Source organism: Artibeus jamaicensis, unplaced genomic scaffold, assembly GCF_021234435.1.
Source record: "Artibeus jamaicensis isolate MK-2021 breed Jamaican fruit bat unplaced genomic scaffold, CSHL_Jam_final contig_471, whole genome shotgun sequence".
Classification (NCBI taxonomy): Eukaryota; Metazoa; Chordata; class Mammalia; order Chiroptera; family Phyllostomidae; genus Artibeus; species Artibeus jamaicensis.
The window spans coordinates 2,423,386-2,525,507 of record NW_026521850.1 but is presented as its reverse complement, the minus strand read 5'-3'; the positions used below and the strand labels follow the sequence as shown (position 1 = coordinate 2,525,507).

General features: G+C 58.3%; 2 protein-coding genes across 4 annotated transcripts; both read right to left on the bottom strand.

Moving 5' to 3' along the window:
* Positions 1-4,471: 4,471 nt before the first annotated feature.
* Positions 4,472-56,357, bottom strand: CAMSAP1 (calmodulin regulated spectrin associated protein 1). 2 transcript variants are annotated; one of them, XM_053667753.1, is made up of 18 exons: positions 55,854-56,357; positions 37,229-37,491; positions 36,042-36,203; positions 28,918-28,998; positions 28,045-28,077; positions 25,532-25,673; positions 19,932-20,071; positions 19,743-19,839; positions 16,576-16,753; positions 16,156-16,247; positions 15,590-15,674; positions 12,636-14,991; positions 11,724-11,860; positions 11,281-11,489; positions 10,967-11,069; positions 9,579-9,694; positions 9,001-9,119; positions 4,472-6,264 (listed from the first exon to the last, which is right to left on the bottom strand). In XM_053667753.1, the coding sequence occupies exons 1-18, from the start codon at positions 55,966-55,968 to the stop codon at positions 5,962-5,964; spliced, it is 4,731 nt and encodes a 1,576-aa protein (XP_053523728.1). In that variant the 5' UTR covers positions 55,969-56,357; the 3' UTR covers positions 4,472-5,961. The 2 variants fall into 2 exon arrangements, with proteins under 2 accessions (XP_053523728.1, XP_036983589.2); XM_037127694.2 differs by lacking the exon at positions 28,045-28,077.
* A 5,762-nt stretch (positions 56,358-62,119) lies between these two features.
* On the bottom strand, positions 62,120-81,266 carry UBAC1 (UBA domain containing 1). Of its 2 annotated transcripts, none has more exons than XM_037127718.2 (10): positions 80,948-81,266; positions 76,690-76,822; positions 75,564-75,637; positions 71,819-71,926; positions 70,659-70,761; positions 70,332-70,440; positions 69,468-69,699; positions 67,397-67,483; positions 66,550-66,688; positions 62,120-62,711 (listed from the first exon to the last, which is right to left on the bottom strand). In XM_037127718.2, the coding sequence occupies exons 1-10, from the start codon at positions 81,083-81,085 to the stop codon at positions 62,596-62,598; spliced, it is 1,239 nt and encodes a 412-aa protein (XP_036983613.1). In that variant the 5' UTR covers positions 81,086-81,266; the 3' UTR covers positions 62,120-62,595. The 2 variants fall into 2 exon arrangements, with proteins under 2 accessions (XP_036983613.1, XP_036983614.1); XM_037127719.2 differs by having other exon boundaries at positions 76,690-76,810; positions 80,948-81,263.
* Between the last annotated feature and the right edge of the window lie 20,856 nt (positions 81,267-102,122).

The following is a 102,122-nucleotide window of genomic DNA, read 5'->3' as shown; positions in this document are numbered from 1 at the left end:
GGGAGGTGGGACACGGGGAGACGCCCCTGAGGGGCCCTGGACACATCGGGGCACCCGCAGCCGTGACTTGGCCTTTTCCTGCGTTTCACACTGAACTTCCCCAGCCGCAGCGTCCCTGGGCACCAGATGGAGAACAGTGCTTTTCCGCAGCCTGTTCAGTGCCCTTTTAACACCCGATCTGAAGCACAATCCAGCCACTGGGCTGCTGGCACTGTCTGTGGGATCAGAGCTCCCTCATCAAGGGAAGGGCTCTGGGCGGTGGTCACCCCGGGTGCCTCAGTGGCTCCCTCGTGACGGACGGGCTTTGCACAGTCGGTGCAGCACCTTCTATTAAACAGATGCTTTCTGCAAGTGCGAGGACGGTGGTGAGGCACCCCCTCGGCGGCCTCCTGCGCCAAGCCTGGGGCTCCCCTCCCAGCTGCCCGATTCCGAGAGTTAGAACACCTGCTGAAGCAGGAGGCAAGGCCTCTGGGGTCCTGGCAGCAGGGAACCATGGCTGGGGGAGGGAGGGGGCAAGCTGCCCAGCCCTGGAGACCAGGCGAACCCCTGGAGTGGGCATGGGGACCCCAGGCCGTGGGGCCACTGGGGACAAGGCCACCTGGGGGGAGGTGCGTGCCTCACCAGCGCTAGGTCCTGCAGCCTTGCTCACATGGTACTGCAAGCAGCCAACGGGGGGAAGGCCCAATGCACCTCCAGGATGGGGGTGGCTGGGGTCTGCTTGAGTAGTAAGACGGACGAGCCCGGGCAGAGGAGGAGATGTGACCCAGGGGCCTGCCCTTCCCTTCTGGGGCAGCCTGGGACTTCCTGCTCTGGCAGTGTGGACAAGCCCCGGAATGGTGGCAGTGTGGAGGGGCATCAGGAAGGGGCTGGGAAACCCCGGAGCTTTTCATGGAGTGATGGGTTGTGGACGTGGGCAAGGGTAGCCTCTGAGGACCAGGGCCAGCCCAGCGGGTGGGGTGTCAGGGGCTGCAGGCGTCCCCTGTGGCCTGTCACCTGCACAGGAAGCCTGACACCTCTCCTGGCACCCATGCCCCAGCTCTCTGAGGGAAGGGCACACCTGCAGGGGCGGGGACCCTGTCTGGTCACTGGACAGGGCTCCATAGGGTGCTGAAGCCCCTTGAACCCCACACTGGGAAGACGCCGCCCTGGGGAGTCACTGCACGCGAGGCCGCAGTGGGCAGGCTGGGGCGGCGGGGCTCGGGCGCCCCCGAGTCAGGACGGGTGGTGCCCTCACACCGCGTGCCCCGTACGGGGACAAAAGGTCCCAGAAAGTGGGAGGGAGTGAACACCAGACCCTGCCGGCACCCAGTGCGGCCAGGAAAAGGCGGCCCCAGCATTTCATCGCCAAAATTTTCAACACAAAATCGATGGGAAACCTTTGTTTTCCTTATTCCCGATCTAATGGGAGGCTGTTCGCCCACAACAGCAGACCCTGCACGGTGCTGGGTGACCACTGCTGGTGTAAATGCGGGAACAGGCTGTCTGTGGCCCCCGAGGCTCGGCAGTAAGGCGTCCACACGCCCCACAGAGCGCTCTCAGCTTTCTGAGTCTGAATGTGAACCACAAACACCCAAAATTCTCAAAAACAAGTACCACCAAAAAATACTAGCAGAGGACAGGCCCCGGCACCCCATGAAACACATGGAAACCGGACGTGGCAGGCGGAGCAGGAAAGGACCAGGCAGCAAACAGCGGGTGGGGGCAAGGTGCTGGCCAAGCCACCCACGCCGGTGCCCACGCCCAGGACCGAGGACACTGGTGGAAAGAGCCACAAACGGACAGCGGACGGGCCCCCCATGGGGGAACGAACATGGGTCCTGCTGGGGCCTGCAACTCAGCCCCCACACAACCCCTGAGGCAGGCACCCCCCTACTCCTGAACCTCACCTCTATCCTGGTGCACACCCCAATGGTTTCAAAGGTGCCTTTCCTTCCGGGGGCTCAAGTTTGAGTCAGGGGTCTCGGAAGCTGCACGTGTCCTGCTAGGCGGACATCTCAGTGTGGCGGAGGGCTGGGCGGGGCCCGGCAGTCCAGCCGGGCAGAGAGCTCGCTGCGGTCCGAGGTCCAGGGCAGCGGGCAGAGTGGTTCTGAGAGAAACCAGGACCTCAGCCCACCTACCTGGGGCTGGGGGAGCACATCCCAGAACTCCCGGCCCCCCAGGCGGTGGCTGGCCAAAGCAGCCTTCCTCCCCAGTGAGGTCAGCAGGAGCTTGAGGGCACTCGAGAACACCTCAGGGTGGGGCCCCCAGCCAGAGCACACCCACCAGCGAGCCGTGAGTCCAGTGTTGCTGGTGTCTTCAGCCTTGCTCTGGTTGCAGAACGCTCAGCTTCGAATGACAACATTAGGTCTGGACTGGCAGCCTCAGGCCTGGCCTGGAGCCCGGGGCCTTGAGGATGGCTGTCCCTGTCTGTGACGCTGCAGGGGCTTCTACCTGGAAGGGATGGTGGCACAGCTTTCTGAACCGCAGACCCAGCAGGCCCCACATTGTGCTCTGTGGCCCCCCTGCAGCGGGGGCGGTCCTGGCCCCGCCCAGCACGCACTGCAGGCCTGGCTGGGGGACAGGGTGCCTTCCTCTCTGGGGGAGATGCCCATCCCAGCAGGCCCCACCTCCACGGGGGCCACTCTGGTGCCACGGCTGCCAGGGTTCAGCAGGCCCAGAGGGCCCACCCTCTGGTGGGCAGGACGGTCTCTCTCCCTGGTCAGCAGCTGGAAAGCTGGGCCCGGGCCCCTCCCAAGAAGAGGCAGAGGCAGCCAAAACCGAGACCCCGGGGAGGGGTGTGCTGGTACCACCACAGGACAGATGCAGAGAACCCCCCGAGACCAGGCCGGCTCACTTGTAGGCTCGGAGGTCCTGAGACCCCAGGAGACAAGCAGGGGCCAGCTGGTTCGATGGACATGTACCCCCAACAGCTCTCCCAGTGACCCAAGCCTGGACACCGGTGCTCAGGTCACAGGCTTTGTCACCAGGCGCTGGCTATGGGCTGATGGAGGCCACCACACAAGGACACCCGGAAGGCAGGCTGTGTCCAGAATGAAGGTGTCTTGGTATCCATGTCACTCACCAGATGAGCAAACAGGCCCAGAGGTGACTCCAGGGCCTGGTTTGTTAGCTTCTGACTGTCACCCGGCTTTTGGCCAGGACGTCATTTGTACAGGAAACCTGGCTTTAATGGGGGGCACAGACAGGGAGAGGAGGGAAGGGGAGGGTAAGGAGCCTGAGGTTCTCAACAGAGCAAGTTCCACCCTCGGAGATGAAGTCGCAGCTAGGCCTCGACGGGGCCCGTCTCCGCAGGAAGTGGCCTGGATGGGGCCCGGACCCCAGCAAGGGCCCAGACCCCCTAAGGGAAGGCCTGGTGCGAGAGGCGCTGGCATCACGGGTGACACTGGCAGCCTGGCCTGGACACTGATGCCATCGCAGCCAGTCCTGCCACACGCGACACTCACATCAAGGGCAGGGGTGCACCCGCAGGGGCCACTTCTACACACTCCCCCACTTCCCAGGAGCGGACCCCACCACACAAACAGATCGGTATCCGTTCTAAAAGGCTGCCCGAGACACCGGGAGCAGTTCAGGAGAAGAGTCTCCCCTCCAGCTAACTGGTTTCAGTGAGTCTAACCTCAGAGCGACTTGGGAATCACGCCGCTTCTCCCCCGTGCTGAGTGCAGAATGCAGCTCGGGCAGGGAGACCTGGCCAGACGGCCCTGCGGTCGCCCCGAGAGCTGGAGCCCAGGGCACGTGTGAAGGTGCACACACGTGTGTGGTGAGGCGAGGCTCTGCACGTGCACTTGTAACATCACGGGACACGTGCTCGCTCAAGTGCCTTCACCTCCACCACCTCCTGCTGGGGCCCTGGAGCACGACCGTCCCCATGGATCCACCACACTGGCCGCCAAGCAGCCTGTCTCACTGCGGGGGTCGGGGAGGTGGGGGAGAGGTCTGCCCTCACAGCGTTAAGAACCTGCCGTGGCACACAGATCTGTGGGCGCTCCCGAGGCGTGCCCAGAACTTTCTAGTGACAGAGGCCCAGACACCTGGGACATCGAGTGGCAGCGGCTGTGCCTGAGCTTGCCAACGGAATGGAACACTTGCCACATGCTAACAAGCAGCTCCTGGAAGGTTCCGTGTGCTGATCGATCCCATCAGGGAAACCCCGGAGTGGGTGGGAAGGTGCCGCCCCACGTCCCAGCACTGCGGCACCAGCACGCCCACAGCTCCACGGAAAGCCGAGCCTCCGGCCGGGCCTCCCAGGGGCACCTTGCTGAGGTCCGGCCCGCCCCAGGCTGCCTCTGGACGGCGCCCTGGGGTCTGTCTGCAGGAAAGTCAGCAGGGCTGTGTTACAAGAGGAAGACAGTGTCGCCCACCTGGCTTCACAGAGGATGAGGCAATGTCATTTCGAAACTCCCCTAAAGCAAGTAGCTGGGGACACTGACCGAGAAAATGAACCATGACGACCTCACACACATGCACTGAATAAAAAGCAAATCAGTTACTTTATTACAGTTTAGTGCTCTCTTAAAATAAATATCATAGAATATCAGACAGACAGTGGGGAACGACGCACACCCGTGCAGAGCCCGTGGCAGGGGCCACGGGCCACGCAGCACCTCCGGGCGCAGCACCCGCGGGCACGGGACAGAGCGGGGCTGACACCGCACATGCATGGCTGCGACCAGCTGTCGCCTCGGAGCCGGGGGACACCAGGGAACCTTGTCCTCTCTGGGGTTCGCACCCCCTCTCCCCTGTCCCCTTTCTACCTAAACTGTGAGACATTTACACTCGCCTGACGTCCTTCCCACCAGCCTTCTGTTTTGTTCTGCAGTGCGAGACAGATTCAAGTAACACTCCCAAGAAAGTGTGTGCAAACGAACACGAGTGACTCCAGAACCTTCCAGCAGTCGGAGCAGCGGCTGCCATGCAGGTGCTGGGGCGGGGACACCTGCTCCAGGGAAACATGAGAGCATCCTGCTTACGTGGAGCTCCAAGAAAACCACCAGGGACCGCTGGATGGTTCTCGGTTCGCGGCCAGTGGCCGGTGTGGACTGAGGCCGTGCTCCTCCAGGGCACACTGCTCTGCCAGAAGCAGGAACCAGGACGGACGAGTCATGACAACAGAAGCACTAAGAACTGTCACTCAAGTTATCACCTTTGAAGAGAAACATGCTGAGTGAAAAATATTCTACTTTACCCAAGTCTGTCTTTATTAAAGTGAACAAACCATCAGAGCACTGCCCAAACGTGGGGAGCGAGGCCCAGTCTGCGGACGTGCCCGTCTCCCGGGAGGCAGACGCCGGCTCAGCGCCCCCCACTGCCGGGAGGCCGCCTCTGCGCTGTGAACGGCAGGCCGCAGAGGCGGACCTGCAGACTCGGACCTGCAGACTCCAGTGCTTTCGTGAACTGCTGTTTTCAGTAAACTTTTTCTGAGCAGCAAGGAACAAAAGTCATTTTCAGAAATCTTAGAATCGAATATAAACATTGGCAGTAGACACAATCAATAAATATCATACATTTCCCAAGTGAACGAGACCCCCGTACCAGCTCCCTTCCTGAAGACACTCGAGCACCTGACCCGAGAGCCAACGCGGTCCCACCACCTCGCCAGGGCGGCGCCGCCAGAGCGAGGGGGTTGGGCCGTGTGCAAAGGGGGTGAGGCGAGAGGCCAGGAAGCAAAGTCAGTCGCTTTTAATTTACACCGAAGAACTTCAAGTAAAAGGAACCCTGCTCCACACACACCCCTTGCCAGGCAGCCCGGGGACAGCGGTGACCACCACAGTGGCCGGGACCCGGCATGTGTCCTTCCATGCCTGCTCCGCCTGGCGTCCCGTGTGTGAGGAGGAAGGGACGGTTTCCCGCTGTCGTCCAGGAGTCTCTTCAGAAAAGGTATGGACTCCTTACCCTTCGTACCCAAATGACGGAAAAGAAGTGTCGGCCCACGGCGCCTCCGCAGCCTGCGCGTGGCACGTGTCACTTGCGCGTCTGGGACTTCTTTGGCACTGCGGGCCGCTTGGGCTGCCACAGGTGGTTGTGGATCGTGAGAGCGTCCACACTGACGGACATGGTCTTGGCTGGGATCAGGTTGAACTGTTTCCGGTCTGAGCTGTACTTGTACAGTTTGTCGATCATCTTCTTGGTGATGCTCTTTGGCCCCGTGCCAGTGAGTTTGTAGATCTCTTCGGTGTCCGGGTAGTAGCAGTAGAGCGCCCGGAACTGGCAGCCGGCGTCGCGGAACAGGATGATGTAGTGGTTGGCGTCGCACTTCTCCAGCTCCTGCATGGGGAGGGGGGGGGGGGGGGGGGGGGGGGGGTGGGGAGGGAAGGGACAGGAGAGCCTCAGAGTGGCTCCGGCGGCCACGCTACCCCCAGTGGGCCAGCCCTGAGGGAAGCTCGGTGACAATAACACAGCCAACCTGCTTGGACACACCGGGTCACCCACACAGAGAATGTCAGATGCCACTGAGGTTTTTACTTGCACATGCTTTGCAAATTAAGTGGAAACTCACAACGAAAGAGGCTCGATATCATTAGCCACCAGGGAGATGAAAGCACCCCAGCGAGACCCCCACCCCACACTGGGCAGCTGCAGCCAGATGGGCAGCGGCGCAGGAGGCCGGAGAGACAGGAGCCTTGCACGCCGCTGAGCATGTCCATCACCCTGACCAGGGGACAGGGCAGTTCTCATCGAGACTGGGACAGGCGCCCCATAGGACCTCGTGCACGCTGTTCAGAGCAGCAGACTCGTCACAGCCAAGAAGCAGACACAACCCGAAAGCCATCAGGGGGTGACGAGCACATGAGACTGCTGTGGAGACAGACCCCCTTCACGCGACATGTCCACACAGACAGGCAGCAGGGTGGGGTGTGGGAGCCAGGGCTGGGGAGGCACTACAGGTGTGTGATGGGTACGGGGCCCCTTCTGGGGACGTGGGCAGAGACTCGACAGGGTGCACGGGCTGGTGCCACCAAGCTGTACTCTTAATGGGTGGACTTGGAGTGATGTGTTGGTAACCTGCCACAAAAGAACCTGTGCCAGTGTCTGCTGTACTGACTTCTGAACTTTGAAACGTTTCTGTGTTAATAACTATTAAAATAAGTCCTCCTCCTACTGGAAAATACCTGGTAGAACTTTCTAGTCCAGCACTTCTAAAGTGAGGCCCAGGATCCCTAAGACCCACGCTGGGTCCCCGAGGTCCAGGCCCTGGCGCACTGCCGGCTTGTCTGGCTCCGCCCTCAGCCTGGATGTGAGAGTGGAGAGGACCCAGCTGCCCCCACAAAGCCAGGAGTCAGGTGGATCTGTGACACTGTAAAACAATGCCAGTCTCCTCGCTAGTGTTGTTTTAGGAAACAGTTCTTTGTCGCAAACGTATACCGTTTTTGTCAACATATTGTAATAGATGTGTTACTTTAAGTAAGTAAATAGATAATAAAACATATATTTTAAAGATTAAGTATAAAATCCAGGATGGAAACTATATATACATATACAACATGACTTTAACTGTGTGAAAGTTTGACTAAGCAAAACAAAACCAGATGCACACACACAGCCCCTCTGGACCCCGGGCCCCACGGCCCACAGCCCACTCTGGCAGCCACCCTCTCCTCTGCTGCCCCTTACCCACCCTCCGTCCCCTCATCTATTCTTGGCTGGCAGCAACATGGACGGGCAGGAGGGGTCCGTCCACGTCCCTCTGCCCACAGCTACATTCACCCTCTTACAGCACAGCGGGGGTCCCTCCACTGATGGAGGCCCACAGGAGCCGCCTTGTGACCTCTGAACCCCAGCTCCCGTGCTCCAGTCCACGGGCTCCCGAGAGCTCCTCCGGCTGCGTGGAGCTTTCTTCCCCAACTGCATGGCCCTCCCGCCTCTACCAGGTCTCTGCCCCAAATGCACGTCATTTTCCGGTGAGAGCCACTCTGATCAGCTGGCCCTGCAGTGGCCCTTGGGGCCCCACCCTGCTCTCCTCCAGCCTTCCCCAGACCACTTGTCGCTTTCTAACCAGTGTCCCGAGGGCCAAGGGCAGCCTGTGCCACACCTGCCTATTCACACGCTGTCTGTGGCCGTTTTTCACACTGCACTGTCAGAACTGAGCTGAACACCCTTCCTGTGTAACTTCTGTGCGTGCAGCCAGGGACCACAGCACTTCAGCTCCATTGCCCGGGCCACTGGCTCTGTCCCAGCATGCCAGCGCCCAGTCCAGTGCAATGACACTAAATGAAGAGGAGTCCCCTGCTCTTTACAGCGGGGACATCACTGCACACCCAAGACGGAGCTCCCGTCAGAGTGAGGCCACACCAAGCCTAATCTTGACCCTCTATTCCAAATGCCTTCCAGATCTTTCCACTTGCTGAGGCCTGCAGCGTCTCTCCTTTAAAGACCCTGGGCCTGACGGTGGTCTCGCAGAGGTGTGATCAGTGTGGCCTCGGGGGGGACAGTCGACACAGCGGAACAGAACCAACCAGCGTTTCCTCTTGACCTTCTCTTCTCCGGGGACCCAGGCTGAGCTGGAGCCACTGGTGGTGACATGCCCCTCTCCCGTTCAGCCCTCGGGACCCGCCCCCCACTCCTGCTGGCCCCTCCTGTCCCCACCCGGACACGCACAGCTGTGCTTAGGAGCAATTTCCAGACCACTCTGTCCCATCTCCTCTATCTGCAACCACACTGCCCTCGCCCACCACACTAAGTCCACTGGTTCCCGCACTGTGAACATAACGTCCCTCCCCACTCCTCCCTCCCGTCCCACTCAGGGCCATAAGACTCCTCATGGGCACCCAGGGCCCCAGCTCCACCCTGAGGGCAGCCCCTCCTCTTCCTTGAAGCCACCCGACCAGCTGTGGCACAACTCAGAGGTGAGTGCGTGTGTTCTCTCGCACATCCAAACCCGCACACAGCAATGGACCGACCATGTGTAAGCAATGAGCGTGTCTGCTGTAAGAATGAGCCCCGACTTCTGAATGCCTTTCCTCCAACACACGCCCCCCCCCGAGCGATGGCTCCAGTACTCGCCTCTAATATGGAGTTCTTGTGGGGCTCGTTCACCTTCCCGGCCAGGCAGCAGTGGGACACGGCGTTATGGATGATGGGTTTGTTGGATTTGCTACTGGGCTCCTTGAAGAGCTTGGGGCCTGTGGAAACCAGGCCAGAAAGTGCAGGATTACTACCCTAAGGCACATGTGTTCCAAGAAAACTGACAGTTTCTATGACCAAGCAATGGCCAGGCTGAGTTAGGGATGCTTGTGTCCTTTAAAAGTGGAAGACCCACTTCAAACTTATTTGAAAGAATTCTGAGCTGCAAATTTTAAATAAACTAAGGAAAAGACTAGGTTGTTCATGATTCATCCCCTTCCTAATTTCAGTTTCTCTGATTCAGGAGTAACAAAACAACCAGGAAATAATTTTTGAAGTCTAAGGCTCCGAAGCCCAGGACACACAACTCAGCCACAGGGCTGTGCAAACGGGCAGGTGCACCCTGCCCCCAAGGCAGCTGAGAGCCCGACAGTGCCTGCTCCGGAGACCCAGACACGTGCCCGCGACCCCCAAACACGGTGTGTGCCCACGACCTATCTGGGGACCAAGGCCATCACCTGTGTACTCAGCCACCGAGGCGAGGGAGGACGCGGCAGACGCCGTCTCCCAGTCCCTGTCCGTGCTCCTGCTGGGGTTGCGGCTCAGCGTGGGCAAGGCCTCCAGCGACTCGACTCTGAAGGAAGGGACAGAGGGCAGACAGGGAGGTCACAGGCACATCCCCTCTCAACACGTTGGGCCACTGGCTTGTGGAATCCACCCTGAACTGGGCCAGCCACACCTCAGGCAAGGAGGACCATCAGCAGGGAGAAGGGACACCAAGAGGGACAAGGACACTGGCCACACCCCACCCCATAAACAGCTCTGGGCGCAGTGCAAAACCTCAGGCACCAGAGTGACGGAAGGGGACAGGCTGGGGGGAGACCCCCTTCACCGAGAAGGTCACCTCCGTGCAGCCTCTGGCAGGGGTGCTGGACCATCTGTGCTGTGCTACACAGGGCCCAGCCACTGGGAAGCAGGGAGGGGGCAGAGCCAGCTGAGCCCAAACCTTGGGCGGGTCTCGGCGACTCCCGGTCCGAGTCCTGGCAGGCCTGAGCAGTGTCCTGCGGGGCAGTCTGCCCTATCACAGCAGTGCGCCCGGTGGCACGGCTGACCAGAGTTGCCCACGTGAGGGAGGCAGGCAGGGCTGGAGCTGGAGCCCAGCCCGGGTAACTGACCACCAGAACGAAAGTCCATCCAGAATAGAGTCCCTGAGAAGTATCTTCCACAAAGCCAGGCAATGAGAGGCCACCAGACATGAATGAGGTGGTACCCTGCTACCAGATGAGGCGCCAACACCTCCTTCCAAGTCACTCATCCATCAAAGAGGCCTCTTTCAGGAAGGACCAAGGGAAACCCTGCCTTCAACACGGCTCGCCAACGCGCCAGGTGGCGCTGAGAAGGACACACCCTCCCCTCTGGGCTGTCCCCACTTGCAACGTGCCGCCTGAACCTGTGCACAGGGAGCCACACTGGGGAGTGGTCACCAAGTGACTGGCCTGTACCTGTCAAAAGTGTTAGAACAGAAAGAAAAGGAAGCTGCAGACTGTTGGTGGCACACGTGGGCTTGCCTGGGACAGTGACTGACAGGGAGTGTGACTGTGGAAACACGGCTCTCACAGCTCTCAGGGACACCACCCGGCAGCTGGGACAACCGGATGTGGGCTATGGGGCAGGTGAGAGTGCTGGCTCGACAGCTGTGGTTACGCAAGGGCGTCCCGCCCACAAGAAACACGTGCTCAGTGTCTAAGGACAGAGCACGATCTTTCCAACTGGAGAGTAAGAAAGCACACGCGTGCTCGGCTGGGAGGGCAGAGGACGACGACGGAGCGAATGCTGCGGGGCGTGTCCACCTGTGGGCCCACATCCTAGGGCCCAGTGTCACCTCCCACACCGTGCGTGTCCTTACCGCTGGGCAGGTGTGCCCCCTGAATGAACACTCTCAGGCTCGGTCGTCGCTGCGGAGGCCAAGGACAGGCTGGAGCCCGACTGGGCCCGGCTCAGGTTATCAGCTGCCAGAGACGAGAAACACTCTGATGACACACAGGTTTTTCCCCCACCACGTTTGTGCAACAGAAAGAACCAGGGACCAGCCGCCGCCTGAGTGACACCCGAGCAGTGCTGCCCAACCTCCCGCCCTTGGGAAGCCACTGCAATGTCCACAGGGCAGCACCCCTCTGGGGAGGGGCCCACGCCATCACCCGAACCACAGGGCCTGCTTACGAGTCAAGGGGCACTTGGTCCCCGCGTCGTTGCGAGGCTCCTCCCGGTGCACTGACTTGGGCCGGGGCTTTCTCGGCTTCACCTTGGAGTTGCTCAGCCCCTGCTCCTCTAGAATCTGTTGCTGCTTCCTCCGCAAGTACTCCTGCTTGATGAGCTCGCGTCGCGCCTTCTCCTCCTCCTTCCGTATCCGGTCCTCCTCGGCTTTGCGTCTGAGAACACAACGAAACAGGACCGGTTACACGGACTCGCTCGGAGCCGGCCAGGCACAGTCACCACACTGCCTGACGACGAGGTAACGTGCACACGGCGCCCGCGGTTGGGTCGGAGACTCAGGGAGGCGACCCCAGGAAGTGCAGAGGCCCAAGTGGGATGAAGAGGATGTGACATGAGGTTGCTCTGACACATGCTCTGAGCCCGTCCCCCGCCCCACAGAGCCAGGTTACCGGGCCTCGTCCCTCTTGAGCTCAACTTCTGCCTCCAGCTGCTGCTTCCGCACACGGGCCTCCTCGGCCTTGCGCTGCTGCTTCAAGAGGAAGGCCGCCCGCTTCTTCGCAAGTTCATCCTCTGCCTTCTGTTCATCCTGCAGAACAGACACCGTGTACCGGTGCAGGGCCCGACCTCGCAGCGCCCACACGCCACCTCACCCCGGCAGCAGTCGGCGACACGGGCAGAGAAAACCCCACCGCGCAGGCCAGAGGCTGCTCTACAGATGGGAAAGACATCACCCACTCAAAAAGCACCTGTGAAGCTGCCAGTTCCCCAAGGCCCACACAGAATTCAGCTGCCTTAACACCACACGTGCATTTCCACAGTCGGAACTGCCCCCACCGTCCACTTTGCGGGACCGAGTGGAGTGAGCACCTCCTGCTGAGGCAAGTCACACAACTGTGGCGTGTCCGCCTGCATGACAGCCAGGAGGCAGGGCCCACGACCAGCATGCAGAAGAGGCCCTTGCAGCTCATCTTCCTCTCCTTCCTAAGAAATTGACAGGCCAGGCGCAGAGGGAACGATGAGTGCTTTCCCGGCTCCTGGGCCGTCAGACTGCGTCCTGGTGGGGCAGGCCTCGGCCCACCTGTCTCTGGAAGGAGGCAGGAGGCGGGGCCTGGATGTGGAGACCGCTTCTCTTTCGAAGTGAATGGAGCACTACCCAAAGAAAACTACCTCCTGACACGTGAAAACTGTGTGGAGTCTGCGTTCCAGTGACAGACCAGGGCTGTGAACTGTGCCTTTTCTCCCAGGCCCTGTACAGACAGGTCTGCGGGCCCTGCTCTGAATGAAGTCCTCACTAACACCCCACGACCAAGACCGCGTGACGCCACCTGACCACAGTACACGTGGCGCCGCCAGCAATTTACCTTGAAGAAGAAGCCGACCCCCGGCTTCTGGTCGCCCTCACTGCTGAGATCCACCGCGCTCTCGTGGCCCTCGGTCTGCCCATCCTCATCGGGGGCCTTCAGGTCGGACAGGTCCACCTCGATGAGACTGGCCTTGCTCCTCGGGGGCCCGTCCACAGGAACATCCTCCTTTCCTGAGACAGCTGGGGTGCTGAGCCCCGCCTCCTTCACGCCCATGTCCAGACCTTCTTTGAGGCTCATTTGTTCTGACAGAATGTTTGCATCTTTGGATGAGGACAGGACAAATGCCCGCTGGTTGCTTTCATCGTGGAGACGGTAACTGTCGAAGAAGCCCTTCTCGTGAGGATCACTCCCAGGGTCTGCAGCACCATCCCAGCCCGGGTCCGAGGGTGTCCGAGGCGGGAAAGGCCGTCCGTGCGGGAGGGCCTCCACGCTGGGTGTGGGGGTCTTGCTGCGGGAACCCTGCTGCCTGTCTCTCGCAACCTTCAGCTCAGCGGGTCTCCCTGGCCGGGAATTCCGGCCCTGGCCGAGACGGGGAGGTTTGCGGTGGCCTGTCACTGCGGTCGGCGAGAGCGGCTCCACAAAGTGGATGGATGCCTGGACCTTTGGGTCCTGGGCGTTGTTTCTGGAACCCGGAGCTGGTGCTGCCGGGGACTTCAGGAGCAGCTGCTCCTGCTGCTGGGAGATCTTCAGGATGGCCTGCTGCAGCGTGCTGATGGTCTCGTTGAGCTTCTCGATGGAGAGGTCACACTCGCCCACATCAGCCACGTCCCCAGCGTCCTCCAGGAGGGCAGCAGATAGCACTTTGCCCTTCTCCAGCTCTGGCAGGGCGGCTGGGTCCTTCAGGGTGAGCTGTGGAAGGAAAGCCAGGCTCTCTCTGTCCACACCCTGACCCTCGCCGAGACCGTCCCTGCCCAGGTCCCTCACAAGAAACACGTCTGTTCTGGACACAGCGGTGTCGTAGTCCTCCCCGTCGTGCTGAGAGCACTCCCGAGCCACGAGCTCTGGCTTCAGCGGCTGGGGAGTGGCCTCCGTCTTGCCCTTCTTGACCACATGCAGGAAGGCTGCCTTTCCCAGCTTCAGGCGCTGCCGGGCGGACAGCGCCTCCATCTTTTTCTTCTGGGCCTCGATGGCTCTCCGCTTCTCCTCCAGCTGCATGTGGAGCTGCACCAGCTCAGAGGCCAGCAGGCTGGCATGGTCCCTGCCCTGCCTGCCGGGGCTCTGCTCTCTCCTCTGCTTCCACGTGGTAAGTGGGGCGGGGCAGCTCTCCGAGGCGTCGGGCGTGGTCTTCTGGGAGCTGCTTGTACTGGACTTGGTCTCGCAGCTGTTGAGCCTCTGGAGCTTCCTCTCTGCAAAGCTGGTCATCTTCACGCTCCCACTTGCCATGGAAACGCTGCTGACCTGGGAGACAGTGCTCAGGCAGGGGCTGGAGCGGCCACTGGCGTCGTCCTTGTCCTCATGCTCCTTCACCTTCAGGTCCTCCTGCAGCTTGGCCGACTCCTCCTCGCCCACATACTGTGCCAGCAGCACGGCACGGTCCTCGCCGAGGAGACCGTGCTCGGCCTCCTCTAGGTCCGCAACGTCGGAGTCGGAGTCCTGCCTCAGGACAGCCCACGGCTCTGGGTCGTGGGCGCGGGGGCTTCTCACACAGCCGGCGGAGAGCCTGCCCTCCGTGTCCTCGTCGGCTCTGGCCACGTGCAGAAAGAAGCCATCGGCGGTCTGTCCCTGAGACAGCGGATCAAAACTGCCACTGGACTGGGGCCCACCACGGGCTTCCCCGGCCTGCGGCCCCGCCTCAACACACAGTTCTGAGGAGGAGATGGGGGTGAAAGTCCTATTCAAGTCACGGTTGGTGTGAGTGCTGGGCGCCTTCCTCCGCCCCAGAGGCAGGTGGCCCTCACCAGGCCTCCTGGTCGTGCAGCTTCTCGGCCGCCCTTCCCCACACTCGTCCTCCTTGGCGACCACCTGCTTCTCCTTGGCTGGCCGGAGCACAGCTGGCATCAATGGCTCCAAGAAGAAACTGTCAGGCTTACTTTCTAAGGTGCCTGCCAGTCTCTGGGGAGACCTGGCACCTGACACCAGACCCAGATCACCGCTGTGGGGAGCCCCATCTGTTCTAATGATGGCCACGAGCTCTTCCTCCTCGTCCTCAATGTCAACATTGTTCAGGAGGCTCCTCCCATTGGCCCTCAGGGTGGAGGGATGTGGCTGGTTCTGTGGGGTCAGGGTGATGATGTTAGATGCCAAACTATCCTTGCTGATGGAACGGGCCAAGCTGACGCTGTCACCAGAGCGGGGGTCTACATCGCCACTTGCAGTGTGATGGAGAGCAAAGGGCGCTGGCTGAGACACAGGCCTGCAAGGCAGGGAAGAAGCCCATTGGACACACCACTGTCACACCAGAGGTGACTCCAGCAGGGAGTGACAGCAACATCAGTTGTGAAAAGAAAGCACAGACCGTAATGGAGAGTTAGATGACCCCTTTCCCGAGCAGACCAAAGCTGGCTCCTTTTAACAATTCCCAAACAGTCTGCTCCCATGGCCCCTTCACACCCTTAAATTGCCAAGGACCCCAAAGAGCTGCTACTCATCAGAGTTATCATTATTAATCAATATCGTACTGGAAATTAAAGTGGAAAACTTTAAGCTGATTAAATGTTGCAATAGGAAACCCAATGCATGAAAAATGACTACACTTCCTGAAGTCAAGTTAACACTGTGAGGAGCAGCACTAGCTCACACTTCTGCAAACCCTGGCACTGCCTGCTGGGTCCTCACACCTGCTTCTGACTCCATCAGCTGTGCCCCCACCCGTTACGACGCCCTCCCTCCAGAGCAGCAGAAGCCGCAGGAAACGTCCCGGTGCCTGGGGTCCCGGGCCACGGCAGGAGACAGCTGTCAGTCTAAGGGACTTTTCCCACATAAGTTGATTTGAGACTAGGCTGGCAGTTCACCTGTTTTTTTTTTCTGGCCACGCTACTGCTGCTCCCCGTGGCTGCCCGTCCACTCGAGTCAAGGAATTGGACCGGTGCCGCTGATCTGCAGGTGGAGAAAGTGGTTAATGTGTGCAGTGGTAAGTAACCAATTCTGTGCCACTTAAAACTCTTTCAGCCCAAGAACCAATTCTCATGGGAATGTACCGTAACTCACCCCGAACTGCCCAAGGAAAGCAGATCACGGCAACATGCAACTCAACGGTGTCAAGGGCACATGGCGTGCACCTCAACAGTGATCAGTGTGAACCATGAGCCACAATAATCAGGACTTTAAGTGAGCATCAGTACATCTCAGTTTGCACTTAGTACAACACAGCAACTTTCTGTGTACTTTCTGTAGACGCAGTTTACTGGAATTTAGTGGTGTTTCCACTACGAAAACGACAAAGTCCAAAGCACGTCAACACCAATGTCATTTTTTCTGCCACAGCGTTAACTGGGACTGCTGCGTACAGTAAGAGTCTAACCTCGAGGACCGCTGTCTGGACAGGCTGCTGTAGGAAGGAGAGGGAAGGAGGCCTTACCGGGCAGGTCTTCTCCCTGCACCGTCTTCTGCTGTTTCTGCCTCAGTGGCAGCAAAGGGTGAGACGGGCTAAAAGCAGAAGCCCCTCTTCCCCTAATTTAGAAGAAAGAACCAGAGAGAAAAACCACTGGTTTAGCCACCTTCAAGTTCAAAAGCAAATGCAAAAAAAACTACAGAGAACATCACGAGTTCACCCCGTCTGTGAGAAATTCCCTGATTCTTTGGGAAAAATTAGTTATTAAAAAGAAAGAACCAAAAGAATGCCAACCACTTCAAACTTGGATGAACAACCCAAACTGCAGCTGGGGGACACCCTGACTTCTGGGGTAGTCTGATGAAATGGGGGTACGGCACACCATCTCCCAGTCACAGGAAAAGAGCAGCAGGACAGTAACTTAACTCCAAGAGCAGAGGGACTTACAGATGTTCGGGCTCCTCTGGGTGCAGGTGGTGCCGGTGGCAGCCCTCGGCTGGCAGTGGGGTTGGGGGCTGCAGCTCAGCCGGGCTTGCCGCCGCGGGGCTGCCCAGGAAGCTGCGCTTGGTGGCGTTGGAGATGGGGACAGGGGGCCGAGTGCTTTTTTGGTGTGACACTGTCTTCACTGCAGAAACAGAAATTGTACAGAAATACTCATTATTTACAGTTACTTACATTAACAGGAAGTACCCAAAATACCCTGCAACTTTTATAAGCACCAAAAATAATTCTACTTTTACTTGAAACCAAACTTCTCCAAAAAAAAACTGGTTTCGAGTTCAACAAACATATTCTGTAGCAATGACTACTATGAACATTGTATCAAAACGTAAAGACACAATACAAGCTAGAACACGAAGCAGTGAAACCGGCTGGAGTGTCGCCACCAACAAGCAGCCTGTAGCGAGTAACCCACCACCCAGCGGCCGCATCAGCTCCAGAGCTGACCAGGAGCCCCATCTCCAAGGTGGCTCCCCAAGTGCTGGCCCGGGACAGTGGTTCCAGGGCCAGTCCAGGGAGGTGGGAACTGGACATGGAGGCCGGACCATCCCTGGACAGCTGGCAACAAGGCCCCAGCAGCATGGCAACTGGAGACCAGATGGCCCTGGCACAGGGGGTGGTCCCCAGGCAGTGGCTGGCTGGCCTGAGCCTGCTTGGAGGGTAAGGAGACAGCAATAGGCAGCCAAGAACTGCATGAGGCCCACATCACTGAGCTGCACTCCGTGGTGGCCCGGGGACTGGCGGTCGGGAAAGCTGGCCGTGGGGGGGCTGTCACATGGATCCTGACACATGGGGAAGGGACTTCTGGGTCTTGAGGACCTGAATTCCCAGACTCTCTGGAGCTCTGAGCATCTGCACAAGAGGACACGCCTGCCGGTAGGAACCAGCCATACGCCACACCCCTGCCCTGTGCTTGGAGACCTGCCGAGGCCTCTGGCAAGAAGATAGCATGTGGCCCTACAAGCCTGGCCCACCCTCTGGCCCCCAGCATGGGCTGGCCCTGACAGGGAGGAAGAAACCAAACAGGGGAGCCAGCAGGGCCAGGCAGCAGCCAGGGGACGCCAGGTCAGGGGAAAGGCAATTTGGGGGTCTGCCCAAGACGTATGTGCAGCAGGGACCTAGTGAGCAGTGTGCACAGACTAATCACAGCCCACATGCGTGAGAGGAGTGACCAACTGCTGTGCACTCCTGAAGGCCAAGGAGGCGGGGCCTGTGTTCGGAGGCCCAGTGGGCAAGTCATCAGCAAGACATGCGCGGCTTCGCTCATGCCTTCGCTCCCTTCTACCTGCCCCGCAGCCTCCAAGCCCACCCCCTAACAGTGCCAAAGAGCGTATCCACCTCAGGGGGTCCGGCGCTCTGAGTGCAGCACACGGCACAGCACTCTGCAGGCAGCCACGTAGCACCCACCCCCATAGCACTCTGCACCCCACTCTGCTCCACAACTGGCTGCTGGGTGCGTTGCATGCCCAGGAGGAAGGGAGTCAGGGGCTCCTGAGAAAGCAGTGGAGCCCACAGCAGAGGTGGGTGGGTGTGGAGCGTGACCTCCCAGGACACTTGTCGGTGCTGGGGTGGGGCTGAACTGGGAGGCAGAACTGGCTGCTGGCTCCCAGTGAGGGGAGACACCAAGGTGTCCAAGCTGGGGACAGGTGGAGAGACATGCCCTCGGCACAGCTCAAACCTGGCTTTGCTCGGCTGTCCCTCCGCAATCTGGTGGGGTCACAAATGACTTCAGTTGGGACTACTGAGGTGAGCATCATTCCACGAGCAAGTGGGCACATGGAGTCCTACTTTCATGAAGTGCCTGGTCAAGGTCAAGTCTTCCGCTCATTTTTCTGCAGATTTTTCTTTTGCCCACCGCTGTGACTGAGCTTTCTACATATCCTAAGTGCCAGTTTTCATTGGCAGTGGCCACATATCTTCTCCCCTTGAACAGCTAATTTATTTTTATTGGTTTTTTTACAATCTTCTAATAAAAAAAACTTATTTTAATATTAATATGGCTGAATCATTTTTTCCTTTGTGGCTAATGTTTAATATAAGAAATCAGAAAGGCAAGAACACACTCTCACATATTGCCTCCTAAAAGCTTTATATGAGGGGGGACCTGACATTCATTTATAAAAAATTGTATATTTATTCTCACATGTTTAAACTGCAGTCACCTTCAAAGTACTTTCCATTTGATGCAATGCACCTACTGAGACGTTTCCCCACTGCTCAAAACAATTTGGGGGGCTTTTTAGAAAATACATGGTTTCCTCTCACATGCCCCCTACTGGTGACCTGAGTTGGCCAGCAATCCAGGCATCTGCCCTGACTGGGAATCGAACCAGCAACCCTTTGGTTCGCAGGCTGGCACTCAATCCACTGAGCCACACCAGCCAAGGCTCAAAACAGTTTTTGAACTTGTCTATTTTGATACCTTTTAGTGCTTCTGCAGTTTCTTGTTTCAGCTCTTTCACATCAGCAAAATGTTTCCCTTTGAGGACTTTTTTAAGCCAGGCAAAAATAAAATAGTTGCTCAGGGTGACGTCAGGTGAACAAGGAGAGTGGGGCACGGGGGTTATGCTGATTTGGGTCAAAAACTGAACACACTCTCAGCATGGTGTGGGCAGGTGCAGCTGTATATCACCCATCATAAAATGAGTGAACATACTGTCTTAAAAAAATTTTCAATGAATCTGAACGCCGCCTCTCACAACAACACCAGCTGGCGCACTGATCTAGATGGGTTCCTACTCACCTGGTGGGGGAAGCCTGGACTACAGGGGGCCCACCTACTGAACATGGGTGTGTTCTGCCTTGTGGGCGGGGCAAATGTGAGACCCTGCAGGTAGAAACGGCCAGCAGACTCAGCACAGCTACGCCTCCTACCAAGGAAGCCCATCAGAATCCTGCGGCTGCTCAGCTCTGGTTCTGGGACAAGGTCGGGCCCCAAGCTGCACAGGCTGAGTACCAGGTAGGAGGGCGCTAAAAAGGCAGCGAAGGGCACTGCCTGCACTCCCACAGAGGCCATTTAAACTCAGACACCACTGCCACATGCAAACCTAGGAAGCAGCCAGGGACGCCTTCCAAGCGTGGGAATCTCTCAGCAGAAAGCAGCCGTCACTCACCATCTTTCAGCTCTTGAATGTCCCTGGGTTGGACAAAATCTGGTCTGACATTCTCGAACCACCAGAAGAGTTCGGCTATAAAAACCATAACGTTGGGCTACAAGGAAACACCACAAAACCAAGGTCATGATAAGCAGCTTATTCACATGAGGTTTTAAAAATGTGCGTCATTTAAAAACTCATTCTTACCTTCAACACTAAGGGAGCGTACAGCATATCCTCTAAAGTGAGGTAAAAGCATTTGTTAAGGTATTCGTTTGAGAATTCTCTCAGAAGCCGAATGTTATACAGACTGTCAGCCATGGATGTTACCTCCTTCAGGCATATATCTAATAGAAAAAAAGAACACTACAACTTATTATAAAGGTATTCTGATTCATAAGTGTGTGTATGCATAGAAAATTCCAAACTGAGAAACATTTTCCAGGCAGGCAGTGGAGACAGGTTACAACACTGAGAGATTTAAACACCACAGTGAGTGTTACAAGTAACAACAACTACAGGAAGAAAACACTCAACAAAACGACCTGAGAAATCTCTAGGATTTCACTTAAACTGTTAACATAAAAAAGACATAGCAAAAATTACTTGAGACTTTAAAACTGGGCTTCCAGAATGGGCAGTAACCACCACCGTTCCATTTCAAAAGGATGGGATAAAGCTGGGAAACGCTTAGCCACTGATGGCGGGGTGCAAAACTGAGATGACAGAGTGACACTCCTGACACGGAGTCCGGGAGCCTGTGGGGAGCAGTGCCCGGGGCAGGCCAGTTTTCCATCCCTGCTGCTCTGCGGGGTGCCAGACCCCCAGTCGACAAATCCCAGCGTGGGGGTCTCGAGGGCCATTAAAACACCCCTCTCACTAGTCCCTGGAGTGTGAGTGGGGGACCCTTGGACAAGACCACTAAAGACTAAATTAGAAGTAGCCAGAGTGATGATGTAGGTTAATTCTGCCTGTAAATTAGTAGGTGGGCAGATAGGTGGCAAACCCTCAGAAGTCATTTTTGAGGGTTTGGAAACAGGCACAAGTAGGATTCGAGGCAGCCTGATCCTGCGACTTCCGTCCGAGACAACACCCCAGTTCTAGGGACCCTTGGAGACACTGGGTGTAGGCTGAGTAACTGGACGTTTCTACTGCTGAGAGATGTTTCTTTTATTTAAAATTATGATCATGAGCCCTTGGCTGGTGTGGCTCAGTGGAGTGAGCGCCGGCCTACAAACCAAAGGGTCATGGGTTCTATTCCCGGTCAGGGCACATGCCTGGGTTGTGGGCCAGGTCCCCACTAGGGGGCACATGAAAGACAACCACACATTGATGTTTCTCTCCCTCCTATCCCTTCTAAAAATAAATAAATACAATCTTTTAAAAAATTATGATCATGAAATATTACAAGCACACAGGTCAGCCCCCAGGTGCCCTGCACCCAGATGGAAGGCACGTCACCATCGCACCGTATCCGACTCAGACCCTGTTCTCAGTAATGAAACCACAGACACTGTGGAACGCAGCTCCCCAGGCAGCTGCTCCCCGAAGGCTGGGAGGCTCCTCCCGGGCGGGGCCAGTGTTTCCACCCCACTCGCTGGGTGCATGAATAACAAGTCCACGCGCAACCCACTGCTCATGTGACTTTCTTAAACCTACATTCTCGATGACAATATACCTATCATTTTGTAGCCTATTTGTTCCCCAAACTCAGCGTTATGTTTCCAAACAGATCTACACTGATGTGGGCGGACTTCATTCATTTTAACAGCTACACGGTACTGCGCAATTTTCACTATTATGAAAATGACATGAACACCAATCTTGTGTGTGCTGTTTGCACTTACACACCCCGAGAAGGGGAGCTCTGCCCACACCAGGCCGACCCACCTTGACTCCGGAGCCTGGTACTCCCCAACCCCACCTCCACTGGGTGGGTGTACAAGGTGTGTCCCTGGTGCCTGCTGTGGATTCGACACCCCCCTCTTCGTGAAAAGCCTGTTCTCTTTGTGCCTCTGGCTGGTCTGCCTTTCTCTTACTGACCAGGAGGAACTCCTTCTGTACTGTGGTCACAAAAGGACTGCATGACGGATGACCTTCTGTCCAGCACTGTTTCACGGGTACAGTTTATCACGCCCTTGTCAAGAGTGCCCGTGTCACCACACTCAATTTTAACATGGCTACAGACAAGCGTCGTTCCCATCGTGTGTGCTGTTTCGTAATTTAAGTGATCCAACTGGCCAGCCTCCTTCCTATTAGCTGTGGGGCCCCCTGCAGAGAGCCATGCAACTACTCCTGAGCCTAAATCACACTGGCTTAGCTGACGTCAAGTTAAACAAAGCGTGGCCTTTGTACAGCAAGTACCCCATGTTCTTACCAGCGCGAGGGACTGTAACCCACCAGGCTGTCCTGACACAAAAGAACACAGGAATAAGCAAGGCCATGGAGAAAGGACACAGCACCCCGCTGTTTGAGGACATGGGTAAGGGATGGAAGAGGCACCTGGATGTTGATGGTCTCAGAGCCTCTCCCCAAAACCACCAGTTAACTGCAAAGCAAAAGTGGAACGGCTTCAGAGTGGAGAAACCCATCACACACCGCCGGAACCAACTGGCCAAAGCCGGTGTCAGCGGCTTAGGGCACACTGACATCAGGCCCCTGGATCACATGCGATGGGAAGACACGTCACTCTGCAACAGTCTTACTAAAACTGCATCTCCTCTGCAGAAAACACTGTACAAACCCAAAAAGAGACATTCAACAAACTCAATGACCTGGAGTCTTTGAAAATATTCCCAGTCGGGGCACATGCCTGGGTTGCAAGACACATCCCCAGTAAGGGACGTGCAAGAGGTGACCACACACTGATGTTTCTCTCCCTCTCTTTCTCCCTTCCTTCCCTTCTCTATAAAATTAATAAAATCTTGAAAAAGAGAGAAAGAAAGACAAAGGGCCGGGGAGCAGCTCCAGACCCCACCAGGAGCCCACAGTGCTAAAGCAGCAGTGGTGAACCTGGATGGGGAATGACTGGGACAGGACGTGCCGGACCAGCCGGCAAGATGGGAAGCAGATGCGGTGAGCACCGCTACCGCGCTGCAGCTGACTCCCCTGACACCTGCTGCGACAGAGATGCCTGTGCCCTCCAAGGTCCTCTCAAGGGCCAGAGGGGGACAAAGAGAACATGGGCGGGACCAAAGGTGCCACCTGGAACATCTGGGTACAGACGTGCAGGAACTCCTCCTGCCCACCTCTGGAAATTTAAACTTGTATCAAAATAAAATGCGACAAAGATTAGCTTTGTCCCTTTGGCCTTTGCTCTTCCTCACTAGTTTTTAAATTACAATGTCAACTTTTCAAAAAAAGAAAAGTATCTACTAGATTGGCAATAAATTATGAACCAGCTGGGAGATTACAATCTTTATACCGATTCTTGGCCTTTCAACAAAGTTCGTCATCTCTTCCAGAGGGTCTTATCTTTCTCATTGAACTGAACACAAAGCACCACTAAGAGCTCAGTGGCCATGACATTCCTGTGAGCTGACCCCCCATGCAGGGCAGGAGGGCAGAGCAGGGCTGCTGCCCCATCCCATCTGGCTGAGAACCTGCCTCTTACAAAACCACATCCGAGGCAGACTGAACCACGAACCTCTATGGGGTCAGATCGAATCACCTGCAGGACAAGAGCATCCATCACACAGGGGCAGTACTTCTAACAGACCATTTTGTACTAGGCCTATTGAGGCAATCATGCAGGAGGCGTCCCGCTGCTCAGTTCTTGTCTTCTAGGACCTTCCATGGGCTTCCACTCTGTACTGGCAGGGGGCGTGGCCTGTCCTCTTCCAGTATGCTCTGCTCCACACTCTGCTCCCAGGGTCAGGGGTCACCCTCCTACAGAGCCCTGGCCTCCTCTTTGGGGCAGTTCTATGACACAGGCTTCTGGATAGGCTGAGGGCTGAGCAAACACTGGTAAACAACACGGATGTATTTTTCTCCCAAGTTCATTCATCTTGTAGTTCTGGCTCCAGTCGAGTCTCCCGCCTTTCCTCGGCTCAGTCCATCTAACACTTCAAATGCCCCCGACCTGGGAGCCGGCTGGCTGCCCAGGTTGACTGCCTCTGCTCCCTGCCGTGGGTGCTCCTTGTTCAGAGCCCAGAGGGGTCCCAGGCCCTCCTCCTCTGAGGAACCCACTCTTCATCACCCTCCCCACAACCTTCCTTGGGCTCATGTCCTGCATTCTCAGGACATAAACGTCCTCATGTCATGTTTTTGCTAATGCACTGAAATCAGCCTAGTTCATTAACTCAAAAAAATCTTTCTTTTCCAGAACATGCACCGAGGAACAGGCTACCAGTGCCCTCTCCCTGGCACTCAGAGCTGTGTCTCACAGGCCTGGCAGGGAGGGACACCGCCCACTCATCTATTTGCAACTGGCCACCATGCCCAAGCCGTCCCAAGCACAGCTTTGACGGCTGGAACACACCAGTGAGCGGCAGACAGCAACCCTGTCCTTAGGGTGCAGACCAGCTGACCCCAGCATGGCTCCTGAGGTGACCCAAGAGACACAGTCTTTGGTTTCTGAGAATGCACACGTCAGAGGGCTGGGAGGAGAGGCTGCACCCCCGGACCCTGGTTCCCAGCTGCACAGCTGCATTGTGGGAAGCTGTCGAGCACTGCTCGGCTGAGGCTTCTGCTGTGGCCTTAACCGCATCCACGCCGGTAACCCCCACCCCCAGCCCAAGTGCCCAAGCACCTGACAAGCTCCCTAGTCCTTTCCTGGATGACAGAGGCGCTTTCCCCAGTCCCTTCCAGGGTCCTGCTCACACCCCCACCCACCCACGGCCCCCCAAGGCCAGATAAGCATGACAGGCCCAAAAGGCCCAGGGCGGCCAGGTGCCAATTCAGAGTTTTTCACTCTAAGACCCTCTCCTGGTAACCTGACTCTCCCTTTCTCTCAAGTTCAACTATGTATTTTAAAAATGATTTTGTGTAGCTCAGTGGATTGAGCGCGGGCCTGCGAACCAGACAATCGAGGTTCGATTCCCAGTCAGGGCACATGCCTGGGTTGAGGGCTGGTTCCCTGCAGGTCAGTTCCCAGCAGGGGAAGCGCTAGAGTCAACCATACATTGATGTTTCTCTCCCTCTCTCCTTCCCATCCCCTCTAAAAGATAAATAAATAAATAAATAAAATGCACATTAAAAAAACGATTTTGTCTATAGACCACACTACCCAGCACTTTCGTACTTGAAGCAGGAGCAGAACTGTCACCAGCTCAACCCCCAGCACTAGAATCTAACACGAACACATCATGCGTGGGGTTGTGTTCTGGCCATTCTCTCAGCCTTGCACTTCCTGCCTCAAAGAGAAGAGTGCTTAGCAAACCCGCTGGGATTCCTGTCCCCGTGGCCCACCCCATGGCACCGTTCACAGCGTCAACTCGCTCTCCCTTCCCCTGTCGGGCTGGGGGCACCCTGCAGGGACACCTGGCATCACTGACAAGCATGAGGGTCACTCATCACGGCCTGAGGACAGATGCAAGCTTTACCTGTTCTCCACCCCACACCCGGGGCCACCTGTTTCAAACCCCTGTGGCAGGGCTGACAAAACCAGGCCGTGCTTGAGACCAAAGTGAAGTCACAAGGACTACACTCACAGCCCTGTGCTGTCACCATCTGGTGTGAACATCACACCTGACTGGGCTGCGTGCACACCGCCCCTGCTGGCACTAGGGACTGGGAGGTGTGATGCTCTGGGCTGTCACACGCGTGGGCCCACAAGCCTCCGGGTGTGCCCGGGGCTCCGCACTCACCGTCCAGCTTCATGTGCCCCGGGCAGTAGTAGTGCACCACAGCCAGGAGCGCGGCCCCATCACTGCCGTCCCGCATCAGGTCCTCCAGCAGTGGGAAGTAGGGTGGCTGCCTCGTGGACAGGTGCTCACGGCGGTAGCGCACCTGTGGTTAACAAAAGGAAGACAGTCTCTACACATGAGGTACCTTCACTACCGCCCACGCCACAGGAGCCTGTTACACCAAGAGGTCACATAACGCCCGCCGGAGAGTGCCAGGCACAAGGCCATCGTGGGAGAATGCTCAGACTGCCTGGGCTACACACTTTACACCTCCACCTGGGGCACAAGTGTCAAGGCCGGGCACTGCGCTCCTTGGCTGCACTGGGTGACAGGAGCCCCTGTTCACAACGGCAGGGCCTCCTGCCCTTGAAGTATCGCAGCACAGACCAGGGTAGGCAGCAGACGCGGCCGCTCTGCCCCGCACTGCATGCCGCACACAGATGAGAGGCAAGTGTGAACATCCTCACGCTTGGAAGCCTCTGAATCACAGTTACTTTTCTCAGGATTAGCAGTGTTCACCTCATTAGGCCATTTTAAAAAATACAAAATGGCACCGGTGTACAGTCTGAGAGCTTTCACATCCTACGTCAATGGGGCAGCAACGAAGCGGCAGCAGACTGAGCCCAGCCATGCGGGGTGCCATGCAGGACAGGTGCTTTGTGGGGTCCACCTCCACACTCAGGGGACCGTGTGCCGAGCTGGGCTGCCCCAGCCCCCCGTCACCCAGGGGCAGGTGAGGCGCACAGACCATGCCACCAAGGGGTGGGGCGTGGGCACCCGCCCCACACGTCCTGCTGTCCAGTTTTCTGCATTAACATTCACCAAACAGCTTTACGACGTGACATGTTCCGCAGCCACACTTCCCCAGAGGAGGGAAACACACCAGACGGACTGGAGGGAGAAACCAGCAGCCTGTCCTGGCGGCACGGAGCACGAGGCTGCCAGAGGCCAACCCAGAGAAGGGGTCTCTCACAATCTGGAATTTCAAGTCGGTATCTCGATAAGCACACAGTGCAGAATCATCAAAATTGATACCGAGTAGTAAAGCTCTGTGACATTCTTTTGAAACGACTGAGGCTTCATTCGCGTCACTAGGTCTGTTTCGCCGCAGACTGTAACTTGCCTCTGGGGCCGCGGCACAGGCTATGACACAGGCAGGTCCCGGCTCCAGCATGCAGACGCTGGGGCATGCGCCAGGCCAGCTCCCACACGGACGGACAGACAGCACACAGGGTGACCGACCACAGCATGCGGTGAAGCAAATGGTTTCTCAACTGAAAATGGATGGAGCAAACTTAAAACCGGGGCAACGCCTGTGGAACCAACTGCCTTCCAGTCAGGTCTGCTAACCCTCTGGGCTGCAGTGGCCAGGGAGACCTCGGAACCTGCTGCCCGGACCAGGCCTCCCCTCACATGTCCCCGTTAGCCTGTCTGCTGGATGCGTGGTCTGAAGGTCACAGTGAACAACTGCTGAAAAGGATGGGAAGGGCGCCTGCCGGCCCTGGTCACACCGTCCAGTCCCTCCTACGCTCATCGGAAACCCACTTCCTACAGCACCACTCAAGTTCTGGCTGGTTCCTCACTAAAGCACGTGACTATGTTAACACTTAGCTTTTTAGCTTTCAGATGTCAAACAACTAGAAGATGTGTGAATGTTCATTAAGGGCTCTGTTCCTGGTTATCACTATGCTCCAAAGACAGCGAAACCATCGGCTACCCAACAGCCCACAGCACTGCTCACCACCAGCTTGTCTCCCGGGGAACGTCTGTGTGACACCACCTGAGGCTAAGCCGCCCAGATGTGGAAAAAAAGGACGAGGCAGAGGACAGAGTCTACAGAGGGAGGAGGGCTCCAGACCCCCCGCAAATGCACACCTTTCCCTCCAGGCTGGGACCACAGAGCCAGCCGCCCCCTGCACTTCCCAGTTACAGGAAGGTGCACCTCTGTTCCTGGGACTCGGGAAACCCCTGCCTGGGAAGGGTGTGAGAGCCAGAGAAGGGCCTTCCACCCAGAATCACCTGTGTCACCAGGCTGTCACACATGGAGACACTGCATGCCACCTTAGGGATGGTCCCTCAGAATGGACAGAATGAAGGGTCACTCAGAATTTGTCCCATCAGTCCTTCTCAGCAAAGAGAACATCCCTGTCCTTACACTCACGTCCACCACAGAGAGTAACTCCGTGTCCACGAGCAGGAATGTAAAACACTAGCTGTGACACTGCCTCGAACACGGGCAGAACCGCACCGTGCGCCATCTGTGAAGTGCAACTCAGAGCTCCAAGTGCCATTAGCTACAAAATGCAGCCATTCAGTCCTGGCCAAGCTACCACTCACACTACACCGAGGACAACCACGACACCAGGAGGACGATCAAACAAAAGAGACAGGTGCAGTGCGAGCGGCTGGGAATGGAAGCAGGCGACGGCACAGGATGGCGTCTGATGGCCGCGGTGCACGCGGAGTCCACTTACGGGCACCAGCTTCCAGTACCACTTGGAGGGAGACTTCTCGGGAAGCAGGGAGGAAGAAGGCAGGAGAGAAGTGTCAGCAGGCCAGGCCCACGTGTGGATGGACATCAGACGCACGTGGATACAGCGTGGACACAAGGAAATCAGTGCCCACGCTCCAAAGTGGCAAGTCGCGGGCACCTCTACGACACTAGCCCCTGCGGGAGTTCAGGCGGCACAACGAAGGGACCGACGCAGGCCGTGCCTCGGGAGAGGTGCAGTCCGCCATCTGTCTCATCCGAGGGCAGGAGGAACAAGAGCAGGCACGCATGTGGTGCCCACGTGTCCCCACAGCCTGGAGGGGACGCTGGCAGACCGCAGACACGGCTGGGCCACATCACACATGCATTCCAGGGACGAGGATTCAGTCACACACGTGCTTGGCAAAGAAACTGATGCGGGGGAAGGACGGACAGCAATGACCGGAATGTACCAGCACTACCTGCACCCCCTCATCAGGTGCACCACGGGGCCTGCCCGAACCCCACAGAGGGTTTTAGGGTACAGCGCCAGCCTCCCAGGCCCTCCCAGGCAGTGTACGGGTGTGCAAGGTGCTGTTGGCAGTAGGCAACCTCCTCACTTGCCGATCTGCAGAAGCCGACTTCCAGAACCCCCATACCTCCCAACACCCCTGGGTTACATACAAGACACCCTGCCAGGGAGAAAGGGTACAGGCTGCGTGCCCACTGCCACCAAGGTGCCACAGAGCCAGCATGCCACGGCACAGGAGACCCGTTCCTGTCTTGTGTGAAAAGAGAGGTGTCGCAAAGGGAAGAGGACACACCGCTCCTGGACTGCGCTCGCCTGGGGCAGTGCCGAGAAGTCCAACAGCCTTACCTTCTGATGGGCTGGGCTCTCCAGCAGCTGCTGTTTCAGCTTCACTTCCTTCTCTGTTATCTCTCTCATTTTAAGATTCACCTAAAGGAGCAGAGAAACACACTGAAAAGGCAGCTTCTTTCCAACAAGGGTGTCTGCATCACGGCCAGGGCCCCGCCCCCTTGTCCTGACCCCGACTCCGAGAGGCAGGGGCACCCAGACAGGGGATGCACATGCAGAAGCCTGGGAGTCCATGTGGCCCACGACTGCTGCGCAGCAGATGCGCCAGCCTCCGAGCACCACACACAGCTGCCACCTCACACCCACGGTGCGCACGCAGCACCGTCCTCCGTCACCATCAACAGAGGCCACTGACGAGGAGGCTGCTGGAGAGCCTGACCCTGGCTCACACGCTCCTGACCCCATAAGAACACTAAATAAACTTGAACCCTAAGTTCACGGCACACTCCTTGAACAGTCAGTATGACTTGGCAGAAATTAAAGTACTCTCTCCCGGAGTCATTAGGTCAAAGGTAAAATCAAAACTGCAAATGACAAACACTGCCATGGAGGAAAGTGCTCACTGATGCTGCCAGGGCGGCGCAGGGTTGGAGCTGGGACCCAAGGAAAAGGCACAGACCAAGTCTGCTGTCATTAAAGAAGAACACAGATGAGAAGGTAGAAAACTGTTTTTAAAAGAAAGAGACAGAGAAGAACCCATATAAATAAAGATGAAAATAACTGACTTAGAAGAGACAGGTAGTCGCAAACCCAGGACATATAATACTAACTGGACCACCCGGGTGTGGGCACACAGCTACTCTCTGCACCACAACTTTGCTGTGTGTTTACATTTCTCACGACGAAATGTGGAAAGGACTTCCTGCTCCGATCTGTGGGGACACCGACACACGTAACTTTGGATGTGGCATCGTGAGGGGTGACAACACTGGTGAGATCCATGCGACTCAGTGGCCAGTGTGTGACGTCTCCCAGTCGGGAGAGCAGAGAGCCAGGAAGGAGGCAAGAGAGAGAAGCAGAGCTCACTGCCCTGGTGTTAGAGTGTACAAAAGAACTACAACAGTACAATGACAAATAATTTAATTTTAAAACGGGCAAAAGAGCTGAACTACAACAGTACAATGACAAATAATTTAATTTTAAAACGGGCAAAAGAGCTGAATAGACATTTCTCAACAAATTTACAAATGGCCAACAAGCACATGGAAAGAGGCTCCCTGTCACTGATCACCAGGGGAACGCAAATCTAAACCACCCTTAGACACCCTTTCACCAGCGTCAGAACGGCTAGAATCAAAAAACGTACGTGTGGCTCAGTGGACTCATCGGCCTGCAAACCAAAGGGTCACCAGTTGGATTCCCAGTCAGGACACACGCCTGAGTTGCAGGTCAGGTCCTCAGTAGAGGGCGTGTGAGAGGCAACCACACACTGATGCTTCTCTCCCTCTCTTTTCCCTCCCTTCCCCTCTCTCTAAAATAAATAAAATCTTAATAAAAAAGAAAAAACAGAAAATCAGTGCTAACAAGGATGTGGAAAACTGGAAGCCTCGGGGATGCTGGTGGGATGGAAAAAGGCACGGCCACAGTGAGAAAGTCTGCCGGGTCTCCGAGAGTCACACACAGAGGATCCATGTGGCCCAGCCATTCTGCCCCGAGGTCTCTAGCCAAGACAAAGGAAAACACACCCAGACCAAATGTGTACCCAAGCGTTCACAGCTGCATTGCTCACAAGAGCCAAGAAGTGCACCCAACCGAAGGGTGCGGCAGTGGGGAATGGGTGAGCGCACAGGACAGAGCAGGAGTCGGCCGTGAAAGTGGGCGCGGCACGACGGAGGCCATGGCACGGAGGAGGCGGAGAGTCCTGGGCCAAGGGAGTCAGACACCAAAGGCCAGCACAGGACGTCATATACGCGAAGTGTCCAGAACAGGCAACCCACAGGGAGGGACAGAAGGCCCGTGGGGTGACCGGGCATGAGCGCTGGTGGTACGCCTTCTTCTGGGACGTGATACAAATGTTTGGAACTACTGGTGACAGCTGTACAACCTGGTGAATATATTAAAATCCACTGAACTGTGCACTTAAAATAGTGAATTTTATAGCACGTGAATTATATGTCAATTTTTTAATTAATTGATAATGGCTTCAAATTCCACACTGCAATTAACCTTTGAGAAACTACCACTTATCAGGCATTGGTACAGAATCAAAAAAAGATGTGCACAGCTGTCTGAAAAGGTGACGAGACACTCCTTCCTCTTCCAACCCACCTGCCCGTCCACACGAAGCCAGCCTGTCTCCCACTTCGATAAGCACCAGACCGCAACAGACCGCCTGTGGCCGCAGGGGACAGCGCCCGGCCGTCTTCCAGGGAGCCAGAGGCATTGCAATACATCACCACTTCTTTGTTTCGGAAGAGTTACTTTTCATTAAAAATACGTTATTTATATTAACATGAAGTGAGTTTACTTTTTTTTAGTGAATTAACAAATATTTTTAAAATTTGTGTTTCATGTCTAATATGGTAAGTATTGATAGATTAATTTTTTTATTCTTTGAGATCCACAGTAAATTTTAAGAGTTTAAAGGATATCTAGAACCATCTAGTTCGCCAAATATTTGGGAACTCGAATCTCCTGGACAACCTGTTGATGAAACAAGAATCTGCAAGTGAAGCACAACAGTTTAAGGAGAGTGATGGCAACCCCAAGGCAAACGTTCAGGTGCAGCAGCTACAGGGGGTTCACAGCTTTACATGTTTATATCAGAAACAAAGAAAAGAACTTCCTACTTTAACAAACTAAAAAGGAGAGCAAATTAAATCCAAACCAAGTGGAAGAGAAAACATAGTAAGACAAAGCCCTGGCCAGGCGCCTCAGTGGCTCAGCTGGTTGGAGCCTTGTCCCGATGCACCAAGGCTGCGCGTTCCATCCCCGGTCAGGGCGCACCCAAGAACAAACCAATGAGTGCGTCAATGAGTGGGACAACACATCGGTGTGTCCCTCTCTCTCCCCGCTTCCTCTTTCTAAAAACAATAAAAAATTAAAAAAAAAAATAGTCCTAAGACAAGAGATATTGAACAGAAAACAGAAGAAATGGATAAAAACCAAAGGCAGAGGCAAGCAGGGACTTCATTGTGAACCACACACGCCCCGCGTTACAGGGTAAGGAAACATGGACTCTGGGCTAGTAAATGGGACAACTTCAACAAAACCAACAGACCCACTGAATGTTACAGGCTCCCAACTGACACAAAATTAAACAAAAAACCTAAGTATCTTACATGTGAACTACAGAAATTCAGTCCATAATAAAAAACCTGTCCACTAAGAAAACTCCAGGCCATCCCTCCACCAAAGATTTAAGGACAAAATAATACTAAGCATACAAACTTCTTCAAAAAATTGAGGAGGGAACACTTCCCAACTCACCAAGACCAGCACAACCCTGACACTCAGACAGGAAATGCACCACAAGAACATCGATCCAACAAGCGCTCGATCTGTAAACACATGTACTTTTAAAAATTCTGCAGCTCACTGAGACAAACGACCTCATTAGAAACTGGGGAAAATCTCTGAACAAACACCTAACAAAAGAATACAGACAGCCTGGCTGGTGTAGCTCAGCGAATTGAGCGCAGGCCTTCGAATCAGACGATCACGGTTCCATTCCCAGTCAGGGCACATGCCTGGGTTGCAGGCCAGTTCACAGCAGGGGACGCACAAGAGGCAACCATACATTGATACTTCTCTCCCTCTCTCCTTCCCTTCCCCTCTAAAGATAAATAAGTAAAATTAAAAAAAAAAAAAAGAATACAGACAAACATCCTTGGTCATTAGGGAAACGCTAACTAAGCCACACGGAGATCCCTCCACCATCCCCCCTGCCCCCAGGACTACAGTCCCCCCAGGACTACAGTGCAGACCAGACGGGACACACTGGCACAGGGAGCCCTGGAACGGCCTTCTCTCACTAGAGGGAGCGTGAAGTGGCTCGACCCCTTCGGAAAGTATTTTGCGGAAAGTGCGAAGTTAAATACGCACCTCCCGTGTGACCTGGCCACACCGCTCCTGAGGAGTCACTCACAGTGGTGAGAACGCACCTGCACACAGACTGACACTGAATGGCCCCGCAGCTTCGTTTCTAACTGTGCAGCTGGGGCACCCTGTCCCCAACAGGGCAGGGACACACACACTGCGGTCTGTGCACACACTGACCCCAGACCTGACTCCATTCCAGACACTGGCTCAGTGACAGAAGCCAGACACAAAAAGGGTGCAAACCAGAAGACTCCACTTTCATCAAAGCGTATAAGGGGCGGCTGCCTGGGCTGGTGGGGCGCTGACTGGGAAGGAGCAGGACGGGGCTTTTTCAGGGGGACAGAAATGCGACCTGGATTGTGAACATCAGACAAATTCCCCTGTTGGAGACTCGAGAAATGGACTCCATTTATGCAAGTAATTGCATGTCAGTGAAGCTGGGTTTGTTGTGTTTTCTTAAAGTCTAAAGCAACTAGGTGTAAATACAAGTGAAAGGAGCCACAGCAAGAGGGCTCATGGTAAAACTCCAGGACTCCCGGGCCAGAGCGCAGGTCAGAGCATTGAGATGGGAATCTAGCAAGGAATGGGAACCCAGCAAGCCCCCCAATCCTGGAGGAGCAACCCCCCACCGCAGTGCCGGTGGGTCCCAGGGAGGGAGAGGCTGCTCAGAAGTGCCACCCGAGAAGGCACAGCTGAAGTCCTTCCAGAGCAGGCTGGAGCATCTCTACTGAGCAGGGCTTGGAGCATCCCGAAGACCCCTCCAGGCACAGGTCCTTGGGGGCAGGTGGGTGACCCAGCAGGGAGGGAGGGGCCCCCAAGTGGTGCTGAAGGCAATACCCAGAGACAGGTGTGCAGGAGGCATCAGCAGCGGACACTCACCTGGGGCGGGACAGCCCCAGAAGTGATGCCACACAGACTCACAGAGACCACCTGACAGGCCTTTGATGCAAGAGCTGCTGCAGGGGAGGAGACCCCCGCCCAGGCCGAGTCATGCATGTACAGGACTAGCCCACACAGACAGCCTCCCTGGTGAGAGCAGGTCAGGACATGTGTGAGAGAGTGAATCTGTCCTCAGGGATCTTGGAAACAGCACTTGTGACCAAGTTTCACGGAGAAGTCAGATCCGTGAAACTGGCATCGAAGAACACGCTGGAGAGAAAACTCGCCACACACACGCCTCGCTGCAGGCACGCCCCAAGATGAGCCCCAGCCTCACTCAACAGGGAGAGACTTTCAGTGCAGAGAACACTCAGCAGAGTGAAACCTTCAGGTGGGAAAACACGAGGCACCAGGAATCCACAGGGGGACCGGGGACGCAGCAGCAGCAAAGACCAGCCAGTCTCATAGGGGAAGACCCTCCAATGCCAAGAAAGTGGGCACGTCTTCACTCCTGGGAGGAGCCCGGAGGGCCAGCAGTGCAGGACACTACCCCAATGTGTGAGAGCACACACCTTACCTCACACCTAAGAATCTGCGCTGGGCGTTAGATCTGACCAGAATGGTCCACGGGACCACGCAACACGGTGGGGACCAGAGGGGCAGGTTACAGAAGCTGAGACAGCACCTCTCCTAACAGCAAGTCAGAAGACGGTGTCCATCAGAGATGGGTTGGTCAGAAAGAGGGCCTTTCCTTAAACGCCAGAACCCTGCAGTAGGAAGGCAGCACAGATGCTGCTGGACGAGGGGAAGGATATCTACGCACCAGCGAAGTACACAGGCAAACGGAGGCAACAACAAGCCAGGAATCACTTATCCAAATGCATCCCTGGCAGGTGGCTCAGCTGGTTAGAGCGCTGTCTGGATGGGCCAGGGCTGGAGGCTGGATGTCTGTCAGGGCACACACAGGAAATCAACCAGGGAATGTGTCAGCAAGTGGAACAAGTCGGCGTCCCCCCACCTTTCCTCTGCCTCTCTCTTAAATCAGTAAAGTAAAAAAAAATTTAAGTATGGCAAATAGATAACACCCTTGATAGATGAGAAACCTGATCAAATTGGGGGAAAAAGGTACATATCTTGCCCCAAAGAACTATGGCCAAAGACAAGCAATTTACCAAAAAAGAAAGGTAACTAGCCAAACACAGACACTTTTTCCACCGCTCCCCTGACCCACCCCACCTCCCCTCTGGCAACCACTAGTGTGCTCTCCGCACCTGTGGGTCTGTCTCTGTTTTATTTACTCATTGGCTGGCCAGGCTGGGGCCCCTGTGGAAACACAAACTGGTCCTGACCACCAGTTTTCACCAAGTTCCACAGGCACTTCCCACACACACATGGTCTCGTGTGAGCCTGGGGCCAGTGGAAGGGGCAATTACCTCTGAGGGATGACCTTACAGCAGTGCCCACTTCCAGGTCCACCGCAGGGCCCAGCGGTCCCCCGGTCCCACTACGAGTCAACCTGTCCATCCACTCGAGCCCCCAAACCTGCATCCAGGTAAGAGACCAAGTATCCATCTAAGCAGTTGCGCTGTGCCCTTGACATAGACCTCAGCTGTCCCAGGGAGGCAGCAAGCACACGTGGCCTGGTGGGGCCTGGTTTTACCTCACCTCATATAGAGTATGTCTGCAAACTGTATCATGAAATAATTTTAAATGTCCTGCAAACAATTTTACAAGAAGCTGCTCAATCTTCTGTTTCCTTTACAAAGAAGACTGAATAACCGAGACTCTGGTAAGGAAATCCTATAAATAATCACAAGCGACTAAAAATAACTATTCTTTACATACATCGTAAAAAAGATTACACTGTAAGCTTCTAAGTATAAAAGGAAAAAAAGCGTTTCAGAAGATGTTTTTCTCTTGGTCAGAGTGCTGTCTGAAATACAGGACTCCTTTAATGCAAATAGGTGCTTAACAAAAAAAGGCATGTATTCATCTGGACCACAAACACGCCAGCATTTTCCATTAAGGGCGCGCCGTGCTCTGTGCACCCCCACCCCTGCCAGGCTCAGGAGGAGTGCTGGCCTGTTCTCCTTTGTTCTGACTACACCAGGCATTTCTGGATGCGGCACGTCAGCTCCACTGGCCCCTGCTCGGGCCTGGGCCTCAGCACAACACATGAGGACCAGCCACACAGGTGCACTCACCTTGTTGACCCAGAACACCATGGCGTCCTCAAGGTCGTACGGAAGCTCTTTTGAGGCACTGAACGTTGAGAAGCGTTTGACGCTGGCTACCACCTTCTCGATGCTGATCATCTCCACAGTGTAGGCCATCATGAGGGCATCCACCATCGCCATGTGGGCACTCTGCAAGCAGAGGCAGCAGTTTGAATCACCGCCTGCCTCCCCCCATGTTCGAGAGACCCTGCTCGGACCCAAACCATGCCCAGCGTTTCCTCTCTTCTCCACAGGAGGAGACAGTACGGCCTTCTCTGCACGTTACCCTCCTCAGGGCCAGCCAGCTCAGTGCCCTGCAGGGTTGGGTGGGCTTTGTCCTCCTGCATCATCTCCCTGACAACCCCGGGGGGCTGGAGGGTCCTTACTTCACGGCTGTGGGTACAGGCACAGAGGGCAGAGAGACGTGTCCAATCACATGACCACCCTGGGTGCCACCTTCCTGCTTCCCCCACCAGAACCGGAGCAACACCTTCCTGACCCACAACACAGCAGTCACAAAGTCCAAGAGTAAAGGACAAAACAAAAACTGCAGGCCCAAAATGCAAGGGAACAGCCTAAATGAGAGCAATGCAGAAGGCACCAAACAGACTTAGACCCTGAATGGTCTGCAAAAGTCCCATCAGTGGTGTGGCTTTCAGAGACAGGTGGGGAGGAGATGCTCTGGGGAGAAAAAGGCAACTATTTATTTTGGCACAAAAATACAAGATACACAGGAAACAAAAGAACAGAATGGGCTCAACAATTACATATCCTAATGTCCGCATGAAGCTCTGCCTCCAAGTGTCTGAGCGTCAGTGGTGCTCAGCACACTCCCCAGGAGACAGCCGGGACCAGGCTGCTCGCCCTTACTTCCCAGAACAGCAGGTGCGCTTCGCCACATCCAGCATAGGAGGCCACCACACATGCAGATCTCAGCCAGCTGCTGGACACTTGTGTGCACCTCATGCTCTTGAAGTTTCAGGAAAACTCTGCCTCGTCCATGCAGCTGAGCTGCAGAGGGACGCTGACGACATGGCAGGCTGGCACACCACACGAGGGCCCGAGGCATAAGAGGCCATCACCCGCCCCCAACAAATACCACGACACACTGGGTAGGGGGTGGGGAGTGAGGGGGCGGGGCAGGGCGGGGCAGGGCGGTGCGTGGGGCCACTCACCATCTTTATGGGTGCGTGGCTGAGGTCAGGGTCCGTCACGGGGGTGTCATCACTCTCCATCACATAAATCCCTTTCCGGGACAGGGCCTGGATGACAGACTGGTGTCCCTGCAAGGCAGCTGCCTGGTCCCCTTTCAGGATGAGGCTGCAGACGCGGCAGTACAACTCGCTGGACAGCAGGAGCTTGATGACAGGCGGCTTGATGTGCTCCTGTTCGTACTGGTCGATGTAGAAGGGGTCCCTGAGGTCCTCAGGGATGTTGTCTGAGCCAAGGAAGAGATGTCCATGTGAACATGACAGCCACATTCAAAACACCCACAAGGACAGAAGGGCCATTAACGACAACAGACAACTAACAGCATATAAAGGCACCCGCTGGCCCCTAATCCCCCATCTTCTCTACTGGCAAACAAGCTATTCACAGCACCTGGGGAACGTGGGCAATACAAGTCACTTAGTGACATTACTGCCATGACCTCAAGGAGCAGCAATCCTGACACGGGACAGCAGGTGTGGGTCCTGAGGAGCAAGTGGGGCCACAGGAAAACCAAGATGCAGTCCGACCTGATCACACCTAGAAGCAGCTCTGGGGAGGGAGCCAAGTGCATCCTCCTCTGATGGCATTGGAGGTGACAATGAGGCCACACGCCAATCTCTGCAGAAGGAAGAGCCAGGCCTGCTGCTACTGTTATGAGGCAGAACAGTGGCAATCGGCCACCATCTATGACCAGGGGGCATTAAACTCCACATGAGCCATGTAACTTAAGTATCACCACAATGCTACCAAATTGAGACTTTTGTCCCTATGTTACAAATAAGGAAATGAGGCACAAAGTAAGCAATGTGTCCAAGGTCACAAGAAGCAGAAACCAACTGTGAACCACAGTGCGATCCACAGCATTCAAACCGCCTCCCCCACAAATGCACCGGCCCCGGGGCATAGCGGGGACACCACTTTCTGTGGTGGGCAGTCTCCCTAACCTTGTCTTTCGCACTGCTGTGCAAGGTGTCAGTCGCTGTCCCCCAAAGTGCAACACTGTAGGCAAATACATTGGGAAGCACCGATTTCAACAGAGTTCAGCTGACCCCTTTCCATGAGGACCTTTAACATGCTCCGCGCCCCGGGGCCTCCCCCACAGATGTGTTCCAGAACAATCTCGCCTCTAGAGGAGTTCAGACAGCCTAGCACAGCAGTGCCCCATTACTGTATTTTCCGCACCCACTAAATCAAAAACATTAAATGAAAATTCCAGAAATAAAGATTCAGAAGCTTTAAATCAAACATGCCGTTCTGCATAGTGTGATGAAAACTAGCGCTGCCCCGCCATCTCCCCGGGGACGCGGATACTTTGTCCAGCATCTCCACGCTGCGTACACTACTTGCCCCTCGGTCACTTAATAGTCACCTCGGTTATCAGATCGACTGTCAGGGTACCTCAGTGCCTGTGTTCAAGTCACCCCGATTTTTACTTCATAATGGCCCCAAAGCACAGGAGCAGCGATGCTGCGGTTCACGGTTCGGACAGGCCACAGAGGACCCAGAGCGCCCCCTTTCCATGAGGAGGCGAGCACAGGACAGGAAGACATCCTGGGGGGGGGGGGGGGGGCGCGTCCACAGCCCTGTCAGTACGGCCCAGTCACAACTGCTCTCCTTTACTGTCAGGCACCGTCGGCCTCCCACCGGGGCCAACTTAAGTCCAGCACAGGTGCGTGCGCAGAGGGAAACACAGGGTGTGTGGCCTCGGCACCTTCTGCGGTTTCCGGCCTCCACTGGGGCACTGGGCACGTGCCCAGCAGGTAAGGGACCACTGTGTCTCCCAGAATACCAGGGGAGGAACCCGGGACACCGACGCTGACACACGCAGCCCACTGCAGACATGCCCAGCGTGCCCACGGCCCTCACCCCACCCCGAGGCCAAGGAAAGGGTGCCCTGATCTTCTCCGCACCCTCACTCTCTTCACGGGGCCACATTCGAGAGCCCTCCAATGAGGGGCGACCTCCCCATTTTCCAGAGCTTCGCTCTGGCTTTCTTATTGCTGCAGCAGCACAAACATCCATGCCGCGCCCTCGTGAAGCACCCCGCAGCCTTGCCAGGCTGCAGGACACACCCTGGCTTAGTGGGCACATATGGGGCCCAGCTGGAAACCGTCAGGACTTCTGACACGGAGCAGGGTACTCCAACAGTACAGAGGGCCTGAGACAAAGCCCGGTGCACAGAGACCCCTTTTCCTTCAGTGTGTGAGCGGGAACAGATGGCAGCCTCAGAGGACACAGGACCTGGCTCTGGACAGGATGGGAGTCAGGAGAACACAACGAGCCAGGAAGTCCCGCAACCTTGTTGCACTGTCAGAATGTCATGCCAGACACTGGGGGGAAGGATGCAACAAGGGTCAGCCAGGCTCCCGAGCCAGAGTCAGGACCTATCTCTCCCCATCCTCCTGCTCATCCCCCTCACTGCCTGCCCCCCCTCTGGCTCCTCTGCTGGCTCTCCCTAATTTCTTCAAGTACTGGAAGGGGTACTTCCTGCCTCACTGTCCTGACCCCAGCTGCTCCCCTGAGCTCCTTCGCCCCTCTGCCTCCTGGAGGGCTGGTGGCCCTGGAGCCTGATCTGCCTCTCAGTGAACTCCAAAGCCTCCCAAGCCTGTGCTCCTCTCCTGTGCTCAGGTTATTAAGGTCAGCTGCTCAGACAAAAAGTGTCCGCATCATTCACTCTTCTCTTCCTGCCAACCCACTGGCAACTCCAGCAGACTTCCCCTTTGAAGCGTCCAGAAAATGACAGCTTCCCTCCAAGCCACAGTCACCTGCATGCCACCACCTCCCCTAGTCCAAGTCCCCTCCTCTGAGTTGGACAACTAATGGGCTCCCCTCAGGAGGGCGGAGACCCGCAAGACCACAAGACAAAGCTCCCTGCACTGCGAGTCACGGCTCTAGAGGAGGGGACGGCCACAAGCACGAGTGGAGGGCCAGTCCCAGCAAGGACAGGAGTGCACGACACAGGTGCAAGAAGACACAGGCCACCTGAGCATGGACCTGAGAAGGTTGCAGAGAACAGCAGCCATGGCTCTAAAACAGGTTTCTCTTCAACAGTCAACTGAGACGAAATGTTTTCTGCATGGCGGCCCCTTTATTGGAACTTTCAAATACATCAACATATGTGAATTAATATAGACAACTTTAAACTATTCTGAACATAAACATGTGAATATGAATCATATAAATGACACATATCACTTTCAGAACTGGGACACAAGGGTCAGCCCTGGCCAACGTGGCTCGGTCGATTGGACCACCGTCCACAACCTGAAAGGCTGCGGGTCTGATTCCCAGTCAGGGCTGGGATGAAAGGCAACCAATCGACGTTTCTCTCTTCCACTGATATTTCTCCCACCCGCCTCTCTCTAAAATCAATAAACATGTCCTCGGATGAGAGAGAGAGAAAGAAAGAGATGGGAGGGTAGGGGAAAATGATGCGCCCACCGCAGCGGCGCAGATGAGCCACTGACCCAGCACTAAGGGATGGGGAAGAAAGCAGGCAAAGGACTTGAGGACGACCCCTGTGAGAGACTCCCAAGGGACAGCACAGCTCAGGGTCGCACAGAGCAACGACTGGGCCTGTCACTCACTGACCGGTCCAGAGGCCAAGGCAGGATAAGGTGCTCCGAGGACCCTACCAAGAGATGGGACCAGCCCAGGGGGTCAGGGGTCGGAGAAGCTGGAAGACCATGACAGATGTCCCAGGACACAAGGGTGGAGGTCAAGGCTATAAACCCAGGAGGAGCCCCAACTCCCTGGCTGTGACGGCAGGAAGGGAAGAAAGAAGGACACAGAAGGAGCAGGTAAGTGTGTGGCAGTGGCTACAAGCTGAGGGAGCTCCTGTCAGACACCTCCTGGAAAGCAGGAGGCTGCGCAAGAGGCTCTGCCGCACCCTAGAGCAGGACTGCCTGAAAGGACAGGGGCCCCAAAACAGATGGAGACACTGTCTAAGGCAAGACAGTCCAAGGGACAGTAGTTTGCAGTGACACCAGTCTGTCATTCTCCAAAAAATCAACAGGCGAGCAAACAACACTGACTGGGGCACTGGAGGTCTCGGTAGCAACACAGGGGGCCTGCAGGAGGGCAGGATGCAGGAGCAGGGGGTTCCAACCACAGAAGGAAATGGAAAAGGACAGCAGCTGGCCAGGGAACAGGGCGTTGGGGCGCAAGGTCTCTAGAGGGCAAGGCAGGGCAGTGCGTGGGCTCGGAGCAGGACCTATGCACGCAGGCTATGTGGGACTGCTGCCCCCCTCAGGCCCTGGGAACCACAGCCCCACGTGGGAAGGCCGGGCACGGAGAGGGCCCTCCTGGGGCTAGAGGAGGGCTACATGAAGGCAGGTGTGAGGTTGTGGAGCTGACACGGGGCCTGGAGCTCAGCGACACTGCTGGCTGCCGCGCTCGCCAGCAGTGCTGCCCATGAGATGACAAAGACATGACAAGGAAGCACTCTGCCTGGTGCCGTCCATCCCACCCAGGCCACATCACGGCACCCAGGGCGGGGCAAGGACCCAGCAGGTGCTGCCATGATGGCCCCCCACCCGAGGCCTGAGACTGTAACCAGCTCCAACTCAGTCCGAGGGACGAAGCTGTGCAGCAGCAATAACATGGTGGGACAGCGCCTGTCAATCACCTGGGACTGTCCATCCTGCCCAGACCAGCTGTCCGAATGTCTTGCGGGGGCCTCCTAGTAGAGAATCTGCACTACAGAGACTCCTAAGGTGGCTTGTTTCCCTAAGAAGCACAAAAATAATTATAACACAAGGGATCTTCTAATCCTGGACCTGAACCCTGTCCTGGGGGTGCCAGGCAGAAGAAAGATGGGACAGGTGGCAGAGCCCACTGCCCTTCCCTCTACACCAGGCTGGTACCAGTGACAAAACCAGATCCCAGGAGTGGCCGGGAGGAGGCGCCCTGGGCTCTCTGAGTGGGGGCAGGAAGCACACAGGCTGGGTTTCCAGCCAGAAGACCAAGAAGGGAGAGTCCTGGGCACTCCTGGGGGTGGCGTGTCATGGAGAAGAGAGGCTGGATAAGGGGTCCTAAGTCTGCATACACTGTACTGGATGGCCCGTGTGACCCACGTGTGACACTAGCTGGCATCAGCACAGCAACAACTCTGAGAACTAAACCAGGACGCAGGTCTCACACTGGTGTCCTGTGGACAGACGAAAATGGCCCATGCAGCTCTGAGGACTAAACCAACCCTGAAACAGGGACACTGAACGTGAGTCATCAGGACATACGGTCTCAACTAACAGAGGCTTCCACGTAAGAGTCAGAACGTCCAAGACACAATGCAACTTTACTCAACAAAGGAAACCTACAACCACCAGGGGAAAGGTGACCCACAGACCCCAGCCCCAGGAGGGCCCGAGAGTCAGGATTCACTTACAAAGATGGTGGCAGTCTTCACAACCATGCTCGGAGACAGAAAAGGAAAAGCAAATTTTTTTTATCCTCACCTGAGGACAAGCACACTGACTTTAGAGAGAGGGAGAGACAGACAAACACTGATCAGCCTGTCTCCCGTATGCACCCTGACCAGGGACCAACCTCACAACCTTCCACTTCCAGGACAACACTCCCGCCAAGTGAGCCACACCTGCCAGGGCAGCAATGGCAAGATTTTTAAACAAACAAAAAAACTACTTGACTTGGGATGGTGAGCACACAATATTCAGATGACAAAGAACTGTACACCTGAAATCCCTAACTTTATTAATCAATGCCAACCCAGTAAATTCAATAGAACAGGTTTTTAAAAGGTTGAAATTAAAATTTAAAAAATGACTGAAACCCTGATCTAAAACCCTGAGAAACCCAGAGGAAAGAGAAGCCCCAGGACAGAGGGAGACCTGGGACAGACCAGGAGGGGGCCCATGAGGGGCACGCCGGCAGGGTGCCCAGGGGCCCAGTGTGTATTTCCCTGGGCCCCTCACCACTGAGGCAGACCTGCAGCAGGGCTGGGCCGCTGCAGTCAGGTGGCAAAATCACAACGCCATGAAACCCGACTAGGTTGGGCAGCAGACCGATCAACCCTCAACACACCCCCACCTGCATTACGAGGCCCCAAGTACAACTCAGGGACCAGCTGTTACCAAGGACAGTGCCTTGGGACAGACTTCCCCAGGAGCAAGACGGCTTAGAGGGAAGGTGAGGAACCGGAACAGCTGAGCACAGACCCTGAGGCCAGCTCTCTCCAGCTGAGGACAGACTGCCCTCACTCACACCTCAAAGACTGTAGGAAGGCACCCACTCCAGTCCTTCTCCCCAGATGAGCGTCCCCAAACACCGACACCCCAGGGCTTCCGACACAAGCACCAGGGAGCACAGCCAGTGTGAACTGTACCAGGCAAGGCAGGTTGATCCAACAGTGGAACGGAGCAAGCGTTCTTCCAGGGATGGTATGTGCCGCACAACGCACATCAACCCTCCCAACGCAGATGGCTACAGGAGCGGAACAAACATGACACACCTGTGAAGGCTCAGCCAGTAGGCCAAGTCCAGGGGGAAGACCACAGCCCAGAGAGCCCAGCGTCCCAACAGCATTCTCCCTGAGGTGCAGTCTAGCCACACACCCCCGCCCCAACAGCATCTGTCCATCCCAGCGGGCAGTAAGAGGTAAGCAGACACCTCCCAAGTTGTAAAAACAAATCTGGACTCCAGGGCCGGACAGAGAGAGCGGGTGACCCTGGCAGCCTCCGGCTGGGAACCTCAGAGGTTGCACCCTGACAGCAGCCGTAAACCTGACACAGAACAGCCCTCAAAAGCGCTACAGGTGGACTCAGAGCACCCCAGCCCTCGGACTGGAGCAGGGCACCCACTGACTGCTGGTGTCTGGAAGCAGATGGGACTTCTTCCTGGAGGAAGCAACGCCTCAGGCTTCAGATGATGCCCACACTCTTCCAAACACTTTGTATGTTCAGTGCAAATAAGAAATAAGCAGGTGAGCAAAGTGACAAGGCGTCCCGAACAAAAGCCACCATGAGGCAGAAATGAACTCACAGACCTGTGGTACTGCCAGGGCGGGGTCAGTCCCTCCCAGCCCCCCATGCCCCCACTGACCACAACCGAAACTCTGCGAAAGACCAAAAGCTGCTACATGGGGATTCTAAACCTAAACTCAAGCAGGCAACCTGGGGAGAGGCAGAACTTGGAAGAAGCCACCATACTACAGGGTGCCCAAATGGTCCCTCTCCTCTCCTGACCTGGACCCCAGGGCAATCCGACGCAGCACCACAGTGGACACCCAGCCAAAACGCTGAGAGACCTCATCTTTCTGGCCAGAGGACCAAGAACCAGGCCCTGCAGGCTGGGAAGTAGAGGGACCTTGGGTCTTACTGCCCTTTTCTCTGCCAGCCGGCCATGTCACAGAACTGCAGTGACAACGGGCAGCCAAAATGCTAAGAGAGAAACTCACCTACTGCCCAGAGGCACCAGGAGCAGGGCCTAGGTGGTGTGGGGAGCATGAGGAGTGCCTGTCCTTTTCCTGTCTCTGTCTCCACAAGGCCCCGACAGGGGCCCCAGCATGCAGAACTGCAGGGTGGCAGCACCACAGCTAAAACCCAGAGTAGCCCTATCTTCTGCCAGAGGGTAGGGAGGGGGACGAGCCACAAAGCACGAGGGGAACTCAGGCAAGGGGACTCCACTTCGGTGTATGAACGGGAACAACAGCGGGCTCCTCCCGAGCTGTGCGTGTGCAGGACGGACCCAAAGAACCAACCTGACCTGGGAACCCGCCCACAGGCAGCAAAACAGGCTGCGGTCTGAACCCAGCGGGGTCACAGCACCGATCTGCAAAACAAACCACCAGTCACCTAAACGATTTCAGCTGGACCCAGAAAACTGTGCCACAATGTCATTCAAAATGTCCAGGACACAACCCACAATTAACATACAAAGAGCCAGGAAAATGTGACCAATTCTCAGGGGAAAGACAATGGATAGAGGCCAACCCTGAGAGGACCCAGGTGTCAGGCTCATTGAAGACCCTGTAGCTTCCATCGTTACCAGGCTCCAGGAGGTAAAGGTAAGCACTCTTGAACTCAATGGAAAAACAGAAGTTCTTCGCAGAGAAATAAAACCAGTTTAAAAGGAACCAAAATTTCAGAACAAAAACACAGCACCAACAGCAAGTTCAATACTGGGCTCGGAAGATGAAGAGGAGAGAGGAAAGTACCACCTGAAGCCAGGTCACGGGAAGGAGCGGCCTAAGCATGGAGCCCACTGGGGTGGAGCAGTGGGAGGCGGCACGCGGTGTCACCACCGAGACTGGAGCGAAGAGAGCAGCAGAAGAAATAGGGCCACATCTCCCTGCAACTGGTGAGAGCCACCAACTTACAGGCTCCAGAAGCCCAGCAAACCCAACAGCGCCAACCTGAAGAAAGCTGTGCCCACACTTCATGAGCAAACCTCGCAAACCAGGCATGAGTCACAGACCCCTGGGACCACTGGCTGGAAGTACCAGCCACAGATGTTCAGCGACTATGCTTACAACAACAAGAGGAAAAAAAGACAAGTTAAAAAAATTTTGGCACAAAACTCGAAATTATTTTTTAAAAGTAAAGAAGACTGGCCAATTAGAAAAGAACCCAGCAGGAACCCTGGAACAGAAAAGTACAGTGCCGAACCGAACCGCACGGCCGCACTGCGGAACGGGGACGGCTGTGAGGGCTGCATGAGCGCAATTGGAGACCAGGAAGAAAAACGTGGAAGCAGAAGCAGTATTTCAAGACAATGGGCAAGAGCTCTCCACACTCACAAACGCACGAAACCCGGCAGCCTCCAAAGAGGGAATCTACACACCAGAGCCCATCACGGCAATACTGATAGAGCCCCAAGACAAAGGGAAAACCTCTACAGCCGCCAGAGGGGCCTCTGGTTGGGGCACGACAGTGGGGGAGGTGGGGATGGGCGCGGCCCTGCCCGTCCCTGACCCTCTCCACCAAGCACAGCTATAGGTCTTGGACAGAAAAGGCCAGCACAGGAGAACTCTGAGAGGGGGAAGGGGAGGCACCCCAGTGTGAGACCCCCCCCCAACCGGAGGCAGCAGCACAACGGGGAGCCTCACAGGCCCCAGCCGCCAGAAGGAGACCCAGACCTGCACTTCCTGACCCTGGAACTTGAGGACAGACAGCCTTTACCCCATGTGAACAACAAATAGAAAGCACACTGGCAAAGTAAAATGAACTAGCCCCAGGGGCCCATGGGAGAGCAATAAAACACCCACACTGGTGTCGCTGGGTCCCAGAAGAGAAGGGGGGCGCTGAAAGAGTATCGGAGGAAATGATGGTTGAAAACACCACATTTGTGGCAACCCCCCCAGAGTTCAAGAAACTAAGTAAACCCCCAAAAGAATAAACTCAAATGAAGTCACATCAAGGCACATCATAACCAAACTTCTGAAAACTGGAGACAAAATACTTTGAAGCAGCCCGAGTGGAATGACGACTGACGCATGGGGGTGCCCGCCTCGACTGACAGAGGGTCTCCCCGCAGAGCCTCTGTGGAGGTCAGAGGCAAGGGGCTCACCTTTTGAGGAGCTGAAGGGAAAGGACCGCCAGCCACAGAGACCACATCTGGTGAGAGGCAAAGAGGAACTGGAACGCCTGTCCTCACAAACCTTGGGAGAAGGGCTGAAGGACGCTCTCCGAAAATGAAGAGCACGACAAAAGGAGTCACCTTGGACGAGCAGGGCAGGAGGCAGAACCGAGGGGAGAGATGGCAAGTTTTCTGCGCATGTCAGACGACAGGTGACAATGACACCCTCGGATACTCAAGGCGGATTTCAGAGTAGAAAGAGCAAGGTGTTGAGAGGAGGAAAGTTTCCACACCTCACTAGAGACGGTAAACCGACACCAGTCAACAGCCGCAAGTCCGATCCGTGTATTTCAACCCCCGGAGCAACCTCGGAGAAAACTGTAGGAGATACGCCCCAAAACAGCATAAATAAATCAAGATGGAACCCTAGAACAAATAAAGACAATAAATAACAGAAAACATCAAACAAAGAAAACACATAACAGTCAAACTTAAACCCTGAAGTAGCAGCCGCTACATTAAATGTACATACACCAGACACACCAAGTAAAAGACAGAGATTGGCAGAGTGGACAAAAACACACCACACAACTCTGCTGTTTCCAAGAAACTCACTTCAAATTAAGTAACTTAGGTAAGCTGAAAGTAAAGGGGTAGAAAGGGCTATACCAGGCAAACATTGTTTTGTTTTGTAAAGCAGGAATAGCTATGTTAATATCTGATGAAATAAATAGAACAGAAATTACTAGAGACCAAGAGGGCCATTACCTAATGATAAATGCCTCGACCCACCAGGAACTTTCCACTCCTAACGGTGTAGGCACCAAGTGACAACACCTCAGGACAGGAGAAAAAACGGACAGAGCCCAGAGAGAAACGGACGCGTCTGTAAGCACAGTTAGGGACCTCAAGACCCCCATAAGCAGCAGTCAAAACTGCAACAGGGAGAGAAATGTGAACAGCACAACCAACAAAGCCTGACTGGCCTGCACAGAACCCTCCACCCAACTACAGAACACACAGTTCTTCAAGTGCCCAGGGAACCGTCACCAAAATAGACCTACCCCAGACTATTAAAAGAATAGCAGTCACCCGGATTAGTTATCTTACCATAATGGAATCTGACTAAAAATATCAAAAAGACAAAACAGGAAAATCTCCAACACTTGGAAATTACACTTCTAAGTAATTCATGGGTCAGTGAGGAAGTATCCAAGAAAGAGAAATAAACAGAACTAAATGAAAATGAAAATACAACGTATCAATGTATGTGAACTGCAGCTAAGGCAGTACTACGTGGAAAACTTGTAGCACTGAATGCTTAGGTTAGAAAGAGGAAAGGTTTCAAGTCAATAATCTCAGTTTCTACCTCAAGAAACTAGGGGGAACGAGCAAAATAAACCCAAGCAGGCAGAAGGAAAGGAGGCGGGAGTGGCTACAAAAGGGAAACAGAAGAGGTCCTGGTGGGAATGAAATTCCCTGCATCCAGACTATAGTAACGCAATGTCAACATCCCGGTCACAGAGTGACCGCTGGGGAAACCAGATAAAGGGCGCCCAGGACCTCTCTACGTGACTTGTTAAAACTGCATGTTAACATACAGTTATCTCAAAATAAAAGTTTATTTCTTATTTATCGATTTTAGAGAGAGAGGTAGGGAAAAGGAGGAGAGAGAGAGGGAGACAAAAAAACTTCAGGTTGTTACTGCATGTACTGATGCACTCACTGGGTGATCCTTGTATGTGCCCTGACTTGCGTACTGGAATGACACTCCAAGAACTGAGCTACCCAGCCAGGACAGTTTAATATATTTGTAAAAACTGGGTACCTTTTGGGTGGCTCAGCTAGTTGAAGCATTGTCCCACACACCAAAAGGTTGCAAGTTCAATTCCCGGTCAGGACACATACCTAGGTTGTGGGTTCAATCCCCAGTCAGGGAGCATATGGGAGGCAACCAATCAATGTTTCCCTCTCACACCAACGTTTCTTCTCTCTCTAAAAATCAATAAACATATCCTTTGTTGAGGATTAAAAAAATAATAAATAAAAATTGGTCAAAGACCTGAAAAGAAGACACATTTCACAGAAAAAAGATTCAAATGGCCAATGAGCACAGTTGAAAAGTGCTCAGCACGATGAGTCACCAGGGAAGCACATGCCAAAGCCACAACACGTCCACTCTGAGCGACTGACTACAGGCATAGACTGACGGTGCCGCGCACTGCTGGGGATGCAGAGTGACAGGAACCTTCTAACTCTGCTGGTGGAAATGAAAAATGACAGCCACCTCGGCAAACAACTGAGCAATTAAACGCTCTTATCTGACCCCACCGGCCCACGCCCAGGTATTTATCTAAGACACACAAAAGACTTTATTTGTACCAGAGAAAAACTGGAAGCATCCAAGCTCCCATCATCAAGAGAGAGAGTAAAACGTGGGCAATGAACAATGGAGACTCCCACCGCTCCTGAGCCAAAGAGTGAGTGAATCTCAAAATGTCCCATGCAGGAGGGAAGCCGGACGCAGACCGCCTGTTATCTGACTGCAGCGTACACAACTCCGAGAGGGCCAACCTGTGACAGGTGTACCCAGTGACGCTCTGGGCTGGAGCTGAGGGGCTCAAGAAGCCGTTGGCAGTGATGGCAGGGCTGCCTTGATGGTGGCCCTCCTCACAGGGGTGCACGTGTCTGCTTAGACTCATCACCCTATACTCTTAAGATGTGCACAGACCTCAATCAAAAATCCAGAATAAAATTCTTCACTGCATCTCCAGCTATGGGCATTACCTGCCCTACAGAGACTTCTCTGAAGCCTAGGCTTAACAGAGCTCATCCCTCCTCAGAGTCCTCCAGTGGCTCCCCATTCACACAAAACGAAACCCCCAATTTAACCACCTGCCACTCAAGGCACTCCAAGATCCAGCCGAGGCATCTTCTCTAATCCCCAGTCACCATCCAACTCTGCTGCAGTTGGCTTCTCATTCCACCCCCAACCAGACACAACACCAGCCTAACCTTAGCATGAAGGTCTCAAACCCCCACCGCCCCTCCTTGTTCTGGATTCTGGGTGTTCCCTTCCCTCACCAGGTTCTCACCCACCTAAGCCACGTGGAACATTCTAGATCCCTCAGGGAGGCTCCTCTTCTCCCTTCCATGTTCTGCCATGGCATCTGCATTGCAAGTCAGTGTGCACAGCCGTGCCCGGCATCAGGAGCCCTCAGAAGCATGCCGAGGACCCCACAGTTCACAGCATCGTGACTTCGAGGTGGTGAGGACACTGTCTGAGGGACACTTAGTGAACTAGTTAGCATAACAAGAAAACCAGGGCGTGGCGAGCGCGCAGGAAAGTCAGGCACAGAAAACGAACTTGAAGCTGATGTTTCTTTACAGGCTAACGAAGCCACAGAAGCGCAAAAGCACTGTGGAATTAAGATTAGACTCATTCCCACAAAGGCAACGCTGATTCTTCCTCCCGCTTGCCCCCTCCTGCCCCCACCATCAATCGACCCCATCCCAGGGACTCAGCTGTCCTAACATCTGCTGGCTAAACCAAACTAGGCAAGGCCGTGGCACTTCAAGCCAAAAGACATTAGCTCCACTATGGACTCAAAGTATGTATCTCCCAAATTCATATGCTAAATCCTGACCCCCAAGGTGAAGGTGGAGGTGGAGCCTTTGGGAGGTGATTAGGTCATAAGGGTAGAGCCCCGGTGAATGGTATTGGTGGCCCTATAATGAGGCTCCAGAGTCCAGAGAGCCCCTGGCCCCCTCCACCCCCCACTGAGAACACAGCTAGAAGGTGGCCTCCATGAACCAGGAAGCTGCCCTCACCAGACACCAGATCTGCCGGCACCAGGACTGTGGACTTGCAGCTTCCAGACTGAGAAGGCCATGTCTGCTGTTCCTAAGACCCCCAGTGTCACAGCAGCCTGTACAAACGAAGACGGGCCTCCAGATACTCCACCCGGCCACAGCTTCTACTGCTCCACGCTGCTGGAAGAGCCTTGCTCGGCTCTCTCTCACCACACCACCCGAGACGTGAAAACTCTCCAGGGCACACATCATGAAAGAAAGCCCCCGCCAGCTTGGAAACAATCTGGCCCAGACTATTTTCCAAACTAATCACCTACTATTTCAGTCCACAAATCCTCTGTCACAGCAAGGCTAATCACTCAGTGCCCACCAACACTTGTGCGCAGAATCTGGCCTGACGCCCTCCCCTCTACTCGTGGGGGGCACCCAAACCTTACTCTTCTTTCTAAACCTATCACTCACAGAGCTGCTCACGCACCCTCCTCCCACTGCAACCACTGCCCCTGGAGCCCACGTGGTGTGGCCCCATTCATCCACCTGAGCTCCTGGGTGGATGTCAGGCTGCCCGTTTTTAGTCTTTGCCTTATTTCATTGTCCTTTGTATGTGTCAATAGTTCATATAAATTTTAAGCAACTACGGAGATGACATCATTTAACCCTCCCCTTGTGTTTCCTATAGAGCAAAACACGATTACACACACGACAGCTACGTGATTATTACTGCCTTCGGATTTGATGAAAAATGACAGGAATCTGAGTATTTTAATAGTTTGACCAAGAAGTGAAAAAAAACCACTGGTACGTAGGTTACATGACACGACCACAACAATATCACCAGCAAGAGAAGCCTCTGAGCTACTAGGATAAACGTAATACAGAGAGAGGAAGGTACTAAGTTTTTTTTGGAAGAATATTTGCACAAATTTCACATCCTGAAGCACAATGGAGTCCCTCAAATTAAAAGGCCTGGGACAGTCTGAACTCAAAGACGGATTTACATTCTGCAGTGAGTGTCCAACCTGCACCATCAGGACAGGAAAGAGAACGTGTGCCACCTGGTCCACCTTTATGAAGACGCACCAACCATGTCTGGCCTCCGGGTCAGCATCAGCAACACACCCTCTACTCCTGGACCAAGGGTGTCCACAGCACACCATCAGAGCCCAGTGTTCCCCCAAGCAAAGTCTTCACACACAGGAGGGGACCTGGCGCAGGTGCCCCAGCAGCCAGGTCCAGAAGCACACTGGGCGTGGAGCACAGAATGGACCCAAGCAGGACGAGGTGGTCTCCTGTGAAACCCTGCATAGCGGCAAACCCTGCACAGGAGTGGGACAGCAAGGAGGGGAGTGGGCGTGAGGCCAGGACAGCCTGCTTAGGGGGACCTCAGGACCCCAAGCAGCCCTCAGCAGAACCCAAATCCCTTGCTGAGAACAAAAGACTATTAAAAAATAAAGACTAAACTTATGAACCAATAACCTAAGCGGATCACGATGTGTGGAAAGTGACAATATGCTCTGACGGCCATGCTACCGTGGGCCCAGGGACAAGACCAGCAGCAGCTTCCAGTTCTAGTTCTGGGGCCTGCACAGGCACTCGGGCCTGCCAGTCCTTTAAACCACGTGTCCCCACAGGGCAAGGCGGTGACCTGGAGCTTACAAGAAACGGATTTTGCTCGTGACATCAACTAGCAAGCAGACTCCTAGCCATCATGTGGACTCTGTGAAGGAGCTGCATGCAGCTCAATCAGAGACGCCCTGACAAAGGGCCGAGGCCCAGCCGTCCACCCGAGGACTTCCCACCCCACCCGCTTCCAAGTCAGCGGCTAACTACGGCAACCAGGCAGCGAGCGCAGGAATCTCCCTCACTTGCAGTGGGCTCAGAGCCCCATGGCCTCTCCACGCCAGTTTGCTGCAGGTAAAATGAGAAGGTTGACCTTGGTGGCCCCCGAGGTCCCTCCCTGTTCAGGGCTGCTCAGCTCCATGGTGAGTTGTGGTTAGTCTCAGCTGGTCTCCAGGACTCCTCAGGGTGAACTCTCCACCACTGTGCACATGGCAACATGCTTACAAACAACCCTTCTAGTATTTTCCCTGGGTTGTTTTCAACACTGTCCTTGAGAGATAACAAAAGCTATTACTCAAAACCCCAAACCAAGGCCCAGATGTCTTTAAGTTTCCTAAGGTTGTGGAATGAAATCAAACACCAGGAACACAGTAGCCCAGTCCAGCACTCTATTCTGTAATATACAAAGTACTTCAAGTCACCCCTTAAACTTTCTTACCAATTCATTACAATTTCCACCCAAACACACATCACAAAATACTTCAGCTAAGCAGGTTCCATTCCTTCCTACACACACTTTTAAATGAGTAAGTTCCAACATGTCCAACGTATTGTTTCTGAAACACTAAACACTGTCAGGGAAAGAGAGCTCCCCCAGAAAGAAGGGGTGCCAGAAAGCTGGGGTTCCTGGCTGTGGCCCCAGGGTGAAGCAGGAGGGAGGACATTCTGCAGAATCATATGTGCCCCAGGCCTGGCCAATGGTGAGCTTTTACTACCATAGGGACAGAGGCCCTGGGGACGCTCCGAGTCCTGAAAGGCAAACCTCAGGGGAAGGCAGCCTCTGAGCGCCTGGCCCAGAGCAGCTACACGCCTCCCATTCCTGCACAACCGGAAAGACTGTTTGGTCTCCCTGAACTACTTGACAGTTGCCTAACAAGTAGAACAGTGAAGCCACTCTCACCACCACACCCCCCAAAACTGACTTATGACTAAAACAGAGATTGGCCCCTGGGCAGAAAGAGTTCAGGGGGAAACACATCTTTATTATCCTACCAAAGCCCCTCCCCACCCCGTCTCCTGCAGGACCAGGCCCCACTCTGGAGAGTGCCTAACCTCCCACCTGGGCGTGACCCCCACACCAACAACACAGATGGAATCACTTCAGCTGAGGCAAGTCACCCTTGGTCATTTGAATGGGGAAACGCCCAAATTTGTAAATTTAAAGAGAGATTCTCTATGCCCTGGCTGGTGTGGCTCAGTGGATTGAGCACGGGCCTGTGAACCAAAGGGCCGCCAGTTCAGTTCCCAGTCAGGGCACAGGCCTGGGTTACAGGCCAGGTCCCCAGTAGGGGGCACGCAAGAGGCAACCACACATTGATGTTCCCCTCCTTCCTTTCCCCTCTAAGAGTAAATAAATAAAATCTTTTAAAAAATAAATAATAAAGAGAGATTCTCAAGTAGGAAAAAAAACACACACCTGCTCCCCTTCCAGAAGCAAGGTACAGAATAGAAAAGCAAATGAATGGAGGCCAGATCTCCTAAAACCAGGGTGCAATGGGCCCTCCGCAGCTGAGGGGTGGTGGTGACCGGCACCGCGCAATCCTGTCTTCCATCCTCACACGGCAGACTCCTTCGGCTCCCGCTCACGCTGTTCTATAAATACTTGCCTTTAATAACGTCAACGCTGAAAAGTCTATTTTAATATCAGCTTTTGAATTACTTGTCAGCTGAGTCAACAGGTATTACAGAGCAATCAGTACTGGAAAGAGAACCAGATGAGCCTAACACTAACTGAGAAAGGCACACATTTACTTCCAGGTAGAGGACAGACCCCACTCTGGATGCCAAAGCCCAGTGTGAGGCCCTGGCCTGAAGAAGCTGGGGCAGAGCGGAGTGGGCCTTGCACCATTTGCACAAATTTCACATCCTGAAGCACAATGGAGTCCCTCAAATTGAAAGGCCTGGGACAGTCTGAACTCAAAGACGGATTTACATTCTGCAGTGAGTGTCCAACCTGCACCATCAGGACAGGAAAGAGAACGTGTGCCACCTGGTCCACCTTTATGAAGACGCACCAACCATGTCTGGCCTCCGGGTCAGCATCAGCAACACACCCTCTACTCCTGGACCAAGGGTGTCCACAGCACACCATCAGAGCCCAGTGTTCCCCTAAGCAAAGTCTTCACACACAGGAGGGGACCTGGCGCAGGTGCCCCAGCAGCCAGGCCCAGAAGCACACTGGGCGTGGAGCACAGAATGGACCCAAGCAGGACGAGGTGGTCTCCTGTGAAACCCTGCATAGCGGCAAACCCTGCACAGGAGTGGGTGGGTCAGCAAGGAGGGGAGTGGGCGCAAGGCCAGGAAGGATGTATCATCGCACCTTCTCCTGCAGAGATCTCAGAAAACTCGCTAAAAGGCGCAGAACAGGTCACTCTACAGGACACAGGTTCATGACCAGTTATAAAGAAAGGCAAAGCGCAGCCAGCACCAAACACCAGTGGTTGAGAGGAGAGTCTGGGCAGGCCCCAGCTGGGGTCAAGGTCACTTCGGGAGGCCCCTGTCCATCGCTGCCCGTTTCATTCGCTGGTGTTAGACAACACTTGTCATGCCTTATTCTATAAAGTTTCATACCCTGTAAAGGTCGATGGATTCCACCTTTTCCCCCCAGCCACTACACATGGCAGCTCACGGGGCTAAAACCAATTGTAAACCCACAGGGGCACCTCGGTGGCCACCAGACCTCCAGACCTAAGCCCGACGATGTGTGGGGCGCTGGTGGCCACAAGGCCTGCGCATCCCCACGCCGGAATCTGGCGGTGGCACGGCCACCCCACCTGGCCAGAGGTCACAGGGAACCTCCCGCTCAGCAAGTTTCCGAAACTGGTCACCCACACGCTGCTGAAAACGGTATTGCGCCCCCTCACCCAGGCTACGAGCAGGGATGCCTTCCCCCATAAGGCCATTTTAGAAAATGCTTCAAATTAAAAGGAAAGGAGTAATGAGAGGAAAAACTCGACTTGGTTCCTGACACAAAGCGCCTGGAAGGAATAAGGAAAGCTAGCGCCAAGCAATCGCGGACCTCACCGGGCCCGTAAACCCCGAGCCGGACGGAGCAGCATCAACCACGGTGGAACCGGGGCCGGGGCTCCTAGCCGGGTCGGAGCTCGCCCAGGGCGGGCGGCCCCAGGGCAGGGCTCTGAGGAACCCAATCCAGCAGCAGCCCCTTCTCGCTCGCCAGCCGCACGGCCGAGGTGGCGTGAGGGCCGAGAACCGTGGGGCGGCCACCGTTTTCTGTCTTGACTCGAGCCCCGACCGGCGCAACCCGGGAGCAGCAGGGAGGCCCGACCCCGCGACCCGCCGACCCCACCGCCGCGCAGCGACGCGCGGGCCGACCCCGCGCAGCCAACCGCGCACAAAGGCGGCCCTCGCCCGGCCGCCCGCGCCGCCCCGCGCCGCGCCCACCTCGGCCGTACGCCTTGGCGCAGAGCCACTGCAGGTTGGCGGCGATCTTGGCGCGCGCCGGGTCGTAGCGGTCCAGCGGCACGACGTCCGCGGCGCCGTCGGGCGCGGCCTCCATCCTCTGTCAGCCGTCCCCGGCCGCGCGGCCGCCCGCGTTTGCCCTCCGCACGCTCCCGGCGCTGCGGTGGCGCCGGCAACAAAGGCGCCGCGCGGGCCGCGTGGGGCCGGGCCGGACTCACGGGCGCGACCGCCCCGCGTGGGGCCCGCAGGCCGGCCCGCCCGCCTCTCCTCAGAGCCGCCGCCGCCTCCGCCGCCGCGGGTGTTGCTGCTGCTGCATGCTGCGGGGCCGAGCCGGGGTCGCCCGGGAGCCGGGGAGGCGACTGGCGGGGGTGCGGGCCGGGGCCTCGGGCCGGGTGAGGGGCGCGTGCGCGAACTCGGGGGCGGCGGCGGTGGCAGCGGAGGCTGCGGCGGCGGAGACTACTGAAGAGACGGCCAACCGGCGGGAGCGCGCACACCGCCCAGTTCCGGCGCAGGCGCGGTGGGCGCGGCCCGCCGCCCCGCCCTCGGCTGCCCTCGCCCCGCCTCCTTCCGCAGGCGCAGTGGGCGCTGTCCGAGGCCCCGCCTCTAGCCCGCGCTGGCTCCGCCCCTTTCCGCAGGCGCAATGGGAGCTGTCTGAGACTCCGCCCCTCTCATCGGGTGCCGGGCGCGGGGTCGCGCTGCGGCGGCGGCGCGGGCGGACAAACCTGGTGGTCCCGCAGCAGCCCTTTGTCTGGGCGGCGCATCCTCCTCCCTGGCGCTCTGACCAGAGGCCCCAGGCTCTGCCAGACGGAGCCGAGCCCGTCGCCGAGGCCCCTGCGTCCCTAGGGGATCTTGCGGACACAGCCCCAGCACAGGACGACGGGGACCCTCCACCCCAGAGCCGCCCCGGGGTTTCCCCCTCCGGGACAGCCGCGCTGACATCTAGAGGATTGTCCCTGCCACAGCGGGGCTCAGAGCCCGGGGACCCCTCCCCAGAGCAGCTTCGAGAATCCCTCCCCGCCCCTTACCCAGCCGCGCTGGCAGCCAGGGAAACACCCCTCAGAGCAGTTTGTTCCCCTTCCCCCTTCAGCGCTTACAGCCTGGGTGATCCCCTGAGCCGGTTTGGAGCACGCTGTGCTTGGGAGCGCCCCAAGTGGTCACTAACCACAGCCGGCCTCCAGGGCACGGACCGGGAAAGGTGGGCCGAGACACACACTGTATTGTCCTCCCAAGAGGAGCCTAGGTCTAAGCCTCAGAGGTAACCCCTGGAAGGGGCTGGCTTCTTCCTGCCAAAGTCAGCATCCGAGGATCTGTTCAGCTAGTAATTGTAATGCCGTTAAACCTCGGATGTACGTGGTGTTGATCCGGGAACCTCACAGCCAAACAGAAAGGGCTCCTGGCTTCTGTGCCCTCCACCAGGGTCCAAAAATCCAAGGCTTAGAACAGGGACGTCAAACTCATTTTCATCAGCCTTGTGGTTGCCTTCAAAGGGCCGAATGTAATTTTAGGACTGTATGTAACTAAATTAATGTAACTACCCCTTAATAATTAAGTGAGAGCTCAGTGCTGCTGCCAGGTAGAAATAAGGTGACTGGCTGGATAAAACAAGGTAGGGGACCGGATTCAGCCCATGGGCCTTGTGTTTGCCACCTGTGGCCTAGAGAAAAGCAGGAAGAAATGGTTTCCTCTGAGTAAGGTGTCCTGGAAGTGACAGCCAGGCTCGCACCCAGCCTCCAGGGGTAGCACCAGGGGGTGCTACCAACCTCCCCTTCACTGAGCTACCCTAACCAGGAAAGAAGACTCCAGGTTACAAAGTGCTGTACACACCATGCGCCTCACTGGCTCACAGCAGAGAGCAAAACACAAACCCCCAGCTTTCTGCCCTGGTAGAGCCAGGCGAGGGTACAGACCGATGCCGGCTGTGCAGCACAGGAGGCAGCAAAGTCACCCTGTGGGAGAGGGGACAGGAGTGCTGGGACCTGCAGGGAGTGAGGGCCAGCAGGGGCATATCTGGGGGCAGTCTTGTGGGCACAGGGTATGGCAGGCACAGAACCCTGAGACAGGAGTGCCTAATATGCATGAAATTGGGAAGGCACTGAGTTAGGACCCAAGATGAAGAGGCACTGGTAGGAAGTGGGGGAGGAGGGGCAGCTTTGGCATAGCAGGAATTTTGACCTCTCTATGAGTGACACGGGAGGCCATACCGGGCAGGGAGGAAAGGGAGGAATCTGTGGGAACTCTGTGGTCAATTTTCTATAAACCTAGAACCGCTCTAAAAAAATACAACCTATTAAAAGGACAAAGCGAACCTCGAACCCCACTATGCAGCCACAGCTTCAAGACCAGCCTCTAGCCTGGCCAGCCCTCAGCAGATCCACTGCCCAGAGAAGAACCCACAGGCTGGAGGAGCCCCGGGCTCAGCCCGGGTGAGCGAGCTTTATTCCACATTGGGACAGCCTCCCCAGGGACTCAGTCCTGTCCCCTTTGCTGACCCAGCCCATGCTGTTCCTTGGCCACCCTTCCATGTGCTCCTCCCTCCCAGACCAATGGCTGAGGTCTCTGTGGATCATGGTCCGGGGGCTTCACTGCTGGACCTATCTAATGCTCGTAACCTCTGAGTAGGCCGAGTGGGATCAGGTGTTCACCATGGGTGGGTGCAGTGGGGTGCTCACCAGCTTCCTGGCACACCAGCACTATAGGGTGAGCCTCAGACGCAGCAGGAGAACTAGGCACAGACCTGGCCTGGGGAGGCCTGGCCAGCAAGGGCTCCATCCTCAAAGTCCCCGTGGACCTGAGGATCCCACAGCGAACCAACTCCCGGGAGAAATCAGTGGGCATGTCCAGTGAAAATCGTCACTCCGAATGCATCAGCAGGGCCGACCATTCCTAACTCAGCCAAGCCAACTACCAAATACCATGGCACCCTGACGTCTGGCCTAGTGTTCCCAGGCTGGCCGGGAGGGAGAGGCTCCGCCTACCAACCTCTCCTTCCTTACCACTGCCCCAGGAAGAATAGTTAATTAATTAGTTATAATTCAATTCCCCTGTCAGGAGAGAAGTCAAACCGGAGGGGAGACTTGTAGGGTAGGTTGGGCTGTGAAGGACCGCTGTTCTTTGCATTTCTTTTGCCTCCCCTCCCCCAGGGAGAGGGTTCTTTGCCCCCCTGGGGATGGTGTCATCCCCTCCAAGGACACAGGACTTGAGGACACCTGCGGACCTCGGAGGCTTGGGCCACTGAGGGTTTCTGCACACCCCTGGAACCCTTGCTAGTGGGCCTGCCCGAAGGCTGCCCCTGTGCCTGGCTGGCACCCAGCGCCTCCTTACCCTTCCTGGGGGTGGGGACCCCTTACAGAGCCAGCCCAGCTGGCACCCTGGAGGAGAGTGTGCAATTTAAGGATGCGAACTTCATTTTGTACCATTTTAAAGGTGCAAGTTACACACCTCTTGGGGATTTATAAGCAAGTTGTTTTTTGTGTTTCTGGGTGGGCAGCGGGAAGGGCCACTGGAGTCACCAGAGGGTGGCCACCCCTCCTATTCCTTTAATGGAAGGGGGATGGGAGGCTCCAAGATGTCACATACTCGCCAGAATGAGGCGCCTGGAGGCAGAGCTGTGAACACACCTTCCCTAAGGCCTCAGCTGTGGCATCAACAGCCCGCATTCCAGGGCTGCCCTGAGACTGTGGGAGGGAGGCCAGAGGCAGGGCAGTGAGTCCCCAGGGATGTGGTACTTGTTAAACCGCAATGTCTTCTCTATCAGGTGTCCAGAGGTCCCTCCTGAAGCTGAGGGACGTGGCTCTAGACTTCGCCCAGCTTCTGAGCTATCTCAGTCCTGGCCTCCCCCGGCTCATGGTGCTTCACTCCATTCTCTGCCTGCATCTGCACGGGCCTCGTCCCCGTGTCTGTGTTCGCCTGGCTGCCTCCTTCCTGGGCGTGTGGAATCAGGGCCCACCCGAAACCTCTTTGAAAGCCCCATCTCCGAGTGCTGTCACATTCTGAGGTCCTGGGCTTTGGGACTTGAGCATCTTTTTGGAGGGACACAATTCAACCCTGACAGTTGCCTGCATTGTGTGAGGGATCTCAGCACAGATGACATGAGACACACACACACACGATGACTATCCAGGGCTCCAATCCCTGACCCACCTGCTCATACCTGCTGTCCCTGGTGCTGGCTTCTGTGTCTGAACCTGCATTTTAACTCAGGCTTCCGGAAGCCAAGAGCATTACCAGTTGCGAGGGCCTGGAGCCAGACCCCAGGCCTGGCCCCGCTCACCGTCCCACCCACCCAGGACTCAGCCTGCCGGAGCGGAGCGCCTGTCACACAGCCCCTCCCAGGAGAGAGGGACTGTGCCTTTTTTCCCTCATGCTACAGACCACCTTCCAGATTAGCCCATCCACCACGACCGGGCCACCTCGGTCCCGGCTACTCTCTGCTGCCCCCTCATCCCTTCAGGCTCCTGGGGATGGGTGTGCCCAGGACTTCCCTGTGGTCCCCCCCAGCTCCTCTCTGAGACAAGCAGGGGCTCCTCCCTCCTGTGGGGCCCCCAGCCTGCCCTGTCCTCATGCTGCAGGCTTCCCGCCCTGCACCTCCAGGTGGCCAGTAACTGGGCGGGCAATAGACCGAGTAGACACTACTTCCTGCCAGAGCCCCAGGCCAGCCCTGGGTTCCAGCCCTATGGAATGATGGGGGGCACCCCCGAGTGGACGTCCGCTTGTGTGTCTAGTCCCTGTCACCCCAAACTCCACGCTGGGGTCTCCCAGCCCTGTGGTCAGTGCCAGCACCTTCTGGAACACTCAACTCTGGCCAGATGACCCCCAGCTGCCCCTGGGACACAGGGACTTGGGCAGAACCATTCATTGAGCCCCTTTGGGTCCTTGTGAACTTTGGAGGCAAAATGCTCTTGAAAAGGATAAATTCTGCAGATGTGCCCCAGGGGGGGCTGGGGACTGTACCTTTGTTGACTGGGGTAGATATTCCGACTTCCTTGGGGCCCATTAACTTAATAGCCCCTCAGTTCCCGTGGGGACAGTGTGCAGGGAGGACTACTCTGGGGGACATTCCAACAGCTGCCAGGCCCCAAACCCTGCATCTCCTGCTGCCACTTTGAGAGGATGGCAGATGGCAACGTGGAGGTGACAGAGCAGTTCCAGGTCCGAGTGCCAACTGGCAGCTCCCAAGTTCCTGATCTGGGCATAGGAAGGAAGAACTGGGCAGCCGCAGCCCGGCATTGGGGGCTGCGGGGGCTGCAGGGGCCACTGTGCATCACGTCTGAAGTGCGGCTGGCTGCCAAGGCCGGAACTTACTTCCAGATGTGTGAAAGGCACAGAATGTCTCCAACCAAGGCCCACAGTCCCAGCTGCTCCGATGGCGCGTCCAGTTGTCAGAGAAGCGCTGACCTTTGCACCAACGTGCCCGTCTCACTGGGGGGCCAGGCCAGACCCGTGTCCCCACCAGACTCGCTTCTCCACGGAGTCTGAAACACACAGAGCCCCTCGCACCCTGCCTGCCCCGCGGCTCAGCTCCGCTGTCAGGGAGGGAGCAGGGCAGAGCCCCAAGCCCGCCAGTGGCTTTGCTGGGAGCAGCGCCCCCTGGAAGGCCAGCGCCGGGAAGAGAAGGAAACACAACAGCGTGAGCAGGTGGCACGTGCAGCGAGCGTCCTTTCCGCTGCAGCTCCAGGGGCATTTCTGTCTTTGTGAGGCTGGGAAGACGTGAGTTACAGCCTCTAAAAATCTTTTTTGTATTTCTGTCCCAAAGTTTTAAATTCGAATCTCAAGAACAGTGCAAAAACCTTAATCTGCAGAAAGGACCATCTTCCCCCCACACCCTCCCTCAGCTGAGGTGGATGCGCTGTGCTCAGCTGCAGGGGGCGGGGGGCACACCCACTCACATAGGCTTCGGCAGGTTAGGCGGGTGGGGCTGCTTCCAAAGGGAAGATTAAAAAATACGTCCGACAACAAAATCCTTTAAGCGGTAAATAATGAGAAGTAAAAAAAAAAAAAGTGGGGAGTGGTTAACTTTCTTTCTCATCCTAAATTACGGGTGTTTTTTTTAAAGCCACCGGAGGCAGAGCAGGCAGTCTGGCAATGCCCCAGCCTCACAGTTGGAGGCTCAGGCAGCCGAGCGCCTGCTCCAGTGCCCGCTGCTCCCTCCACCCCGGTGGGAACACGAGGTCTGGCCGACCCAGTGTCGGAGCAGTGGGGCGAGCACCCCAGGGAGGGTGCGCGCGCAGAACAACCACCATGCGGCCAGAGAAGGTAGGAAAGGAGCGTTTATTTGTGGAAGGAAGGTCATCTGCCAGTCCTCCACTCGGCCCAGAGAGCTGGACGCCAACACTGTGGACACCAACGTGCCGTCTGCCGACAGCCAGCGACTCTGCGAGCGGCTCTTCTGGCTCCACTCAAGCAGCGCTGGGAGGGCCCGGGGCTCACAGGGGGTGGGGGGCAGCCCCCACAGAACCACCTGTCTGTAAACACTGTTGGGGGCACAGCCGCACCTCGCACATGTGCACAGAAGTGTCTGAGCTGTAAGATGGAAGCAGGACAACAGGGCGAACTCGGGGGCGGGGGCGGGGGCGGGGGCGGGCAGGATCCCCTCCAGCCTCGGCCTGTCCCCTCCTCAGCCAAGTGGAGCCCACACTCTGTCCCCACAGCTGGATAAGAATTAGTCAGGTGTATCTGAGACCGACCCCCTGGTGGGCCACTGTGGCAGCGGGAGTGCGGGCACGGCCTACGTGCGGTTCATGGTCTGGAAGATTCTGGAGATCTGCAGCATGACCGGCCCCGTCTCCGGGTCGTTCATCCACTGGGTGCTGTTCAGCGGGTTCTCCAGCATGTCTTCAAATGCTACGGGGAGAAGAGAGCCAGGCCGACTGGGTCACCATGCCCTACACACACACACGCACACACGGCACAGCACGTACACATGTGCACAATGTATGCACCCACCATGCACCCACACACACATGTATACTAACACATACGGAAACATGTTCCCACAAAGCACACATGTGGTCACCCACACATGCACGTATGTGTGCACGTGCACAGAAACATGATGTGTGCACGAGCACAGATGTGTGTGCTCATTCGTGCGCATGTGCGCTGGAGGAACTTTCCACACCTTCTTATTGTGGAGGTGGGAGCCGGCAGTGCAGGTCACGCTGAGACCCCCGCTAACTACAACCCACAAGATCTGATCTGCTCCTCAGATCAGTTCTGAATCAAGAGGACAGCGTCTCTGGCTCTCCAGTGAGTGACACGCCTGTGTGTGTTCCCTGGCAGGCAGATTCTGGAGAGTGATTTGGCAACAGCCAAAAGGTATCTTGAAAGCAGTCTGGGCGGTGACTCACCCAGGAACCGGCCCCCAACCCCCTGACAGAGCGACCAGGCGCATAAATGCACGGCTGCCCGAGGGTGCTGTCCAGCTGGAACACTCAGGATGCTCGGGTCTTAACAACGTGACTCTACAGTGAAAACTCCGACTTTCTGAACAGTTTACAAAGTTGTTTTCCCAAAACCACAGGTGGGTTCCAGGAAAAGACCCACCAGCCACAGCAGCCCTGGCTCGTGGGAAGGGCAGGCCTCTCAGTCACTGTCACCCAGCCCCCCCCCCCCCACGGCAGGTGGCCCTGTTTACAGGCTCCATGGAAAGCATGTCCTCAAGGAGTCCCAGCTACTTGGCGTCACGGGGGCCTGAGAACCTTCGCAGCCTGAATACAACCAGCGGCGTCCTCCTGACACAAGTCCTCTGAAAACCAGGTAGAAGCATCAGCAGGGAAACCTGGAAGGACAGCCTGGCGCGCGGGAGAACGAGACAGGAAGCACGGCCACGTCGTGGATGCCACGAGCCGAGAAGGGCAGTTCCAGAGACGGGGCTGGGAGTGAGCCCCGCCCCCTCCCAGCAAACAGCAGAACAACCCCCACGGGAAAGAGGGGACAGACAGACGGAAGAGGAGTTCAGTGTAAAAACCACATGGGTGATGTTTGTCCGAGGAAGGGCTTTCTCCTGTACCTCAATTTGTGCATTTCGGAAAGCTTCGCAGAGTGAAAGAGCGCAGGAAAGGCTTGCGGCAACCAGCGAGGGGCAGACAGACATTCCTCACACCGGAAGAGCTGCTGACAGCTCTAACGCTAGTGTCGCCATGGAAACGGACGAGGCATGTGTGGCAGAGAAGTGCAAGGGGTCAGCACAAACATACCCCACTTGCTATGACAAGGGCAGCAGGACATGCTGTGTGTGTCATGGGGACAGCGTGCTGTGGGATATCGTCAGAACTTAAAATGCTCCACACTGTGACCTGGTCACCTGACTTCTAGCCACTCACTCTGGGGACACGAGCCACTCCCAGAGCAGGGACAAAAAGGGGTGTTGCGGCAGTAGGCCCAAGAGCCACAGAATGAAGACCCACCCAGGTGACTACAAACAGGGAAGTAGCGTGTGCGACACCATTTGTAGCTCATCTGCAGAACAAAGCCCCTGTGCCCACCGAAACCTCTCAAGTCCGAAGTGGGAAGGACAGGAGGAAGGGCTCCCAACGTGATGTGAGAACAGAAGGCACACGGACAGCAACAGACCCGCCGATGGCGGGAGAGGTGCCACGTCCTTGCTTCTTCATTCTTCCTGCATTTTCCAAACGTCCTATAATGAGTATTCACTTCATCTAAAATGGTAACGGCTGGTGTGACCCAGTGGATTGAATGCCAGCCTGCAAACCAAAGGGTCACTGGTTTGATGCCCAGTCAGGTCACATGCCTGGGTTGCAGGCCAGGTTCCCAGCAGGAGGCATTTGAAAGGCAACCACACATTGATGTTTCTCTCCTTCTCTTTCTCCTTCTCTTCCCCCCTCTCTTAGAATAAATAAAATCTTTTAAATAAATAAAATGATAATGGCCATTTAAAAAACATGAGACGTGCCTGAACACGAGCTGGAGGGAGGCATGAGGCGTGGAGGTGCCAAGCAGGGCCCGGAGCACAAACAGGCCGCCCTCTCTGGGGGGTTGGGGGGGGGTGGTGCACGGGCGGGGCGGCCAGACCTGCAGGCAGCGCTCCGGGGGGTAACAGCCCTCACCCTGGAAGCCAGCTGTGCTGCTACAGGTGGCCCTGGTGCCCCACCCAGTAAACCCACAGGAGAGCCACCACAGACGGGAGAGGCAGGAACAGGCATGCGTCCAGTAGTCAGAACCCAGCCTCAGACTGGAGGGAAGAGGGACCTTCCTTAATCTGACCAAATATATCTTCAAAAAATTTAAAAAGGCCGACAGCTAATCACAGTCTCAATGGCAGGGTACTCACAGACAGCCCGAGGAAGAGGCCTGAGGCAGCCCCAGGTGGCAGGTCTGCAGGGACAGGGAGCTGGGGGATGCTCGGGCAGAAGGGGCCATGGGCCCCAGCACAAAGCGTGGGAATAAACTCCGGGAGGCATGTCCCCAAAGTGTCGGCTTTGCGTACAAAGAGGGAAGCCCGCCCTTGTCACATACACGCCTTTCTGGCCCGGGCCCGCAGGGTTTTCATGTGAAGACTCATGTCACAAACGAGACACAGACACAGTCAAGTGTGTCAGACACGGATGTCTGCCCACTGAAGGGGTGAGGGGGTCAGAGGATGGACACAGTGCTGGCGAGCCAGGGAGCGGTTGCTGTCCAGCATGTGAGGATGTGCTGGGTGAACACCCAGAACCACCTGATAGAGGGAGAGGCCGAGAGACCAGCCGAGGGCCTGGCAGGCCAACCTTCCGAAGGGCTCGGCCTTGAAGACCAGGGAGGCGGCCCGCCACGCAGCAGGAGCCCTCGCCTCTGTGCCGGGCGCTGCCCTGGGGAGCAACAGGGCTCTGAGCGCTGCAGCCCCTCCTGGAACACAGATGCTAAACGCGCCTGCAGCCTCCGCAGCCTGGCCCCAGGCACCTGCCTACAGGGACCCTCATGTGTGCGCTGGGGGCGTGCGTGAGAGTGGCCAGAGCAGCGTGTGTGCAAGGGAACAGAATGGAGTGACCACAGTGCAGTCGCTCAGCGACCGCCTGCCGGAACTCCGGGAGAGCAAGTCGCGGGAGCCCGCGCAGACTCAGGAGCCCCCCCCAGGCGCGGCCCTACCCACGCACAGGCAGGAGGAGTACGCATGGGCACCACGCTGCCCAGGCAGCAGAGAACACGGACATCTGGGAAACACTCGGCATCTGGGCGCTCCGGAGGGAGGCAGGTGCTCAGAGCACCCAGACGCCCTTCGGGGTCCTGCTTTTTTAAATACTGTTCAAAAAAAAATAAGTAAAAAAAGCTGAACTGTAAGTGTATGCACATGCTTATTAGTTTTATTTTTTTAAGTTGAAATTGTGTATCATTATGTGCTTTTGTTTGTATCTTATATTTTACAGGCAAAAGAATGATGAAAAAGTCCCTCCCGGTCCCTCGAACACGCCCCGCTCACGCACAGGCTGCTCTCCTGGGCCTGCCTTGCCCGCTGGCTCTGGCTTTCCAGAGCGTCTGGGGCCCTCACCACACAGGAGCGTGTGTGGCAGGAGCGCGGGTGCTGTCTGGCCCCACAGCAACGCGGGCAGGAGCCACACGGAGAAGGCTGCTGTGCGTGCAGGGACAGCCCTGGGCATGCAGCTGGGGTGTCTCTCCCCCCGGGGACACCTGCATGCTCAGGGAGCCCCCCCCCCCGCGGCACACGTGAAGGAGACACACTCACCCAGCAGTGTTTTGGGGTTGGTGAGGCCGAGCTGCACGACGGGGTTATCCAGGATGGCCTGAAAGAGGGGGCTGTCGGGGTCGATGCCCGTGTCCAGCTCCTCGGGGGAGGGCTTGCGGTCCCCCAGCAGCCACTCGCACTGCAAGGCAAGAGCGACAGGTGGCCGCCGGTGCCTCTGCACCGTCGTCAGCATGGGACATGGCGCCGCTCTCACTGGGAGGGACCTGAACCTGAAGCAAAGCCGCCCAGACTCAGGGGCTGCGGCAGGCTGCCAGGGCAGAAAGCGCCCCCTGGTTTTCTCGGTGCCGCAGCTCCACTGCGCTGCAGCCCACCCAGTCGCTCAGCAGGGCGCCGGCACCACCGGCCCAGAGAGCGGGAGCACTCAGAAAAGCACGGGCCCGGGCTCCATCCCAGGGAAGGAGCCCCGGGCGTGAGAGTTCCCGTGACGGCGCATCGCTGAGTCCAGAAGGGTTGAGCACAGCCGTGCGGTCTTACTGGTGTGACTGCCGGCTCTGGCATGAGGAAGGGCCGTCGCCAGCCCCCCCGGTGAGCACCGCCCCCAGGGAAGTGCCATCGGCAGCTGACGTGCCTTCGCAGGAGGAGACTCGGCTCAGAAGTGGTCTAATGAAGTAAGTGAATCAGACACTCAGAGGCTGTGTACTGTTGTGGAAACACAGAGCCCACGATTTCTTCAGTATTAAAAAAGTTTGCAGAATTTGAACCATCTACTGTTTCAGTTCAAAAGCGAAACAGTGGCTGGGCTACGAGAGTCACCCCCACGCAGAACGGCCACCCCCCTTGAGGCGAGGAAAACACTGGCGCTCGGATGGCCCGGCCCGGTACTCACGGCCGCGTTCTGCTGGTTGTTGTTCACTCTCAGGGCATCTACCACCTCCTTCTCGTCGAATCCCATCTCCATCAGGGAGATGACGGCCTGAAGGAGAAGCCACAGGCCCCTGAATGCCACGCGCCGGGACTCGGCAGCAGTCGGGGTGCCGGGCGCCACCTGGGACTTAGCCCCAGCTCGAGAGCACGACTTGGCAGAGGGGGCTTTAAATCAGCGCCACGGGGTCTCTATTTCACAACTGTCTCCTCAAAGGTGTCCCGAACCACCAAGTGACTACAGCCAGGGAGGTGGAGGGCAAGGACGGGACGCTGCTCACCACAGTGCCAGGGGCGGCCAGACACTCCAGACCCTAGGGCACTCCAGTGCCCGCGTCGTCTGGGTAGAACCGTCCTCAGGACCCACAAAGGCTTAACCCGAGGGCCTGGCCGCCCAGCAGGAGCGGTAGCAGAGAGGGTCCTGTGAGCAAACCCAACCCAAGTGCAGACAGAACGTCACTGCCACTTCTGGAAACAAGGATTTCCTTCATATCTCATCTCTTAAGACAAAGGGAACTAAAATTAACGTTAAACATCTTACATTTAACACAGCGTAAGCTTTCAGAAGCTAAATACACGCTATCGTTAGAGGGAACGAGGGCCGAGCAGCACTTCTTTGGGAGGAGGGGTGCACGTTTCCGCTTTATCCTGGACCATCGCCCTGCGATGCGTAAAGGGCTCAACGTAACCCTGGCCAGTGTGGTTCAGCGGTTGGAGCATCGTCCCACAAACCAGAAGCGCAGGTTTGGCCACAGGTGAGGGAGCACGGGAGAGGCAGCCAACCGAGGTTTTTCCCTCTCGGGAGTGGAGCAGCGGGTGGGGCTGTCGGGGAGGGGCACCTGCATGAAAGGTCAAGACAGGGCAAAGCCCGAGCTGGCCAGCAGCAGCCCCGACAAATATCTCGCAGAACCTCACTGGACCACCACCAAGAGACAGGGATGAGAGTGGCACAGGCCCTGCTCTAGACACAGCCCCGGTGGTCTGGAGATACCCTTCCTTCTCGGGCAGACCCCCCGGCCCAGGAACAATGGGCACATTCGTAAGTTCACAGCTGGATTCGGGAGGAAAACCCCACATGACAAACGCAAGGAACGGGCAGGGCAGCAAACTCGCCGGACAAGAGGGTGTGCTGAGGGGTGGGGGCACAGGGTCGGGGCTTAGGGGTCAGGGTCTGATGCCCCCACAGACAGTGCAAGGACCCTGGGTCCTCACAAGGTGGGAGTTGGAGCTTCGCATCAGGGCCCTGAGAGGAGCCCATGTTCTCAGAGAGAAGGGGGGCTGGACACAGCATGTGCCAGACATGCTGGGTGGGGCGGGGGGCACCCCAAGCGGAGCTCCGACCCCACCGTGGCCCAGCAGCCCTGCGCAGATGAACTGCAGGGAGGTGGCCCCTGGTCGCAGGTCCCGCTCAACCCGCAGGGCCAGCTGTAAGTCACCTGAGGAGGGTGCTGAACAGGTGGGCCACATGGGAATCCCACGGAAACACATGCCACGGGCGAGCCAAGCTGCGCCAGCAGCGCTGGGATGTGAGGACCAGAGTGGGCACACCTACAACTCGAGAGGGACGGGCTGCAAGTGGGGACAGCACCCGGGGAGCGCGAAAGCCCCGTGAAGGGGCAGAGCGGGAAACAGAAGTGGGAAGCACCACAAACGCAGTGACAGCAAGAGCCACATGCGGCCAGAGGTGCCCCAGGCCTTAGGACCCTCCTCTCTAAGGCCCCACAGCAACCCAGCACCCCAACAAGGGAACCCCACACAACTGCAGGAGCCCAGCCTCTGGGTGGCGCCCCCATGAACCCTACAGCTCACAGGTGCTTGCAATACGACAAGACTGGCCGTGAGCTGTTCGGCAGGTGGCGACATGCGGGCTGACTGTGCAGAGGAAAATACAGCCACCTGCACTCAGAACTGAACCTTGGGGACCCGAGTCAGCCCCCAGGCCTCACCCGGCTGCACTGCTCTCAGGGGCCAGCCGGCCAGCTCAGCCCGAGATCAGTGGCGTGGCTTAGAGAACCCTCGGGTCCACTCACACATACCCGACTGTCGGCCCGAAACGCCCTTTTCCTTCGGATCTTCTTGAAGATTTCAGTGAGTTCATCTCTGGCCTCTTTGTCGCCCTCGCTGGAGTCGGCAGCAGCGTCGGCAGCAGCCTCGGCCGGAGCTTCGGCCCCCGCTTCGCCTGGCGAGGCCTGGCCGGGCAGGGGTGTGTCGACGGCGGGGTCGTCCGCGTGCTCGATCAGCCACTCCATTGCCTGAGGCACTGACATGCTGAGGAGACAGTAAGAGACCGTCTGACGCTCCGGGGCGCCACTGAGGGCCTGCGACGCCCTTCGCACCCAGGGGAAGCCAGTGTGATTGTGACGGCCTCTCCAGCGTGAGCCGCTGACCCTGCAAGGAGACTCTCCACACAGGTACCTGTGACCCTCTGGCCCTCGCCCCGAACTGCCCCAGGGCAAGGCCAGAACACAGAAACCCACTTTGTAAGCAAACGGAACCCAACAGTGAGGTTCAGAAGCAAAGCGCGGCCCAGCCTCCGGTCGGCAGCTTTTCTCAGGTCTGAGTGAGGGCCGAGACAAGCAGCCGCAGCCGTGCACCTGTGGAGGACCGCAGGTGACAGTGCTGCACCGCCCTGGAGGTCGGCGCGCCTGCCGGGTGCAGGCCTCCCCTGGGGTCCCATCCAACGCCGGCCCCCAAGGGGACAGCGAGAGCGAGCGACTGCAGCCTCCCGCACCGATGCCCAGTGCAGTTGCTGCCGGGACTTGCGTGGAAGGGGCCTCTTGAAAATGGCTCCCGTACTAGAAACGACTCCGAGTGAGGGACAGAGGGGCGTCACCTGCAGGGGAGACCCACGAGACCAAGCCCTGTGCCTGCGCCGAGGGCAGGAGGCAGCCCCGACGTACTGGTTCAGCCGGAGCGCCTTCACGGCCCTGCTCTCTGGGAAGCCCATCTCCGTGAGCTGCCGCAGGGCCGTCTCGTCCACTCGCTCGTCCTCGTCCTCGTCCAGCATTGCTGTGGGAGAGACACTTGGGCTGAGAGGGGCGTTCCCTCAGGCCCCCGCGGGCCTCGTCTGAGAATCAAGCATGTGTGGCGATTCTACGGAAGCTGAGAAGACGGCGGCGCAACTGCCCTCGCTGGTGCTAACAGGAGCGGCAGGGAGAGCAGTCTCAGCCCTGTCCACAAAGAGACCCTCGGGGCCATGGGGGCAGACGCCCAGGGCCCGCACATACCATTGGCCTTGGTGAACAGCTCCACGGCGCCAGGGCTCAGCGCCAGCAGCTTCTGGGCCACCTCGATGAGGGACAGCAGGATCTTCCGGAGCTCCGTCTGGAACTGCGGGGGACAGAGAGGGCCTCGCCTCACCAAGTGCCCACCAGGGGTGGTGGGACCTGCGGCCGCGTTCCGTGCCAACCCCCAGGTCAGCAAGTCAGGCTGTGCTGCTCCTCACTCAGGAGCCTCAGACCCACGGAGCAGACAGAGGGTGGGAGGGCCCAGGGGCACGTCCCTGGAGGGCTCTGAGCAGGGCAGGGAGAGGGCTGCTGGCACAGTGCTGTGCACAAGGCCTCGCGGCTGGCGCACGCTGGTGACATCCCTCGCCCTGCTGAGAAAGCTAAGGGCTGAGGACAGGCTGCCCGCGAGCTGCAGGCACGGCCTCTCCGTCTCCCTGGCCGCAAGGTTACACCTGAGCGGTGTCCGTTGAAGTGTCCAGCTTCTCAACCAGAGAAGAGGGGCTGCTGGGCTGGATTGAGGACGGCCCTCACCTGGCCCTGCACCATGGATGGGAGTGGGAGTCAGCTGTCCCCCTATGCCACAACCAGCCTCAGCCATCTTGTGAGGGACCCCACGTGGGGACAAACACACACACGGTGCCCATGCTCAGTGCCCCGGCCAATGCAGAACTCTCTGGAAGAGATCTTGACAGAGGCTGCTGCTCCGCAGGAGCAGGGCTCACGGCAGTGCTTAGCTGAGATGGGGACCCACAAAGTGGGGGTGGCCCCTGTCCCGCCTGGCAGGCACACCGAGTGCGGGGAGTCCCCGGCAGCCCCAGGAACCCTCTGCCCCTGTGTGTACAGCTTTCCAGAGCAAAGTGACTCAGTCACAGAAAGCCCCATCAGACGTCAGTCCAGGTTTTGCCGAACTCGGAACAAAACCTGACATTTCCCCAAAGCACCTGCCCTGCCTGTCCTGCCTTCAGATGTCTTTCAAAACTCCTCACTTCGAAGAGATTGAGGTCCGTAGGGAAGTTGCAGAAAGCACACGGAATCCCGCCTCCCTCCCACCCAGCTCCCCTAGCTCTCTGAAGGACTCAGGGCGACACCCCCGCAGAGACAACCGTGGCCCCCTGGCCCCTGCCGTGACGACGGGGCAGCGTGGCCTCCGCCGCACTCACGTCTCTCATGCTGGTCTGGACCACGGCCCGGTCCATGTTGCAGGAGGGCAGGCTGGCGGTGGCTCGGGCGATGGCATCTCTGTCTGGGGCTTTCTGCTCCTGCTTTTTCTACACAGAAACATAACCAGAGTGAGAAACGAACATGAGAGCAACGAACGAATGGCGAGAGTCCGTGGGTCAAACAGAGCTCCAACCCGGGGGCGGTTCCGGAGGGTTCTATGCACACCCCCAGGAACAGAAGACAGGCTGCTCGGACGTGACCTTGCCTCTGTAAGCAGACTATGGCAGTGCAGGACAGGGGACAGTTTGGACATCGCCCGTTGTGGCCACAGAAGGACCATCCCGAGGAGCTGCAGCCGGGCCGGGGCAAGGCCAGGCCGACCTCAGAGGAACTCGGAAGCATGCCTCACCTGTTGGTCCATCTGACGCCCCTCCCCGTCCCCACTCGTCAGTAACGGAATAAAGGTGGCAAAAACCGACCAGAACAAGGGGGCGGGACAGGAAACAAACCCAAGTGGAGACACCAATTTTGAGACCGAGAGCCTGTGGAGGGAGCAGACCCTCCCCCACCCCCGAATTACCAGGCTGGAGCAGGGAGTCATGCCAAATTGGGGGGTGGGGGCCAGGATGGTGCCCCTGTAGCAGCCTGCACGGCCAGCAATACCCAGGAGGAAGCCACAGGAGTAGCCAGGGGCAGGAAGCCCCAGCACAGCAGGGAGAGGTGCCATCCTGACCCTCAAGGACAAGGCCAGGCCCTGCGAGCTTGGCTTCCAGCGTGGAGTGGGAGGGCACAAGTGCCACGTCTCTGTCCCACAGCGAAGCCACCAGCGGCCTCACCTGCCAGGCAGAGAAGACAAGTGAGTCCTGCAGGGCTCCCTGTGGGAGGGACAGCCTAGGAGCAGAGGTGTGAGAAAGGCCTGGGGAGGAAGGGAGACCCCAAATAACGTGGGTAACATGAAGAAGCAGGAGCGAGGGAGGCACAGGGAAGAGAAGAGCGTCCCACAGCCGGGGACGTGATTCCGCAGCAGAGGCAGCAGCGTGCTGGGCACCACGAGGCACCCTGAGAGGAGAGCCCCGTCGGGGACACAGAAACCTCCCAGCCCGGCGAGAAAGGCACGGGAGCAGATGAGGAAGTCAGCCCGACACCCACTGACCGGCGCTCCAGAAAGAGAAGACCATCCAGAGCGCCCCCGGAACCCAAGCACAAGAAGCTCCTGTATCACCAGCTAGGCAGCCAGGACACTGCAGGACTCCGATCACTCCCAGGGGCGGCCTATGGGGGACAACGGTCAGAGCTGCCCACCCACCTGCTCCCTGGAACCTGGCAGACCCGGACCAAGGCCTCAGTCACGTGGGGCAGCAGCCAGCGCTCTCTCAGCCCAGACAGACCGCAAGTCGGGGCCCCACACTGCCTACCTTCCTGGACACTGGGGCACCCAGCGGGCCCCCAGGTCTGCCCACAGTCCGGCCCGCACAGCCCCTGGGCTGTGAGCGGATGCAGTCACTCTGGGGGTGGGTCACATCATACGGCTCAGCCCACTTTAAGAAAGGGGGCCCTTGGTGGCCCTGACCTGATCAGGCTGGCCATTCTGGCCAGAGGAATTCAACACAGGAATTCTGTTTCTGGCTCTCGGGATACGGGGGTGCGTGGCAAGGCACATGGCAGCTCCCAGGAGCTGAGGGCAGCTCCAGCTGACAGCCAGCAAGACATCTGCACCTTATGCCCTGGCTGGTGTGGCTCAGTGGACTGAGTGTCGGCCTGCAAACCCAAGGGCGCCAGTTAGATTCCCAGTCAGTGCACACGCCCAGGTTTTGGGCCAGGTCCCCAGTTGGGAGCGTGCGAGGAGCAACTGATTGATGTTTTTCTCTCACATCGATGTTTCCTTTCTCCCTCCCTTGCCCTCTCTGTAAAAACAAATAAATAAAATCTTTTTTAAAAAGAAAGAAGTCAGCACCTCAGCACTTCAACTGCAAGAACCAAGTTTCACCAACCAGCTAGAAAAGCATGAGCAGACCCTGTCCCAGGGCCTCCAGGGAAGAGCGCAGGCCTGCCGAGCCTGGACCCCGGCCCGAGACCCCACGCTGTTCAGCCAGTCAGCCTGTGGCCATGCCCGGTGGCAACAGGACACGTGCTCAGACTTGGAGGAACCAGGGGCTCTGACCCGGGCAGGAGGGCAACTGGAGCAGACAGACCTATAACGGGGGTGCGGGGTCTCCCAAGAAGTGGGACCTGGCAGGGCTTCACACCTGGGACCCTATTTTCAGAGGGATTTACCAATTTGGGTGCAGATTTTGAAAAAAAAAACAGTGATAAGCCTGTAGAAACCAAACAAAATGATGAGGCAATAAGGAGAAAGGAAGCTGTGTGCAAAAGGATAACCTTGGTGTGCCTTACTCAGAGCGGAAAACAGGACTCACGCAGTAACTCCCAGCTCTTCTTTAGCCAGCATCGTGCCCTGGCCTGGGGGGCGGGGCTCTGCCCAGACCACCCAGAAGCCCACACAGACCTCGGAAGAGAACTGTTTAAGGAGCAGAGAAAAGAGGTCTGCGGATGGCCTGCCTTCAGGGTGCCTGATGCAGGTGGGAAGAGGTGGCTACCCACTTTCATGAGAAGATCGATAGCATTACCGGGCTTTTTAAATACACGTATTACTTTCACTTAAAAGTAACACTTCACAAAAGCAGACACTAACATCTCACGGCGCTCATCCTGCAAATGTGTGCAAAGGGGGCTGCAGGGGGCAGAGAGCCTGGCAGAGGTCGAGAACGGCCGTCCAAGCGGAGGGCCCGGCAGCTCCCGGGGGGCCTGACTCGGACGCAGGCAGGGGCAGGCCCGGGTCTGTCTCCCAGAGATGGGCTGAGCAGCCTGCGCTGGCGCCAGCTGCGGCGGCAGATAAGAAGGGCAGCCCTCGCCGCGTGTCCCAGAAGAGACTGAAGCTGCGCCTTGCACTCTCGGCCCTGGGCCCAGTGGGGTGGGCCTCCTTTCTCTGGGTGAACGCTGTCCCTAGCACTTTAGAGCATGAATAAGAAGTTTCGCGTGTGAAGATAAGAAAGGAAAAGTTGAAAAAGTAGTGCGGCTGCCCTTCAAACAGCACACTCGGCCCTGGGCGCAGGCCTGGGACCTGACGTGAGACAGGAAGCAGGCCTGCGGACAGGGCCCCTACACCAGCTCTAGGGGCAGCCGGGACACGAGCGCCAGCTCCAGGCTCTAGCAGGATGGCGCGGGTGAGCACGAATCCCAGGGGCCCGAACTCTGCCCCTTAAGATGCAGACCAGACAGGCGGCCGGGCCCCAGGGGTTCACTCAGGGCAAGCGGACAGGCACCCCAACCCTCTGAGGTGAGGGGCGAGTGTGCCCTTCACTGCCCCCGTGTGTGTGCTCCTTGTTTGTGGGGCACCATCAGTGCTGTCCTGAGTTTTCTGTCCACACAGGTTCGGGACATACGCAGTGAGTGTGTCAGGGCATGACGCACAGGCCCCGCCATGAGAACGCCACACGCTCCTCTCCGCCCCGGACCTGAGACAGAGCCAGGTGTCCCAGGGCCGGCCACACGGCCTGCAGCAGGCCAGGCATCATCGCCCAGCCCCACCGAGATGGGAGCACCCTGGCCCCACGCTGCAGCCGGTCTGTGGACCAGCAGCACTGAGAGCACTCGTCCCCGAGGCTGCAAGGGGCTGGGGGCGGGGGGCGGGGGGGGGCCGGCTTTGACGAACACAGACCTCTAGTTCCGGACTCTGACACTCACCTTTTCTTCTGCTGAGACCTCGGCCATCTTGGGAAGCGGAGATGGAGCACGCTTTTTAATCAACAATAAGACATCTAGAAAAAGAAAAGAGCCCATCAAACTGCTTATTGTTTGCCCTGCCTGGTGTGGCTCAATGGACTGAGCGCTGGCCTGCAAACCAAAAGGTCACCGGTTCGATTCCAAGTCAGGACGCATGCCTGGGTTGCAGGCCAGGTCCCCAGTAGGGGTTTATGAGAAGCAAACACACACTGATGTTTCCCCCTCCTCTAAAAATAAGTAAATAAAATCTTGTATTAAAAAAGTGAAAAAAAACCCCACTGGTTACTGTTTTATGTCCATGAATGGCTGCGCGAGCCAAGGCCAGAAAAGCGGGGCCCCCGGGGCACCTCCTACACGGGCGTCTACACCAGCCCCTCCCCCCACAGACCCTCCGTCAGTGCCCAGCTCACATGCAGACTCTGGACCTGGCGGGAACCGGTGAGGGGTCGCCAGAGGTGGCGGGGACCCAGAAGGCACACGCAGCCCTGCCCTGACGACCACACAGAAACCTGGGGGAGCCAGGCAACCTCTCCCCGTCCGACGGTCGCGTGGGGGTCTGGGGGTGCAGGGTGGCTAGCCACTGCCCACAGTGGGGGTCAGCTCACACCGGCTCTGACACTTCTGCCATTTTCAAAACGACTATTTAGGGCAGCCGGGATCAAAACCACCCTCTGAAGGAGACGCAGAAGACCAAGGTTTCCTCCCAAACGCCTCCACACAGAAAGCTGCGAGCGACGGAGGGACGGGCGCAGGAAGAGGGCCTCCCCGAGACGTCGGAGACGTGGCTGCCGCCACTGTCCCTGCAGCCCGAAAGGAGGCCCGAAGCAGCTCTGAAGACCTGTGTTTTGCTTTGAAACAGAATTAAAAATAAAGTTCGAGTTTGTCCCCCGAGCTGGATGCTGCCTGTTCCGCCTCAGGTTCTGCTGGGCCTCAAGGCCCTTCCGTCACGCGCGCTGCGGTTTAGCGAGGGGAGGAGAAGAGCCGGTCTCTCGCTCAGGCCCTACGAGAACTCACACTCACACTCACACTGTGGGCGCCCTGCCCCCAGGCCCGGCCCCACCCCCACCCGGGCCTGGAAGGCTCTTACCTTGGTCTTGGATGTTCTCTTCCGAGACGGTTTTGGTGTCGCTCAGCACCCGCTCTGACGCGGCGTGGATTAACTTGTGATGGGCCACACTCTTGGGGTCTTCTAAGCTCCCATGAGCACACTGGGGAGAAAACTGAGTATTTCAAGACAGAAAATAAAAAACCATAGCAGTAGCAATACAGACCTGGCACCAGGCCACACCAGGAAGTTAATGGCTTTTCTCGCTGCCTAAGAAATAAAACATAAAGGAAATCAAAGAGTTCTGGCTGATGACAGACGTCAAATGAAGTGCAACAACCCTGATCCCCGAGGCCAGCAACCTGCCGCCGACCCGCCCAGGACCCCTGACACAGGGCTGCAGCCTGACAGAAACACTCCGCTGGTAACTAGCGGCGACCTAAATCACTCCCCGCCCGTCTGGAAAGATCTGAAGGGTAACTGCAAAATGAAAACAGCAGGTACCTTGTGTCCTGAAAATCTGAAGACCTAAGTATGATTTGTGTACTTGGTTTTCTTTCTCGCCCAGAAAGAGGGCGAGAGAGACAGCAGACAGACAGGGATGGTCCGCTGAGGGCAAGGAAAGGGGCCTGACCCCTCAGTCACCCGCAAAACCCCAAGGAGACACCCTGGAGTTGGCTCGGACCTGGCCCACCCAGTAATGGCCAGAGACCCCAAAGCTACCGGTGCCAATGAGGGGCCTGTCCTGGGAGATCAGAGGGGAGAGACACACGATGCATCTCGCTGCCCAGGGCCTGGAACCCCCGGACACAGCGAGGGGAACGGGACCCGCTGAAGCCCCACCCGCACGTGGGGGCGCTGCAGGCAGCATGAGCGGCAGGCTCGAGCCAGCAATGTGCCCCCAAGGCACACGCACCCCTTGCCCTCCCTGCACCCTGAAGTCACGGGCCCCCAGATCACTGCTGTTCGTGGTGACAAGCACCGTCCCCACCCCTGGGGGATGGACTCCCAACCCCTCATCACCTGGGAGCTCAGCATGGAGTGAGGAGCGAGTGAACACCGGCAGCCCCGGCATGGGCGTGAGGAAGCACACTGTGCTGGGCGCTGCGCACGCGCGCGCGCACACACACACACACACACACACCGCTCACCTGCACCACCAGAGCCTTGCCCACCTGGGCAACTGCGGCCCCTGCTGTGAACCAGAACCTGGGCTGAGCATAGTGGGGCACACCGAACACTTCGGGTAAGATGATTCTGCAGCCTGGGCTGACACCCTTTGGCTTCAAACACAGAGGGCGCGCCTCCTTGCCCTGTTGCTCCCCAGTCAGAGGGGGGAACACGAGCGTCTGTCTGGAAGCAGCAGCCAGGCTCTGGTCCCTGGGTGCTGTGGGCACCTGCCAGCTGCACGGCTGAGAGTGGGAGCACCGTGCAGGCTGGAGGGCAGCTGCGGCCACACTCAGGATGCGCCCCAGCCCCGGGGTCCCGGTGACCTTCCCATGCTAAGCCAGGCAGACCACATGGGAAGCGACCTTCCTTGGCCACAGCGGAGGCTCAGAGACAGCAGCACACACAACTGCTCACCAGAAAAAAGGAAACCTCAGCACACACCTCACTCCTCAGCCCCGGCACTTCCAGAGGGGCCGGGCCGTGCAGCTACCCACAGCTGAGGCAGGGAGAGGGGTCCTGGAGGCTTCGGGGGCCATCACATGTGCCCACCAAACCAGCGAGACGGGCTGGGGGTGCCCAGCCCACAGCAGGACACATTCCACCGTTTCGAGAGCGCAGAGAACCACCCGCCTCTTCCCTAGAACTGGATGATGGCTCTGCTCCCAGAAATACCGGGTGTGCTTCCTCCAATTCCAAATGTGCCGGCCAGTTGGTCTGACAAGTTCAGAACACAGTCTATGAAGCAGATTTTCCAAGACAATCCTCACACTGGTTCCTGAAAACACCGTACTCTGCAGCACGTCACCGGTATGCCAGGGCAAGCCTGTGTGTGAGTCACCCACACGGCGTGCCGGGGTTTCACAGGGTCTCTTTGTTCTCAGCAGAAGCAGGAGCAAACCAGGGTACAGCCACAAAGCACCCCACAGAACCGATGGCCAGGCAGTGGGCTCACACGTCCACTGACCAGCTTCCTCCCCAGGACAGAGTCGGGATTTCTCTGACACCTGACATAGCTCGTCACTTGAAGATACACCTTCATGTGACCTAAGAAATGACCCCAGGAATACTAGCAGGTACCACGCCAGGGACTGCAATGCCACAGAGGGTTACAAGACACAGAAACACCCCTGTGCATCACAAGCGTCATTTTCTTAAAATCATTCAACTCCTATTAACCTTATACAAGATGGGCCCCTCTGTCCCTTCCTGCACGCCCACGTGAGGGAGGCTGGAGCCCACCTCGGTGATCCCCACTTGTGTAAAACCAGAGAGGGAGCGGCAGCAGTGTCGTTACCTCCTTTCAGAGTAATGGTAACAGAAACACGGCCCAGGAGGTGGGGGAGGGGAACCCCGGGAGCGCAGAGGCACTGGCCTCACTGCCCCAGCAGCAGGACATCTGGGGGCTGGTTTCCAGGGTGACGTCCCAGTGCCGGACTTGAGCTTCCCTTTGCTACCTAAGGCCTCTGACAGGCGGGCGCAGGCGGGAATGCGTTCTGCCGGCTCAGCTCTCAGGCCCCTGCCGAATGCCAGCTCTGCACAGTGAGATGCCCCCCGGGTCAGATCCTCCACACCTGAGAGGCTGCAGAGTGGAATACAATCTCCATCTAAAGTAGGATAATGCCCCCAAATCCCACATGACACATCTCAACACCAGCTGGAATACTCAATATCAGAAACAAAGTAATCAGCATCGGCTGAGCTGCCAAATTAACACCGCGTGCAAGCACCTGTGGACCCATCGAACACCTCTCATTTCCTGTTCTCCTTCCTAAAGCAACACCATAACAGTGATGTAAGTCCCTACCACTAGTGAGTTAAAATGCCTCACGATTCACCCCCTGCCTGCCTTGTTGGGGGAGACGTCCCTGCAGTTCTGGACTGCGACCCATTCCAGCTGTTCCCCTAATCCGCTGGCTTCTTTGGGGCCTGAGGAGCTGGCCCTGCACATTCGGCTGCAAGCCCACCCTCAAGGAGCTTCCCTCCTGGGCCAGGGGGTCCCCAGCCTTCTACACCAGCACTGTCCCATGGTTGTCCCATGGTTGTCCCAAGGTGGAAGCCATACCCACTGGATCAGAAGAAAGCCAAGAAAGTGGCCAAAACGTCCCTGCCCTCCGAGAGTGAGCACAGAGCCCCCTCCTCCCAGACGTGAGTGAGCAGGAAAGCCAAGACGCACTGCTATTCCCCTCCAGCGCGTGCCCGGGGGGCGGGCCTGGGGCCACGGACCTCATCCACAGAACCACACTCCGGAAAGTGATCCAGAACCGTCGTGTGGGCAGTTACCGTCACTGAAGTTTGTCCTCAGAGAGGACCCTTAGCGTTATTTTCCCAAAACACCTTGTCTCTACGGATAGGTGACTTAACACGCGGGAGCCACCCTAAACGGCTGAGGCCTCTTTCGACCTAGACTCTGACAAGAAAACAAGAGGGCAAGCGAAATATAGAGTTTCTTTAGGCAGCCGGAGTCCCAGGCAGATGTGGCCCCACCTCACTAGGCGGAGAAGTTGAGAGATAAAGCCTTCAGAACTAGCTCCAAAATCGGTCAACCTAAGCAGCCAACTGTACGAGGAGTGTTTCGCGTGAACCGACTTAAAGAAGTGTCTCTCCACGAGGAGATCCTGCTCCTTGGACCTGCGCACTTCACACGCAAAGGCGACAGGAAAGCACGCACTATTTTAAGTGATTCCAGCCCTGGGGCAGGCACCAGCAGCCGAGCCAGGTCCCGCCAGGCACGCCAGCCAGCAGGAAACGGCTCCAAGGGGCCGGCTCTGCAGGGAAGGGCAAATGACCTCCCCGCTCTGGGTCCCTTCTTTCCGCGGCGCTAATTCCCAACCCTTGGGGGAGCTGCTGGAAAATCCGGAACCTCACCCCGACAGCAAGGCGGCACAAATGCTGGCATACGGGGGGCCCAGTTCCGCGCGGCGACTTCGCCTGTCCCTGCCTTCTGTTTCCGATCTCCCCCGACCTCGGGGGCTGCAGAAGTTCAGCGACAGGGCGGGATGTAAAGCACTCAGCCCGGAGCCCGGGCCTGAGGGTCGGGAAGGCGGGGTGCCTGAGAAAAGGGGCGGGAGGCGCTCCCCCGGCCGGGGCGGACGTTGGGGGGCCGGAGGCCTGAAGCGGCGGCGGGCCTTACATGCTTGAGGCAGCGCTCCTTGAGCTGCTCCACAGACGTGTCCTCGGTCGCCTCCTCCAGCCACTCGGCGCCGTCGGACGCGCAGATATGCAGCCGCAGCACCTTGCCCGCGAAGATCTTCTCCTCCTGCACGAACATCGCGCCGCCGCCGCCGCCGCCCGGGCCTGCGCCCGCCGCCCGCGCCCTGAAGGTCACCGGGCAGGCCGAACGGGGCGGGGCGGGGGCGGGGCCAGGCCGTCCGCGCGCTCGCTCGCGGGCCGCCGCCGCGCCGCCCCGCCCCGGCTCTGTCGGCCGGCCGCCTGTCACTCGCAGCTGCCTGAACTGCCGCCAGGCTCCGCGGCTGAGTCGCCGGGGGCGCGCTGTCGCCTCTGCGCCGGAAGTGCGTCACAGGGCGCGCCAGGGCATGCTGGGATATGTGGTTTCCCTAGCGAAAATGCGTCGAGTGTGCGCCCGAAGCTTCTCGGGAGTTGTAGTTCTCTTGTCGCTCCCTTCTTCCAGTACCTTTGCAGCTCAGGTCCACTAGACACGCGGGGCCACTGAGTTTGCTGACCCTTTTTGAGCTGGGATCCAAGTGTAAAATGCACACCGGATCTCCGAGAGTTAGCAGGAAAAGACAACGTAAAATCAATTGTTTAACACTGACTACACTCTGACCTAATATCTTGTGTATATCGGGTAAAATACGCAAAGTTGGTTTCACCTGTTTCTTTAGAAGCCACCTAAAACATTTTAAACCGTGTATGCGGCTGCTGTTGTGTTTATTTTGGGGCGGGGGGCACTGCTCTTGAGAAGAGTTTCTCCAAGTGGGGTCCCCAGACCCACAGCAGCACCTGTGAGCTTGTTAGCAGCTCGGGGTCTCCCGCCGTCCCGAACCTCCGCTCTCAAGCCTCCGCGAGGTTGCAAAGCCTCTGACTCACTCGGGCCGGCCTGTGGGCACCTGAGGAAAGGGAGCTAGCTGCCCAGGGACTCAGCACACACACTTCCTGCGGGGTGACAAATGTCAGTGCTGATTTGGGTGAAGGCCAGACCCAGACCGCATGACTGACCTGCATTCACTCGTTTTATTCATTAAAAAAAAAAAAAAAAAACCTGTACTGAGCCCTGGCGAGTGTGGCTCAGCGAGTTGGAGCATCATTCTGAGAGGAAGAGTTGCAGGTTTGAGTTTTGGCCAGGGCACATACTTAGGTTTCGGTTCGATTCTGGGTCCGGCGCCTATGATATTCGGTCCAGTTGTGTGCAGGAGGCAACCAATCCATGCTTCTTTCTGGCATCTATGTTTCTCTCTTTCCCTTCCTCTCTCTCTCTAAAAGCAATGAAAAAGTGTTCTTGGGTGGATGGGGGGAACTTTACCAAGATGAGACACAGGCCCTGTTCTCAGGGGCTCCCAGTCCAGGTGGGGAGCCCGTCCTGGCATCTGGCACCTGCGGGAGTTTACTCTTCACACCAGTTTGTGCTCACGTCCTCCTACAATCATTCCAGCGCCTGCAAATTCAGTTAGTTCACTCTGGCGCTTACTAATTGCCGCTAGGCGCCACACCCGCCGCTCACGGAAAACAGGGCAACGACAGGCTGGAGACCAGGGCGCTGCCCAGGAATGGGGCTCTTGCAGGGGACAGAAGTGCCCGTTGTTACACAGTCTCACGGGCAGAGGAGACCCGGGGCGTGATGCGGGGCAAGATAAGTAAGAGCAAAATCAGGAATGACGTGAACACTCCCGGCTCGGGTGACGGCACACAGCCACACCGAGGTGCCACCACCTCAAAGAGAAGAAGGTGGGGTGGGAAGGGTGCTGAGCCCAACCCTGCATGTGGTGACTCGGGTGTGCAGGGGGACAGCCAAATAGACGTTGCTGGGAGGCACTTGAACGCACAGGTCTGAATCCAGGAGAGTTGGCAGGGCCCACTTCAGTCCTGGCTCCCACCTGGCACCTACAGTCTCTAAAAAGAGCCTGAACTGCCCTGGGTAATGGCAGCCAAGGGGACGACCCCCCTTCCTGAGACCTTCCCACCCCAACCCACTCAGCTCCTGGTTGGGAAGACTGGAGGGGATCTCCCAGCAAAATGGACTCCGAGTCTGGTCCAAGGGGCACCAGCCCTCTTCTCCTTGCCCCTAGTGTCCAACCCCCTTGGAGGTCCCAAACCCTCCAACAGCAGCTGCCAGCAGTTCCTCAAGGTGGCCACAAGAGGGCAGGGGCGAGCTGCGGTCCTGCTGCAACCTGCAGGTGACCGGGAAGAAGCGGGCCCCATGCATCCCTCGCCTCTCCTGGCAGCCTCCGAGTGTGCGTGTGCTGAGCTCTGAGGACACAGCAGCTAAGTCAGCACCCTGAGGGAAGGGGAAGGTCATGGAATGGGGCGATGAAGGATGCCTAGGAGCTCACCGGGCATCAAGAGGGAGGAGGCAGGGGGTACTGCAGCACTCCAACAAGAGGAAGCCTCACCGCCACCCCTGTGGATGCATTAAGGAACCCAGCTTGAAAAGCACAGCTCTGTCCTCACACCCTGCGGTGGGAGACTGCAGGCCCAGAGAGAGGAGGGGCAGGATCTCCTCACACCCTGCACCCAGTGAAAGCCAGCTGTAGGTCCCCCAGCTTGTCCCCACTTCCCCCTCATTTGGCCACCTTCCAACTGTCACCAAGTCCTCCACTTGGTGCAGGCAGCCAGAGCAAAGCCTCACGGAGAAGCGGGCATCAGGCAACAGGAATGTACTCTCCTGGTTCCGGATGACACGTGTCTGAGACACGGGTGTCAGCAGGGCTGGTCCCGTGGTATTCTGACAGAGGGTCTGTCCCAGGCCTCTCCCAGCTCCTGGTGTCATCAGACATGCTCGCGGTCCCTTGGCTTGGAGACACCTCGCTCCAATCACTGTCCCATCTTCCTGGGCCTTCTCCCCGTGTGTCCCGGTCTCCTTAGTGCCTATGTCCTCTGCTCTTCTTAGAGGACACCAGCCATTGCATTGGAGCCACCCTGCTCAAGGATGACCTCATCTTGAGGTCCTCAGCTTATTACTTTCGAAAAGACCTGATTTCCACCCAAAGTCATTCTGAGGTTCCAGGCGCACATGAGTTTTGGGGGGACCTGACTCGGCCTCCAGCTGAGAGGTCTCGGGCATTTCCTGGTGTGCGGGTGGTCCTGTGCCTTCACCACACCAGCCCCCTCCAGCTCCCACACACCCTCTGGGTTCCCACGGAGGTCAGTTCCGGTCGCGCATGTGCGGGCAGGAAGAGGGGAGCTGAGGCCGGGGACCGGGACATGCGAGTGGCCTCAAGGTTAATTAATTAGCACATCAAACGCGCGGTTCCGGCCCGGCAAACAGGAAAGCATTAACAGCCATTCCTGGACTGACAGGTCCTTGTCCCTAAACCCCTCTGCTGCTGACTTAACTAAATGATATCTCCCCGCCGCGGCCACTTCCCGCGGAGTCACAGCTCATGAATATTCCGGTATCGCAATTTGCTCTTTAATAGAACAGACTTATTCTTTCATTTTTAAGTTTGCTTTCATGAATAGGAATTGTCCAGGCTCCCAAATAATGGAATGGCAGCGACTGTTCTGGTGAGCCGGACAGTTCCTGGGATCCAGTGCCGCCCTGCAGGGACGGGGTGGGGGTGCCAGGCCCTCCTGCTCAGCCCTCGGCACTCCAGGCTGAAGCAGGCCCACCCTGGGCTCCGGCATCTCGCGGGCCCCTCGGCGGACTGGGCCACTACGGTCTCTCCAATTCAGCACCAGCGCCTCCGCTGACCGACGCAGGCCTGGGGGGCGGGGTCAAAGCCCGGGGCCTCCGATTGCCCCACCCCCGCCGCATTTACTCTGCCCCTCCCTCCTCTACAAGTCGCTGCTTTCAGGACTCCAGGCTCTAACACAGGGCTCCTGGGAGAGCAGGCAATCGCCAAGCTTTGGGTTGTTTTGAGTAAGTGAGTGAGTGAACGAAGGAACTCGCCCTGGACAGGCCGGGACGCAGGTTCGCCCTGGAAGGATGAGCGTTCACACCGCGTGGTCCGCGGGAACTCCTCCCAGGCAGTCCCGGTCCCTGCCCCCTCTCCACCTCCAGGATGGGCCTGGGGCGTCCGGGGCCCCACAGTGCCCTCTGCTGGCAGCCATGGTGTGGCCGGCCGGCCTACCGGGCCCGGCCTAAGCACCCGCTCTCTTCTGGGGCTTCACTCAGGCGTCCGGCCCTGACCCTCCCCGCAGGACCACGTGCCAGCGTGGGTGAGCACGTGCCCGCCGGTGACCGCGGGGGGCGCACAGAAGGCCTCGATGACCCTGGGTGAGAACTGCTGATTCGGGCCAGAGGACTTTCGCTGGGACCAGATGCTCCTCCCTCACCTTCCCTGGACCTGGGCCCAGAGAGCCCAGTGGCCGGGGCCGCCTCAGGCTCGGATTCTGGAAGGCTGCGCGCTCTTGGCGGAAATGGCATTTGCAGAACCTGAGAGCAGTGTCACAGGGAGGGGTCGGCCCTGTCGGGCCCACAGGGGCAGAGCTGGCTCAACCGTGAGTCCCTGCCCCAATGCCGATAGCACCCCCCCCCCCGGGGGGCTTCCCTGTGGCAAAAACAATGAGGTCTGCCCTGGCTGGCATAGCTCAGTGGATTGAACGCGGGCCTGCGAACCAGAGTATCGCGGTTCCATTCCCAGTCAGGGCACATGCCTGGGTTGCAGGCCAGTTCCCAATAGGGGACACATGAGAGGCAACCATACATTGATGTTCCTCTCCCACTCTTTCTCCTTCCCTTCCCCTCCCCTCTCTCTAAAAATAAATAAATTAAAAAAAAACAATGAGGTCTCCCAGGAGCCCGTCCACACCACCCAGGCGAGAAGGGGGGGGGTGAGGGGCCTCAGACGGGAGAACACGGCAGAACACAGGGCGTCCCTTCTGTCTGCTGTCCCCCCGTGACCCCCCCCCCCGTGCCCCTGCCTTGGACCTGAATGGGCGCCTGGCTCCCAGGAAAGCCCAGTGGCTGTGGGCCGAGTCACGAGACCCAGAAAATTACAGACTTGTACCTGTATAATTTTATTACCCAATGTCACCCCAATAAGTTCAATAAAAAGTTTCTGTTTGGGTCTTTTTTTTTAAAGAGGCCCAGGGACGGGAGCTTCGGCAAGATCAGGGGTGCGGGGTGGGGTCAGTGCAGGAAAACGGGACCCAGAGCCCTGGGGCCCTTGTACAACATCCCTTCTCCCCATGGAGTGGGATGGCCCTGGGTCTGCAGCCTCAGGGAGCCGCCCTTCCTGAGCCAGATGTGCGGCGCCCTGGCGAGTCCCCGCCCCCGACATCCGCCTGCTCCACGGGAGGGAGGCTGGGCCGGGCTTCCACAGGCCCGGCTGGGGCCGCCCCCGCATCCAGGTGCGGCCCTGCCTCTCTCCGAGGTGCTGAACCCCCCCCCCCCCCCCCCCCCCCCCCGACACCCCACCGCCTGCCCTCCCGGCCAGTGACAGTCCCTTTGACCACAGGCTGCCTGTGGCTTTCCCTCTCACCATCACGCCTCTTCACCGCACTCTACCATTCTCACCTTCTTGTTATTTTATGTTTACACTGTGGTGCCATACACATAACACAAAATTCGCCGGTGCAACTGGTCTCAGGGAACAGCTCCGCGGCATTAGGGACAGTCACGCAGCTGTGCAGCGGCCGCCACTGTCCTGTCCATCTTCCCACGTGAACACCCAGTCCCCAGGAAACCCCCACTCCCACCCCTGTCCCAGCCCCGGCCCCACCGTGGGCTCCGGGTCTCAGCGGGTCTGCCCTGTGCAGGGGCCACGAGTGTGAGCAGGACCTCACAGGAGTGTCCCTCTGTGGCTGGTGCACTTCACACAGCGCGGTGTCTTCGAGTGTCACTCACGCTGCAGCTGGGGGCAGGGCTTCCTTTCTCTCTAAGGCTGAATGACACTCCCTGACCGGTGGATGGGCCACACTCCAGTCATCGTTCCCCTGTCCATTGTTCCCCAGGGTCAGTGGACCCTGGGTTGTGTCCAGGTTGGCGTTGTGATGGACGTGCCTGTGCAAATGTCCCTTTGAGACCTACCTTCAGTTTCTTGGGGGGCAGGCTCAGAAATGGGGCTGCCGGGTCCTGGGGTCATTCTGTGTTCAATTTTGGGGGGACCGCACCCCGTTTTCCCACCCCCCATCCTCCCAACGAGAGTTCCGGCTTCTCCGGGGCCTCGCTGGCCCCTGCTCTTTTCCGTCTGTTTGGCAGCCGCCGGGTGCATCCTTGCCTTCTCTTGTGCCCAGTGGTTTCAAGATTGTGTTTTCCTGCTTCGGTTCAGAGGTGGCTGAGATGCTGCAGGTGTGGGTCCAGCCCTTCCCCTGACACTCACCGGCCACACGACCTTCATCTGTCAGGACGAGGTGACAGAGGCCCTCGGGAGAAGCCTGCTGCCTCCATGAGAGACACGCCCACAGAAGGATGGCGTCACTGAGGGGACCTGCTCACACGGTGACTGAAGACCTGGGAGGCCCTAACGCCCGCTGTCTCCTGGGGACGGCACGTGAGCACCCTGTAGGACCCAGAACCATGGGGGACACCTTTTGGAAACCCCAAAAGTGCTGCCACTGCAGCTACACAAGAGGGAGGCGCTGGCTGCTGCCCGGAGCGCCACTGTCTGTCCCCTCGCCCCGTCACCCGCCCCACGAGAGGCTGCCGTTGCCAGGAGGCAATGACCTAATGCTTCCAGGTCTGAGATAATGGCCCTGCAGACACGCGGCAGAGCTGATGTTTGGGCGGCGGACGCAGGAAGCGCTCGGCACCGTTTCTGGGAACACGAGACATTTAAGCGACTTCCTTGCTGAATATTTTATGATTTACATTAATGGCTTTCTGGTGTTTTTCATAACAAAACTCTCCACATTATGACGGGTTAAAATGCGGTCGTTCCGGCCACGCTCCTCCCCACGCCCGCCCTTCCGGAGCCCCACCCGCCGCTCTGGCCGTCTGCCTGGCTCTTCTCTCCCCAGGCCACAGGATGCCCTGGACGAAGCCCCCTCCCTGGGGACAGGTGTCGCTCTGCTGTTCACCTGGACAGTCCCGCACAACACGGGGGCTCAGACGCAGAGGTCGAGGCCGGTGCAATGGCTGCCTGCCACTGGGAGGGTGGGGGACTGGGGCCTGGGGCTGGGGCCGGAGGGCCTCACACAGGCCCGGGTCCAGGTGTCTTAGTCGTAAGGCTGTGACTCGACCAAGATCCCACCTTACCCCACAGTTACCTGGCACCGCCCCCCAGGAATATATATTTTAACTAACTGAAGTCCCTGTGTTACTCAGATTTCCTTAGTTTTTACCAAATGTCCTTCTCTGTCCCAGGATCCAGGACCCCAGGGGACAGTCCGTGGTCGCATCTCTCCAGGCTCCTCTGTGAGTGTCTCAGCGTATCCTTGTTTTCAATGACCTTGACGGTTGAGAGCACGACTGGCCGGGATTTCGTAGACAGTCCTTCTGCTGGGGCCTGTCTGGTGTGCCTCTCGAGGTCAGACACAGGGGGGACCGAGACCACAGAGCCGAGGGGCTTCCCAAACGTCCCGCAAGGATGCGTGCTGTGGTGGCCGACCCGACACGGTGACCTGGGCCGCAGGCTGCCCTGTGTGGCAGGTGCCCCGCGAGGCCGGGGCTGCTCGCTCTTTCCCCGTTCCACCACCCGGAGGGAGCCCCGTGTTTCCCTGGCTCTTGGAGGCCGAAATCCCCAGGAACTCGTTGGTCACCCCTGCACCGACGGCCTCAGACCCTGTCCCTTCCCAGGATGGTGGCCTGCCCTGCAGAGAGGTGCCCCCCCGCCAGGCACCAGCAGAGGGCCTGTCCCCAACCCTGGATGTGCCTTGGATGACTCGGGCCCACACACAGCTGTCCTCGGCTAGCGCGGGAGCTGCCCTCCCCGCCGCTGTCCCCCCCCAGGGCCTCGGGCCCCTGCCCTGTCCCCTCTGGACTCCCGGGACCTGGCGGGCTTGGGGCACTCAGGCTGCCGGGAACCCCTCCAGGGGCCCGTGTGGCCCCATCAGGAGTTCCCCTTCTCCCCATGCTGAGTGCAGCCGGCTCACAGGAGCCAGGTGGTCCCTCCATCCCACCCCGCCCTCGTTTTTGGACAAGGGCGGAGAGTCCCTCATGGTCTCAGGGCAGTGGGTAGTGGGGGCAGACTGTGTGCCCAGGCCCCTCGGCCCTTCTGCACCCCAGTGCCCAGGCTCTGGGGCAACGGGGCCAGGCGGAAGAGGACACCGGGAAGGGGGAGAATGCAGGCACCCACCCGGCCGCACCAGCCCCTGTCACTCACATGGTCAACCCTCCCACCCTAGGGGACAAGGCTAACTGAGAGATGGGGACAGGGAGGCACAGAGATGGGTGGTGACTGCACTGGGCGGCTCCTTGATGTCCATTGTTTCTCCCCCCACCTCTGTCCCAGGAAGACGGGAGCTTCCGGGGGGGCGGGGGCTGCATTCTGCCGAGGGCTCCCACCTCCTCCCTCCGGTTCCACCAGGGAGTGGTCTCCCTGGGAGGTCATGGGACTCAGGTTGGGGCGGCAGCTGGGAGGCCCACGGCACCCCATCCCCCACCACCCCCTCCCCCCCACGCCTGGCACCGCTGGACGGAGCCCTGGCCAGGCACCGGCACCACAGTCAGATTGGTTTCCGCCGAGGAGGTGGAGGGAACGCGGCGTTCCCTTGGGGCCCAGCCAGACGGCCGCCCCCCCCCAAAAGGGCACCTCCAGCAGCATGAGCAGAATTCTTGGGCACTGCCCACCTGCAGACACACGCTGCCCCCCCCCCGGCTCCCCAGGACTCCAGGCTGGCCCGTAAGCAAATGGCATGACGAAGGCGGGTCCCACTTTCTCTGGACACTGTGATGCTGTTGGTCCCATAGGGCGTGAGCCCGGCCCCCACCGCCCCGCCTGCGCTGGTCTGGGTCGTGGTGCCTGGTTACCCCTCCATCCTCTGGGTGCAGCCAGGCCCTGGTCTCAGGCCTCACCCCGGTGTGGTGTTGGCTCTGTCCCCTTTTCCACCTCGCGGGGGACACCTGTCACTTGGAATGTCCAGTGCTGAGCACCGACATGTGGCTGTCCCCAGGCTGCCCTTCAGAAGTGTCCTGTGGCTGTTCCCCCAGCACAGGGAGCTGAGCAGCGCCCTCCCTGGGTGGTCAGGCTGGCTCCAAAGCCTGGAACCCGGGCCTGTTCCGCCTGCTCCTCCTGCACTGCCCACCTCCTGCTCTCCCCCCTCGGCCTTGAATGTCCTTGCTCCGCACACAGGGCCTTCTCCAGACCTCCTCCTCCACGGAGCCTCCCCAGACTGCTCCTCCAGCACCTCCTGGCCGAGGTGCACCTAGGTGACCTTCCAAGGCCTGGGGTCAGGGCTCACCAGGAGCCAGACCAGAAAGTGGGCATGGAGGACTGGGGTGGGCTTGTCCAAGGCCCCAGCCCCGGCTGGCATAGTCGGGACCTGAGCTGCGCCTCCCCTGGGCCCTGAGCGTGACATCCGTGGGTCACACCAGTGTAGAGAGGGCTCAGGGGTGGGGACTGGAGAGCCGGTGCTGCAGCCTGACAAGAGGCCCCTTGGGGACGACCCTGTCACTCGCAGGGTGGTTTGGGAGGTGAGGGAGTGACGAGGACCTTGGCAGGAAGGGGGGCCTGGGGATTGGAGGGAACAGCCAACGCCATCCTCTGCTGCCTGAGATGCGGTATGTCCCTGAACAACAGCACAGCCCCCGCACCCGCCTCTGCCGACTGACCGGCTGCCTCCCAACGTCCCAAGAGCTGTCTGAACCCCTGGGACAGCCCCCGCGCCTCGCAGACAGCGGAGAGCTGGGGAGGCTGCCCTGGGGACCAACAGGCGGGGGTCCCCGAGGCTGGGCTGAGCCCCACTGGAAGCAGATGAGCTGGGGATGGGGAGAGAAGTTGGGGCGTGGCACTTGGCCACATCTGGGACCGCCCCCTCCTCTCGCCCCCCCCCCCCCGGAGCTGACCCTCTTGCTTCTGGGGTGGGTCCACAGTGGCAGCTGGAAAGAGAACTTCCATCAGGAAACTGGCCCCCCTCAGCCATGTGTCCCCAGCCATGTGTCCCCATCACGGCAAGAGGACCACCGGGCTCACCCAGGCCACCCAGGGAAGAGGAGCCGGCCAGAGGCCCTGGTCCCCCCTGCTCCCCACAGGGCCTCACTCTGGCTGTCCCTGTGGCAGCTGCCCCTCGACGCTGTCTTCCACTTCACACGCTGGTGTCCTCTGTGGTTGCTCAGGCCCCAAACCCTCACCGGGTGCTGCCTGGAGCCCCTGAACCCCCTTGCTCCCCGCCACCCTGCCTCTCTCGCCCCGATCCCTGGAGCCATGGGTCACAGGCTGCACCGTCGTCGAGGGATTCCAGATAGTAACAGGGTGTGGAGCCATCTCCCAGCCCCCCGCCCGGAGTTCAACAAAGGAACATCCCGCTGAGTATGGGGCCCGATGCTTGGAAAACGGGCCACTTGGCGGAGAGGGCGAGGGGCCCCCGACCCCGCTGCCCCGTCTGCCCGCCCGAACGCCTCAGCGTACTCGGGATTAATAAAAATATTTAATAGAGAATCACGGTGGTTTGTCTGTGACGCAAAGAGAAGCACATTGCCTATACTTTTATTACTGAGAAATTGGGAGCGGGGAGAAACAATGATATAAGCTACTGTATAAATGACAAAAGCCCCCATTCCAGTCCTGGGCTACGCACCGCAGTCTTTCTCGACCCCATAAACATAATCTATTCCCCCGCCTCTCCCGCGGATTCCAGAGTCAGCCCCGCACGCGGAGTTTAATATCGCCTGCTCTCAACAGCACAGGGAAGTGATTAAATAAGAAATAAATTTGACTGTCATTGCATTTAAAATCAAATCAAGGGCCATTTGTTACCCCAAACGAACCGGCTCCCCTTCCCTGCCTGTAAGTAGGCTGCTGTTTGCCGAACCATTTAGAAATGTATATACAGTCGCTCGGCACATAACGGCTTGTACCGTAATATCGGCTTTATGGGGCTGCCGTGCAGAGCTGCCGGGGGAAGCCATAAACACGCGTGGCTTTTTAATTTAAAGTTATAGGCGTGAGACTGCACGGCCTTGTCTCAGATCCATCGGAGTCTTGTTGGCTGCAACGTGGGGCCAACGGGACATGGGGGTCGCTGTGCCGCTCCCCCTGCGCCCCCCACCCCACCGGCCCTGGAGGGAGGCAGGGCCAGGCAGGAGCGGAAGGAGCGGAGCGTGGGGCCCCGAGTCCGCCCTGCTGGGCAGGCCAGGCCTGGCTGCCAAGGAAGCAGGCTACCCACGGGGAGGGAGGAGGACACGCCCTCACCAGGGGCTGCAGGCTGACCTCCAGGCTGAAGGGGCAGAGACAGGGCAGACGAAGGCCCACCCAGTCCTGTGTGGTCTCTTCCCCCTGAGTCAGGGTCTCCAGGCTCAGGTGCCCACCCCCAGGCCTGGCACTGGCTGAGAAGCAGAGGGAGCGCTGGAGGAGACAGACAGAGGGACGGAGGAGCCTGGAGCCCAGGGCCACCTTGGCCGTGATGACCGGTCTATAGCCGCCCCTGGGAGGCTCAGGGGGCCCTCCTGAGAAGTCAGGGCATCAAAGTTCCCCACAAAAGTGGCGTAATGGGGCCGCGTTTCAGGAAAGGCCTAATCTAGACCCTGGCCCTCCGACCCAGGACCAGGCCGAGAGGAGCTACCAGGGCACCACTGACCGCCCCCGTCCACAGGGGCACCCTGCCTCGCGGTGCAGAGAAGCTGTCCAAAGCCCGACAGGAGCAGGCCTGTCCCCTTGCCCTCACTCCATGAGCCGTGGGCTGTCCTCTTTGTCCTCGTGTCCCTTGGCCCGTGTCTGACTCCTCAGCTCCCCCAAGCCTGTCCCACCACGGGCAGCAGGATCTGAGGTGCCACCAGCAGCCAGTGTGTCTCTGCCTTGTGCATCCGTGTGGCTGCCCAAAGGCGGCTTTTAAAGCCGGCCAAGAGATGCTTGCTCATGCCCTGTCTCCTCCGCCACCCCAGCCCGGGCTCCCAGAGGGAACTCTGGGGCCAGAGAGAGGTGTCCGGAGCTAGGGAGGTCCTGTGTGTCCCTACCTCAGCCCCCAAGGCCCTCTGAGCTGTAGTTGGACCACTGTCCCCTGCCTGAGCGGGTGCCAGAAGCAGGGCAGGGCAGGAGAAGCCCGGAGAGACACCTGACCCACGTGGGGAGACTGAGGCTCAGGGGAAGCGTTGGCTTCAGGGTCAGACTGGACTGGAGCAAACGAGGGCCCCTCCCGCCATGTCCACGAGTCCAGCCCCGGCCCTGGACCCCAAGTCCTTCCCTGCAAAGTGTGGCTGCTGGGAGGAAGAACTCAAGCCTCTGTCCAGGGTCCGTGGGGAGCAGGGTCCGGAGGCGGAGCCAGGCAAAGGTGTCCCCAGGGTAGCCATCAGCCCCCATCGTCCAGCACATCCCGTGCCAGCTTCTGGGACAGCAACACTCCCAGAACCCTGGTCACCAACCAGGCCTCGACGGAGGCCAGCCCCACCTCTGACCCTCCGCCGGGGCTCCAGGCAGCCCTGACCTCTGCCCCACCCCAGACCGAGCTCACATTCCACTGGGCTCTCCCCCCCCTCCCCGCCCACCGAGCTGCTGAACGCAGGGTCACAGGAGGGTTTGTGCAGCCCACACCTCCTCCGTCTCCCTCTCTAGGGTGACACCGCCCACCGGCTGGACGCCGGGGAGCCGTGTGCTGGCGAGTGTCCGCGGCCTCGGCCGCACCTGCTCACGGTGCCGAGGTCCACGCTCCCCTTGTCAGTGTCTCGCCGTGCGAGCCTGGACCTCAGTACCTCACCTGCGGAAGTGTCTTCACTGCTCCTGAAAGGAAATAGGGATAATAACCGGAATTCTAAAGTCAGTTCTCATTAGAAGATGATGTTTGACCCAATTCCTTCGGTTAACACATTGTTTCCCCTTTCTCCTCCCTTGCAAAAACCTCCGTTAGGCACGTTTTGGCCTAAAGTTTTAAATGCTCAAAGGAAAATGGCTTGTCCTCCGCCACCCTGCCTGGCAGCCCCCAGTTACAAATAGGAAGTTCCAGGGCCACCTCCCAGCCCACAGGGCGTCTGAAAAGAAAGCAAGCCTGCAGGGTCTCCTAACCCCAGCGGGGAGCTGGGCACCTTTCCCCCAGGCCTGGGCGGTGGGCGGAGGGCACCCAACGCTCTCAGGCCCCCGCCCGAAGCAGGTTGGTGTTTTATTGCCAGAGAACAAATCACTCTCTGACAATAATCGGGATGAAGAGACACTTAATTATGAGGCCGCGAGACGGCACAATTGTTCGTTTTAAATTGTGTAACCCAATCTGGAAGGCTGAGCCTTGGAGGAACTTGGAGGCTGGGGTTCCAGGCACCAGGACTGGGGCTCCTGGTGGGGAGGCTAAACCCCTCCCTCCTGCCAGGTGAGGGCCCAGGGAGAGTGGGGAGAGGGCCTGGAGCCGTCTGGACTGCTGGGGAGTGGATGGAGCTCTGTCCCTCCCGGGCTGCCCTGCCCCACGCCCCGGGGTCAGGTGTAACCGACCCAGGGCCTCACGCCCTTCCTGAAGGGACTTGTGACTCTGAATTGCCCCCAGGAGCTAAGACCCGAGGGCTGACAAGGACTGAGCAGAGTGTCTTAGGCTCTGGCACAGTGCTGACCACTGTCCCCAAGGATCTGCACACTGCTCCCTCCTAGGAGCCCAAACTCTCCCAAATGCGCCAGCTCCCCAGAGTTCTGTGAATCCCACAAAGGTGTCTAGGAGCCCTTGTGGGGTCCCCAGGGGGCTTTGAGGCTACCGAGGCCACCGAGGGGAGAAGGCTGGGACCCTTTGGGGCTGTGAGACCCAGGGCGCTTGGGGACAGCCCTCCCAGCCAGCTCCGAGGGAGGCCCGGAGGAGCCCTGTGCCAGGCTCGGCAGCTTGCACGAGGCCTGTGAGCCAAACTGGTGGCGGCACTTGGCAGGCGGCGGCAGAGCGGGAAGTGATGTTTGCAGACTGCTGGCGACAGCTTCCCAGGGAAGCCCGCCTTAAACAGACAGGAGCAGCCAGCCCACAGGGTGCAGCAGCGGAGAGGAGGCGCCTTCCTCCCTCCCTCCCCCGATCTAGGGCACCCTTCTCTCTGCCTCTCCCACCTCTGGGGATGCTCAGCACCAGTCGGGCCTCAGACCCCTCGGGCAGTGGTCTTTGTCCACCTGTCCTTCCGGCGGGGCTGCTGGGCCAGGCCCTTGCCTGCGAAGGAGCTCGGGCAAACCTTTCTCGGCCTTGTGTCTGCCAGGCGCTGCTGTCTGTGGAAGCCCCTGCCTTGCAGCCGGGTGGGGTGGCTCCTGTGTGGGTAGGGGAGGGAGCGGGCAGGGGCCTGGCCTTCCCCGGTGCCCGGGCCTCAGTCTCCTAATCTACACGCTAGGCCATGCCCCTGCAGCCCAGCGTTTCTGCTCCCACGCCGGTGGGGCGCAGCTCCGTGGATCTTTCAGGGGCTGCAACTCCCTAGGTGACTCATCCCTGCCCCAGGCCCTTCGGACGGGCCAGGGCCCGGGGGGGGGGGGGAACTGAACCCCCACAGTTTGGAGACACCGGGGAGCTCTTACCTTAGGGGAAAGTGCAGAGCTCCAGGGCACTGGCCCCTTGGGAGGGCGGAGGACTCTGGGGGCGGGGGGAGCCCCAACCGGCAGAGAGGCCCTCTGGGTCCCTGGGAGGCCTTGCGGGGTTAAAGCATCAGCTCCCCTCCAGGTACACAGAGTGCTTTTGTTATTAGTGGTCATTACTATTATTGTTATTGTTATTATTAAATATTTACTTTATTTATTTTTAGAGAGAGGGGAAAGGAGGGCCAGAGAGAGGGAGAGAAACATCAGCGTGTGGGTGCCTCTCCTGAGCCCCCAACCAGGGACCCGGCCTGCAACCCAGGCATGTGCCCTGACTGGGAATCGAACCGGCGACCCTTTGGTTCCCAGGCTGGCACTCAGTCCACCGAGCTACACCAGTCAGGGCTATTTTTAATTTAGGAAGAATAATGAAGTTTTAGTCATGAGGAGTGGCTGTGCAGAGTAGATCAGCCTTGGCCTTGGAAGGGGGCAGGGCAGGGTCCTCCTCTGGAGCGTCAGGCGGCTCCCCTGCTGCCCCCCAACTTCGTGTCGGATCTTCAGGGGCCCCTGCTCTGCGTGATCCTCCCCACCCCCCAGAGGCCGTGTGTGCTGACCCCACCCTCCCCCCGTTTCAGGGGCCCCCGATGTGCATCTAGCTGGAGGCAGGGCCCCCACCACCTGGGGGCCCCAAGGCCCCGCCAGCTTCCCCAGGCTCCCTGCACTTGTCCTGGGTGGCGTGGGGCAGGGGGGGTGCGGGGGACTGGAGCCGAGCCCGTGCAGCTCCCCCATTCCCACTGACTCTCCTGGGTGCCCCCTCCTGTCTCCCCCGTGAGTCTGTGGGTCCTCACTGTCCCCGGAGAAAATCGGGTGAGGTGGCTTTTGTTGATGTCACCGCGAGGGCACGGCCTCCACCTTTACGAACGAGGAAACAGAGGCTAGTCCGTGGCCCGGACCGTGGCCTGGACCGTGGCCATGGGGGGCAGGGTGCCCTCTGGCTCAGCGCTGTGCCCCTGGTTCAAGGGGAAGTGGGGGCATGGCGCTGGGGGCTGAGGCGGGCTGGCTGGCCTGGGGGGGGGCAGGCCCGCTCCCAGAATCTAGGCAGGTCTGCGGGGGAGGGGGAGGGGTGCAGAAAGGAGCAGCCAAGGCCCAGAAATGCTCCCCGCCCACCTCCCTCCTGCCAGTCACTCCTGCTGAGCACACCTTCCATCACTGGACAGAAATCTTGCGTCCCTCAGGAGGCTCCCCTCCCGGGCCCTGCCTCCTCCCTGCCACTGTCCCCCCAGCAGCCACCTACACCTGGCACCACCCAACTGCAGTGCTCCAGCCAAGTCCCTTCCCCTCTCCGGGCCTCGGTTTCCTCTTCTGCCAAATGGGCAGGAAAAGAGAGGCTTCTGAAGGGCGCTGTGCCATCGGCCAGGGTGGCTACAGGCCCACTGGGGCTCCGCCGGGAGCGGGGGCCCTGGGACAGGACGAGGCAGGTGTCGCAAGGTCCGAACTGGGGGCACCAGCCCCACCCCCGCCCTGGGAGCACTCGGAAAGGGCTGGGACCTTCGCGCTCGAAGAGTAATCGATGGGTCCCTGATTTCCATACAGTAACTGTCTTATTAAATCTAAATTTAATGTGCTTTCGGAATCTTTAATTTAAAGTGCTACTGCGCCCACCATCTGCCGCGCTCTCTAAACACCGGTGCAGGGACCGCATGCCTCAGCAGCGCAGGAAACCGAGGCCCTGGGGTGACAGGCACAGGCCCAGAGGGAGCTGTGGAGTCCCCGGGAGCAAGGGGTCCCTCAGGCCGGTGCTCCAGGCACAGGGGCTCCCATCTCGCCAGGCCTGAGCCCCTCTCCAATTGGCACCCAGCGCTGCTGGGCCAGTGCCCTGTCTTTGTCCAGGCTGGGCCTCTGTCCGGATGTCCGTCAGAGCTCACTCTGGGCGCCTCCAGCAGGGGCCCTTCTTTGACCCCCTGACCACGCCCAGAGCACCCACAGACCCTCTGCTGCCTCTTACTCAGCAAGGGCGGGTGTCCCATGAACTCGTCCTGGTGCCAGTGGGCCCCACAATGCTCCCATCCTGGACCCCCAGGCAGAGCCTGGGGGTGGCGACTTGGCTTCTCCTCCAAGGTCCAGACCCACCCGGGGGGTCCGGCCCCCTCCCCAGGGCCTGGCCCAGGCTCTGTTGGAGGGAGAAGGCCGCACGGAACCCGGCCCACCTCCCTGGAAGGGGAAGGCTGAGGGTCCAGACGCAACACATGCCTGTGTCAGCAGAGGGGGGGCCAGAGAGGAGGCTGCCGCTAACCACGCTCAGTCCCCCCCCCCCCCCCGAGGTGCCTCACGCCTGCGGGGTTACCCCTCCTCCCTCCACAGCTCCCGGGTGTAGGAGAGGGAGGTTCCAAGCGGCCGGGCCAAGGAGCACAGGCTAGTTGGCAGTCCAGGGTCTCTGCCTCCACGGAGCTTGTCCCCACCCCACCTCGTTGGCCTTCTGGTCATCGAGTGCGGCTGCAGGACCGTCACCTGCGGAGTTTCAACCGAGCAGAGCCCATCCCTGCGGCCCCCCAGCCCTAGGCCCCTCACTGACTGTGTGGGCCAGGCACCAGCGTGGCTTTGTGAGCACAGCCCCTTCCAGGCCCCCAAACCCCAAGAGGCGGCATCAGCACCACCCCATTCTGTGAAGGAGAAAACGGGGGCCAAGAGGCGCAGAGCACCAGTCAGGGCTACGCAGGGTCCCCTCCACACCCCCCACCCTGGCCCCCTCCCTCCTTGAGCCCCCCACCCACCTAGGGCCCCTTCCCAGCAGGCATTTCCTCAGAGTTTCCCGGTGTTTTGTGGAGCTGGCTTCTGCGCCCTCCACCCGGTCCTGGCGGTAACTGACTGCTCTCTAATCAAATTGATTTCCATTCCAGAGAGTCCTGCGGCCGCCTCAGTTCCAGGAACGTATTCTGAGCTCCGTTGTATAATCCCAGGGCCAGGAGCAGAGGGCACTGCCGGCCTCTCTGCCAATCGCATACCGCTGGGCGCCCGAGCGCTGGTCTGCCACTCTGGTCTGCCACTTCTCTGTCCCGTGGGGCGGGCCTCCAGCAGGCCTGCCGGTGCTTTTGGGCCCTGGCCCCAGTGATGTCACCTGCCCCCCCACCCCCACCCCTGCAGGGTGGCCTGGCTGCCCATCTGCTCTGTTCTGGCTTGGAGGCGCCACTGTGGGCCCAGCACAGGGCGGTCCACTTCCCTGCGGTGGGGGCTGAAGCCAGGGCTGGAGTCAGCTTCTGGGTCTGCAGCCGTCTGAGCGCCCTGGGCCTGTGCAGGGAGACAGAGGCCCGGGACCCTGGCTCCCCTCCTGTGCAGCCCCCAGAACCCTGCAGCCCAGCCCCGAGCCCAGAGGGACCCTTGTCAGTGCCCCCCCACAGTACCTCCTGTCAGGGGTCCCACTTCATGTGCCTGCTCTGCCCTCCACCTCTACCCCCCCATCCTGCCCAGGCCCCATGGCCCTCAGGGTGGGGAGCCAGGTCATTTCCTGCTGGGTGGGCAAGGGGGGGCGGCTCCAAGTCTGCACTGGAGCCCGCCAGCCCAGAGGCCATCCTCCCGCCCAGCGGCCCACCCCCTGCCCTGGCCTGGTGGGGAGGGCGCCCTCGGTGCTTCTGCAGGACAGGGGTCAAGGATCCACCTCCTGGAGCTGATGGGGGCCCTGAGGGGCTGAGAGGCCGGGGTGTCTGGCCGCTCCTGCTGAGGACGCTCCAGAGAAAGCCCCCAGGGTCCCCGTAGTTTTGTACCGGATGCAGTGTGCCCCTCACAGCTCACCTGTCCTCGCCGCTGACCCTCAGCTGAGGCCCCTGGCCCCTCTCGAGTTCTGGGTTCCACGCTCACAGCTCCAGACTTTGGTCCCAGAGATACGGGCAGGCCTGGTGCCGCAGGACATGGGAGGTGGGGGTACCTCTGACTCGGGGCCCTCAGCCCCGCGCTGCTGGTCTCGCTCGCCCATCCTGGGGTGTGCAGATCGCTCATGCCCCCCTTGGTGACTCAGCCCGTGGTGACACTGACGTGGGTGCCTGGAGCAGCTGTCCTGCCCGCTCCAGCCCACAATCACGCCGCTGTCCACACTCCGCACCCTGTGGGAACACCTCCCAAGGAGGGGCCCTGGTGCCTGGCCCTCCTCCCCCCAAAGGGTCCCCCAGCTCAGCAGACTGGGGAGATTGGGGCCAAGTCCAGGAGGACACTGCACAGGCTCGGGTCCATCCTCTTGGGCGGGAGGACCACCAGGGAGCAGATGGGAAAACTCAAATTGTGTGGGAGATGCACACACTGGGCCACCAGCAGGGGGTCCCCGCCATCAGAGGTCAGAGGTGAGAGCGGCAAGGATGTGCCAGATGCTTCACTCACTGAGCAGGAGAGTCAACAGCTGGAGATTGTATTTATAAAGTGGATTGGAGAGTGGTTTGGGGCCACCAGTTTAGCCATAGCTGGTACCATCCTGTGCCCCAGGGTAGGGAAGAGGAGCAGACACCTGGGTGGGGTCCCCCGCTCTGTGCTCCCAGGAGCCCAGCCAGCAGGAGCCTGTCAAGGCCGGCAAGGCGGTGTGGCCACAGCTAGTCTGAGCAAGCCCCCTCCACCGCAGGGACTTGTTACCAGGGCACTGAAGTGCAGGTGCCCCGAGGGGACTGGCCCCCAAGGTGTGTGGGCCTGTGAACTGGCACAGAGCCGTCCACCCCAGGTGGGAGTGGCGAGTGGCGTCCGAGTGTCGCCACCTGCTCGCCCTCTGCACACAGGTCTGCACCAGGTGTCGAGAATCCGAGTCCTGTGGGGTCCTGAGATGTGGTCGAGGCCTCGGGTCGTCAGCAGGCAGGCGCCAGGCCCACTCGGACCTGCAGAGCCGGACCTGTACTTTGTTTACAGAGATGCCCGGGGCAGGCACGGCCCAGTGGGAACTGTAACGGTCCACCCCCGTGCTGCACGTGTGGGGAAACCGAGGCATGAAAAGGTAGCATCAGACGGGTGTTCCAGTTTGGCTTGGGTTGCCTCCCCCTGGGCCGGGCTGTCTCTCACACAGGAAGGGGGGCTTCTGGGGGAGCAGAGCTGTGGTGTGGGGGGTGTTAGGGGAGGGGTCACCAGGGGGGCCCAGGCAGTGGAAGGGCAGGACTCCAGAGAGCTGACCAGGCAGGCTGGCCTGTGGGCCTCCCTGGGAAAATGCCAGGGCCTCCAGGGTGTCAGGAAGTTGCTCTGGGTGGGGCGCAGGGATCCACCCTCTCTCCGAACCCACCCGCCCCGGGCTGCCTACTCGGGAGCAAGGCACAGAGGCTGACAGCGAGGGAGAAGCTTGGGGTCCCCTCGGCTACAGTAGCAGGGAGGCTCCTGCCCCCTCGGGCACCTGCCCGCCAGCCCTGGGTGGACCAGGCCTGCTCCCCATAAACCTCGGTCTGGCTTCCACAGCCTCCTGCAAGGCCCACTGACTTGGCTGGTTTTCCCCGCCCCCGCCCCACCCTGCGAGGGCTGAGTCTGTTTGTGCAGCCAGCCTGCCGAGACCCCTCCACGCAGACCCTGTGAGCACACCGGTATCCACACAGGCTTATCTGGCACTGCCGTGGGCACTGGGGCGTGAACACCTGCCTTCTCCCCACGGACTCTGGAGGGAAAAACACCCGATCAGTGGGAGTGGGCTCGTACGGACTGGAATGACACAGACCTGGGACCGACCGGCTGGAGCCCCACCCCCCGGCCCCTGCTCCCCCAGGCCCTAAGCCCAGCCAGCGTTCTCTCCCCTCTGGGGCAGCAGCTAAGGACCCACCCCCACCTCCAGGAGCTCCCACCTTTTTGTGGAAGGACAGAGGGCTCTGGGCAGAGCCTCTGGGCCCTGCTGACTGGGCCTCCTCCTCCCAGGAAAAGGGGTGGGGTGGGGCGGCCAGGGCCGGAGGGCCAGTTTCTAGGGAGGCTGTGAGGGTGGGCAGCCTTGGGAGGGTGCAGAACACAGGCGGGCAGGTGCCCGCTCCCCCTCTGGACCCCCACCAGGAGAGGGGGCTGGGCAGTCACCCAGAGGAACTCTGCAGGACGCCTGGGTGCTAGCCAAGACCGTCCTCCCCCCGCCCCCCACATCATGGGCCTCTGGGTCCTCAGTGCAGTGGGCTCCCCTGCCTGCTGGGGGCCCGCGGAGACGGGCTTTGGGGCCTTCCGGATGGAGGGGAGGGCCCAGGTGGGTGACATGGGAACCCACCCTGCCCAGCAGCTTCGAGGCCTGAGGGGAAGAGCCTTCTTCAGGTGGCAGTGGACTTTCGAGGAGCTGGGCGAGGGTGGCAGGAGCAAGACCCAGAGAAGGGAGCTGAGACCAGGCAAGTGTCCGCTGCCTGCAGCTGGGCAGGGCAGGGCAGGGCAGGGGGTGGGGACAGGCTTCTCGGCATTCCCAGGGGACAGTGTCACTTGGCCCCTGCAGGAGGGGAGGGCTGGGGTGGCCCCAGACCAGCATGCCCCCTGCCGTAGGGGTCCCCAGTGCCAAGGGCCCTTTGGAAACAACATCTGTCCATTTCAGACTTTGCGCCTGCTGCGTGCTGACCATGGCTCCCAGGTCACCCGCTCCTGGGGACCCCTGCCCAATTAACAAGCGAGCAAGCAAGTCCTGGCTCAAGCAGAGCTGGCCCTGTGAATGAAGCCCGAGGAAGCGGGGAG

Coding starts and splice junctions, on each gene's coding strand:
- CAMSAP1 (XM_053667753.1), bottom strand. CDS start 55,968: ATGGAGGCCGCGCCCGACGGCGCCGCGGACGTCGTGCCGCTGGACCGC. Junction 25,674..28,044: donor GGTACTGGAAGCTGGTGCCC/GTAAGTGGACTC, acceptor TGTTAACCACAG/GTGCGCTACCGCCGTGAGCA. Junction 9,695..10,966: donor GGGGGCACACCTGCCCAGCG/GTAAGGACACGC, acceptor CCCTTCCTTCAG/AGTCGAGTCGCTGGAGGCCT.
- UBAC1 (XM_037127718.2), bottom strand. CDS start 81,085: ATGTTCGTGCAGGAGGAGAAGATCTTCGCGGGCAAGGTGCTGCGGCTG. Junction 75,638..76,689: donor AGAGAACATCCAAGACCAAG/GTAAGAGCCTTC, acceptor TTCTTTTTCTAG/ATGTCTTATTGTTGATTAAA. Junction 71,927..75,563: donor AGGTCTCAGCAGAAGAAAAG/GTGAGTGTCAGA, acceptor GTTTCTGTGTAG/AAAAAGCAGGAGCAGAAAGC.